The sequence below is a fragment of the Pomacea canaliculata genome, linkage group LG5, assembly GCF_003073045.1.
Source record: "Pomacea canaliculata isolate SZHN2017 linkage group LG5, ASM307304v1, whole genome shotgun sequence".
NCBI classification, from domain to species: domain Eukaryota; kingdom Metazoa; phylum Mollusca; class Gastropoda; order Architaenioglossa; family Ampullariidae; genus Pomacea; species Pomacea canaliculata.
In genome coordinates, this window is record NC_037594.1 from 8,121,199 (window position 1) to 8,225,355 (window position 104,157).

A 104,157-nucleotide genomic window follows, 5' to 3' on the forward strand; every position below is an offset into this window, starting at 1 on the left:
ATCTGTGTACAAACAACTACTGCATCTAAACTCGACGAAGATTTCTTTCACTTTTGGTAATTTTAAGTACAACGAATTGCTCCTTATTAAGAGGCAAAGTTCTCAGCCTCACGTTCATGGTCGGAGACACCTTGAGCAGCAATGAAACCTTCAGGGGCCGTAATTAAGAACGAAAGTAAGTCATTACTCTCGGGCTACTTGGGGAACGGACAAGTGTCTTGTTCTCGTTCTTACAAAGCTATGCCCAGACACTGTGTCCAAACACCTGGTGTTTCTTTACCCCTGTATATCTTTATCATTTCTTTATAACTAGGGCTTCGTGTATAATACAACGTCTGTCTGGTCTGGACACCCCTTTATAATTTCGGAAACAAGAAGCTTATCCTTTCGTTCCCCATGTTGCATCAGAACAACCCTTACCCTCGCTTCGTAACTACAGGAGCCTACGAAACATTGACGATGCTGAACGATGAACTTTGATTAGCAAACTAGTCCCGTATGTAGTATTCGGTATTTCAAACCGCTCCACAGCGAAATTGATCACGGTGATAACTCCATTCCCTACGTCCTCGAATGGTGATGTTTTCCACCACAAACAGGAAGTTACGACAACGAAAAGAAAAGGTGCGTCACTTGGTGAATGATTTTTTTCAGATCATGTCCTAAAGTTGACCTTTGAGCTTTAGCAGACAAACTAGACAAAGTAGTAAATAAAATTTACTTCTTGCAGGGCAGTAGTAAAGAAATGACACCGGAGAGGTTGCCTGCCAACAGCGTTGGACACGTGAGTTTTGCCCTTCACCTGTCTTGCCTTTGATCTCGGCCTCCTTTGTATCAGCAGTAAACCGGAAAGCACACCTGGCATTGCGGACGCCGGCGGGTGTTTCCACAACAAAGAAAGCTGATTACCTATAGGTGGAAATAAACAGATCGAGACGTCTAAAGTCCAGCACTTGACAAAAAAGAGATTGCATAAGCTGGCAGACGGGAGCACCACCTTTACATGCTGGGGGGCAATAAATCTTGTCGACAACAGCGACCGTGAGAGTAAACACGCGCCGTAGTGTATTCAAGAACTGCGCGTGCAACATTATGCTTGTAGTGTAGTATTGCTCACCCTTCTCCTCTCACATTACGAGGCCACCCGCAGCAGGCTTGCCAGGGGGTGTTATAAGTACACCCGTGCAAAGGACTATGGGTGTAAAATAGTAAGGCAGACATACTTGCCAAAATACGCTTTTGGTAGCAGAAATTCTAATCTTAAGATTTCTAGGATATTTCACATAATATTAGAAAAATATTATGTAATAATTATAACTGCAATTTACCCGGAGGATGAAGACTTCTGGTTTAACTTTCAAGATGGCCGCGTTTGTGGTGCAAATCAAAACACTGACTTCATTTTACATTTGACACATCTGTCTAGCAGCACAACAGAAAAACAACAAGGGTTCTTAGTACGAGTAAGTGTGTCTGACAGTGGACACGGACATTGTGCTAGAGACTGTTCACAGTCCACTGGACCGTCTGGACGACACTGTGCTGGATACTGTTGGCCGTTCACTGAAAGGAGACGCAGCCACAATGGCAATGGGCCCCGGGCCTCACGAGACACTACACGATCTGTTCAAGAATCTATTGTTTTATGATCAACACATACGAGTCCGCGGATCTTCTTTTCGGTGCTGATATCAGCGATCAAAGGAGAGAACTACTCACAAAGTATGCTGACGCATTGAAAAAGCGACCGAGTCCTTCCACATAGGCACTGCAGCCTTAAGGGGATTGTAAAGGGAGAAAATAAAACTGCTTAGAATCTCGTAAAGAGTGTTATCAGTTTGAATCTCGTCTATTTTTGTGTCTGTTCATGCGGAAAAGGTTGAATGTTTTACAGGATGTTGTGTTTAGTGAGAGAAATTACACGGGACTCTTTCGTTTGCTTCAACGGAGTCTCGTCCTTCGATGACGTCAGCTCGATCCCAGTGTGAGCTGCTGCAATATGATTGGACATTGATCATAGCCATCTTGATTGTTATCACTAATGTATATATATATTACTAATGTATATATAATCACTAATAAATATATATTAGGGCTTCTGCTAAGGCTAAATTCTTTGGGGTCCCAGGGACCCCTTCTTCAGGTTTCTAAGGGGTCCCAGGCTAACTCTTAGGGGTCCCTTTACACTAGAAAAAAAAAACAACAAATAAATGTAGCCGTGTTGGTTACATCAACATACTTTTTTTGTTCAGCTGCCTTTCAGCACACAAAACACTGTAATGTCTAGTTAGAAACGGAGAGATTTCTGTGCCATGAAGTCTGTGCAAGCATCTGTGATGAGCTTATGCTCACTGTACTTGGGGTGCTCACTTTCTTTCCGTTTCTGAGACGATGATTTTAACCACGCTGTAAGGGGGGGGGGGAATCTCAGTGCAAGGGAAGTAACTCTCACCTTGTAGCAGACGACAACAATAGATTGGGCTACGATGTCAGACACTACACCTACCCAATTTTGTATCTGTTCTTAGCCCAAATTTGAAGTGGTCCCCTGGTACCCCATTGACGAAAATTGAAGGGGTCCTCCGAACTTTTAATGCGTACTGTACGCAATTTTTTGCGTAAGCAGAAGCCCTGATTATATATTACTAATCCAGCTAATGACTACCACCGATCACTTGAATTCAAATCCTAACAACGACCGCCACTTCCTCTCCCTCGCTGACGTCACACAACCTTACCACCACCGTCATAGTTTTTACTATACCAAGGCAGGCGAGCGACAGAAACGGTTCTCCGACTCCAAAAGCTAGGACAGCCACAAGTCTAAAATAACGTCTTTGACCTGGATTTCAAAGCGACCGAGAAGCCTCCACCTAACAAATGGGGAGGACGGGAAATTCCAGATGAGCTGAAAGTAGAGCGCCAAGAGGGAGGTGGCGTTCGACAGATCGAGTTTACACCACACCGCGACCTCGAGTGTCGGTCAGGACACGCAACAAGCCCACGTTGATGAGGATAGACGACTTTGTGCTGCGACAGTAGCCTCTACAGCACGATAGCAAGTGGTGTATGAAAACGATGAGAAACCCTCCACGACCATCATGCTTCCATTTCAGACACTAACAAAGAACTGCAAGACCTCACCAACAGACAGTGCGAGCGCATATAGATGGAGACCAGCACTGAAAAGAGAAAAAAAAAACATGTCAATATGGCAGCGGCAAACAGATAGCTATAAGAACAGGTTACAGCTCGAAGAGGAAAGCAGCTTCGTGTACTTGAGAGCCATCCTCTGCAAGGACGGCAGCTCAACGGCAGCCGGATATCCGCATCAGGATCGCAACAGCAGCAATGGCTAGACTAGATATGATTTGGCATAGCCATAGCTAAGGTTCACTACCTAGTACAAGGTATACAAATCCCTGGTAGTGGGAATGTGACTCGTGAACTCTCCGAACCGGAAAAGAAGAATCCAGACATTTGACAAAAATCACCGACCATGGCTGCCCCCCCCCCCTCCACAACCGCGTGCCCGGGTACACCAGCCCTTCCTGACACCCTCCCATCTCCCCGTCGGGCCTGGGAGGGACATAAGTTCCCGCGTACAGATGTCATGACAACACCTGCGCTGTTCAACATCTGTTTGTAGAACATTATGCAAGAACCCCAACCCCAACCCCCCGAGCATCAGACTCCCACTTCCATCGGTAAAACACCTTTGCAGACGACTTCGATCTGATTGTCAGTCCTGCCCCCCATTTCATATGCGTTCGAACGATGTCTGTCGCTAGGGTCTTAGGGATCTTTGTTGGTGTCTAAGTCGAGGTCATTAGCAATGACAAAGCTGTAGATCACCTTCTAACGATGTAGGTAGACAAAAGGTGTGATAGTGTGTACAGGTATCGCTGTGGCCTTGTTCTAGGACAGGGAAGTGGGTCACTATGGACACGGGTCGTTTCGGTTCACCTGGCCAATGATCTATACTTACAGGAGTGGAGACACTTGTAATTTGACATCCTGTAATCAAGATCAGGTCAGAGATGTAAGTTTATCCCCCACCCATCCACACATACACCTCTCACATTATGGAATAAAACTGAATACATTTCACGCTGCATACCTGCTAGCAATAATCTGTAACAGGAGAACCCCTCGACTCTCTGCTTACCCTACATACTTCTAGTTGCCTCAAAAGGAAAAATTACAAACATTTCAAAAACATGCAGGAAAAAGCTGAATTTAGAGTAAAATTAATTTTCTAGGAACATTAATCTACTTGTTAAAACAAAGCAAAGTTTTGTGCGATTCATGCTTGCTTAGGTTTCCTTTGGCTAGGCTGGTGTAACATGACATAATGTAATGAAACACAGCTTAATCAAGTTACTTATGTCAAATGACATTTTGTCATGTAAGAATCTCATTTTCTCTCAGTCTCCTAGTCTCTCTGCCCTCTTCCCTGTCATATTTGGTGGTATGGTGGTGCAGCGGTCAAGTGCTTGTCATCACGACAGCGAAGACTGAACACCCCGAGTTCAGGTGTTGTCTTGGGAACGCTAGCTGTTCTTTCTCAGCAGGTGGCACTTGTTAACAGGGCTTTGCTGCAGTATTGTAATGATATAACTTTAGTTGCTGGCTCAGGGCATAATATCCTACCCCACCCCTATCTTTACCTCTCTCTCAACTTCCCTTTTAATGCGTCAATCCTGCATAATTTTTAATTTATTTATGTGCTGTTTCAGGGTTTCATTTCTTATTTGCTATGTCTTATATTTTGTATGTTTTCCATTTCTTTGTCGCTTTGGTTAAACTTTGAACGACAGATGCACTTAGAATTTTCATTATCATGATCTTCATTTTCATCATCATCATCATCATCGTTTTCATTCTTATCACCATCAATATTCATTATCCTCCTCATTGCTGCTGTTGTAAAAAACAAAACATTTTAGTCCAAGACCAGAAAAAACAGTTTCCACCTTTATTTTTTACTGCTCACTTTATGACTGTTTACATAGAACATACCAAGGAACAACAATATGAATAGCATGTACATAAGCTAGAAGATGCAAGCTTCTTTCATCTGTGTATGATCTACATGATTGTTACTTCAATTATCAGTAATATAATCTTTCACATTGGCTGCATATTATGCTAGAATGTTTACATGTAACATCTGGCTTTTCTTCTCAAACTTCCCTCATCTTCTGCCAATGCAATAAAAATGTGAAATCTTATAAGATAGAAACATAGCAAAACTTCAAATATACATAAACTACATCCATTAAATCTGCACCATGCTCTGAAAGCTGAAAATAAGTAGAGTCTTAGACTAAAAATAAAACAAAACAAAACATGCACCTTCCTTTGGATGCAAATGCAGGCACACACACACACGGATACATTCACCACACGCACACTTTCATGCTCTCTCTCTCTCTTTTAAATACACATATGTAAGTATACAGTCTCTTTCACCAAACATGTTTTTTCAGAAAAGAACACCATGAATAGGTAAAAAAGAAAAATGGTATCGATAGATGTATAAATTAGATTCATAATTGCAATGAATATTGCAATATGTTTAAAGTGGAAGCTGAAACAAAATTCAAAGAATTCAACGCTATTTTCATGGACATTATAAGGAATATTTTATAATAAAGAAATATGTTGTTCAACATTTATTGTTTTTGTCATTCATTTCAGGTGCAGGTGTACCCGAACTTAATGTTTGAAAAAAATTGAAGTACATCAAGTATCATAGCAACAGAATTTTTGATGTTTTCATATCATAAGGTCAGCATTTTTGACGGCTTGTAAAGCAGTACCGAGGTATTTCCATTACTGCTATAGACACATGACACACTGCAGAAACTGAAAAAAAAATTTACATGAGGGAGATAAAAGATGGAACATTGCTAAGAAAACATACATTTACACATTTAGTGTGTGTGCATGCATGTGTGTATCTGCATATGTGCATGCATGTGAGAGAGAGAAAGAGAGTGTAAGATATATTTTCAGTCTGTGTAATCCATAAGGATACTTCTCTGATGATTGCAACAGGCACTCTTAAGTGCACATTTTAAGAAAATGTATAAGTCTATCATGGATTTACATAACATTTTTTTAATGAGAGTGGTAAAGACTTCAAAATACTGACATCATCATAATGGAATTGACAGGTTCCTGTTTCTCCCCCATGTTCTCTTGCATCACGTTTTCTGAAAGCATCTACAAAAAACACATATATACATTTATGCACGTATATTCATGTTGAAAATTGAGTTTTTAGCATTATGTTACTGCTCAGCAGTATTTGCCTCAGCAAAAAGGGTATTATTTTCCTGTGGCTGCATGCTAATGACACAATCCATTCTGTGCATGTCCACATAAAAATTTTATCGCATTGGCTAAGCATTCATTTCAAAGATAGCCATGACTAGTAGGAAAAAATTGACTTTATTACTAAATTCAGTATCTTGCAGTAATGCTATTTTGTCAGACAAGCAAGATAGTACAACATGTACATTTTCTACATAGAGAACTTATTTAGACAGATCAACATTTATTAAAAAATAATAACTGCTATAGAGGTCCATTTAAATATATCTGTAACTATTGCTTATTATCTCTTATTATTAAAACTTTCTTTAATAAAAATAACAGGAGATTTTAAACAGTTATTTTCTTCCTATCAGTGAGCTGAAATAGTGGGATCAGCCTTGAAAACCATATTAACAAGTATATTCATATTCAAATGACACCATTGCTTAATGCTGGGCCAACCATGAAATGGCGGCAGTACATCTGTTTCATCCATGACTCTTACCAAAATACAAGCAATCACTGAGACTCTGTTGCAGATAAGCAAAAGGGATCTTGCTCATTTGTATGAAAATCAAGTATTATAAACATGCATATGTAACGATCTTTACAAATAAACAGTTACACCTTTAAAAAGCTGCAGGTGTAGCTTCTTAATTTTGTGAATTTGGATTTACCTGTATAAGATCGAAGTCGGACAGAGAGGGCCACGAAATCATCAAAGGCAACAATATAGCGACTGTTGGGAGGAACTACTCGAGAATAGCGCTTCAGTATCGTTGTCAGTGTGTTGGGCTGGATCCGATACCCTGGATATATAAATATGTGCATCATTTTTCTTTAAAATTCCTATTCTCTCTCTCTCCATTCCTCTTCCACTTTCCACCCTTTCAATCCATATGTGTGTCTGTGTACGTATGAATAGGGGTATACATATATGCACATGAGTGTACAGTCATATTTCATTTTGTGACTGTCTTTGCCATAAATCATTCTTTGCTGTGTATTATTATTAAGTAGAACCAAGGTTAGATTACCAAAGAGCTGTTGAATGACACGGTATAGTTCAGAGGAATCAATGAATCCAGACCGATCTGCATCATGTTGGCAAAACACATGATACCAGGCCACAAGGCACTGCTGTAACTCTAGGAATTCTTCCCACTGCATGAAGCCATCTCTAGATCTCTGTCACAAGTTGAGGATATTTGCTGGAAAAAAAGTCTGCTGATATTGTCTACCTCTTTTGCAGACACTTGGACCAATTATATAAATGCATGCCATTTTGTACATATGTATATCCACATCCACACACACATATATATAAACAAACACACATGCAAATAAGCTTATATACACGCATGTGTGTCCCCACCCACACATATATATAATGCCAGTGAAGGATACATCCAGCATCGCAAGCATTATGCTGTAAAAGAAGTACGTGTATAGCATTAGTTATGTGCTGAATTACTTATTGTCGTTGCTGCATAATATGCTAATTTTGCATGAAAAAAAGAATGATGAAACTGAGACTGCTGATATACTGCTGCATACAAAAGCAGACAATTTTTATAATATGGCAAGTTAGGAAGCAGCTTCACATCAAAAGCAACACAGATGAGTATAGATTAAAGGATTTCAAAATACCTGCACATTTCTCGACTCCAGTTTACTGAAACAGTCAAATCAGAACATGTTATCAGAAGCTGGCTGCCTGAGAATAAATCTGTGTAATCAAATAAATGTAATGATGTAGTGCATTAAACGTACACTCATGTTGAATTGCACCTGCATGCTTGCATCCACAGAATACATAAATTTCAGCTATGCTTATTTTGGTCTGATATTTCCTGAGTCTATTTGTGAGGGGGAAAAAAAATGGAATGCTTACTTCCCCTTCCTCTTGACTGTTAACTTCAATAAAGTTTTCTGGTATTCCTGCCAAAGCATTTATAGATCATACACAAACCTCCACAATGTTATTTTTCACTTAACGTATATCAACTTTTTGCAACATTTGACTTACTTTTATAAAAGTTTTTAATACTTGGTGTGTTGTTCAGCACATGCATAAGATCTTCAGCTTGTATAGCATTTCGCATCTGCAAACAGCACGGAAAATGTTGACAGTCTCAAAAACAGTAGTACCAGCAGTACCTGCTGTTTAAAGTGATTAGCTTGAGTAACATAAAGCTATCAGAAGTCAAAAGTTTAGGACTTCCTGGTCATTCAACAAACAGACAGTCAGACTAATTATTATTATTTTTCATTGTTTTTTTAAAACTTCTGCAGCAAGGAATATTGAAGTTTTAACTGCTTTAACTTTGTCTATTCAGATAATAGATATATATAATTTACTTCTTGCGAGATAAAAATAAAAAGAAGTAGATTTCAATACAAAGGCAAAATATTAAGAATATTATTTTGCTGAACTTTATCTGAAAACAGTAAAAACTAAGAAACCAGAATTTTTTATTAACTGAATTTTTGTGTCAGTAAGATTTTTCAACTAGATCTTGAAAATTACAATCAACAAATTCATTAAATATAAGAGACAAGAAGTCAACAGATAATTTTTCATTGAAACTTACAACATTTTCTGCATTGTTACGCATAACACTAGTGAAAACTGCCTGCAAGTCATTTGGTGAGCCAAACTGGTATGCCTGCAAATGAGAAAATGCAGGTGCTAAGTATAATACTTAGAGAATGATGATGATTGATGATGATGATGATGATGATGAACTAAAGAGGATAGATTTAGCAGTCATACTGCCTTCGAACCAAATATTTGTCCATTGTACTTGCAGTTTGTGACTATACTAGCCATAAATGGGAGAACTTCTCTAATAATGACGAAATAATGTGAGGAAAGAGAAATGTTAGCTAGTTCAATTATTGTAGTAGATGGAAGTTTGTTTATTCAGCTGTTTGAGTTGTTACCATCAAGTTAGGAAAGTTTTACATTTAAAATTAACAATGTCAATATTGATATAACTTCAGCTGCTCAGAAATGTGTCAAACATAATGTCATTTATTAGTCCCTGCTTTTCTTCAGGTATATACACAGTAAGGTGCAAAAACTGAAATGACAATTTAGTGTGCATACCTGCCAAGCCTGCACATTAAAGACATTATTTTGGTAGTACTGTCCATACTGGCCATAGAAGTCACTTGGCTGCTGCCAATGTTGATAGCGTTCCATTTGCTGCTGCCTCATCATTTGGTGTTGCTGCTGCTGCATTGCATACTGATGTTGCTGGAAGTTCTGCATGTCTGCTGGGTATCCCCCATACATCATGTGCTCAAGGCCAATTAAACTTTATTTTAAAAAAAAATATTTTAAAAATGTTAAATTGGAATGTTCAGCTCAGTGGTTACATAATATTTCTTGAATGTAAAGTGTTAGTATTCCTTCTACTAAATGTCATATTTAACCCATATTTTTGTTCAGATATAATTTTTTGAGGAATAAATGTTTATGTAACCTACAGGCATTTTTTTTTCATCTCTATATGAAATAATATGAGAAGATAACAAAATAATTAGGAGTGCCATAGTTTGCTTATTTACATTAATGAGTCATTGAACAATTTCTTTGCTACAGAGTTAAGTAGAAGTCACAGTATTCAATGTAGGTCTAAATGGCTCATTGGTAAGGTCGTCTGCACTAGTTACAACATTAAAATAATTTAAAAGTTCATTTATTTCATTACTTCCTGTGCATTAATTTATATATTACTTGCAGAACATTCATGAAATCGATGTAACAAGAGACTTTAAATCCTTTACTTATTTGTTTTTTTGTAGCCATCGACAGCTTGTATGAATCGTGCTGTTTGAAAATAAAAACCTTAACACTTAAGGAGTCATTTATAACAAAACGTGATTAATCTGTGCAGGTCTACGATTATACAGGTTAAACGATAAATACAACAATACGATGACACTAAATGTCTAGACTATACAAATGCACAAAAGTTCAGAAGAAAGTGAAAGTCATAAAGGCAGATATATGGATATATAAGAAAGAAATATGCTGTAAACCAACTCAATTCATTATTTTCAAAAATAAATATAGTTTACCACTCTCTATAAGCCGTAATCAAGAAGATTCTGTTCTATCTGGTCTAATTTTTTTTCACAGTTTATAACAAAATATGAAAACTGTAAAGTTGTCTGAAGGCAATCGCTCGGGAGGTAAACAACTGGACTCCAAGGAAGCCCGTATGTAATTCGTTCTTCACTGCAGAGAGTTGACCAGGGGAGGTAAGAGTTGGGGAATTCGTTAATGTAGGGGAAATAACCTCTCGCGTCTTAGTTCTCTGAGACGTACGTATTTGTGTCCCCTTCATAAGTTGTTGCAAATACCGACACCTGTCTGCGGCCTGAGGGCAGGACCGAAATGACGCGACAGGTCCTTCCCTGAATGTAAGACCTAAGATCCCAGCACTTGTATAGCATGGCTATGAACGTTTGGATAAACCTGTTACTAGCATGTTCATCTATTATATGGAATCTGCTTGAAGCTTCTTCTGGTCACAGACACTGTAGGTGCTGTAAGAACTTCACGTAAATCTCGCTCGGGAAATGTACTACTCCAACAATCACTGTTTAATAATAAATAATAAGAATACAGACTGTTATATAGCGCATACTCACACTCACAAGAAGCATGCTCATAGCGCATCCTGTGAATGAGACATGGACATCATACGAAAGAATAAACAACAGTACTGACCAGGAATAAAAGACAATAATAGAAAACGCAAAGAGTACTTTTTATGCATTCTTCTTCAAAGTGCCTTGAACAAATCTTGGATCTCAATGGATTGAAACTTTTGTCTTGGCGGCCTGTAGCATGAACGAGAGCCGCTCCCCACTTGTCTTCCTTTTTGGAGAGACCTGCCCGCGGAAGCGAAAAAAAAAAAACTTACACCGAAAGATTTGATGCACAGTTGCATTCTACCATGCAGCAGTAAAGACCATCTTTTGTGTGTGTAGTTTTGTTAGTTTTTTTTTATATTGTTGTTAGTCTTGCAGACTTTGCTGACATAGGCATTGAAGTCATTCGCTAAACCAAAATGACTATAAGCCCGAAGCGTTGTAGCAAGTAGCCTCGTTCTAGTAGTTGATTGAAAAAAAAAATCGTCTGCAAGCAGTTCAGGGATATTAGTTCGTGGATTAACCTTTCTATTATGGCAACCTCAGCTGTACAAACTGAGCAGTATAAGAAGAAGAGGTTGTTTGTTCTTCAGAAAGGTTATCGTTTTATTGCAAATCACCTGACACGAACGCGAAACAGCTCGATACAAGGGATTACAAGTCCGACGGTGCCGTCTATCTCCAAGTAACATGAATAGTGTTGCACAACATGTACAACATGCACAACATGCCATTGGCTGTTAGTCGACATGCATCGCTAACGATGTAAATGGCCTTCAGCGTTACCTAGTGTGCAAAGAGGGCAACAAACGTTACATAATACCCCTTAATGCTATTGCAGGTTGACATTCTCATTGTGACGTAAATAGTGCACGCGCTTGCCATTGGTCCACAGGCATCGCTGGTCATTTTAGTGGGGCACAACGGGCCTAAAGACCTCTTCTGCGAGCACTCAATGCCACCTTAGTCAGCAAAAAGGAGGCAAGAGGGCAACAAACTTGGTAAAATGCCGTCCGTTATGATGATGGCTGTGGAGCTGCTGATGGCGTCCACGTTTGTGGACAGCTACACTGGAAAAGTGTTGCTGGTGTCGATGGACGGCTTCCGGTGGGATTATGTCAACAAGATTTCTGGGCTGACCAACTTCAGTAAGATGGCTGCCTCGGGTGTCACAGTTGATTACGTCAACAACACCTTTGTCACCAAGACCTTTCCTTGTCACTACAGCATCATGACAGGTGAGAGTGCCAGCTAATTGAATACAATTCATTAGTGTAACCATGGAGCCAGGGCCGGTGCTAGGCTGTGCTGCGCTCTAGGTGAAAGAAAAGTACTGCGCTCCCCTCTCCACAAAAAGTGAACCACTTATCCAAAAAAAAAAAAATTGTAATAATTAAATCTTTAGGCTTCACTCTAATTTAAACATTTAAACAATGTCCAGGCTTACATATTACCATTAATGATTGTCGTGGGTCTGCTCAGAACTCATAAGATGTGCATTCGCAAGCACACAGTCATTTATTCACTCGAGTCAAACGACGATGAAAATCAAGCTGTGAAAAACGAATTTGGTGACAAACTGACACGTATACCTAGCTGACAGTGCATGACAGCTGACATTCTTTCTTTCAACACAATAGCACTAACAGTTAAGCTTATCCGCACTTTGTTAAACTCAGTTTTCTCCGTTGCCCGACAGTTCATAAACTACACCAAGCACGACTACGATTGATAAAGACTACAGGACTGTTATGGACCCGTTCACGCAATGAAATATTTTCCAAAACATTGCAACACCACTAATGGAACGATAGAACATGTTGGTGACAGTGAAGTAAATAAATTGATTAGAAATTTGTCAAGAAAACTAATTACATTACCGTAAATAAGCGGCCACTTTTCCCCAGCTTTAAACCAGGTGATGCGGATTGTTTGCGGATTTTTCAGATTTCTCGTTGAGCTTCGTTATAGTGTTAACTGTTCGCGTTGCTACAGTGATAACTGTTCACATTTTAAAATCCAAGCATTATACACGTGAAGCATGCAGATCAGTTGCTGAAGCACACACCCTCATCTTGCCGACAAGGAGACTAAATGCCTACGAAGAGGCTTTCAAGTTGTATACTTGGGGCTTATTTGTGAAAAAGTAGAGATTTTTCTCTTTTAATTCAGTGGGTGTGGCTTATATACAGGTGCGCTCAATGAACCGAAATTTACGGTACTTTAATTCAAATGACTCTGCCTTGATATTTGTTTCTTAAACGTTTCACTAGTCCGGTTAACTGATAATGCGATTGTGACATTAGCTAAGTACCCTCTGACTCAAAGTTCGTAAATAAAAAATAAAAAAATGAAACAGTTGGCATAACCAAAAATAAGCATTCTCATCTCTGATATAAACTAACAATCGACAGCAATTACAAAAATAGCGGAGCAATGCCGATGCTGTGACCTCATGATTACCCCAGTCAGATACAGTTTAAATCGACGCAAATTCCTCAAATATTTTGCATTCCCCTGTGAACAATGAATTGTACCCGAACTTCGCTTCCTTCTCTTTAATAGGATCGTACCTTTTACCCATAACCTACTACAATTGCTCTATAATTAAGTTCAGCCAACCGTTAACTAACTTTTGAGGACTAATGGCAGTTGCCGATCAAAAACTTGAGTAGCTTTTTACAGTTTACATGGTCTGTTGTAAACATAGTGTCGCCAAGGTTACTGTCCTCCACATGTCGGAAAAAAGTCCAGACTTTTATTTAGCTCAGGTACACTTTTGTTGATCAATAATGATCATTAAGATAACCTCTGCTGTAAACATGAGCAGCATAACACGTGAAGTCTGCCTTTTAGAAGGGTTATGACCTTCGTTGCATATCACGTGATTCGCAAGGTGCAAGTGATCGTAACTTCGACAACCTTTGTGTCCCTGTAGCTGTGACGTGGATAGTCTTACACAACACCCAAGCACCTGGCTGTTATTGGTGGACACGCATCGCTGGCCATGTTAGTTGGGCACAGCGGGACTAAAGGACTCTTCTGTCAGCACTCAGCCACACCTTAATGAGCAAAGCAGAGGCAAGAGGGCAACATGCAGTCCGTTGTGCTGTTGGCGTTGGAGCTGCTGATGGTGTCGACGTTTGTGGACAGCTACACTGGAAAAGTGTTGCTGGTGTCGATGGACGGCTTCCGGTGGGACTATGTCAACAAGATTTCTGGGCTGACCAACTTCAGTAAGATGGCGGCCTCGGGTGTCACAGTTGATTACGCCAACAGCACCTTTGCCACCAAGACCTTTCCTTGTCACTACAGCATCATAACAGGTGAGAGTGCCAGCTACATATGTCTTAAATACAATTGTATACATGTGTCTATACGGCTATGGCAACTTCTATCCGACGACATAATACAAGACTATAGAATATCACTATAAAATTATGGTAATCCCTTTTTTCATTATGACATTCTTGGTCATGTCTATTTCGTCATTAAACATTAACTAAACCGCTAAAACAGTCACACTATTTTTATGAATTTAAACTCATTAAAATATGACTATTTCGGGTGGGGTAAATGGTCAGTCTGTCGTTTTCAACTGCACCTCATGCCAATCCACATGGATTCCACACCGTTTGGCCAACCCGCACTTATTTCCGGCAAAAATATTCTTGGCATCTCTGTCGTATCGTTATAAGAAAATTTTTCATGTCGACTGCTTTATTTTCCCCAGTTTAAGATGTTGCTGGTGGCAAAAGAATTTCGACATAAGTCTTCTGCACGGAGAAGATTTGTACAGGGTTGTTATTTGAGACTGTCACCTGTGACATTCTGTCTGTCCCTATACAGGAAAAGAAGTATCATGTATAACTGCGCAGGATTAAGATTTCGACATGGATGTCACTACAAGGTTACTTGAGTGCTGTAAGGTGATGGGCCTGGCTGAAACATCTTACATTGTCTCTGACCGAGTTTATCTTTCGTTTATATTTTTCATGTTTATTGTTTCTAAGATGTCATCAGTGGATTCAAATGAAAGAAAAGGGGAAAGCATCCAAGCAGAATGAGAGAAAGAGAGAAGATAATAGAAGTATGAAGGATGAGTTGCCGTATTGCCGAACAAGAGCTATCCACCTCTTGAGTTGGAGTTACATCAGGATTAGAAGTGTTTCGCTACTTCGCGCAGGAAGAAATTTGAATAAAGAGAATGAGTGGAAAAAAGACCAAAAAAATGGAGAGAAATAGAAACAGTTGTCATGTTTGTGGCAAGTTTAAAAAAATACTCTTAACAGCATTTATACCCGCGTGATTTGTGTGTTTCTGTGTGCAGGTCTGTTCGAGGAGAGCCATGGAATCGTTGGAAACACCATGTATGACCCTGAACACAACGCCACCTTCGGGAAAAATAGCATCGAGTCCTTCTGGTTTGATGGCGGCGAGCCCTTGTGGGTGACCACGATAAAACAAAATAAAAAAGCAGGTAAGTACCCGTGTATCTGTGTATCCGTCTCTCTGCCAGCCTGACAGCTCCACTCTCATAACAGAGTTTACATCCGGGTTTTTTTTAAGTCAGCTCCTAAGACACTCCTTTGGATGAGAATGAAAAGGCTGATGGGGGCGGAGGTGTGGAGATACTACTTCACGCACTACTTCTCCTTTTCACAGAAAGGGGTGGCCGCTTTCGAGTGACGATCCATTCTCAGAAACTGGATCATACACTTTCAGTCAAGGATCGAGCCACACCTCAGTCACGTGGAACAGCATTTGCATATATTCGCGCGCAGAAACAAGACCAGCTGCCACTGAAATTAAATGGTTTAATTGTTGATTTTGCAGATTTCGAGATTTGGGTTGTAAAAAAATAATAAAAATCTTGTGCCGTTTTCTGGGTTCTAAAATTTGGACCTCATTAAAGCTATCCAATTCCATACTCTGAGGCAGAACTTCACCTTCTTCTTGTCAAACAAAGTATATGAAGACACGAATCGATGACATGCTATCATCGTTCACGAAGGACATGGAAATTTGGCAGCGTTTATAAACTGGGTTTAAACCGATTTGAATCTGTGTCTTAGACAGTTCAGAACTTCAGTTTATCCCCAACATTTTTTTGTATTGCCTAGCCCTCTAAAGTAAACAAAAATGTTTTTGTCCGGGATGTCCATCTCGATGACTTCTGCTGTTACTGGTGTTCTTGCAGGAGTTTTCTTCTGGCCAGGGAGCGAAGCAGAAATCCGTGGTCATCGTCCCACCTTGTACATGAAGTACAACGAAAGCATTCCGTTCGAACACAGGATAAACACAGCCTTAGGATGGTTCACAGAGCAAAATATGAGTTTTGTGGCGATGTACTTCAATGAACCAGACACCATGAGTCACAAGTATGGTCCTGACTCCCAGCAAGTCGCTGATAAGGTGAATATAAACATTTGCTTGTCCTCCAGTTTGCTTTATTACTACAGCTGTGCTTGTTGTACTTGATAAATTAAATTTCAATCAAATTAATCTCAGAGGAAAAAAAAATGAAAACATGTGGACTTCACATTTTGGAAGACGGGCGGGTCTAAAGACGTCCACAAGCCGGAGTTTGCCCGCCCCTGATGTAGAGTATAATACAAAGCCCTTGTTCACATGACAAAGTTAATTGATGACACTGCCACAATGATACGAGATTCATTGAAGTTTTCAAATGCATGATCCTCTCCGGATCACCAACTTTTCCCAAGCTTTTTTTCAGACATGCAGGTGTAAATTTTTTGCAGGTGAGGGAGATGGACGGTGTTCTGGGTAAAATCCTGGACACAATGGACGCCAAGAACCTGAGTGACAGCGTGAATGTCATCGTGGTTTCCGATCATGGCATGACGGACAGCAATCTGACCACACAGGTGAGTACACCTGGATAGCTTTGTCATTAAAATATTATCTATGAGTCGAGAGTCTTTCAAACTGTATTCAGTATTTACTGAACACTAGTCTCGCCCATAGCATGTAAACCTATCTTCACGGCCAGAAGCAAATGTCTTCACAGGAATAATACCTGTAAAGTGTAGAAAAACAGAAAATCGACAGTTTAGAGGATGAAGGATTCTAAACCATTAGACTAGTACTTAAGATGACACAATTCAGAGATGACTTTTTTGTGGTGACAGATGATCGACATGTGGGAGGTGGTGAACAGCTCGCTGGTGGAGCGGGTGGTTGACAGCGGCGTCGTCACCGCCATCATCCCCGCCCCGGGTCGCGAGCAGGAACTGGTGGAGACGCTGAGGAACCAGAGTCACGTGACGGTGTACCGGAAGGACGAGATCCCAGATCGCTTTCACTACAAGAATCATCCCCGCATCATGCCCGTCATCGTCCTCGCTGACGAGGGCTGGCAGTTCAGCGCGGTCAGTTCTGCGCGCGCTACATTCCAACACTCTCAGAAAACATAGCTGTTCACAAAGCACTATCCCTGAACTACTATCCTTAACTCCTTTTTGTAATATTATTTGTCATCTTAACCATCATATAACGACTCTGTCTGTTGAAACAATTTGGTTCAGATTGACAAATACAATATGTTTTTCTCTAAATAAACAAAGTTATATCCGTTGAGTGATTGGTCACACGTGACTAGGTTCTTGTCACTGGTGATACCTGTAACATTATGTATTTGCTACACATAATTTATTGTTTGTTCATCTCACTGGTTTGGCATTTTATAAAACACATTGTGTAGCACTCACAAAAATATGACGGTTGGTCTATTCTTTCTTTGATATTGTTTTCTGGTTTTCAAATGCACGGCAATAGCAATTCTTTCAAAAATCACAATTCTCCTAATTGTTTACTTTGGAATCTTAAAGGTTTGACAAATCGCCCATCAGCACACATGAACACATTGCCGACAATAAAATCTGTTTTCTAGAAAAAAAGAAAGTGATAACTTATAACCAATCAATTGTTGAATACATAACGAACAGTATTTTCAATATTTTTAAGTATTAAGTATAAACTGACTGAATTTTACTGTCTCTTCTCTGAAAGTAATTACATGTACAAATTCTGAATTAATTTTTAAAAATGATTTTTTTTTCTCAGAACGTGACTACTTTGAGAAGAACTAACATGACTGCTGACCATGGATACAGCAATGAACTAACCTCTATGAGGGCCATCTTCTTCGCCAGGGGCCCCGACTTTAAGAAAGGTGTGAAAGGTACCTCCATCCGCCTGGTGGACATCTACCCTCTAGTATGTAAGCTGCTGAACATCCAACCGGCGCCAAACAACGGCAGCCTGGACAACACGGCCATGTTCCTCGAGGACCCGGTTGTAACTGGCAGGGCATCTCTTCATCTTGGGAACAGTTTGGTGGCTCTCCTCATTGTAACAGCGATGATTTCGCTCATCAGTTAATGAAGTTCAATGTTAGGACCCATTTTAGTGAATCCTTCAAACTTTTTGTCCTGTTTTGTTCCGAAAACGTTGGCGACATCTGGAAAGACCTTTATGATGAGACCTGGTGGGTACTGGTCGCTTTTAGTACATGTACGTACACTTTAACAGATTCCTTAGTAGAATATTGCCGAATGTATTTTATCATTCTTGATGTTTTATAGCTTGTTTCTTTCTTAAAGTATGCGACTGTCACTTCTATTTACCTTTTAGACGTGTTCGAAATATTTACATAAAACTCACGCTATGCAAATACTCGTTTCCAAGACATTCAGATTTGTTTCTGAACGTAAAAATATTTTCTGGTGTCAGAATTAAATCCCTAATAACACTTCCTTGTGTAAGCAAGTACTGTCCTGATACAGTACCGATGCTTCGATCTTTTGTGACAAATGTTCTAAGGCTCAACAGTATATTTGGTGATTAAATTCATTTAAGTATTTTTTTATTATGGAGATGTTGTCGGTGATCGCCCATATCCATAATATCATAATGTAAACATCCAAGTCCCAATGCACCTAATTATACCCTTCGGACACGGATAACTTTTATTATCTAAGTGAACGTCAGTCCAAAAGTTTAATGACAGCTTCTGAGGGACAAATAGGCGTATTTACTTTTCTTTTTTTACTTCTAGTAATCATATATTCTATCTCAGGGTTTCAATAACAGCGCAAAGACAAGTAAATATTTCGAGCTTCAAAACAAAAAACAAAAAAAAAAAAAGAGCAATTTTAGTTTTTGAGGAATAAATGTTTTATTATGACCAGAAACATATTGTACAGCTGTATGAAGATATGTACACCCAGAGAGATTTTCCCTCTTTATAAAATACACTTCCATGCACACTGGTCCAGTTAAGCAAGACCTGCTTGCCTCTACTGGTAAAGCATCGGTAGAAATCAGATTCTATACGAAGTTTAGGAAATCAGCTGGACAGATAAGAGGACAGAACTGTTTAGTAAACGCCGTTGGTATACAATTCATAATCTAAGAGAGTATACAAACAAGTAAATTTAACAGTCGCCATGGCGCGTGTGAAGATTCTACGACTGGTGAGGAGAGTCAGCCCGGGGGAGAATACCTTTTGATAACGTACACCTTCACACACCCACTCAGTCGCATCGCCCGACTAACAGCAAAGGGACAACCAGATATCCTATTATTATTATCATAAAACACTCGGATCCTCTGGACCAAGGAGATCGGCGATCAAAGCGAGTGTTGTTGAAGGGGAGGGCGGAAAACCCTTCACATCCGCAGTCCCCATTCTCCTATCTTTCTTTAGCACTATCTCACCCTCTCCAGAGATACTTCCCAACTCCAGGACATCTGTTCTAACAATCGCTTTTATACATATTCACCTTGCACTCCATTGTGAAATCTTACCATAGCTTTATTACTACTCATTCTTCTAGTACTTAATTACTTTAGTTACTTGTATTATTCTTTCCTCTTAAAGAGCGGGCTAAATGGAAAAGAATTATTGTTTGCTTACTTTACCTCTCATTAATAAAGAATTGTCATTGCCATCGTTCTCGTTAATAAAGAATTGTCATTGCCATTATCTCTTATTCTGTGCTTTGTTCTGGCCTTGACACAAGTGGTTGTGACAGCCCCGTTTGGTTTCCTTCAGTGGACTATTTTGGTTTAGAATATAATATTTTGTTATCTAATCTTTTCTCGGTGTGTACAATTTTCAGAGTGGGTATGATTGTTTTTAAAACTGAAGATGCTGTAAACACAAGCCTTGCTCTGTACCTCCTCCTATCGCAAAACTGCGCAGAGAGTCAGGAGCCTGTAGGAGACTCCAAGTAGGCCTGAGTGGTTGTCCGTGTTACAAACTGACCTGGACAAGCCATCTAGTTACGTATCAGATAACGCATGCTGTCTAGAAACTCATCGTCTCGTCCATCGTCCCCTATACGTGATCTCTCGTGCCAATGAACTTTGACCTTGGCCATATTTGTCATGGCGGCGATATTATTCCGCTATGCTATGAGTGTAACCGATAGAGAGGCAAAATTGGCAGGACAGAAAGAGAAAGGGATCCCCTTTATGGAGTTAAAAATAATACCGTTTTAGCTTGGACTATAGAGAGTTAGAAAATTCGTTGTGTTGCTTATGATACGAAATACAATATTTCCCTTAAAGAGGCCATCACGCTAACTATTCAATCTTTATAACTTGTCTCCCTCCCAAAAATGAAATGTTTACACTCTGAACCCCAAAATTAATTTGTTTTCCAAAGCTTGATTTCTATATACATTGAGTAGGTTCAGGATACAAAACGAATCAGACACTCGAGGTTAAAAAAAATATAAAAAAACAAGGGCAAACATGGCAAAGATAAGCCTCGGTGTCAGCAGCTGTCATACTCGTCACCTGTGTAAACGTATCGAGTGGCTTCCCCCTCGGTAAACGAGATTATAAACCGGTCTGTTGGTGGAGGTCCGCGTGTGACGACAGCTTCAACAGACCCGAGTCAGACATGCAGGCCTTCGTCAACATGCAGGTGGTTGTGGCGACTGTGGTGATGGTGGTGGCAGTGGTGTTAGCTGACCGCTATTCAGGGAAAGTGCTGCTCGTGTCGATGGACGGTTTCCGCTGGGACTACATCACAAAAGTGTCCAATCTGACCAACTTCCCGAGGATGGCAGCTTCGGGGGTGGCTGTTGATTATGTCAACAACACGTTCGTCACCAAGACTTTCCCTTGTCACTACACTATTGTTACAGGTGAGGCTTGTGGTGTTTAGTGGCTGTCGCTTGATGATGATGATGATGACGATTTACTATCAAGAAAAAATCTGGGGTTTTCAGATGCAGCACACACTGTCTTGCGATAATGTGGGTGCGATGTGTGAAAATATTATTCAATAAATTTATTACAAGTATGATGATCAACTCTTATCTACGTCCTCTTGTTGGGAAAAACATCAAAGCTATCATCAGCGTCAATAGTCACCAGTCTATAAATAGTCAGGGCAGTTGATAACGGAGTGGTTAGAGCGATGGCGTCCGAGCTGAAAGCTCTGGTTCAATGCCCGATTAGAGCAATAAACTTCCCCCAGTCGACCCAGCTGGCGGGAATGGGTACCTGACAGGGTAAGCAGCGAGGGAGAGGAGATGGACACCACCCTGAAGTAAGAGCTTGCCCCGAGAAAAGTGAGGTCTTTAACACCTAACCCCCCAATGATCTGAACAAGTTAGGGGATGACCTTTGCCTTACCTTTTTTTAACTGATAAATACTTAGTCTAAAAAGCCTATTATTGTGCCCTAAATTTAGAAATTGCACAGTGATAAGAGCTGTGTTCTTGTTGAGGGCTTTGAAAGGTCACCACAACTAACAGTCTCCATAAAGAACAACAACAGATGTTGTGTCTCTTCCTGATGTTGGCCTTCTGCAACAACCCTCGCTTTAAAAAAAAATCGGTTGTTATCGTAATAAGTTTACTCATAGATTGTTTTCCACTCAGGCTTTCTTGGGTAAGGATGTAAATAACTGCAGAAAACTGAAATCGTTCGTTTTCAAGGACCTCAGGCATTGCTGGAGTTGTCTGTTAAGATACTAAGTCTTGAAGACTCTTTACCTCCTTCTACTACGTCCTCAACCGAGTGGGAGAAGGAAGATGCTGGAAAGTTGGAAGGAGATGGTCCCAGCTAACAGCATTGTAGGAAGGTCATGAAAGTAAACACGCAGCTCCAAATAAGCGGAGAGTAAACATGTGATACCAAATCAGAAATAAATATTAATATATATAAATGAGAAAAAGAGAGGAAGAAGCGAGTGAGTTAATGTTTAAACGAGATGCTAATTATTTAAAGCCACCGAGTACATACGTTACAGCAATTTTTGAGTCAGTAAGTAAGAAGCCGTGAAGTGTGTTGTGTGTACATATATATGTATGCAGGCTCAGTCGCTACATGTCTGTGCATGTTCAGGGCTGTATGAGGAGAGCCATGGCATCGTGGCCAACAGAATGTACGATCCTGATCACAACGCAAGTTTCACCATGTCCAGCACCGAGTCCTTCTGGTGGGAAGGAGGGGAACCGGTCTGGGTGACAGCAGACAAACAAAACAAGAAGACAGGTAAATAAATGTCTCACTTAACTTCTCTCTTGTGTGCAACGGCAAAGAGAAGGAGAGAGAGAGAGCTCGGCCATGCAATTATACTACAGTGATAAAGACAGAATGAATGTTGTTAGAATATTTGAAGACATGTGTATACAGACAGCTTATATACGTTTGTCTCCATACTTGAATTTCATCTTTTTTAAAATGTGCTTTTTGTGCTCACAGGTGTTTATTTCTGGCCTGGAAGCGAGGCTGAGATCCGAGGACGTCGTCCCCAGAAATGGTTCAAATACAATGAAAGTGTTCCATTTAATGAACGGGTGGCTACAGCTATAGGGTGGTTCACAGAAGATAACATGGACTTTGTGGCGATGTACTTTAATGAGCCGGTACCACTGGTCATAAGTACGGCCCTGATTCGCCGCAAATAGCTGCGAAAGTGAGTTTCTTTCCCTCTCTCATAAATAAATACATACGTACCAACAAATAATGCTACAATTCTTATTCCAGCTGCAACAGAATTGCCCTCTGGGACAAATAAAGTCTTATCTTATCTTATCTTAATATTCGTATTAATATATTTAGCTTTACGTCACCATATTTATATCGCCATAAACAATTCACATTTCATTGTAGTTTGTAATCGTATAGCCCTGGAGTGTCACTCATCAGCGTGTCATCTGAAGTGGACAGCGAGTATATAGTGATTTTATGAGCTGATAACACATGGGTGCTATTGATGGTGGGCGAACAAGCAGGTCTGTGCATGTCACATCCGCGTGGTTTCAGGTGCGAGAGATGGACCAACTGCTTGGCAACATCCTGGACACCATCGACTCAAAAGGTCTGCGCGATACAGTCAATGTCATCGTGACATCAGACCATGGCATGACTAGGGTCGATTCACAAAACAAGGTGAGTAATGACACTACAGTGTGTAGGTAAAATAACTGGGTGAGCTGCGACTCACCATTACCTCGCCCTCTTCTGAGTGCAAAAAGATATTAGAGTTACCAAATTAAGCTTGTAACTAAAAATTCTCAATTGACTTCTTAAACACAGAATTGTTTATACTTCTCTGTATTCCCGTTCTTGCAGGTGATAGACATATGGAAGTGGTCGACAGTTCAATGATCCAAAGGGTAGTGGACAGTGGAGTGATCACCGCCATCATTCCAGCAGAAGGACAAGAACAAGAAGTGGTAGACAGGCTGAATAATCAAAGTCACGTGACGGTATACCAAAAGGAAAAGATGCCGGATCACTTTCACTACAAGAACAATCCCCGGATCACGCCCATCATTGTAATGGCTGATGAAGGATGGCAGCTCACCTCGGTTTGTTTCCTCTATTGTCTTATATTTTGATGTCATTTGTGCTGTAAATCTTTCTGTACTCTAGGAGAGATAGATAGATATCCTGTATTTAGTAATAATGTTGCCGTGAAAATTTTCATAGACGTCAGCAACATAGGCATCATGATCTGCGTGCACTTTTATCATAAAGCTAGCGCCTACTTGACCAATCTATCAGCTGTCTCATAACATTATTTCTGTGTGTAGGATATAGCTTCTGTCAGAAGAGGGAACACTTTAGGTGAGCACGGGTACAGCAATGAACTGCCCTCGATGAAGCCAATCTTCTTCGCCCGGGGACCAAACTTCCAAACCGGTGTGCGGACCACCTCCATCCGTTCTGTGGACATCTACCCGCTGGTGTGCAAGCTGCTCAACATCGATGCTGCCCCTAACAACGGCAGCCTGGACAACACAGCTTCCCTCCTCAAGTCCTCCACCAACGGTGGTGTCTCGCCTTTTCTTGTTGACCGGCAACTGGCGGCGGTCCTGGCTCTCAATGTAGCACTCGTCCTTTGGATTGTTTGAAGGAAATGATCTCTTACGATTTTTGCTAGTGTCCTTGATATTGCTTTTCTTTCTTTTTTCTTTTGTTTTGCTTTTATTCCATGTCAGATAGTTTTGCAAAAATCAAATTTTTCTGATTATATGGTTCTATTGTCTGAAAAAATTGAGGAAGACCTCCCTAAAATTTTATTGACATGTGTTTTTATTACTCAGGAAACAAACTGTTGGATTTTTTGTATTTCTCTGATTAGCTAATAAAGTCTTGTCATATTTAACTTTTAGTAACTGTTTTATTGGCTAACCCAACTGCTTAATAATTGTCAAAGAAGTGTGCTATTTCAACTGTACTAATTCTCAAATTCTAAGGAGAAACTTATGCTCCCACAACGAGAGGCTTCCTTACAACCATTGGTTCTCACCTTGGGTTTTCGAAAAAGATCCAGAACTCATTTTCCATGATAACATAAATGTCGGCAAGACTTTTTTTTCTATTTCTGATTTTTGTCCAGGGGAACGACTTACGCTCGACCATGAATTGGATCCCAGAAAATCGGTTCTCCCTTGACAATTCTTGTCCTTTGACCCCAAAAAGAAGTGTCTTTCTTCTGGTTTTGTTTAGTTTATTTTGTTTTCGAGTCCTGATTTCTTTCTTACGTTCTATTTTTAAAAGGTCTTCGAAAACAAGAATAAAATGTTTCTCCGGTAAAATCAAAGTCAAACAACAAAGATAAACCTAGCAAAATATGGCTTGGTGTCACCAACTATAACAATTTCCATTGATCAGGTGAATGAAGTGGCTTTCCCATCAAGGGCTCTTTTTTTCAAAATTTGTAACGGTCATACTCACACTCCTAAGGAGTATGCTCTTAGAGCCTATGAACAAGAACGAGACATGGACAGCATACGAGGGACAGGAAAACAAACATATGAACTATGAAATAATAAGCAACAATAATAATGATGACTAAAAATAAATGCAGAAAAAGCAAAAATATGAACAAAATAGAATTACGAATTACGAAGCGGTGGCAAATCACTGGAGCAAATCATCTTCCTCGGGGTCTGGGCAGCCTCTCGCAATTTTTATACAAGGATTTACTAGACTACTACATGCACATTTGTAAAGAAATGACAGTGATCGAGAAGAAGAAATAATAAAGTGTTTTTGAGTGGAATTGTCAGGCTCAGTAGAGAGAGAAGGAAGGGAGGGAGAAGAAGGAACCCTGTCAACTCACGGCAACTGAGGCATTTATCTCACTCTATCAAGCAAGGCTGCTCACCTGGCGCCAAGCACCCATTTCTCCCTCCTTCCCATTTATTTTTAGTTCGGGTGCTACGTCACTCTGTCGTCTGCCTTGTACAGCGCCACGTGCGCGACGAGCGGCGATAAAGAATTGGAAGAAGGAGGAGTGGTGGGGACCGAACATTAACAACAGCACAGCTGGTCGAACAGATGTTGTCGCCACAGGTCTAAACAAACACTGGCGAGAGCGCGTGAGCGTGCAGAAAGTGGTCAACCAGGTCATAGGTCATGTTACACGTGCTCAGTAAACGTTATTTCGTTTTCATGAAACAATTTGTAGGTAGATCTTTTGGATGTTTCACCGACCCATCACCATTCCCATTACAAACGCCGCCATTTTCTCGACTCTTTTGTCCCAGGGCAGTACACTTACCTAAAGGGACCTAAAGGGACTACTTTCTCCCAATTTTTTCCCCGAGTCTTACCACCGCTTCCTAACTACTTCCGCTTGCCCCGGATTTCCACAATAATTTGTCCCCGCGTGATGAGTACGGCCCCAGCGCGCGAGGTGAGGCCACAACCCGGGTGGAGATCACAGTGTGACGACGTCTCCCTCAACATGCAGGTGGTTGTGGCGACTGTGGTGATGGTGGTGACAATGGTATTGGCGGACCGCTATTCAGGGAAAGTGCTGCTCGTGTCAATGGACGGTTTCCGATGGGACTACATCACAAAAGTGTCCGGTCTGACCAACTTCCCGAGGATGGCAGCTTCGGGGGTGACAGTTGATTATGTCAACAACACCTTCGTCACCAAGACTTTCCCTTGTCACTACACTATTGTTACAGGTGAGGCTTGTAGCGTTTAGATAAGTGTTATAGGCACGTATGATAGTGAGAGAGTGAAAGTGTGCTCGTATGCATATTCATCCATTTTTAGGCTAACATGAGACTCCGTGTTCAGGGCTGTATGAGGAGAGCCATGGCATCGTGGCCAACAGAATGTACGATCCTGCCCGCAACGCAACTTTCAACAAGTCCAGCACAGAGTCCTTCTGGTGGAATGGAGGGGAACCTGTCTGGGTGACAGCAGGGAGACAAAAGAAGAAGTCTGGTAAGTAACTGTCTTACTTAACCCCTCTCTTGTGTGCGAAGAGAGTTGCTTTGTTGCTTTGGGGAAAAGTTCTTTACCTAACGGTTATTTCGCACTAAAATAGGGAAGAAACTGGTGTACCAGGAGAAAGCCCCACGACCAGCCTACAAACAGGTGTCACCTCGACATTGTCTCAGGACGAGGATCTGAGCCCAGGGTATCTCTCTCTCAGGGTAACAGGGGAGTGATTTGAATACATTACCGGGCACACCCAAGTATTCGTTCCAAGTTCGGTAGGCTAAATTATTTATCCCACCAAAAAACAAATATTTCAGGTTGTCACTAAAATGTCTGTCATGAATAATTCACCCAAGTTGACCTCAGTGGGCATAATGAGGGGTAAAAGGGGAGTAACCTTTTTCTTCTTTACAATAAACACCTGCTAATCACAGCACCATCGTGCACAGTTTCACACAACAAGGTGGACAAAAATAAATCAACTTGTATGTCTTTATACCTGTATAAATACACCCGTATTTTGTAAACACAAGCTTTTATTATAGACCTAGCCCAGACCTGAACCCTATTTCTGCGGCTAACTGGTCAAAACCCTAATCCAAATATCTCAGGACTAACCAACACTAACTCATGAGCTAGAGGGCTAAGAAAGTCGTCTGTCTATCACAAGCAAAGTAGGAAGAAACATCAAAAGAAAAAGAAAACAGGCATAAAATGGAAAAAAAAATCACAAGAATCGAGTAAACTTATTTCATCCCACATCTTACTACTGCACTACAGCAGCTTCACAGTAAGCAAACGTTTGTGCTATGTTCATTTAACCCTTTCCCTTACTATGTACTGTTTATTTGACCCTTACCCTTACTATGTCTCTTTGACCCTTTATCATGGATGTGTTTTGGTTGGCTACAAGTTTCCTCCTTTATTCATGATGAGAAAACAATTTTTGCGTCCGGGTACGATGTTAAATCGGGGAACCGGATAGAAAGAGCGGTCTGCTATACAGTTATATACAGACAGCTGTTCATGCATGTGTGAGCCAGACACGCCTGTGTGGTATGTGTGAATATGTGTGTATACATGTACAAACAACTGTACACTGTTGTCAATGTACCTGCCCTCACTCGGAAAGAAAGGTGTGAAGGTAACAGCAGGTGACAACCGCTCAGTCGGATGTGGATGAGGCGGACAAATGCATATTTCTGGTTCGTCTTGCCTAGGACCATAATATTTCTTTGTCAGTGCTGGTATCAAGGGCCTATAAGAGAGAAATAATTCTTGCTGTTAAAGTCGCAGTCAAACTCAAAGTGCTCAAATCTCTGTTCTTTCTACTCACAGGTGTTTTTTTCTGGCCTGGAAGCGAGGCTGAGATCCGAGAACACCGACCCCAGAAATGGTTCAAATACAATGAAAGTGTTCCCTATCATGAACGGGTGGCTACAGCTATAGGGTGGTTCACAGAGATGACATGGACTTTGTGGCGATGTACTTTAATGAGCCGGATACCACTGGTCATAGGTACGGCCCTGACTCGCCGCAAGTAGCTGCAAAGGTAAATACTTGTCCTCACACGTTATAAATATACACACATATATACACACAAAATAATATATACACACATACAGTCGTACACGAATACGTACATAAACATAAATACACATAGAAAAGTAAATAAATACACACTGATTTTTTTCACCTTTGCCACCTTTGCTGTTTTTAATGTACACTGAAATCGTCTATCCTACAATGCTTAATTCTTTTGCCAACGTCTGTGTCATGTATGTGCAATCGCCTGCAAGTTTAAGTGAAATTATTATTGTCGTTGTTATTATTATTAACAATACCTACATGACATGAATACAGAGAGAGAAAAGGGAGGGACCAAAACTGAGAGGATGCAGGTGGAGACATTATGTACATTTTACCTTTTTACTTTACTTGTTATCACCGGAGAGATTGATAAAGCAGAGCTTGTGCATGTCAAAGTCCGCGTGGTTTCAGGTTCAGGAAATGGACCAAGGTGCTTGGCAACATCCTGGACACCATCGACACAAAGGTCTGCGCGATACAGTCAATGTCATTCGTGACATCAGACCACGGCATGACTAGTGTCGATCCAGAGAATAGGGTGAGCTGTCACACGACGATGTGTCACTAAAGTAACAGGGTGAGCTGTGACACGACGATGTGTCACTAAAATAACTGGGTGAGCTGTGATGCAGTCAGTAGTCTTAACAGGTATCCAGTCTTTAGCGAGGTATTTAAAGGCAAGTTAAGATAACTATAGAGAATTACGAAAAAAGCGCACTTAAAAAAGAAAAAGAATTTTTCAATAAAAACAAATAAAGAAATAAATCGTGAGAGGAAGACATTTAACTTGAATTTTTAAACTTAACTACTTTTTCATTTCTATGGCTATTCTTTCAGACGACAGACTTGTGGACAGTGGTGGACCACTCAATGGTCCAGAGAGTAGTGGACAGTGGCACGGTCACCGCCATCATCCCAGCTGAAGGACGAGAGGAACAGTTACTGAACAGGCTAAAGAATCTAAGTCACGTGACGGTATACCGGAAGGAAGAGATCCCGGATCGGCTTTCACTACAAGAATAATCCCCGGGTTATGCCCATCGTTGTGGTGGCTGACGAAGGATGGGAGCTCACGGCGGTTTGTTGATCCTCCAATTTCAGATATTTCGATTTATTTCGATTATGTTTTATGCGATGAATAACATTTTTACACATTCAAAACTTCTGTCCATGCCTGACACGATTTACCTCCGTTCTCCAGGATATAGATAATCTGAGAAAATGGAACTCTTTGGGCAACCACGGGTACAGCAATGAGTTGCCATCCATGAGACCATCTTCTTCGCCCGGGGACCAAACTTCCACAACCGGTGTGCGGACCACCTCCATCCGTTCTGTGGACATCTACCCGCTGGTGTGCAAGCTGCTCAACATCGATGCTGCCCCTAACAACGGCAGCCTGGCCAACACAGCTCTCTTCCTCAAGTCTTCCACCAACGGTGGTGTCTCACCTTTTCTTGTTGACCGGCAACTGGCGGCGGTCCTGGCTTTCAATGTAGCACTCGTCCTTTGGATTCTTTGAAGGAAAATGTTTTCATAATTTTGTCTATTGTTATTGGTGCTTGTGTTGTGTTTATTTGTTTAACTTGAGGAACGATTTTATTACCATTGAAGTGAGAGGAGAAAGAGGGATTGCAAGATTTCCCCATTTTGTATCAGCACAGGAAAGTTCCAAGGAACCTTAAAATGTGCTGTGCATGCGGGGACAACCCATACTCTCTGCTACATTACTTTCACCTCCACATGCAAAAAATTACTTTAAAAAATATATTGACACGTGGAATTTTGTCAAACTTCAGAAGCAAATAAATGAAAATAACAGCTAATCAAGAAGCACAGTTTTCCACTGTCTCACATTCGGACTTTTTCCCAGTCCCGAGTCCTTCTCTACCTTCACAACAACGAGGTTGGCAGCCAACAATTTTCGCTGGCGGCGAGATCCAAAACGAGGCCTTAGGTAAAGTTGAGAGAAAAGCAGAAGAAGGAGAAGCGCAAAGGCGGACGCAGTAGCCTCCCCCAGGAGAATGTACCAGAACCAGAGGGCGCCGTAGTGCTCGATTAAGAAGCCCAGAAGCAAGGGGTTGGCGATAGAACCCAGGGAGGACGTTACAGCGATGACGGCCAGGGTGCGACCCGTGACACAGAGCAGCTCGTCCTCCACCCAGCTCAGAGTCGTGGGTACGATCCCAGCGCTGGCAGCGCCGCTCAACACAACACACATCCAGACAGACCAGTGCGCATGGGCGGTAGCGGTCACCATGGACACCAGGAGCATGCCCACCAGCGACGCGACGAAGAAAGCGCAGCAGAAGGTCAGAATTGCGACGGTGGAGACGACACGCACGAGGAAGATGCTGAGGAAGCGAGCCATCGCCAGCGAGGTCCAGAAGACTGATGTCAAGAGAGACGCGTCGGCTTTGGTCCACCGCAGGTGCTGCACCACGAACATGGGGAGGAAAGAGACGAAGGACCTCTCCACGGCGTAGTACAGAACAAAGAAGACGCACGTCCAAGCCAGAGTCACGTGAGCGAGTCCCACGGGGAGACCACCGGCATCGCGAGTTATCTTTGCTCGACCTCGCCGTCGACGTCTTCGCTGCAAAGGCAGAAACCTTGGCTGTCTTTTCCTCTTCTCCTTTGTTTTGTCCTTCCCAGGTGCATCCACAAGAACGGAAGTGCCGAGATGGTGGTCGTCACGGCAGAAATCATGTAAGCAAAATGGACCTGGGTGCCGTAGACCTTTGGGTTTGTTCGCTCGTAGCATTCGCTGATCCCGAGTGAAAACTCGGGACAAGACCCTGCTGCTGTGAGTAGCTCCCGCTGTATGTCTTCTTTTTATCGTCGGTAGACTCAGGTTCTAAGACACTTCTCTGCTGTCCTGTCCACTCGCGTTCTTCCAGTCCAACATGATGACCTCAAACCCGTCCTCAGAGGGAAGGGAAAGGAAAGGTCGAGCGAAGGTGGTGTTGTCAAAGATGATGTTGTCGTCTCGAGGCGCCAGGAACGGCTGAGTGATGAGCGGGGCGATGACTCCTCCGAGAGCATAAGAAAAGTGTAAGCCTTGCATCGCCACGCCGCCGCGGCCTTCCCACACCCGGAGAACGTCTGCGTTCACGGCTGAAAGGAACGGTTGGAGATTCGTTAGAAAAGACAGGAATGGTCCACTGAACTGTCAAATTTGAATCACGGGACTTAGCAAAACTAGTAAAAATGAACAAGAAATGTTTTCGAAAAGAAACCTACAAACAAACCATACACAGATACCACAAATGACTCCACAAATATCCACAACTCGAAATTTACAGTTTTCTCGAACCAGTGGCCATCGGTTGAGCACAGTTGCCACGCAACAGCTGGAAGCGGGGATGGGGAGAGTGCACTGGGTCACGAGGGCAGGTGTCACGAGGTGAATGGCGCTGCCAGTGTTTTACCTGTGCTCACGCCACCGCCGAACACCGCCACGAGAAAGCTGACGGCTGCCATCAGGGCGTAGAGGCGACAGAACGGCGTCAGCATCGTCAGGACGGCGTGCGCGAGCAGGCTGACGCCCAGGAACAGCGTCTGGCTGATGACGTCGTAGACCACGCCCCCTAGGAGAGAGCCGACGACGGAGCCGACGAAGCTGGCGGTGAAGAAGGATGCCGCCTGCTGGAGCGTGGTCCCCGTGATCATCTGGATGTCCAGGAAGGCTGGTCCCCGCTGACTGTTGGCCAAACCCTGTAGACAACAAAAGGTCAAAGTTCGATTGAGTAGTCAATTGACAAGCCGCAGTCACGCCGTACACGTTTTTTAAACTTGCGAACGGTTAACGGTACAGGAACAATAACTCGTTTTACGAATCATTTCTCTACAAGTTACTTCCCTTCGTTTGTACTCCAGGACATCCGGTCTTCATCAACTTTAGTTCCTCTGTGGTAGAGTGAGCAAAACGTGATAGAATACGAGGGTGGCAACTGTTGAAGACATCTTTCCTGAACGGGTATGCTTTGGTTGTTAAGAATAATTAAACAAAAAGCCAGTTTGAAAATAAATTTGGTAGGAACAACATTCGTGAGGACTTGGTGAAGCGTGTGTCTCCTGTAAGACAGCTGTCATCTTTGATGTGTCTAAGTTTAGTTTAGTCCTTGTTACTCCTCGAGGAGCGTAGGGCCGCAACAACACCTCGCCAGCGGACCCGGTGATGGGTAGCACCCCTCAGTTGGGCGGATGTGTCTACAGCTTCCTTGTATTTTATTTATTTATTACCTTCTTTTGACGTGCTGTAGAGGTAACCGTATCCTTACTGTGTAAACTAGTTATGTTTGAATGAATCAGTTAAATTCTGGACCTCGACAAAGCTTAGAGTTTTGCTTTACGCTCGTTTACGAAGGTTTACTCCTATCTACGCACTAGCACAGCACACGCACGCACCCCACACCCAGTCCTCTCTCTCACACACACACACACGCATATCGCTAACGCCAGCACCTGTTATCAAAGACTTATTATAATGAGCCTTGTTCTGATTATAATAAAGAAATTTTTAAGAGATAAAGATTCTCTTACCATCGAGAAAAACGACAGCCACAGCCACATACTCCTACATATCCTGTTCCGTCGGCACCCGGGGTACTGCTTCTCTGAGTGTTCCTCCACAGCCTTGCCTTCGGTGTTCTCCGAGCTAACATCCCGCAGAAAGCTGTCGGCACTCCCTTCCTGATCCATCGTCAACACAGCCAGTTAGCTAGCACTGACCACCGTCCATGCCAGTCCCGGAACTGTGTCTGACGAGTCCTGAAAGCCAATCTTCCGGTCAGGTGCACACACACCCGTGAGTCGCGTCCCTGAGGCGTGCAGTGCAGGTAAACCAACGGCTCAGTGCAGCCCACGGCGGCTCACATGAAGGTGGAACTCTAGAGCAAAGGCTTTGCTAACCGAGAGCAAATGAGTTGTTTAGAAACAGCCTGCAGTGCAGCAGACGCATCCGCCGTAAATATCGAACGGCCGCAGCAACGTGTCTGGCAGTGGTCCGAGGCCGGCATCAGGCGCCGCGCGTGCTCCACTGGCTGCAGGACACAGGTCGTGAACTTTGACACGGTTACATGTATAACCCGCGCGCTGGGGGTAGCTTGTAATTATTCACGTGTTAATGTGTAAAGCGAGTTAAAGGGACGACTGAGGTTTTCAAGATGCTTATATCTGATATACTTTCATAAGTAAACTGTGTGCAAACCGTGCACACACCTATGTCAACCACAAAAAAAGGCTTTAAAACCTGAAAACCGAAAAAAATTTGGTTTGCCAATCATGACTGCTCGAAAATAAAACTATTAAATCTTTCTTGTATTTACCCAACTGGAAAAATAAAAAATAAAAATATTTAATGTATTTAGTACTCATCAATGGGATAGCAATTAAGCATGTATTTGAGCTTGTTTGTGTGTGTGTGTACACGTGTTAGTGCATGTGTATCATTCACCTTTGTGTCACGTGTACCTAAGCGGAACACTTTTTTTTGTCTAATTCATCCACAAGCAGTTTGTTTTCGATATTGCACACGGGGCCTTTAACACGTGCGAAAGTTCTGTGCGTGTCGAGTCCTCTGGCTGTACTTCAAGCTTATTCAAATTGTCTCTGACCCTTGTACCTGACCCCGCATCGTAATCTGGCATCGCCCCAGTTAAAGTGTCGTGAACTCAGAATCTAGATCAAGAAAAGAGGTCAAACGAGCCACACTGTGGAATTAAGGCAGCAAGTAGTGTATTGTCAGTCTCTCTGATTCGTTATCACTCATATATATATATCACTCATATGTGTGTGTGTGCATGCACAAGAAAAAATATTCCCGCTTTCATTTACCAGTCTACTTATTTTCGCTAAACATTTGTTACATAATGTTATTTTTATTTAAATATGTCTGATTATACTGCATGGCGATTTCGTTAAAGAAATAACGAATGAATATCTAGCTGTGAGATATTCTGACCCATACCCACTGCAGGATACATTGCTAAGCTTGGGGTTAGAGATACTTAGAAACTAGAGAAAGTTTTAAATGGTCAGATGCTTGCCACAAGCTTACGTGTGGAAACACTGTGGGCTGACGAGTTGTTTGTTTGTTTGTTTGTTTGTTTGTTTGTTTGTTTGTTTGTTTGTTTGTTTGTTTGTTTTTGTCCCTGCAAACTAGCATGTCAAAGCTGGATGCAAGCTAGTCGAATTAGAAGACTTCAAAGGTCTACACGAAGGCACATTTGTTCATAGAAATGACTGGAATGAGCTCAGTACAAGATAGCATATCTAGGCGAATGACCGCTCTCTGCTTTCCAGATTCATGTCTGCTAACATCGACATTCATACAATGAGGTCATGAACCCCAAACTCGGGCAGGAATGTACCCGGATGGTACACGGACTTTTCGCCGACGGACGTTTTGCCGACCGGACGTTTCGCCGCCGGACGTTTCGGAGCCGGACCTTTTGCCGACCGGCGTTTCGCCGCCGGACGTTTCGGCGCGGGGCACTTCATTTCGGCATTTCACGCGGGACCTTTAGGCTTAGCCGGTCAAGTGTGTGACGCCCCTTAGCTCTCTCGCCATTGTATCAATGTATCAGTGAACTCTCTCTTTCACTATCCCTCCTCATGTGAACCGTTAGCTCACACATTTCTCTCGCCATTGTATCAATGTTTTTTCTCAAAGCTGTTGCGCATAATCTGTGACAATCAAAGTGAACTGTCTGTGAAGTCTGTGTGTAAAATTTGTTTGAAATAAAGAATTATTGTGTAATCTAGTAGTTACTTTCATTCTTTGAGAAGTAAGTAAGCTCTCTCTGTCTGACATAATGCGGCGAAACGTCCGGCGGCGAAACGCCGGTCGGCAAAACGTCCGGCTCCGAAACGTCCGGCGGCGAAACGTCCGTCGGCAAAACGTCCGCACAGGACCCGGATACTCGTGACAGTTAAAGTCACAACGAAGGGAACACCTCGGATTATATGTGAAGCATCTTGGGATATTCGTGACGACCTATGTGACCCTTTAAAAAGAAAAAGTTGTTTACTATTGTAGACTTTGACAAATAACATTATTCCACCCTCTCTCTCTCTCATTTTCACAACTCGCTCCAACGCATCACAGAGAGACAGAAAGAGAGAGACAAATGACTAGCTGTCAAGCTGGGGAAAAGATGTTCCTTTGCTGTTGTCACTTATAAATGACAAGCACCTTTGCCTACTACCGAAGTCCCTAAACCTTGTTGACCAAGCTTCACATGGGCATGCTCCAAGATGGCAACAGGTGCTGTGAATGTGTTGAGCATCTCATTGACATGCGGGAAAGCCCCACATGCATGTATATAAGCTGTAAGAAAAGCATGTTGCTTGTATGAGCTATACATATGGCCAACCCTTGGCTTTGTGCATGTATAACAGAGAGAGAAAAAAAATTGTCTGCGTGCAGTGCATTCAGGTTATGTACATTCCTACATGTATTGATGTGTGTATGTAAGTGTGTGTGTGTATTAATGTACTTTTAGGTGTGCTTCTCTAGAGCTCTGCTGAACGGTGAGGCTCTCGTGGGACTACATGATGAGCTGGATGAGTGCCTGTGTAGTTCAGAGCCGCACATCATACATATCCACCCAACCTGTTTACGAGTCTCGTGCCAAGAGAGAACTAGTTTCAAACTGTTTTGGAGCGGAGGTCGGGTAGAGGGAGGAGACGGGGTGCACGCAGCATCCTCCATGTGCCGTGAGGTACACGCGCTGCACGTGAGGTCTCGAGTGCAAGTCTCAGGCCAGTTATTCAACTCCTTTCCACAAGCATACCTGTACCTGGGAAGTCAAACATTTATTAAATACATGGAGGAATCTACTGCCCCTTTAAGGAATTGCATTTAATACGACAACAGACAGTTGCTGAGTTCAGAAAGACAAGCCATGGATTTAGTAAAGGATTATAATGTTTTGAAAATATAATAAATACATTCATCACTGAAACTATGCTGAACTCTTGTCAGAAACGACACCAGCATTCACCTTCTGAAGACTTTTATTTCGTAATAGGTTTTTCTGAAATGTGTAACTTGATATATATATGATTTCAGCAGCATGCTTATATCAAGATAAATATATACTGTATTGATTAAATGATATAAAGAAAATGTATACAATCAGCAGTAGCTATAACGTATCACAGATAACTTTACCAATATTGAAATAGTTATTTAAACAGCAGTTTCTATTATGAATTGCACCAATAAAATCATAATATACGTAGTTAACAATGGAAAATGTATATACAATTTTTGTAAGCTTTTTACACGCATGTTTAGCTAAAGTGTAAGGCCATTTGTATTGCTAATAATTTTATAAACTGAACATAAAATAAGATTAATTTGGCAAGGAATATGTTTGTTCATTCGTCACTACCGCTCGAAACTAACATCCACGTAAGCTAAAGCAACACCGAATATTATGAGAGCAGGAAAGCTTCATCAAAAGCTGACATCTTAAAGCCATGGCTGATGAGCGATCGTCGGTCTCATCTTTGCTGTGCTAAAGTTAAAAAATAATTGACATTTACTGTTTTCTTAATTCTATTTTTTTGACGAAAAGAAAGGGAGAATCTTATAAAAGGTTATAAAAAAAAAAAAGATTACCCAGGAAACAAAAATCAAGGGAAGACAAGTTCGGTCTACATCATTTAAGGAGTTGCTTGGCGATTGAACAAGCCTGCGATGATGTTGAAAGATTTACTTACAATTCTTGATTGGATTGTTTGCAACTTATTACAAAGGGTTTGCTGCGTTTAAAGCTGTTAATGACAGTCCGATACACCCCAACTATAAACTTTTCTAAGAGTTCAGGACTTGTTCATGCCAGATCTTAAAATAACTACTAATATGCATCGACAATATTGTGTACACACAATACATCAGTACTTGCAAAGTGAGCTGAGCAAAACACGATAAAATGGGTCATGGGTCATGATAGCCTAGTGTCTGCCAAGATTCAGTGGACGACCACATTGTCCATGCGGATGTCATACTCTTTGCCACGAATGGGTGGGTAATGGTCAGGCTTCTGCATCAGCTTCAGTGTTGTGAGTAGTTCGGGTAGAGGACAGGAGTACGAAGGGCCATTCGGATGACTGCTCTCTGAGTTACCGGAAGTCTGGCGCGAGGCCTTCCCTGCGGACTTCTGGGGCTTCAGACTCGGCTTCTCAGAATGTGGATTGAAGAGGACACTCAACTTGACTAAATCTGAGGTGACATCATTGCACAGGTGAAGCGGAGCTTCGCTGAGAGGCTTCTCCTCGCGTGCGTACTTCTTTTTCTTGTGAACATCATCGATGTGCCTCGGCTTGAACAGAATCGGTCGATCGAAAAGAGAAGGATCCTTCGACATCTCTCTCTCTATGACCTCCTGTGGAAGATTTGGTTTTCGCAAATTCTTCTCGGTCGCTCCTACTTTCTTCTCACCACTGTCAGATTCTTCCTTCGCATGTTTCCCATCAAAATACTTAACGTCACCCGTTTTCGGCATCAGGGTGTACTCATCCCTGGGGTATTCGTCCTTGAGAATGGGGACGTAAGCTGTGCTGGTGTCTTCGGGGAGAAGTTCCACTTGTTGGGATTGTAGTAATCCGGCGAGACGGTTCTTGCCTCTACTTTTGCACTTGGTTCTCGTTGCTCACCATGACCGTACAGGCCAGCGTCGAGTTCTGACATCATGGTGGTCGCTGTGTCCAGACGGCTGGGCTTAGAAGACGTGGAGACCTTCTTGCCCACTGACACTGACATGGTGATGGCGCCACTTTCTGCTACGACCTCCTGGGGACCTCGGACGGCCATGCTGTTCGGTTTCATGAGAGGCTCGCGAATGGTGACGGTAGGTTTCTTGCCTGGTTTAGCCTGAGCCTTGGGTGAGTCAGTCTTTACCAGACCTGTTTTCGTGACTCTCAATCCACGAGTGGAAAGCCACTGCTCGTAGGCTTGCTGGCCGTAGAACTGGTGGGCTGCCTGGACTTCTGCCTCCTCTTCCAGCTCTCGAAGGACCTGCTGCATCTTGAGTTTCTTCAGCTGCCGCATCTCCTGGGCTACGTTGTTTTTGTCTTGGTGCCACATCTCTGCTGCAAGAATTCTGAGGGAAAAAATACTCTTTCAATGACAACATAATTCAGATACATGCCAGTATCAACAATGCTTCAAATTCTACACGCATGTTATCGGTGGATACATAGGCAGTAGCACGTAATGTCTAGTTTTTGTTTTTTTTTACATCAGCGCAAATGTAGAAATATCGGACTCGGTCAAATGATAAAACAACATGGTCAGAAGAACAACATAAAGAATGTTCATTATTGGTGTATAGCTTAGTGTGTCGCTAAGGAGACACCTGTCTATTGCTTTTATTGACAAGCCGTAGTGATGTATGAGGTTGACCGAGGACTAGAGATGGGAAAAGAGAGAGGTAAGTTATAGAGTTACTATAGATTTCTAATTTGTTTATTTTTAATCATTACAAAATAAGCTGCATTGGATTAATCTGGCAGTAAACTACCACATGTGACCAACTGACCATAACTTTCAGGTGGGAATTGAGATTTTGACACGAATTGGGGAGGTTTGCTTTTGTCCATCCACTATGCTGACTTTTGATTTTGTACAAATCTCATTTTTCATCATAATGGAGATGCTTGTCTAGACACTATTTTTGTACTACAAACAGTTTAACCTCTTAACCTTTCCCACAACAATCAGAGTTCACTGACATTAAATGAAGTGTTGAGAGTCCTTACTCTTTCTGACCATAAGCTATTAATGACATATAACATGGCTAATATATTTTGTATGATAAAAATCCACTTACCATCAAATAAGCAAAACTTTCAGAATGAGCCAACAATCACATGCATTTTTTTTTTATTGCCTGATGGTCATAGACACTACATCTTTACATCCCAAACTAACGGAGATACTTGTCTGTATACAGTTGTCTCACTTTGTGCTATTTTTGTACTGTAAACAGTTTGCTTAACCTCTCCCACAACAATCAGAGATCACTGACATTAAGTCAAGAGTTGAGAGTTCCCTACTTTTTGACTGTCAGGTCTCAAGCTGTCAATGTCTAATTGTCAATATTCTACAGGAGACATATTTATAACTTAAAAACCAACCTTGCACATTTGCGGTGTCCCCACAACTTAGCAAGATCCAGTGGGGTATTTCCACGACAATCTTTGCCATCAATCTTGGCACCAACTTCAATGAGGAACTTCAGACACTGAACATGGCCTTCACTGGCTGCTTGGTGAACTGGTGTTATTCCATCATCATTTGCACTGCAAACAAAGCCATGTTTTAGATAACTTCATGAATTAAAAGATGATTTATGAATGTTAATTTTTCTTTTGGATGTTTAGAGTCACTATACAATCACCATCTCTATTACTTATGTTATATGCAGCAGCATCATTCTTATCCTTTGATTCATCTGTTATCTTGCATTTCTTGCTGCATTTGAAGTGTACAGGCTATCTCCAGTTTTGGATATAAAAACCATTGGGTCTGTCCCTCATTTTTATTAACAAGGTAATAGGCTAAGTTTTTCCTTATGTGCATGGCTCAGTTATTGTGCTCAACAAGTTTTGAAGTAGCTTGATATGATTTGAGATTATTTTTAGCCTCTTGTCCTTTTTATTCAATAAGAGACAGTAAAAGTGACATACATGGAAGAATCTGCTCCTTTCTCTAGCAGATAAGTCAGACACTGCAGGGAGCGCTTTCCAGTCTGATTACTTATGCAGAGATGCACAGGTCGCCAGCCTGTGGAGCTGGCTAGGTTGACATCCTGCTTGAATTTCTCAATACACAGTTTTATGCATTCCAAGCGACCATGTATAGCAGCTAGGTGTAATGCAGCAAGGCCCTGAAAAAAAATCACACAATATATATGTACTCCTTGTTAAGTAGATTATTTTATGAATTATAATAGGGACCACTAAAATATATTATGTATTACATTGACATGTACTTAAAACTTCATAAACATAAACTGTTCCCCCACTCCTTATTGATGCAGAATTATGCGTGCATATTGTGTCACTTAATATACTTTAAAAGGTCGCAGAAAAAAACTATATTCGTTAAAATAATTTATTTGTAAATTGAATGTTTTTCATCGTTGTATAACAAACAGCTATACACACTACTTCAACAATCAACATAGGACAGTGGAATTAATTGATGTCCGTCTTACATTTTTGTCGAAGACGATCTGCGATCCGACTTCTCGTAGGCTCTGTTTCAACCATTCAACATCTCCGATAGCTGCAGCCATAAATTCGTCGTCGGCGATTTTCTTCTCATTAGTCACCTTCGCTCGTCTTCTGCGCAGCGGTAGTGCTCCTGCTCGTCCAGACCCCGACCCTCCCTGTGACCCACCTGTCATACTTCCAGCAGTAAGTGTTTTCGAAGATGTCTGACCACCCGACGCAGACATGGCAGAAAGGGTTTTGTATCCTTCCTTAAAAACGGCTTCTCATAAGACAAACACTCCTTGTGTCTGTCTTTAGTTTTCGTTACAGAAGCAATGGCGAATCAACTCTACATTCGTCGTCTACGACGCTCATTAGTTGTCGGGCATCCATGAGATACGGTGGGTTACGGTTGTCGTAATACCCAGGAAAATAATATTTATAAACTTACATTAAAACTTTAAACAATTTATTTGGCATTTTCATCTCTTTTTTCTTCTGTGTGTGTATATATCTAATTAATATCATAAAGTGTCACAAAAAACTTAGAATTCAATTACGATTTCTGATATGACTTCCTTGACAACGGAAGCTTCGATTAAGTGCATGGTGGAAATATACAGATGCTACTGAGCTAACGCTCATAAAAAATGAATTCTTTGATATTATAAGAATAACTATAGCACTTTACAGACATTGCGTTCAGTTATTTCCGCATTCCAACGACTGTTTTACAATCTTACTTAAGAAAGATACCGAACAGCTCGGTAGCAGATGGCCATATAGCTGTGCGCCCTGCACTTGTGCAAACTGTGTATAATATATATTTAGTTCACTACTGATTTTTCATTTTATATTAAAATAAACACCAACAGTATGGATGCTAAACAACTGTATGACCTGAAGCAGAAAGCTTTTAATTATTATCTTGATAATGGTGTGCCTCAAAAAATGGAAGAAGTCCTGAACTCTATGTTTTATGACAACCCAGAGGATGCGTATGGATACTTGGTAAGTGATTCTAAATTCATTCCTAAAAAGAAATTAAAGTTTTAAAAAAAGCTGTCATTTCTTAAAATATAATTTATGTAATTTTTTGTTAGATGATTAACAATGTGGAAAGAATATTGACAGTTTTTTTCTATAATTATCACATAAACAATTAAATATATGGATATTTGCATGCTTTGTTGAAAATCGGCGTTTTTGTTTGTACATGTACAAATATTGTTTATTTTCATACTTGATATGTAGGGTGTCTATAAAGAACTACAAAATCTTAAATAATATAAATGCTACAGTATGATTATTCCAGTGTATTATCAAAACTGTAATAATGAGTTAAATATCACCTACTTTCAGGTCAGCTACTTTGAGCAGTTCACAAAGCCACCAGTTATCGCTAAGGTTGATACAATTTTTTTCCATCTTTGCACATCCTCTCTTTAAGTATTTTGTCATTTTCATTTCTGTCATATGTACTAGATTACAGCTATAGAGACAATTTCCAACACTCATTGCAAACACACATGCAATTATGCATGCACACACATCTAATATATAACATAACCAAAAATGTATACACTTTATTGGGGGGGAGGGGGGGTGTTAACTAATGAATCTGTCCTTTTGTGTTGTTCTCCTCTCCATGACATGCACAAGACAGGAGAAATTCAACTGAGGTTCCTATTCCTTCTCTGGCCCACTGTTTGAAATTGACTGCCCCTTTCTCTTCAAAGTGTGTCTACATTTGAAGCCTTTCAGTCTGGCCTTACATCACATCTCTTTGAAAAACATCTAGCACAATTACAATTACTGTTTTGCTCATTTCTTAATTCTTCATCTATGCATTGTTTGTTATGGTGTTATCTGTTTGCCAATAATTATGTTTATTGTATGGTTGACTGTCAGTTTGTTTATAGTCTTTTGTGTGCAGAACATTGAACTAGAATCCACACAGGAAAATGTGCTTAACAAATCCAATTATTATTATTCAGCTAAATGCCAGAAGACGTTTTGATGGAAAGGGGCAACCAACAATCCTCATCGAAGTACACTGCGTGGTCAAATCCCAAGAGAAGGTGGGTATTATTGTGTGTGTGTGTGTGGATGGGTGTAATACATGTGCATGTTCAACTATCTCTGCTTAACAGGGTCACATTTATTCTGTTGTCAGGGGAAATGTTCCATAACAGTACACATAGCTTGAGGATATGAGTTTGATGAGTATCATATTCCACAAGTCTATAGTGTATAGAATGGGAGCCTACAGCAGCCTAAAAGCATCTCTAATATTTTGGTTTCAGCTGATATGTAGGTGCATCAGTCCATCATCAAACTCCAACATTCTTGACAATGCAAAGTTAAGTGATCGAGAGGTAGAAGAGCAGAGAAGGGCAGAATCTGTCAGGATTGCCATCGACTACATTAACCAGGAATTTTCACCCATGTTCAGAGACATGAAACCCACAGAACAGACTAAAGTAGATGCCATCATTTCGTAAGCTTTACATCTTTTTAGGAAAGAAATATGTGAAACAAATCTGTGCAGGTTTGTCTTTTGCTAGATTGAATGTCTTTCTTATATTTCTTGCTTGTTTCTCTCTTTTTTAAAATTTTGGCTACTTTGCTTGCATTTGAGTTAAGGACTTTTTAACCACTGGTAATCTTGCTTTAAAGTATCAGTCATTCAGTTAAGAAAATGAGTAATGTGCCACATAATTCCAGCGACAGGACACCATGCAATCCTACATTCACCAGCATGGATTCCAGATTCATCAATCAATTTAAGCAAAACAAAGAGAAGAATAAGAGCAGTCATACTAGTCCTCATCCTCACATGAAATTCTGTCTATCGATGAGTCTACAATGTTTAAAATAATTCTGTTACATGCACTCACAGAGAGTATATGCAGAAACTTCAGGATGAAGAGAATGCAAAACACCATGCAGAACTGACGACACCTGAGAGTGAGACCACACCACGCATGGATGTTCCTCAAGACCCCAAGGCCAAATCAAAAGCACCTGTCAAGTAAGATGAAATCAACCTTTTCTAAATGTTTCCTTTGTCTCTCTGTGGTCATAGGTCTTAAAAAATGGATGTCAGGTCAAAGTGATTGAAGTCTCCTAAGATGACTTTAGGAGCATCAGGACAAAATGAGTCTAGAATGTGCAAGGTTGTGCATTAATTTAGAATAGTATGACTGTAGATATGCAAATATAATAGTATTATACATAGTTCTGCATGTGATTAAGTCTGTTTCTATCTCTCCTGATTGTATTGTGGCTTTTAACATCATGAATTTTTTTTTATTTGAAAATAATGGAAATTAAGGATCATATAGGAATCAGCTCATCAGTTGCCCATTTTGACATGAACTTATATTACAAACAGATTTTTTAAAATTTTAAAATATTGATGTATTTTATAAGTTCAGGTTTGTTGCAAAGATTTATAATACTATTCAGACTTCCTGACCTGGTTTGTGAGCACTGTGACTATGGATCACAGAAATTTTGACTTCCTTTTTTGACCCAGAATAATTATTAAGAAAGATCTTTATGCAGAATTAAACACTTAATGTTATGAAAGAAATAGTTGTTTCTGTTGTTTTTTGTGTTTTAAATCCAATCCACATGGATCATGCCAAGTTACCCTACTAGAGCAGCACAGGCACAAATAAGACCTTATTCTTAATAATGTGTCTTAATATCAAAATTACTTTTAGAGCATGTATCTATCTCATGATAAAGCTTTTCTGTAGCTTTTTTTTCTATCAATTTTCTTATACCCATTAATCTGTTTTCAGAGGAGGAAAATCAAAGATTCCTACACCTGTCATCGTAGAGGAGCCCCGTGAATTGCTGGCATTAGGAGCAGAGGCTGTATGTGCTGTTAGTCAGGTTGTATGTGTAGCTGGAGCTGCCACACAGGGTGTTCCTCTTTATGAGTATATCTCCAGTCTCTACAACACTGAGGTAGGTTTGCTAGTGAAGACTAATTTCTGAAAACAACAGTCAGGAGTTTGTATAATGTACGCAAGTCACTGCCATCCATTTGTTAATATTTTGGATGTCTTCCTGCCCAAATCCTCATGGTCAATTTTGTCAGCACCATCTCTCACACTGCTGTATGTGCATCTGTATATAGCAATGCCAGTTCCATATGCCATTACCTATGGTCAGCATCATGCAGGGTGGAAAAGCAGCAGCAGGCAAACTGAACTGCATTAAGGAGTTCCTGGTTGTTCCTAGTCCTCACCTCAGCTACACACAGGTCAGGAGCTGCTTTTCACTTTAACAGCTCCTTCACTCTTTCTTCTTCTATACTTCTTGCTCAGCTTTGTGTTTCTTTGTCTTCTGGCCTAAATAATAATAATATTAAGATAATATTTATGTTAGTTCAATAATGCACTGGAGTATTTTAACCTGAATTCTTGTAGCTTGTAGATACATCTTTGATAAGAAGTAAGCCTGCAACATTTTGTCTCCATTCAAAGTACTGTCCCTGAATTGCTATTTTTAACTCCCTGATAATACTGTCTGTCATGCTAGCCATCATGTAACAACTCCATCTTATACTGCTTATAGTATCTACATCCATTCATACCTTCATCCTACTCTTGTACCTGATATTTATGTTGTTCAGTGTCCCTCTACGTACCTCACTGTCCGCTGGCTGTTATCTTTCATTTATCATTATTGGTCTGTGCAAAGAGTGCAATCTATCTTATTAATTTAATTTTTTTTTCTGTTAAGGAAAGAGTATTAGGTTTTCAGTGTGTAAGAGCGATCGAGAGTGTGTGTGCGTGTGTGACAAATGACGAATCTTTATTTACAAGGGTAACAGAATAATCAACTCTGTGTGTGTGTGTTATTTGTTTAGAGTCTGGACTATATTATTGGAATCTATTCCTATGTGGAAAAAAGCCTGGTTTCAAAGTTTGGGGTAAGAAGTTATTCTTTTCTTTTAATTTTTACCATTTGTAAAAGTGCCTTGTAGTAAGGATAGATTTCTGTCTTCAGTCTTCAAAGCAAAAACACCTATAGAAATATGCAAACTGAAGTTCAAAAGAAGGAATAACACTTCCACAGCCATATATACTGTTTGGTATAAAGCTGTAGTCCTTACATACAAATGCTGTGTATAAGGATAACCCCCTTCCCACCAAACAAGGGGCAATGCTGCTGAAACTGTTAATTCTACACCTCTTTCTCTCCTTCTGTAATAAAACTTGCACAAATTATATATTTCTTGTCCAAAATAAAATTCTTTGAATTAATATCTTTTAAAGATACAAGACTGATACTAACAATTGTAGCTAAACAGTTCTGCATTTTACATGACTAATTACACACTGTGGCAGTACCATCAGTTAGTCACAGCTCCTAAAACCCAAGTAACGATCAGTCCATTCCTTGTTGTTCCATGGATCGAAGAGGAGATTAAGTTCCCAAGGAGAATGTTCCACTAAAATTCTAGCTCTTACTCATCATATGTGCTACCTAATCTAATACCTGGCATTGTGCTATTCTTTCCCCCATCTACTACACATTCACACTTAGCTGACCTTGGGATCCACAAAAAAACTGCTTTATTTCCAAGTATGTTCCCTACTGTGTGTCATTCATCTTTTGATCAGATGGCTTCTGCCTTATCATGTGTGTTGTGTATGCCACAACTACTTTAATTAGTTCTAGATTTCAATGTGCACAAGACAACACAGGTCTCATTTACCCAGGGGATATTTATTCCATTTATATGACAAGGATAAACATATAATATGCAAGCACTCATCTGTACTGACACACTCTCAAAGGTATGTACATTTCTTTATTCTTTAATGAATTTATTTACATTATTTACACAAAATTACCAATCTTATTCTATCCTCCTCATATCTAATGCCAAGCCTCCTAATACCTAACACCTATTCCTTCTGTAAACTTAAATGCTGCTGACATTGCTTTGATTTTCTTTCCCTGCTGCCATTCCGTCATTTACTTGAACAGGATTTCTGTCTTGGTTGTTCTCTGTATGCTTACACACAGTTTTTGAGGTTAAACATTGCTAGTCATGTCTCACATCATGAACTAATATTCCTGGACTGCTGGCAGATGATTTTTTCCAGTTAACTGCTAAAACAAGGTATAAGACAAGAAAGCTTCCGGTTTATTCACATTTCAGATCAACTACTAAAACGAGGCATGATACAAGAAAGGTTCCGGTTTAGTCACATTCTTTGTTTCAGCTCACCAAGGCTAAGAGCAGATCACTTCGCAAGAGGCTAAGCGTTGGTCTTGGCAGACAGACAGCAATCAACCTATACATGTCCATGCTTAAATGAAGTAATTCCCGCAAGATCACCGTTGTAGTCTTCTTTAAATCTCAGATAATAACTCCAAAGGCCCTGACAAAGTCTGCTGTGCACTTCAGACACTACAGGAATCTTTCCTTTCAATTGTGTTGGCAGGCTCAAAGTTTCTGGGTGGGGTGAGCAGTCCTGGAGGAAGTGAGCCACTGTCCGTTAGGCCATACTGAACGGGCACTGGGGGGACTCTCCAATATATGGAACTTGGTGAATGTGTGCTGTCTGAGTCTGGAGTGACCTATTTTGTCTTATGATGTCACCTATTCTCTTTCTAGCCTGTAAAGTGGGATGCTTTAGTCAAGTAACACAATAACAGAATATGTTATTATCTCAATCACCTACAGCTTGATGATGCACTTGTCTGAAAATATCTTTCTCACAGGCTCAAATGAAGGCTGTGAGTGATACAGGAGCATTGTGTCCAGCTTTTGACAAGCTGGAACTTGGCCTTGACCTTCTGATAGAAGCGATTACTGCTGCTAATCTGAAACCTGGCGAGGATTTTCATATTGGTATCAATGCAGCTGCCCATGAAATCATTGATTTTGTGAGATTTTCTGTTTGTTCACTTTTTAGAAAGAATTAGTCTAAAATGCCAATAATGATGTGGCTAAGTAATATTTGCTTCAGGTTTTGTTTCTTAATGTGTGCACCAAATTACGCAAGTGTTCTTATCTATTTTTTAAACCTATAAGTGCCCATATACTTTCACAGGGGTTAATTAATGGGCCCCAAACACCTCTTTCTATATTATTATGGATACAGAATGCTTACACAACATAGCCTGGGTCAAAAGATGTGGTGGTAATATGATGGTGTGCTTCTAGAATCTAGATGCATATTGGAGTCTTTATGTACTTAAGTTATGGCCAGTGCCGCCTAGAGCCAGCATGGACCCATGGCAGACGACTTCTCCGGGCCTCATGTAATTGTAACTGTACATTATTTTCCAGTATATAATAATATGCTTACAATATCTACATTTCATTTAGTAACATAATATAGACTGCGAACATTAGGACAAGTGCATTAGGACCTACATCATTATTTGAACAAAGAATTGTTTTAGTAAATGAGAAAAAATGGCATTAAAGGATCAGACTTGTAGTACCTTGCTCCATAGAAAAATCCCCAGTGTAAAAGAAAAAGAGCAGGAAAAGAAGAAGGAAAAATTCCACTGACCAAGGTAGGGCCTCCTTCACAGACATCGGCCTGGGTACACAGACCACTCTGTTGCCCCCTCTTGTCAGGCCTGGCTATGGCAGAAAGAAAAGTGAAGTCCTAATAAAAACCTGTAACATAGATGTTATCATTAATGTGGCTATAATTTACTTTTTTTTACCGTGCATACATATCCAGTATCCACTAAAAAGTATATCACAAAATCAGGTTTTGAGCATGGAACATAACTCTGCCCTAGAGATTAACCTCAGTGAATTGTTGTATTGATAAAGTGTACCAGTAGATCTGAAGGGCCTTAACAAGAGACATACTGTCACATTTGTTCAAAAGCAGAGTTTTCTGCCTGACTATTATATAAAGTTCGTTTAATGAGGGTTTTTCTCTCTCTAATTCTAAAAATTTTTGTAGTCACAAATCTCTATGGAAGATTATTTTAGCTCTGTGTGAACAGTGATATTTTGCCTTTGCAGGAAAAGGGCAAATATGAAGTGATAACAGGAATGTTGAAGGGTGCAGATGATATGGTGGGCTTCTGGACAGAAATCCTTTCTCGATACCCAGAAATCAAGTTCATCATAGATCCACTCGGGAAACAGGTGAAGTACTTGTGATGGGTTTGGCTCAGGAAACATTATCAGATTTTATTATCCCTGACACCTACCTATATATTTATATATGCAGATATTGATGGAAATGGAAAATAATATGGATAATAAATGATGATGTTAGCTAAGACCATGTATGCAAGTAGGGTTGGTGGGGTTGATGATGGTGGGGAGAGGTAGCAAGGCTGATGACCGACTGTTACCTAATAGTCAACTTGGTCAGTGAGCGAGTGTTACCAGCATTGAATGTGCCTGTAAACGTGAAATCTTCTGAGAGGCCCACGGAGCTGTAAGCCAATCTAGGGAAATAAAGTAAGCTGGCAGAAACTGTTGCTATTACTCTAGCCATTCTGGTAACACCATGGTAAAATGCTAGCTTGTTAATAATGCAGTGAGAGTAATAGTATCTGGATTTAGATCTCACCTCAAGGCCACTCCTTGTAGTCTCTGGATCACAATCACCATTTTTAATGTGTAGTATTTGCATATCATAGTTTATCACTTTTATTTTTCACTTGTGGAATAATGGAGGATATGTGGAGAGTGTAAGTTCTTGACCCTGACCAGTGTGTTTTGGACATGTGTACAATCACAGTATCTGGCTTATAGGCTCAGTTCCATAGAGTCTGATATATTAAGACCTTGGGCCTAATGTTTGGTGCAGAAGAACAAAGTCCATGACTTGAGAAAATGTGTTGTATCATTGCAAAAAAGCTAAAAAATTTAAAGTGGCAGCTCTGTGATTTTTCTATTGCTGAAGAAACAGGTAAACATGATGTCCACTTTATGCCTCACAGTTTTCCCTCTGTGTCACAAACATTTTGCATAACTCTGTACTATGTAAATTATGTTCCCAGTTTGCAGCAGTATTTAGTATTAGTCTTGTTTTGTTTCATCTTCTTATGTTTGTGAGAAGTTATCTGTTGTTCTTTGGATAAATTAAAATATAGGATTGAGTGTGCTGCTTGTGTTAAAATGTTCTGTCCACCACCACTATCACCACAATACTGGTTTCCTTGGTCTACAGGACAGGACTCAGTGGCTAGAACTGTGTGATAAGATCACAGATACATGTTTCGTTGTTGGAGAGAATCTCTACCCTCGCACAGGACATCTCAAAAATGAAGAACTTCCCAATCCTGTCATAACAAATGCCGCTGTTCTTGCCATGGAGAGTCTAACGTCAGTGTCAGAACTCATGACCTGTGTCAAGAAAATGGAAGGTGAGGGTTTATGCAGTACTTCTTGATCACTCTATCATGCTGCTAGAAATAATTTTACTTATACACATGTAAAAAATCATGATTGGTCACAAAGTTTCACTACAACTTCTTTTTGTAAATGAGAAATAAGGGAAGCAGGAATCACTGCAAGAAGTTTTTTGGCACAAATATGCATCTGTTTATGCTTTATCGTATACATAAATGTATATTGATGTGCAGCTACTGACTTCTAAGGATCAGACATTCTGTGCAGTAAAAATTTATAGGCTCAGAGTGACAGTGGTGGTGGCTCGACGTGTGTGTTTGTGTGAAAAAGAGAAAGTGTAGAGAGACCTACCTAACCCATGGATGTGAATAAACAAGACAGTGATGAACCTGTCTCTAATGCCTTACTTCAACGAATGATGCATTTCTTGGTTAAGTAAATGACATCAATCTATGGTTTAATGTCAAAGTCAGATCTGACATTGCATACTTTCCCTCATACTTGCTTTGAGATTTGGCATCATAGCTCAAATTTTAGTAAGTCTTGTCTGATCGTCTTTTGACATTAATATTTCACATGTAAATGTGCTTGCGCATTTGCTGAGTGTGTGTAGACTACTTTTATGTATGCCATGACAAAGCATTGAGCTCTGCATCCCTTGTGCAGCTGCAAAGAATCAGATAGTTTTGGCTGCTCGAGCTGGAGAAACACAAGATGACTTCCTTGCTGATCTGGTAGGCCTTTAACAAAGAGCATGCATTTTCAACTTTGTCATAACTATTAAGAATAACATTTGTTAGAATACATTCTTAGTTTCTTTACATGTGTTCATTTACAGTGTTCCTGAATGTGGACATAATTTTACCTTTTAACGAGCATTCTAAAAATTGTAGGTGGGAATTTTGTCGTGCAACTTCTCACGGTCTTTGTGAAAATTGTTTTAGTGCACACTACATGAATTTAGTGTTGTTTTAATGTTAAATGAAAAGGTCTGGGAGAAAACAAGAAAAATAGTGCATTTAATTACTTTTTTAAATAGTCATTTTTAATATTTTATATTGTCATTTTTTCAGGCTGTGGGAATGAATGTTCGATTCATAAAACTGGGTGCACCAAATCGAGGTGAGCGAATTAGCAAGTACAACCGACTACTGCAGATAGAGTCTGAGTTGGAGTCTGCGGGGAAACTTGCACCACAAAAGGATCATGAGTTCATCCACATCTCACTGCCATCACCAGAAGTGGAATAAGATATACCCAGTTCTAGATCAAAAAACCTAAGAGATTTAACAGGAAGAAGTGCCACAAATATCATTTTTTCATTTGTTAATAATATATAATAGTAAGTCTGGAACCCATCAGCAGATAAAAACTGAGGCAGTTACTAGCCTTCCAAAAAGGTGACAAAGTGTATGACAGATGATGGGCTTAATTAGGTTTTACTGCTCAAATACATTTCACTTTTCCACCACAAAATCTACAACCCATATAAAGACCCAAAGTGTGGAATTATCAACCACAAATGACAGTACCTTCATTATCTTTTTACCATAATTCTTTATTTCTTTTCATATCCTCATTCTTGCACTGTTTCTCTATTACAATGAAAACTTCAGCAGATTTTTAATCTAATGCCTTTTGCATGTGTTTGAGGGTGTGTGCATGCATGTAGATGAGTGCATGCAGATCTAAGCATATTATTTTAAATATGTATTATTTTTGTCTGCATCAGTTCATACAGCTTACATAAAAATCAGCTGACACCTAATAATTCATGTACATATTCCATCCATTCACAAATCATGTTTGTTAAGCTTCTAGATTAATAGTTTCTGAATAGTAAAATAAAAAGATCAGACCATATTTACAAATACAGATTTTATTACACCTCCCACAAATACATTTTATCGTGTGGTACATCTAGCTTTTCTTGGAAACCTAAAATTTCAATCGACCTGGTGGGCTGCAGACTGATCTGTCACTTAAATATGACAGTCAAGTTAATATTAGAATGCATGTATGTTATCTGTCAGTCCTGCTCATATTACCTGACTGCAGGGAACTATACAACCACTTTCATTTAAAAGCAAGCAAAAGTACACATATCATTTGAGTCACAAAAAAAAGATCACATTTAAAATATTGAAATCATGGAACTCTGAGTAAATAACACCCCTTCGTTCTCAAGATTAAATTCTACAAACAATATCTTACACATAAAGGGGTGAACCCTGAGACATTACAAATGTCCATGGATGTCCTAAATAATATATGATCCAAGCTTTTCCATTGGTAATAGCCATGGTAATGTATGCAAATTTATATGCCTTACTAGTTTGTTTTGGTTTTTTTTTTTTTTTTGTCCTGACCCACTCCTCTCTTCAAAAATGATTAATTCTGCAATCGTGTGACCAAACTAGAAACTGCAATGATGCAGTTCTGCAGGAAAGATTAAAGAAAGTAAAAGACATAGTTTCCTTCCACAACATTCTGTCCCTGAAATACCTCTTTCTCTTTGAGTGTGTGATACAAATTTTTCAAGCTGAGAAAATGCAGAGGTCTAGGCTTTAACGCATTGGGAACAGGACCTTGATATTAACCATTTTACCTCATTGCATTCAAAATGTAAGCATTGCTATTTAAATAGGAAAGTGAACTGAAAGTGATAGTGAATAATCAAACCTCAAAATATGCAGATTTTGACTTTTCTACCTAACCCATTATGACAGCAGATGAAATTATGCATATACAATGGACTTGCTAAAGTGGTCCTCACCAGTCATGTACACGGTTGTTTGTTTTCAGTTCTCCCAAATGATCGTCAACATCTTAAAATGTTTTCACTTTTATCTTCCCCAACAGAGCTTACAAACTCTTCAGGAGATTCTCGACCTTTGTTTTAAGTCTCTAAAGCTACAAATTTTCACATGAGCTATCTTGATGCATACCTCTACATCGCCCTTTTTTCAAAAAAAGAAAGGATTGGGGGATCTCCAGAAATAGTTTGTAATAAAACATCTTCCTGTTCCCATGCAAATTTATTGAAAAATTTCGCTTCTTAAAATGAACAGACTCCATTTCTTTTCATGCACATAATACTTATGTAAAAAAATTTTAAATCTGGCACACACATACATGCTCCATATAATATTAGAAGGGCGCACAAACATATATGTATACTTCACACTGAGAAAGAGCCATTAAAAGCACCAGCTGCCATACATATAGTAGGATGGAAGACAGCACGCACATACACAAGGAGGGTGGGGGCTGGTGATGGGGGGGTGGTTGCTGGCCGGGTGACAGGGTCACTGGCCGGGTGAAGGGGTCGTTGGCCGGGTGACAGCTCCGTGATGGAGGAAGAGAGTGGGGAGAAAGCGGAAAGAGAGTGAAGTGAGCGGCCGGGGAGTGTGGTCTGGGACTGGTCGGTGTGTGAAAGCACATTTCACTTCGAGCTCAGTAGATAATGGTAGGTCAACCTGTTACATACACATCAAATAAAGAACATAGTGATGGTTTCTAGACTGAAGCATCACAATCTTCTAAGAATCCACTAACTTTCCTGGGATTATAGCTGGGTCATATCTACATATCTTGTAAGACCATTCAGTCTTTGTTTTCCATAAAATGGGTGTACATGTGCGGGTGGGTGGGTTGTGTGTGTGTGCATAAAACAGGCAGGCAAACCCCTTCCGAGACAGATTTCAAGTCCTGGTTATCTTAAAAATCAATTGGGGATGGGTTTTCAAAAAGCCAAGATGCAAACAATAAAAACAATATTATCAACATTTTACACAGTAAATGTGAAAAAATGTTAGAATTTTAATAGGTACACAAATGTGGAACTCACTGATTAGAACAAAAGAAAAAGTGATGACAAAATACCATAAAAAGCAAAGTACCTTCACAATATTACTTTGAAGTAGTTGCTCATAAACCACTTTCCAAATGATACTCATTGCTTATGTACTTGTTACTCAGAGTTCACCTGTGAACTCAAATACTGGTATACATTTTCTTGTTCACTGTGGTGTGTTAACCTTATTAAATAATGAATCTTTAAATCTATGCTTGGATGTGGGAAATTTTCATACATATATCTGTTTGCACAACCCATCAGTAAATAAACAAAAGTTAAAAGCAGCCCCCTAGCTTTTCAGTCACAAGGGAGTGAGGTGTTATAGACTGTGTTTTTTTGTGAGGGCCATGCCCATCCCTTCTCCTTCACTGGCTTTCCCTCACCAGCCATCTAAGGTAATCAGGTACCAAATCAACAGCAGAATCAATTGGGGAAAGTTTGCCAGCACCACAAGGGAATCCAACCGGCATAAAGTTGGCATGCCTCCAGCTTCAGACACTGGTATTCTAACTAGCTGGCTATACAGGTGTGCCATCACACTGTTGATAATGAATATACTACCTACAGATATCATTTTAAAAAATTGAAACAAATGTTCATCCTTATTGCAGATGATTTATTAATAAAAGAGCAATTGTGCTTAAAAAATGGTTACAAAAACTTGGTTGGTGCAACAGATTTTGCATTGAGTTCTTGCACCATCACCATCAACCTTTACTTGTAATGGAATATTAAAATATACTTTATTTTGTTAAGTTTTAATATCTTTTGGAATGCTGATCATAGAATTATGTATCAAAATTACGCTAGTCAATATTGTCAGACATCAGCTTTTTCACATTTCTGTCATTCTGTTATATCCATATTTGAATTTTTCAAAACATTCAACCAGTCATTTAATTCAAATTGTTCTCATTTAGTATGGAGCCTCAAAAGCCTCACAATAAAAGTTGCATCCATAGGATGCAATTATTGTACAAGCAATGATAAAAATTTAATATTTTCAGTAATAAGTTTAACTTCACATGAAACCAAGAACAGAAAGTTTTAGCACATAACTTCAAGTCTTAAAAAAATATGTACATAAACATTAAAATCATTTTACAATTTTTTAGAAACAATACTTCACAATCTATGAAAACAGATCTGCAAAACTGAAAAAAAAAAGATAAAACATAATTTTCTCTTCCTCCATCTCTTTTAAAAATATTGGTCAAAAGAAAGATCCAAATATTAAAAAGATTTAAAAAAAGAAAATCTGGAAGTCTGCATCATGAATAAATTATCCTGCCAAATTACACTCCATCTACTATCAAGTTATATTTTTATCATAAATAATATATACCTTATACCCAGTTTGACAAAAAGCTATTAAAGAATGATAATCTGAGTCATCTTCAATCTTTTCAACTTCATGAAGGAAACTTGTCAATTGATTCATTAAGCTAGGTCAATGGTTTACATCAATCAAAACCAAACAAAATTAAACCAATTTACATCCTAAAATTGGAAGCAAAGAAAGCTAACACATTTAGTCATCTTTCTATTATTTAAAAAAAAAAAAAATCATACATTACACTACTGAACTTGAAACCACAAATACTTTAGAACAAATTTGCTATTCTGTAGACTCATCTGATTCTGCAAGTACGGAGAGCTTTTTTGGACCTGCCATATTACCCTTTCGCCTCTGCACTTCTTCAGTTTGATTTTCTGATGGAGGAAAAAACAAATTTAAAAGAAACTTTCTTTCTTCAAGATTCTTAATAATCAACATAGTTCTTGAAGAATTTAAGTTCCAGCTACTGCTTCTCAGATTTACATGCCAAATTCCAGTTCAAGACTTCATTAATCTAAAAGTTTATTTACTTAAATCAAACTGTGTACGTAACAAAATGATCAGCGAGAATAGCAAATCTTGAGCCGCAAACACTCAGCTTATTCAAATAAATGTTTCAGGAAAATTTCAGTCAGACAAGAAAAAATAGGAACCTGTAATACAGATTGGAATAAAAGACAAGAAATCTGCATTTGCAAAGAAGAATGTTACATCGAATGTAAAAACAAAGAGCATGTTGTTGTCTTCATGCTGATAATGCAAACATTAAAAAAGTAAAGGAACTGGCATTCAAAGATAAAGCTGCAAGTGTCATAGCTCACGCTCTGCTGGAAAAAAATTTGATAAAGTACCAAAATTGAGTTAAAATTTTCCATACCTCCATCATTACCTGATGACTTAACTGCATTATCACCCTGTCCTTCTTCTTCAAGACTGGGTCGTCTAATTTTTCGGAAGGCCCTAGCAAATTCTGAATCATCATGATCTGCTGGAATGGGGGCAGCTAAGTCACTTTCACTGCTTGCTTTCTTCAGATTTGTCTATTATCACAAAACACAAACTCAGCAATAATATGCAATTTAATGAAAAATGTTTGAAATAAAACCACATAAGCATTTTTTAAATGTATTAAGATGATTAATCTACAATTACAGGATAAAAACTGAAACACATATTCCATATGCTTTATGATTACTGGTTAGAAACTGTCCTGAATGATCAAATCATGAGTTGAAAAACAAACACTTAATACCTTCTTTACATGACTGTCGGTCTTTACTATGGCATAAGGTCTCACAATCTACCCACTAATCTGTGCAATGTCTTCTTGATAGTATAGTATTTTCTGAACAAATTTGTGAATATCTACAGTGTCTTTGACCACAGTGTTTTTTCATGGTATGGGAAAAAATGATGCACAGTCCAATAAGTCATCTGTAAATAAGAAAGAGAACAAAAAAAGCAGCTCACCAAAAGTCCTTTCAATTCATTCATGGCTGACCCATCTGTCTCATCTGGACATGATGGCTGTGAATAAGGAAATCTGAAGTCATGAGTCTGTCACCACTCAAATGAAACAATGGAATCTACATTCTCTGTGTGATCATAAGCCAATCATCATAAATGATCGATGAGAAATTTAAAGGTGCAGAAAAGTGGTTTATGAAAAGCACATTTAAATAAAATAATTGGACAGTCAACAATACCTTTATTACTACGAGTAAAGACAACATAATTTTCAACAAGGGGAAGCAACCTGGTTTCACCTGAAAGCTCAAAAAAGCTAGTCTCCCGTGTGAATTAAATTCACTACCTTCCAAGTATTATGTGGACACAAAAATCCTGGTAAACTTTCAATCTATATATTTTTCTTGCTTTGAGCTGAGTCACCTATAAAAAAAATTTAAACACCTACTCTTCGAACTTGTTTCGGGGCACGTGTAAGTGGTTTTCCATCCTTGATCCTCTTCATCATTTCATCAATTGCTTTTGAATAGTCATCATTTGTGGGCACCCCAGGCTTAGAACCTAAGACAGAAAAAATATGCAGTGATGAGAACTTTTTTCATAATAATTGTATTACATCTTTTACAAACATAAATGATTATAACATAATCATATTCTAAACACAGGAAATTCATATGAGAATGTGCACGCACACACATGCCTAAACAGATCTCTCACAAGAAGACTGATATATAAAGCACATATTTTTGAATATGCTACAAAGCCTGTTATTAAACTCAACTACTTTCCTTTAATTAAAAGTCAATTAAAACTCAATTACTTTCCTTTAATTAAAAGTCCAAAACACTGCCTCATTTTCAAGTATGCTGACTGTGGCATAATGTCATGTTACAATTATCTGTTCTTGAAAAAGAGATTCTTGAATAAAGTGTTCTGTTTTGCTCACATATCTCATAAATATATATTTTAAAATAATACAGATGCTTGCTCATTTGTGAGCTGTCACAAGTTATTACTATCTGCATTTCAAAAATTCACTTGACTCCCGAGTACTGACAAGACTGGCCATTTTCTTAAATATATTTAAGTTGATTATTGCACCGCTGTCATTTGCTCCCTCTCATTGTACTGAGAGTAATGATGACCCTACCAACTGCTCCCTCACACTGATCTGAGAGTAGTAAGTTTCATGTTTTGATAACCCTACATTTTGGCCCCTCCCATTGTACTGAGAATAATCTAGTTCATGTTTTGATGACCCTACCATTTTTCCCACCAGAAGCAGCAGCAGCAGCAGCAGCAGCTGCAGCCTTTTTCTTGTCTCTCCGACCAAAAAGTCTGTAAACCAAAGCATGCAGCTTAAACCAGACCTTTAGAGAACAGGAAAGTTGACTCATGGATATTGCACTAATCAGTTGACTCTTTTTACAACTAGCAAGCACTTTCTCTTACACATGCTATTTTGGCTTACGAAAGCATAGTAAAAAAGAGGTTGATTTCCAGTTTTCAGCTTGCTTCAGAGACTATAAAAGTTGCAGTTTTAGCCAAATCCTATTTACGATTTAGGAAAGGCTGTTGAATGAGCAAAACAGCTACTCTTTCATGAAATAGAGTAGAAAATATGATGCTTCAACCTGACTGATTAAAGTTATTCAAAAGTTTATGTAAAGTAAAATTCTATAATGTCATCTAGTAATTTACGCAACTCCTCCCATCACAAGACCTCACCCAAGCTTCTTTGTTGGTGGTGGAAGTGGGGGTGGAGGAGGAGGTGGGGGTGGTCGTGTTGCTTCTTCTAATCTCTTCTCTATATTCTCATCTGAAAAATACAGTGCACTGAGTATAATAAGAATAACTGCAAAATTTATATAGCGCTTACTCACACTCCTAAGGAGCATGCTCTTACCACTTAAGAACAAGAAAAAGACATGGGCAACATACGATGGGACAGAAGAACAAGCAAACAACATATGAATGATGGAAGAATGACAAATAAAGACAAATATAAAAAAATAAAGAGGATCCAAACAACAAGAAAGTATAAAAAGTGTTTGATGAAGTCATGTTTTCTGTAGTTGTATGTAAGCAGAGAAATAAAAATAGTAGAATTGCTAAATATGCATGCTCTATGCATTCTTTTACTCCACAATACTAAATATTAAGTTTGTAATAACTAACAACACTTTAAAAGCGCTCAAAGAACAAAGTTCTGCATGCATGCAATTTTGGACAAGAACACCTTATTCAATGCCTAAGTGGAATTATGATAATTAGATATGAAGTTTGAAATAATGTTTTAGAAAAATTTATTCCATGGATATCAAGACAAATGAATTAACATTCATTAAGTGTACATTACGATTTCATACACTCTGCTGAACATCTTTCTGCTGTGTAGTTATGCTGGACATTTGCATAAATGTTCACATACATGTATATGATTAGAGATAGACTGCAGGTTTATTTATTTCACATAAATTTCATAGCATAAGCAGTCTTTGCAGGCATTTATTAACTCAAAAGAAATATGAATGCTCATACAACCCTGGACAGAACAGAATACACTCCGCTGTACTCACATTCATCTGAAAGCTTAGTGTACTGGGAGCGAAGATCATTGATTTGTGATTCAAGTCTTGCAAGCTGAGTTTGTAGTGAGCCCCTTTCCTCCAAAAGTTGTTGGTTCTCTTGCTCCAGTGATGTCAGCAACTCCTGATCCTTTAAACTAGTCAGCTCCTCTTTCAGGTCTGACATCTAGAGGAATAACAATGGTCTGACATCTAGAGGAACAACAATGGTCTGACATCTAGATAACAATGATCAAAAAAGAAGGATTTGCTCCATTAGCTGGCTGTGATTACCTGCAAACACCTAACAGCAGTATTATATGGATTAAGGTTATCAAAAATCAGTAGCAAATAAATTACTGGCCTCATAAAATAGATACTGCAGACTTCTGATCAAAGCCAACCTAAGAAACACTTCCTTATCTTCATTCAAAAACTTAAGTCATAAACTCCTAACAGCAAAAAAAAAACAAACAAACAAAAAATAATAATAATAATGATTTATACAGCACCTTTCCAAAGATTTGCTCATAGTGCTTTACATAAATGATACAAGAGCTAAACCAACAGCCATGCACCCACATTCGTATATAACAGACATGTTCACTTCTATAACATACACTCATATACAAAGTAAATTATAGACACACACTCATGGTCAGGACAGGGTCACAGTGAAGTTGTCCTGAAAAGATGCGTCTTAAGTTTTAAAGGTGGTAAGAGAATAAGTGTGACAAAGTATGACAGGTAATCTGTTCCAAGTTGATGGAGCTTGGTAGGAAAAAGACCCCTGTCCATACGTCCTTGTCTTACTGGGACTCAAAGAAGGTTGGTGTCATAAGATGACTGAAGAAGTCGTGCGGGCGTACAGATGGGAGTGAGTTTGGAGAGATACTGAGGATCAGTGCAAGAAATGGCAGAGCAAGTCAAACTGGAAAGTTTGCAGGCTATATAGTCCACAACTGGCAGCCAGTGAAGAAAGCGTATGATAGGGGATATATGTTCATTTCTAGATGCTCTGCAGGTGAAGCGAGCAGCATTATTCTGGATCCTCTGAAGTCTGTCAAGAAGAGAAAAGAGAATAACAATAGTAAATCCTCGACAACACAATGGCACAGATAAAGTTTTAGTTGCTTCAGTGGGGAAATAGTGGTGAACAGTACTGATCCTACAAAGTTCAAGGTAAGCATTTCTGCAGACATGAGAAATATGCTGATGAAAAGTCAATGTCTGATTAAGAATGAAACCCAAGCTGAGGACAGAAGTGGAGAAAGGAATAATTGAGTTGTTTATAGACAAAAAGTGAAGAAGACAAGGGTGACTCAAAAATTTCTTTGTACAAGAAACAGGTCAGTCTTATCATCATTTAGTTGCCTCTGTTTTGGAGCATCCAGGACTTTACGTCATCTATACACTCCTGTCTCTATGTCAGTAGTCCACTGAGTTCAGTAAGTGCAGCTGACTAATAAAGCTGTGTATCATCAGCGTAACTCACATGGCAAGGCGTGAAAAGGATAAGCAAGAAGCGGATAAAGCAACAAGGAAAAAAGTGGTAGTTAATGGCTGAACATTCACTGTCCAGCAGGAAAGAATGGTTTGACCAGGAGAAGAGAGATGAGGGCACTTGTGAGCCAGATGGAATTAGCGAGACCGCAAGAGTACCAGCACTGCACGTGCTGCTCACCCCTTCCCCCTGTAGAAACTAGGGTAGAAATTTGGGTTTTAAGGTTCAAAGGTTAAACTTCCCACACAATGCCAAGTTTGTAAAAGGCACTTTTTGACAGAAGCAGGACAAATCTAAGGATAGAAAACAATCCTGTAAGCATAGGCTGACAAGGACATTTTAGGGCTGAGGCACTAGCAAATGGTGGCAGTGATTTTACTTGTATTATTCTGAAAATAACAATGCTGCAATGTAAATGTAAAAAAAAAAAGTAACTCTATTCCGTAATACGGCACCACCCAGACAATCATATCACTAACTGATAAAACCTCATTAACCCCTCTCCACCCCTCCCCAAAAAGAGAAAAGAAGCACAAAACATGAAGCTCTGTAGCAGTTTTATTATAAATTTTATGCACAATATCAACCTATATAAAAGCAAATCTTGTAATTAAAATTTTTATCCCTGAACGAAACCAACTGTCAACCATATGTTTCCTTCTTTCAGTCATGGCAAACAATTAAACAATGTAAAACTGTTGCCCTCAATTAAGTCTGCCCTCCTAGTTTTATTTCCTGATAGAACACATGGTTTTTTTAATGGAAAGTCGAAAGAGGAACCAAAATGTGATTCAAATTTAAAATCTACAGGTTAATTCCAAGAAACAGCTGCAGCTAAGAATCTTGTACAATACAGTTAAGAAAAACAAAATTTTACAGCTAACAGCTCCAAGAACTCAGAGCATGCAGTTAAGTCAGTGCTCAATTTCAAAAGAAAATTGAAAAAATGTTTTTTATTCAGTTTGAAAAAACAGAGTCTAACATAAATTGTGAAATTGAGTACCTGCTCTTCATACTGCCTTTTTTGTTGCTCTAGTTGACGAGTCAGGTCCTCTATCTCAACCATAGCCTTCATCAGCTTGCGATCAGATGCCACTTCCATCAGCAACATAGTACTCTGGCGCTTTGCAGCTTCTTTTTCAGCAAACAGCTGCAACAAGACATGACATATAAAATCCTGTCTCCTACGTCTTTGTTTATTCCCTCAAAATCCAACCAAGCCAATACAAGTAAACTGGTGAAACAATTATTGTAAGTCTTGCTGACATAAGGAATATACATTCCTATCATGGATTGGCATGACTTTTGAAAGTAGCTGAAAATTTTCAAAGGTGTTATTCTAAAGAAAATGGTGCTCAACACCAGGTAAAATGAACTGAGAACTTAAAATTAAAACTTTCCCCTTGTAGCCAAAGTCTCCATGTATTATGCTAAGATGGTGGAAGCTTGAAGTGTGAAAGTGGTGTGCACAAGCTGCTTTCCACATTTTAAAAATGCATAGAAATAAAGAAATGATTTTAACTTATTTCATACCAAGGAAAGGGGTTACTATTAGACTTTTTGACAAGTACTAGCTCAATTTTTTGTTTCTTCTTGTCTGTTTTTTTGCTTAAGCCATAAATGTTACTACTGGAGACTGAATATAATGTTTGTCTAGTCGTTTTAAAAGAGAAACCTTACTGTTGATGCATATTTTTCAGCCTGGTCACGGCAAAGAATTTCCTTTTCATAGCTTCCTTTCAGCTTTTCATACTCTTGAAAAGCTAAATCAGATGCTGTTGAATAAAAAATAAAATTAGTTAAAAATATTATCATATACATCCATGGGTTTGTCATACTATTTCTCTGACCCTTCAGTTTACTGACTTTTAAACTACAACTTAAAAGCTTTCTTTAATTAAAAAAGATATACTGGAAATATTTTATAAAGGGATTGGTCACCTTAAAATCTCAACAACTTCCCATGTCAAAAACAAGAGAGGAGTCTGAGAGAGCATCATAATATCTTTCAACTTTACATATCAAAAGAGAAAGAGAGAAATCATATTTAAGCAGCAAGATTAAAAAGCAATTATAAATGCAGTTTTAAATATATCAAGAGTCATTAGAGATATGTTGTAGAGTAGAACTATTACATACCTTTAGAAAGATTTGCCAAAGCTGCTTCATATTGCTGAAGAGAATGTTTCACTTGTTTCACCTCAGTTTTTAACCTTTCATTCTAGAAACGTAGACAGATCAAAGTTTGATTAAGAAGATGACTTCTTTCAACTACAAATTTTTCAATTTCATGATGGAATAAAAAGTGCTGTACTATTCCATGCGTAGCTAAAAAAAAAAAAAAACAACAGCAAATTTTAATGCAAAAATGTTGCATATGATTTTCGCACTTTAGATTTAGCAATTGCAAGGTGTCTCACAATATCTACTCATTGTTACATGAAAACCTGACTTGCAATAAATAAAAACACTTGCAATTTCAATGATAATAAGAATTATGATAATATAAGAACCTGCCAAAAAAACTCACCTGTTTTGAATAATTTAACTTTTTGTCTTTTTCAATTTGATAATCTTCCTTGAATTTTTTTAGTTCTGCAGTTAGCTGAGAATTTTCTTCCTTCAAATCTGATTGAAATGAAAAAGGGAAAATGCCATTAAAACATTTTGATTCAAATTATCAACTGTCCAATAGTGTGTTTTTTAAATGTAAGAAATACTGTATAAGTTGAGTAAAATTCAGTTCATATTTTCTTTCACCTGAAATCTTCTGATTAAGAGTTTCCAAGTACTCTTCGTAAGTGTCTTTATTCTCTGAATTCTCGCTTTCCAGGTTGAACTCAACCAAAGACACTCCATGCTTTGCAGACACCATCTGACTCATTCGTCTGAGGTTCCTGTTCTCACGAGAAATCTGTGATAAACAGACCCACCATAAAATTCTTTAAAAATTAATACATCACAGTTGTGCAAAAGGAACAAAACTAGATACTAAAATTTTTTTTTAAGTTGGAAAAGGTAGAGAAATATTCCAAAGAAATGAGAGAAAGTTTATAAGCAGAAAATTATCACCACGACTGCAGCTCTTTATGTAGTGACATTCCCCACAACCAAAGGCAAGCTCAAAACAGCTTATAGATAAAGATTCACATGCACACACATTTTGACTAGGTATCAAATGATGAGCCTATTAAATCCATTTCTCATCATTTGTGACAAGTGCTTAAGCCACTGTACCAAAAACACCCCAACAACAGCAACTTGTTTGTATGTTTTCACATTCTTGTATTGATTAAAACATGTACACAAATCCCAAAGTAAAATGTTAGTAATTTTGAATACATTTGTTCAGTTTTAGTACCACTAACTTCAGTTTTTCTTGTTTCAATTTCTTTCCTTTTGAGTTACATGTGGGAAAACATGTTCCAACCACTTTATGAGTTAACTCATTTGCAATTCAAGTATAAGATGGAGCTAGTGACAGAAATGCCCCCAAATATGCTTTTTTCAATTAAAACAAACTTAACAGGACAAAAGGACTAAAAACTTTAAATTAAGAAGAATCAAACTCAGCTCGAATCATCCTGACAGTGCACTTTCCCTAAGTGGGAATTCAAAACCTATGACCATGTACGAATCCCCTTTTTGGTAAACCACCCCTTCTTGCAACTGTAAAATGGATCAGGCTAGCCTGGTTTTACTAAGTGACCCAGGGTGATTCATGCAGAGGTGGACTGAGGAAGAACTGGTTGACAAACAGTCGAGTAGTGACTGGCTGTTCCATGCTTTTACTACTATTACTAGCATCACTGGACCAACATAACCCTTCATCAATTGGTACCAGTCAAGGGAGGCATGTATGGAAAAAATTAAGTTAAAATAACTCAAAAAATCTAAAGTGATGACATGCTTTCAGGGAAAAAAAATGAAGTAATAATAAATGCCCCTAAAACAATTATTTCTAGAATCAGCTTTCTTTCACTGCTGTATGGGTACTTGAAAGCAAGCTCATAATAAACTTATTAATTTAAGCAAATTTATTCAAATTATATTGTCATTCTTTCAGTAACTGGATACTCATTTGTGTTTTTAATATGGGAATGTCATGTTGACAGATTGTTACGATTTCAGTTTTAGAATGTGATATCTATTAATACATACATGGTTGTTATTATGCGACATATTTCTGGATTATATGTATCATTGTTTGTATCATAGTAATTTATTCCTTGTTACTCATAGAGAAGCATAGAACCGCGCCCTTGTTGTGGTACTGTTACGGTTTCTGTTTCAGCTTTTTTTTTTTTTAATAACGTGAGTGGGTTGTTAGCCCAAAGCTAAACATCCAACCTAGAGGGCCAGAGTGCTACATTTTAGTCTGGCCTCTCCCCTGACAGACCTGTTCGGCTTGGTTAGACCTGCCAGGAGCAAAGACTCCTGCTGACATAGCTCTGTGGATGGACAAAAGGCGCGCAAGCCATCACACCACTATACACGGTCAGTTGCACTAACTGGTGGTGGCTGTTTGTATCAGGGCTATACAATTAAATGCCCCTCTTGAATTATAGCCGAATAAAGAAAGAAGCAAATAAGTGCATGCACACACACATACAATATGAATGTGTACACTCAAGCATATGCATACACATGCGCGCGTACACACACAGTTTGAAAAAAACTGTACATTAAATAAATTTAAGAGGGCAATGTTTCCATGCACCTCAAAGCTTTAAACTACTACTCTTACTTTTGAAGCATATTCTTCGGCGTGATGCCGGCATTCCATTTCAATTTCAAATTTGTTTTTGATCTTCTCATATTCATTGTAAACAGGTTCGTATACTGCAACACAAGAAAACAGCTGCTGTTTACTTTTAATCCCGTGAGCATTCATAATATGTTTGTGTGTGTGTGTGAGCTCGTTAATGCACTGGAGTTATGTCTGATCAAAACAGAAATAAAATAAACAAGAGAGAAAGGAAGTAGCTAGGAGTATATCCTGTATCTGTGATATCCTTACTTCTTTAGTCATCCTGTACTTACATTGTCGACCGCTGCTATTCGAAAATATTTTCAAAAAATTATTTTTCACGGTCATTCAGTAAATGTTACACTCTTTCGTTTCTCCCCCTTCTCTCTCACACACAAATACAAAATACACGTGCACACACACACTCACACACGTCACCCACATTTTCCCATCTTGGCGAGTTGCTCTTCAGTCGTTTTCAGTCGATCTGCCAGTTGGTTATACTGCAAAATAATGAAAGAAAAATTGGAGTTTTGATGTCTGTTAACGAACAGATTATTTATTGTTATACCTATAGTGAGAATATGAATGTCGATCTTGGGAGGATCGATAATGGTAACATAAATATGCAACGTGTTTGGGAGGCGGGGGGAGGCGGGAATGGGGAGGGTTGTTGACGTGAAAGCTTACACCCGAGACCAGGATAAGAGAGAGTAGAGAAAACAATGGTTCAAAGGATGACACACTGTCAGCACGTCTTTTTCCTCTTCCTGCCCTGCTACGCCGAGCTGGGATTCCCCTCACATATCATTCTACATATAAACTTCCCCGTAACGGCCTATACCTACTCGACGGTCTACCGCTTTTAGGGTGGGCCGGACGAACGGTTGTCATGTATAAGGGATCTTTTGTCTGCGGTTGGTGGCGATGGGGAGCAGGAAGGAGGTGGTGGGATGCAATTACTGACAGTGTTTCACCTGCTAGTGTCAAATGTCTTATTACTTCCCACAGGCAATTGTACTAATGCAAGTTTGTTCTCAGAAGTCACTATAATTTAAAATGTTTTTAACAATTTTATTGGCTGAACTGCAATTTCTAATAGTTCATGTTACCTTGCCTGGTGTAGCAAACTTTTTAACAGCCATGCAGTAACTATATCTTAACAATTGTTCAAAAGGTGAATGATAGAGCTATAAAATGTTCAAGTGTGTGTGCTATTTGCTAATTCCATGAGATGATAATGCATAATATCGGAATGTGAATACCTGTTGTTCATTTTCCTTGTATTTCTTCAACAGCTCTTCATGTTTTTCCACCACTGCAAATAAACACAATGAGACTTTCAAGGTTTCATGAACAGACCACAACAGTAATGCAGAAGGGTTGTTGCTGCTTTAAGCTATTCTGACAGTGTGTGTCATTTAGTGCTCATGTGAATTTCAATTTGCATGTGTGTAGTCACACACATTAACATTCATATAGCATATACATTTCATATGTTCATGAAAATGGAAGTGTGTTACATGACAGCATGCATGCTCTCTTTTCTTCTTTTCTAAGACACATTCTGGACTCAGACCTTTAATACAGTAAATGCCAAACTATTTTATGTTTGCAAGAAGTTCAATTCTGAGTGGCTGTCAAATCCCTACACTTCCTTTATTTTCTCCAGAAGCAGCAGGGTAAAAGGTTGGTGCATAGTCATGCTTTGAAACTTGTGGGAACAGGTAGAACAAGTATTCAGTGGCCTACTTTACCCATGCTTGCTGTCCACAGGCGAGTTCAGGCTATTGTTCAAAGGTTACGAGGCAGTGCACCTTTTTTGTGTCTGATTAACACGGTCATAATCTGGCACTTGGCAACTCTGCTCTGAATCTTAAAATGTGCCACTATAATATAGTGACTATAGGCTGATTTTGAAAACTATTTATGTTAATGACACCTGAAATTGTTTTAAGTGACACTATTAAATTTGATTTTAAGAGGTTGTCAATATAAAGTTCAAGAAGATAATGACAGTATAACACAAGCAGTAATATACAACCTTACAGCAAGCGAGGGACAGAATGACAACAAAGACATCATGCTGATATTATTTGTCAAATATTTTAGAGCTAAGTTTTTTATACCTATACTGATTAGTACTTGCCACTTTAACAAAGAGCTGTGAAATTATGTCTATTTGTCAATGTTAGATTACAAGAGGAAGTATTTACATTTATGTAATGTCACTATAACATTTTTATTAAGGATGACTACTTCATGGTTATTTCCTCCACTACTGAATTCACTTGTTTAATTGACATTTTCCTTCTGAGCACATTAATATTTTTGTTCCCCTTTGAGAAAAATGGAAATACTTTAAAAATGAGAAATGCAAATTTTTTTAGTTCTGTTATTTTTATTTTTAAAAGGAATTTAGGAGAAATATTTACTTTATGTCTGATGAGTGAAGCAAAGACAAAAACAGAGAAGCAACTGTCAACTGTCAGACTTCTTTCTCAGTAAATGGCAATCGAAGAGAAAATAGATGTGATTTTAAACTATATAATATTTATCGTAAGAGGTTAACTGGTATTTTGGTAACTGTTTTGTAAACATGACTTAGAAGTATTGTGCCTGTGATCAGATCGGATGAGATATTTTTGTCCGAGAGATTGTCTCTGAAACGATGACATGAAAATCAGATCGGCCTTACTCCACAAACTCTTACGTTTTCTGTAATGTTATTGAATAAAATTACAATCAGTTGTTGGAAACAGGAAAGTAGTTATTTAGCTCATTCTCAACAGATAAGCCTGAGAGGAATTACTGTTCGCAAACACCTTCTCTGTTACGTCCCCTTATAGTGACGAAGCGTCATAAATTATTTCCGTCTGCTACTTGAAAAAATAAGCATTTATTCATTGAAATATTGTCAAGAATAACCGAAAATAGAGTTCAACTTACATTTGAAGCAGTGTGAGGACAAGGTTTTTACAATTTTCTCCAGATCCTTGCATTTATTCTGCCAAACGGCGACGCTGTCGTCTGCTTGCTCTGCCATGGTGGCTGCGAAGAGACGACTGCAGACGACGTGTGAAACTCGTGTCGACACAGTGAGTCAAGGAGGAGAATCCGCCACCGTGCTGACGTGACAACGAGGCAAGATTATTTACTTCCTGCTTCGCATCTTCAATACGTGTTTAAACGTTTCTTTTTAAACTACTTTCGTGGCTTAAGATCCATCATTATGGAAATTAGACAAGCCGTAACAAACTCCACACGAAACGCACTGGTACAACTTGTTCCTTATTGAGATAGAAACAATTAGAATCTAGTTATGTCGATGATTTTGCATATGTTTGTATTGCAGGCTTTAATTTAACTGAGATCACGGAAGCAGGAAGACAGATAAATCTTGTTCGGACATTGTAGAAACTGTGCTGCTGTATTTACAGTGGCATGAACAGTGCGTAATCAGGTTTAGTGTGTCTTGCAAAAGAAATAAATAGAGCAATTTCATCCATGGAGCTATAAAAGCTTTTACCCTGTCTAAAACATTTTAACTAAATCGGTAGGTAAACACTCAAAAGAGCGATTTGTCCAGTGGGTGTTCACGATCTTCATTGACAGTATAGTACGTGGTACCTCAGAACGACCTGCTCTAGCTTTGTTGGAACATTTCGATCCTTGAACAATGTTTTGGAAAAAACTCTGCTTCTGTTTTTGACCACTGGTTCACTTCTTGACCATCATATGCTATTACAGGGGTGGGCTAAGTACCGCCCGCGGGCCGGACGTCTTTGGACAGGCCCGTCTGCCAAAACGTGAAGTGCACTTGTTTTTTGGGTTTTTTTTTTCACCCTAGGTTAATTTGATTGAAATTTAATTTCAATAGTACAATAGAGTTAGAAATTTACAGTAACATTCTAACAAGATACAAATAACACGTTAGAGAGCATCGGGGTCGACAGCCTTCAAAGGATCTAAATTCTAAAGACTGGTTTTAAAGTTTTATTGCGAGCGAATTTAAACAGCTTCACTTTACACAATAAATTCTGTAAGCGAACGCCATTATGTACTCATTTGTTGTCCATTCCATTATCACTAGGTGTGTCATGTAGTCACCTGATCTTGGTTTGTTTTTTTTTTTTTTTTTCCTTTGGTATTTTACCGCCCTCCGCATAGCTTAGAATTATGCGACCGTTCCGTAAACAGAAAACTTTGCCCACCCCTGTGCGGAAACCTGCATGAGACTCAATTCTTACTCCGACTATAAGATCGAGTGGCATCACTCTACGTCTGATTTAGCCATTCAGTGCGGAAGGGCGAGAATACTGAATCGTAAAAAGGCCATGAAGACAACTGATGTACTGTGTAGTGAAAGCGAAAGTTCGCAACGCCATTATCACATCACGTAAGCCTGATTCTGTTGTTCCTGTCCACCGGGATCGTGATTAGTTTCTCATCGATGTACGTCCCAGACACTAAACTGTTCCTGTCCAGCCTACATCTTTCAATTCCACACTCCTTACACTTACACTAGACTACTTTCATTCTTCGACCTATAGTTGCATTTTCACTGGTCTAGCCAGGTGAGACGAAATTATACAGTCCGCATATTTTTTTATTGCGCATCTAATGCGTAGGATTCCTTTCCTCTTTAAACCCCCCACGTGATTTGTTTATGTGTTTACGCGTATTCCTTTCGTAAATATTTTCCGTCAGCTAAATCTTTCGTGAAGCTCGTATTATCTGCTTAATACTTGCATTTTATTATGCTGCTCGGACTTAATTTTTATTTAGTGTGGTGCTGATTTTCAAATAGTCTTAAAAGTTTTGATGTTAGAGGTCCATTCTCACTTTCTTCGAGTTGTTATTCCACGTTAGGTGTTCTCAGGAAGCACACGTATGCACTTCGTGATCGAGTCTCTTACAAGTAGCCAGGAAAACAAAGTCTGCTAAATCCGTTTGTGGTGGTCAGGGAGTATCGTATCCGCCTACTGACACAAATTCATTAGTCTAGTTGCGGACGATCTACATTTTTGTTTTCTTTCTAAACTTGCTCGTCCGTAACGTTGAAAGGTGTAGCAAGTGAAGGGTTTAGTACTGCGAAAACCTGGTGTGATGTTTAATAGTATGCAGCCCACGAGGAAAATCTGCAAACCCTGTAAATCGGCCAAGCTGGATAATGTATTAGGACGGAAAGTGAAGAAAATGCCTAAATGGCAATACGGAAGAAATAACGGTAGAAACTGTCCAGCCAAACCTTTAGTCAAGCTGACCTCACCGCTCACTGTTTAAAGAGCACATTGTTGTTTAGACATATTGCGAAGCACACATGCAAATAATGATAGTTACTGAAATCTGCTGTGCAGCGAACATATACCCAAAGACCCTGTTAAAGCGGCCGTTGTAATGAAAGTGTGATGCGGTGGCCTGTGTACATCCGAAAAGGTCGAGAAAAGGACTCCTGTGTTCGGACATCATGCATCGTACTATGGCGTGAGATTTCGCCTTGATGGAAGTTTATGGTAGGTGGCCAAAGGTGGATAAAGGACTTTAGAGGAGGTAGGCCGCGTTGGGGGTAGCATCGTGTCAACGGGCTTCCACCATGTTTATCGTAACCTTCGGCACAGAAATCCGCCTACGTGGATTTTTTTTTTTTGTTGGACGCGGCTATTGCGCCGCGGACATTTGGCAACAACTGAAACAGGAAAGAAAGTGTCTATGTTCTGCAGGTCTGCTGGCGGCGCAGTACACGTTGTCAGCAAGGGTTTCCGCGGCTCGAGGAAAGCGAGGCAATCAAAATACCCCTATTTTCCTCACCCATTGTGATTCACGCTACTCATTTACTTTTTAGGTAACACACATCGTTCGCCATTTTGTTGTTGTTATTGCTGCTATAGCCTTCGCCCACTGCTACCTGAATATGTTTTGTCTATTATTACCTACCTTGCCTTCTTCGTACGCTGTGTCTCGAGCGCTAAGAGTATATTATATATGCTCCTTCAAAAGTGTGATCATGCGCTATATAAATCACACCTTTATTATATTTTCGGCTATGATAGCTAAATAGGAATAAAATAGTGATGAAAATGGAGCAGTATAGTTTTAGGACGTTCCGGGTGACATTAACCATAAGTAAATATCCTGTGACCATATGCTATTGTACTGGTGACATGAATAGAAACGATACGGTCATCTGATGAAAAGCGAAAGTGTGTCGCCGGGATGTAGGGGAGGAGAAGTGCAGAAAAATAATCAGGGTAGGAGCCAGCGAAGAAATTAAAACAGCACGGACAGTTTGTACTGGATGCGAAAACGGATAGGAAGCCAGTGCTGAAAACCAAGGAGGAGAGACATGGTCCCGTTTCCTTGCTCTAAGCACCAGACGTGCAGTGGAGTTCTGTACTCTCTGAGGTTTATGGATGAGGTATGAGGGGCAGCCTGCGAGCGAGAAGTTGCAGTAATCAAGCCGGGAAATAAACACATAGAAGAGTGTTGGTGGCGCGCGTAGAAAGAATCGGATGGCGCTGATATTCTACCATACTGTCATATTATCTTTTTTCCATGTTTTTATAAGCTCTGGGTCTCTCTTTCCTTGCCTGGTGGATACAGCAAAAACTATGCTGCATCTGCTCCAAAGATAGATGCACACGACAAGCCTTGCCAGCATTAGTCCCTATAAGATGTGATGTCTGACAGTCTTCATAAACTGCATGCCTACTAGGGTGGGGAAGTACACGTTACGGGGAATCTCCCTTGTAACCCGTGCTTATGATGGAAAAGGTGTATGCATTTTATAAACAGGTGCCAGTCACAGTGTAGTCGCATCCACTCTTCCTCTGTCACTTCTGCACGCTCTGGCATACACACCCTCACACATATGTACTAACAGTGAACATCGTCAGTGACAGGGTGACAACCTAGTAGACAATGGATAAACATCGCGCGAGAGTGCTCCCCCCTTTTCTCACCAATAGCAAGGACTGCCACGACCTGTGGCCACAACGCTGAGCGGCATCTCCTCTTTCTGCTGCAGGTGCAAGTGCCTGAATTGACTTGCTATCAATGGGTTTTATAAGTTGCGGTGTTGTTCGAAATTACAAACATCACAATACTTTCTTTATTTACTAACTTCTAAAAACTAAAAGTGCGCGAATCTTTTGTCTGGTCAGATATTCTGGATTGAAAGTTGTGTTGTAGAAAGATTCATGCAGAGATAGAAACATATTTTTGAATCTTTGATTTGAAATGAGTGGGTGTTTTAATATCCCTTCCATCACTTTTGAAACCAGATTCACTTTTCTAACCATGAAAAAACGACTGTAACCGCCGCAGGTTGATGACTTTACCTTTCATTCGACTTTCAGCTTTACATTGCCTCATGCTCATGCTTTAACTGAAGTCAAACTTCAAACTGGTTTAGGAGTGGCCGACTTTAATTTTCTTTCTTTGGTTATTGCATGCGTTCTCACACTCATAGGCAAAAAGCAGTGATGATCTTGTTTTATCCCCTCCTGCTTCAGCAGCTCAGTTGTGAAGTTGTCAACGCCCCTCCCTTTTGACCGCGTACCGCTCTTTCGACCTCTTCCAGTATATATGTTATTGTTATAGGGTTGGGCAAAGTTTTCTTTTTGCGGCCCGGTCTCAAAATTCTAAGTTAGCGGCGGGTCGGTAAAATACCAAAAAACCCAGGCAAGGTAAGTACACGATACACTTAGTGATAATGGAATGAACAACAAAGGAGTATATAATGGCGCTCACTTACCGAATTTATTGTGTAAAGTAAAACTATTTGAATTTGCTCACAATAAAACTGTAAAACCAGCCTTTCCTTTGAAGGCAACCGCCCCCGATGCTCTTTAACGACTCCATCAGAAATGTCAGCCGTGTTATTTGTTATCTTTATACTTTGTGTTAAAATGTTACGGACTGTCGATTTCTAACGCTGTTGTACTCTGTAAATTAAATTTCAATCAAATTAACCTAGTCTAAAAAAAAAAAAAAAATGAAAAAAAGTGCACTTCATGTTTTGGCAGACGGGCGGGTCCAAAGACGTCCGTGGGATCGGCCCGCGGGCGGTACTTTGCCCTCCCCTGTTATAGATGACAATGTAAGCTGGTCTGATGTCGTAGATATGAGGATTCAATCTAGACCAGACCTGGACAAAGGCCGGCCCGCGGGCCGGATCCGGCCTGCCTCCTGTCTCTGACCGGCCCGCCCGCTGGCGAAGGGAAAGTATATATATACTATATACATGTATACAGTATTGGGTAAAACTGAGTCAACTATGTTAGTCCGGCCCTCTAAAACCATCCCAATTTCTCATGCGGCCCCTTGGGAAAATTAATTGCCCAACCCTGATCTAGACTATTTTTTTCTTTAGTAATTTTTCAATGTGAATATTAAGATACTATATGTTTTATCAATGTGTGGTCCGTAGTGTGCTGATGTTTGTGTGCTGTGGATGAAATGTAAGAACGTGTGTTAAACAGGGTAATCAAGCGTGTAATATAATGTATTTAAGATTGGCAACTCTATTGTGGGTCAGAAGTGAGCTGACAGATTTGATTAGAAACCAGAGACTGATCACCAGGGCTAGGTGCATAACTCAGGGCGCTACAGGTGTTAAAGAGAAGGGATGTCACACTACTATTACTGCTGACACGGAGAAAGTGAAGAAGGTAACCTTTGGTTGTTCAGGAGGTTTCATTGCTGAGGGCGATGCCTCTAAGATGCCAGGTACCTATTCAGCAGTCAGATTAACTGAGGGAAGTTCGCAAGGTCGCCAGCTATCCACTTACCTGACCTAGCGGTGTTACCTTAGATGAGTTCAAAGTAACAAGGACCGAAGTGATGAAAATGGGAGGGGGTAGGAGAGGGGGTTAGGGCGTTGAAGTTGGGAAGGTTTGCGAGCATTCCAAGGTTGACTTTCACTTTCTTTCATCGAGAACATTAAAAAGACTTAGTGGACAGGTGATTGGGCTTGGCTTGTAACAGGCTAGGCTTGTAAGTACAGAAAACGCGGGGAAAGATTCCCGAGCAGTCCGCCTGGCATTTTATTGTAAGTGAAAACTTTGGGTTTCGATATAAAGATAACCAAATAAACTCCATCATTGAGTGTTTCAGTGTTAAAGTTTACTTTTGTCTACTACTGCTGTAAGAGCAGGGAATCAATTTTCTTTCAACATTATATTTTTTATTGCGAGCATGGCAATCACGCACAAAGACACTAAAAGCTTTCATCAAAACAAAACTTGTTATTCCATGTCATAACAATACTCATTTATATCATAACAGTATAATTTTTACTCATTCGCTATTCGAAGTATTTCGCGAGAAAAAAAAATTAGAGTCTCTAAATCAGGGGTGGGCAATTAATTTTCCCAAGGGGCCGCATGAGAAATTGGGATGGTTTTAGAGGGCCGGACTCAGTTTTACCCAATACTGTATACATAGTATATATACTGGCGGGCGGGCCAGCGGGCCGGCCGGTCAGAGACAGGAGGCGGGCCGGCCTTTGCCCAGGTCTGCTCTAAATGATAGGAAAATAAAATACATCGCCTGTTGAAAAAGAAATAACATTTGTTAGCAGAAGCTCACATTTCTAAACCATGATTTGTCCATTCCCCTCCCCTTCTCATTTTCACTGCAAACGCGAAACGGCTATCATGGTCAGAGATGGAGAGATGGTCAGCTTACGTGTGGTCGACCCGAAGGAAAGCTGATCTCACCACCCTTTTCCGCCTGCCCATATATTCACTTTCAACCGCGGACAGCGCCCTTTGTCAGACATTTATTTTATGACTCAAAGCCCGTGACTAGTTGGCTATCACCGATCAAGGTTTGAACTTGTCTATTTACCGCGGTGATTCACGTGGTGAAGGCCTAGTTTGGTGGTCCAACGTTCCTCCGGCACCCATTAAGGGAGAGAGCACAGCTCGGGAAAGGTTTTGGCGACGAAGGGAATATAGGAGTCTGACAATGAAAGTGTAATATATATATTGTATAAACACCAAATGATATACACGGGGAGGGAAGGCACTAATCACGAGTAGCATGGAGGGGGTGGGGGAGAAACAGCGATCGCATTGTCTGTCCCTCACGAGTCAAATCCAGGTTGAGGCCTTCGCGCTGGTACAGGAAATGGAGGTCAAAGATCAGGGCAGGCATGAACGTCAAAGAACCTGACGACAATCTCCATCATCAGACCCCAGGACCTTCTGTAACCTAGTGGCAGAGGAGGTGAGTGACATCACACAGTACGTGTTTGCACGAGAGTGTCTTAAATGCTGTGTCTATTCTGCTAGATGAGTGGTTCTTCACCTTGTTTGAGGTACCGAACCCACAAGTTTCATAACCACATTCACCCAACCCTTCTTTAGTTTCATATGCACATTCACCGAACCCTTCTTTAGTGTCATCGCGAATTGCGGGTGTGTCTTGACCTCCGTGGCGGAGGCTCCGCCGAACCCCTGAGACCGACTCCGAACCCCTAGGGTTCGATCGAACCCCGGTTAAGAACCACTGTGTTAGATGATTTGTTTTTTTCAAGCGCCTGAAGTGCTGACAGTGAGTCTGATAATACAATGTTGTTTTGTTTGAATCCATTCTTAGCTGTAATATCTGGAGAGCTCTCAGTATGGCAGGCAGTCAGCTCAGCGGTGAAGATAGAAGTCTGCATTGGAGTGGCTTAGGGTCATGAGATCAATATGTTTATAGTCATTATAAGTCAGAGCTGTCAAACACCCGGCCCGCGGGCCACATCCGGCCCGACGTGAAATTTTACCTGGCCCGCGAAAGAAATTTAATTAAATCATTGTTAATGGCCCGGCAACTAGTAAAAGGCAAACAACAGAAAACTTCCCGTCGAGGACAGCAAGAGATGGGATGAGTTTAGTGAAGTTTGTATAGACCACCAACAGTGCACTGGTCAAGTTACCACCGCTCCTGTTAATGACCTGAAGGGAGGGTCAAGGCGGGGCCCATAAATCTGACCTTTGACACGGGACACGCTGTCCTGAACACGGGCCGCGGGTCGAAGATTTTTAGTCCCTGAATCGGTCCGAAATCAAAGGGTGACTAGGCTCGAATCTCGAGCATGTTTGGCAGTACATATATCTGTGTGAGCAACTTTTTTCTGTGATGAAGATCAACAAACATCACACAGGAGTCGTCTTACTGATGCACACTTGCAGTCCATCTTGAGAATCTCCACAACACAGAAACTTACTGCAAACATAAACGAACTTGTTGCCAAGAAAAGATGTCAAACGTCCACTTCTGACAAAATAAATTAAGAAGAAAAACTGCTAAGCCTTGGTTTGTTTTTACTTTAATTTTATTTTAATGTATGATTTTGTTTACACAAAATTAATAACAAAAAGTTTAGTTTTCTACTGTTGAATAAAAAGTTATCAGCTTAAACCTTGTGTACGATGTGAGATTTGGCCCCCTGTGTAATTGAGTTTGACACCCCTGTTATAAGTGGTGCTTGGTTTGAAGCTTGTGTCAACAAGCCGAGAGACTATACAAAAAAACTGTAAAGATAATGGCAAACAATGCTAGTTTGTTTGTTTTTTTTAGAACCGGCGCTAGGGAAGGTGGGGACTTCACAGACTCGTGTTTCTGTCATGGCCTGACACTCCCTACTCCCATCATTTGTACTTGCGTCCGATTGTGTCACTGTGTGTGCCCCAATGATTCAAACCTTGCTTTGTTTATAATGCCACATTGCTTTGGGTTAAAAAAAAAAGTATACATAAAGACGATTGTGGTACATTTGACTGGGACTAGTGTGTGTTTCACCATGAAGACACACGTAACCAGACTCTGTTAAATGGGCCTCGGTTAAAAGTCACAATACAGTACTTGCATGCTTTCTGGGTGTAACATCCATGTTAGAAGGCATCTGGTTTGGAAATGACCGGATACACTGTTTATTTAAAATATTATGTCAAAACATCAACATTTCTATATCTATGTAAATGTTATGTATGTTTGAATGTATTACTGGCTTAACACCACCATGCTCTACATCTGTACAGTTTATTTTTGTACACTCTGACAAGGTGCAGACGACTTTGTGTTAACAGCCGTGACCTAGATCAGGCGGGGAATTCCGGTGGTCTAAATAAACAGGACTTAATTTTTTTCATGGAATTATGGGATGTCCGTCCTCTGTGTGTCTGTGTGTGTTGGAAGTATTAATGACAAATGTGTCAACACAGCTGACGAGTTCGTAGGTTTGTGCTTTTTTTTATTACTTCCTATAATATACTATAAAATTTAAAAAGTGGTATGTTTATGCTTTCCCCTCCCCATGACAGGCATCGTGCAATTAAAGAAAGTATATACTCTCGTCCAATTGTCAGTGGTTATCACTTGCCTCTCTCCAATGCACGCTTCTGAATGAAGGTATAAGCGAGTGATTTGTGTGTGTGTGTGTGCGCGCGATCTGTATATTACAGCCAAAGCCCAAAATCGGCCAAAGTGGGAAGAAAAAAGTCATGAAAGATTGTGTGTGTTCGTATACTGTAATGATAATCATATTATATTAATTATACTAAATTGCTAAAAAGTCAAATTAGTTTATTATAGTAAATGACCAATCTCTATTATCATTTGTTACAACAAGATGAACTTTTATGACCTACCAGCGAGTCTTGTATCAGCACAGTGAATATTGGCCAGGGATTTCCCGTCATTTCGCGGCTAATTTACCTGTATTTCAGTAGGTTGTAACTGAACATATTTTAAACCAGAAACCCAGCGAAAGCATTTCGGCAAGAGTGGAATTTACGTAAATCATACATAGACTAAATTAGTGATGCCCAACCTTTTTTGGCCTGCGGGCCATATCCATTTCGGACAGCCGTGTCGCGGGCCATATCCATTTCGGACAGCCGTGTCGCGGGCCACTTAATCGCAAAAATAGAAAAAAAAAATAGAGCAGATACCATTTTTTATTAGAAACAAGTTGTACTTACCATTAATTATGTGGTTATTAGTGGGATATTTGAAGTTGTTTTCCCGAAACCAACTTCTGAATGTCCGGCTGCATCGTAGAGACACGAAGTCGGAGCACTGAATCGAAATGTTCGTCCATCGAAAAAAAGATTGTGAGATGCCCCTACGTGGGGATAAATACTTCTTCTTCCCTTTTTTTTTTTTTTTTTTTTTTTTAATTACTAACATGCCGATTTTCTGCACTGTGGGCAGAAGTTTCGCGGGCCGGATGGCACCGCGTTGCGGGCCGGATATGGCCCGCGGGCCGTAGGTTGTGCATCCCTGGACTAAATTGATCAAAAACCACGCACCCACAGCGAACCCGATACGAGATCTGAACCCAAGCTAGCCAACCCTCACAGTATTGGTGACAGGTGCTAACCGTTGTACCACCGGACCGCCCTTTCATGGTCAGTAGAGGATCACAGGGAAGTCGCCGTCCTAAAAAAAATGTCTTAATTAAAGGTGATCAGAGAATAGGTGGTAAATAACAGTCATTCATACGCACTGCAGAAAATAAAAAAAATAAATTAATTTGCTCCTTTCCTCATTCATAACAGTAGTTACAATTTAAATGATAATGAATTTGTGAGAAGCATTTGATTCATACTAAAACAAGTGTTTGCTCTTCCGACTTTATGCATGCATATTGAACCCGCTTTTGTTGGTGGAGTATGGGGTTCTATCAATGAACTATTTAATATTATTTTCGTTACATCGTTTCATTATTAGTTTTCTTTTATCCTGCCTTTTTTTTTTTTTTTGTTTCCTTCGTAACTACATACACGTTTCACTCCCAATGTTGTAAATGGAGTTCACCTTCGTTGATGGTATTATGTCACAGTTTGACGCCATTTGTTCTAGACAGATCAACATTTTAATGATGTAGCTGCAATTTCCAAACTGTTGGCATTGTAAGATCAACTTCTTCTCATAACGATAAAAAGATATACCGATATTTGGTATATAATTGGTACCAAACAAAATCATTTTCAAATACATGCAGTGGCTGAGCGAATTATTTGCTCTGTAATATCAGACTGTGAACGGGTCTTCTGCTCTCAGCGACACCTAACAAAGTTGTTCTCCACCTCTAAACCGCTCGGTCCTCACCTTTGTCTTCGCAGTTGTCACCCGTCCTTGTCACCCACACTAACCCCTACCTCCTTGCACCCTCATCACCGCCGCGTGAAACCCGATATTTCCCTTTGTTTTCCCATCCACCGTCAATCCCTTCCTCGCGCCCGTCCGTGTCAGCGCTTTGCGCCCGGGACCAACTTAACATCTTGACACTTTGGCCGACTGCAATGGAAATAAAAAAAAAACCCTTTCCGGTCTTTCTCGCGTGATTCGGCTGTGTTTCTGTGTTTTTAGGTACAGGGGGACAATTTTTACACCTTACAAAGGGATTGTGGTAATAACAATATTGGTCCTTGCAGAAATTATGCAGAGCTTGCCAAGTGATAACAGTTTTAGAAATATCACGATTCGTTTCTCTCAAAATTGATAGTAATAACACTAGTTACTCATCTATTTGTCGGACAGCAAATCTTGTCATCAAACTCATTTTCTCGACAGTCAGCAAGTATATAATACAAATTATCGCTCTCTTCGACCCCCACCCTCGCAACGTTCCAAGAGGGAGGTGGATGGGGGAAGTGGTGGGGTGTCTGGTTATACTTCGCACGCATGACCCGCTTACACATTCCACAGAAAGGAAAAGTTTGATGATTTTTTTTTTTTTCTTTTCGTGAATAAGATTTTGGAGGTATGTTACTGGTTACACGATTTAAAACAGACTGCTTTTATATGTCCAAGAGTTCGTCCCCCACCCGTCCACAACAACCTCAAACGGGCGATGCCCAGACGATCAGAAAAAAAAAATTCCTGTGTTAGACCAGATGCAAACAGGGGAGGGAGGGTAGCTTGGCGGTGAAATGCTTTGCTGTCCCCGCAGCAGTAATGACTCAAGGACCAACGAGACTCGCATCACGTAGGCCTACATACACGTATGTGTAGGTGTGACACTGCGAAATGTGAATGTGCTTATGACATTTTCAGTTTATTGAATGCTTCTGCTCCAAATAAAAGGTTGTGTAACTGTGAGATGAATTTTATGTTTACTAGGTGCCGTTGGTAACATAGAATTAAAAACACAAGCTTGATATTTTGTATTCATTTTAATTACCATTGTGCATTAATTAGCACAGTTCAGTTTTACATAAAATTTAACTATTAGTGTCTTTAACTTTCACTACTTGTGTTCTCTTTAATATGTGGTTTCGTGACTGAATGTGTTTTTGATAGCATGTTATTATTTGTCAGTGTTGTCAGTAGTTGGCCAGCGAAGCGAGTGCGATGTTGCACTGTGACTGCGCGATGAAAGTGGTTTCTTATTAGAACCTGGAGTTAACAGTGGATTTTTTTTTCGAGATGTCGATTTTATTGTACATGTTTACAACGGTATAACAGATCTTTTTTGCCTTTTATGCTGCAAACATCATTAGTAACACACTTTCAACACGTTTATTTTCTTTCGAACGTAAACAGTTAGTTGTCTACTTGTAAACAGTAATTCCCAGGAGAGTAAATGGAGGTAGGGGGGTCGAGGGTGAGAGCGCCAACAACTATGTTTCCACAAAAAAAGTACCAAACCCACGTGAGCACATGATCGACATAACCCATGAGACTGAAGTTGTTGTGTGGCGGACACCCTCACGGTGTGCCTCGCTCCTTTTTCGCGGGAAAAGGAAGGAAGGGGTGTAAGCTGCGACAGCCGGCCTGACCTACCAGTCCAAGTGAACTGTTTCGGCGAGTCTCATTGGCGGACAGGTTCTTGCCACGCCCACTTGTTCTCTGGCTCCACCCATCCTTTCTATTCTCGAGAAGATGCTCGGCTTTTTAATTGCGCAGCATGCGAGTGTTTGTACATTGCGATTTAACTAACGACCATGGCCTGAAATGTTGGATGGTGTTGAGCTTGATGAGATGGATTTATACTTGGTCGAGTGCAGGAGGAGGCAATTTCTCGAGTCCATTTCCAATGAAGGCGTCATCTCGAGGCAGCAGGTGGGTGTGGGTTTTTGATGCTGTTCATGATATAAGGAAAGAAACGTTTACCGTCGCTGATTACATTTCTGGTCGTATTACCACCCTTTCAACTAATTTATTTTTAATATTCCATGCTCTATAGCCCGAGTTGCGTGTGCATCGTCAATATTCTGCTTAAAATTGTGTATCGATATATCCGAGACATTCGTAGGCGGAAAAGGAAAACATAAACAGTCCACATGACAGTATACTTGTATCGCTCAACGCACTTTGCAGAAATATATTTGTTCGAGATTTTGCAGTGATAGATACAAGTCGTCGAGAAAAATCACGGAATTTTAGAGATGTTAATCGGTTCCCAACTTTATCCCTCAGATTAATTTTTTTTTCCACGCTATCATTCATTTATCTTTATCGCAGTCATAGTTGTTTCACCTCTAAATTATTACTGTGAAACTCAAATTCACATTCAGGTTATTCAGGTTTCTGTGAATGTCTCAAGTTTTGTGATATTGCTTCTTTAAGAATGCTAGTGCATTACAAGGCATTGCTTTCCATTTTAGTTTTAATTCTAGACTGACAAATGGTTAAACGAATATTTAAATTAAAAATAGCATGCATTTTAATGTTAAAGTTAACTGATTAATAAAACACGGTTATTTTGGCACTGCAATGTTTTACTGTAAATTATCAGTTCAAAAGGAAAGAGTAAGACTTCCCTTGCGAGACTGATTCACTAAATCTTCCAGTTCTGCATCGCTTTAGCATTGACTCATTAAGTGTCATGCAGCTTTTGTTCTACTGCCATCTAAATAAAAAAAAAAAATTTTCAGAAGCGGAACCCGGGACATGCTGACCAGCCAAGTGCAGATCTTCCAGCGCCATCTGTCCCGTCCTCTCCTTTGGCCAATGTCAGCGTAAACCGTCAGAGGAAAATATGCAAGTTTTGCAAAAAAAATAAAAAAGATTTTCAATTCTATACATCTCATCGTTTGCACGATGAGCGGGGCATGGTAGTGTGTCCCGTGTTACGAACATTCACTTGTCCTCTCTGCTTTGCAACAGCAGAGAGGGCCCACACTATAAAATATTGTCCCTTGAGGGACAAGGTGAGCCTCCTCGATGCCCTGGAGGCAAGAAGGGCATTGATAAAAAATAACAAAACTATCAGAGGGACAGAGTATTGGCATTAAAGGACTTGTGGGAAGGGGCTGGGGGTTGGTGGGGTTAAGTTCAATCGTATTCAGTTTTTGTGGGCATTAAGTAACTTTAAAGCAGTTTGTTTTATATCATTTCTTCGAACAGGATTTTGAGAGCAATCTGCCATGTTCAAATGTATCTTTTCATTGTATTAAAAGATTGTTGTGATAGTTATTGATGTGGTCCTGACAATACAGTCAAAACATTTTTTATGCACCGTTTTTCCGAGGCATTGATAGTTTTACACCACATAACTGTTAGAGAGGGTATTGTCACCTGCCCTGTTTTGAGAAAAATTCATGTTCATTGCTTTATTACATTAGAGGACTCGTACTGTCAATTACTGCATCTTGAAGGACAATATGAGCCTTTTTAACGCCCTGGGGGCAAGGAGGACACTAAGTGAAAGAACAATCTAGAGTGGCTATGTACTGGCATTAAAGACTTGTGGGTTGGTGGGGTGTGTGTGTGTGGGCATTTAGTTTTAATTAAAAGCTTTTTATGTTAAACCATTGGAATGCTATTTTAATAGCAGTCTGCCATGTTAAAGTATACATTTTTATTGTATTGAAAGATTGTTAGTCATTGATGTACTCCTTATAACACAAAAACTGTTTTTATGCCTTTTTTCCCACTGCATTGACAGTTTTACACCACTTTTTCCTTAAAGGGTATTGTAAATAAACAATTGTCTAGAGTGTATAGCAAAGCTGGACGTAAAGCTTTAATTTTTAGAAAAATAATCCAGTCACCTTTTAGCATTACAAGTGAAGGTTAATCACCAAAGACATCAATCCATGTTAGTTTTTCTGATGGGAATCATTTGTTTTCAATAGATTTTTCCATTTCTGTTTCATGTGTTTTTTTATGTTTCGTGTATGAAGCATAATCTCTTTCAAAATATTTGTGTATAGTGTATACATACCAAAGATGCTTTTTTTTTTAATAAAAAAATCTACAAATGGAACGTGTAGTGTCACTTAAAAGTGTGGCATTTTAGTGAATCTCTATTTTTTTGTTTTTGCAGGAAATACAATTAAATAAACTTACTGTTGTGATGGGTTTATTCTTTAGTAACTTTTTTTTACTTTTTATATATTTTGCTGGGCTGTAGCAGTTTCTTTATTCATGTCATATAACTTGCACAGAAGGATGTGATTAAAAAAAACAATAATAATCTGAGAAGCTTACCGCTGTCGCTGCGAATTTTTCTCACACTCAACGCTGTCAACCATACACACGAGTTAAACAGTATTGTTTTGAAATAAAAAGCTGACCCCAAAAACTAGTTAACACAGCACGCCCCAAACGAGGCTTAAAACTGAGGCGTTTACTCTTTCCGTTAGGTCGAGAATGGAAAGGGTGTTTAATATTTTGTTGTCGCTATTCAAACCGTCTCCAGCACAAGCGCACATCACTTTCCCCGAATGTTGACAGTCGCTTGCGCGCGGCACTTTGAAGGCGCACGACAAACGACATCGTCATCGACAAGTGACAACGGCCGGGTGGCTGGTTAAATCTTCTCTTCCATTGCTTGCAAAGACGGCAAAACAGCTGTGTCCCAGATTTAACATTACAGTATTAAAAACATTAAACTGACTTGTCGCGAGTTTCAATTAACAGACGGGCGGTCTGTTGGGAAGTTCAAAGAACCAAACGTCAGAAACTCAACCCTTTGACGAGGCCGCCCGCGGAGTTGTCAGAGAAAACCTTGTCTAGACTTTAACTTCAACTAGCAATTTTATTCTCATCCTGATGAAGCGTAAAAAAAAAACTCTGCACCTTAAAAATCGGCACCAGCCTTGATTGTGATTCTGTTAAGTTATGAATACCACAACAATTTTTACTCAATCATGTATTTCAGTCTACTGGGCGCACTTGTAGACAAGCCGCACTCACTAATTTAAAAAAAAAAAATTTTTTTTCACAAGCCGCACTGTTTTGTAGGCTGTAAATATACACAACTTTCGGCATGGCGGGGGTGCGTGCCTCTGCAACTGACTAGAATGCGGCCTGGATTTTACAAAGTGAGCAGTGAACACAAACATGTGTAAGGTAAAGGTCATCCCTTAACCTTTTTAGGTCGTGGGGAGGTGGGGGATATTAAAGATCTCATATCGGCCCACCTCCTTTCCCTTGCTCTTACCATCCCCATCCCACAAAAGAATTGGGTACCCATTTCCGCCAGCTGGATCGACTGGAGAAAGTTGCGCTAATCGGGAATTGAACCAACGCGCTCTCAGCTCACGCTGGTAATAAATTGAAAAAATGTCTTACCTCGCACCCACATGATCGCAAGACAGAATGTGCTGCATCTAAAAACCCCAAATTTGTTTTGATGATAAATAAATGCTGTGACGACAATAATGACGCCAGGTACTAACAGCCAGCAGGTCTTTCATAATATGATGATGACTGTCGGATCGCTGGTAGTCTTCGGCGTGCAGCACGCACAGAGCTCGTTTTTACAATGGAAAATTAGCTTCACAGATCCAATCATCGTTATGCAAGTCACCTTTATCAAGAGAACACCCCGCGTCGATCGAGAGGGACTCTATTTTCGTACCCCCTCTAACAATACAACCATGCTCAAATAAGCAGCAACAGTTTCTTTGGTGATAAATGTGTAAAGCGCATCCTTGCGGCACCCTATGGACAAATCTTTTAGAGCAGTGGTTCTCAAAGTGTGGTCCGCGGCTGATGTTTAAAGTTATGCATTCCTCGCATTAACATTACAAATAACGAGGTAGGTAGTTTTATGTCAACTTATTACTATACTACTGTCACAAAAGGACATTTAGTTTTGAATTGTAATGAAACATGCGGCAATTTAAATTTGAAATTCATAGTACAGAGTCCACAGAGAGGCAGAGAGAGCACGCTTGGCATGACATGGTCCCAACTAGAAAGGGATGCCCAGGACCGGGTCCGATGGCGGGGTGTGGTTGCGGCCCTATGCTCCACTGGGGGCGAATAGGAAAGAAGAAGAAGATAGTACAGAGTGATTTTTAGGCCTTGGTGGTCCGCCATAATTTTGGTGGCCCGCGGTCCGAAATCCTTTAAGAACCTGCATTAGAGAGGTTGACACTCGCGCGAGTGCTTGTGACAGGATCTCGACCCTTGCTTTGGGACGGGTGGTGGTGGTGGTGGGTGGGGGGAGAGTGGGTGATGGAGCCTGTGATGTTGAGAAGACTCGTGGTCAGGTGAGGCTTGTGGTGGTGACAAACAACTGTAGTCGCTGACAGGCGCACACGCCAGCTATCAAGGGATAATCTGAGATGAAAAAAAGAAGCTATCGCGACCCTTGCACTCATGCATGCTGACACGGCTAAGCTAATAAACTAGATAATAATATGAATTATCTGCAATCTAAGATGTATTTTTAATTTTAGTTGAACAGCACTTTTTCCTAGCTTCTCACTTCCTCGTTTTCGATCAACTCCCCCATACCCCATTTTTTTTTTTTTTTTTTTTTTGTTAAAGGCACTACAAATTTTTGTTGCTGAATTTGGAAGGGCAAGTGTTTCACCTCGCGGAGATTTCGCGCTGTGGCCGGGGATGGGGATCTTCGGAGGATGTGGGGGAAGGGTCGCTGTTTCCGACACCGCAGGTGTTGTTTACCGCTTGTTTGTGCTTTCTTTTGTTGGTGTGTAGGAAGCTTGTCAAGTGTTTTGGTGGTGAGCTGTGTTCCGCCATCTTTTCCAGTTTTTAATCTATGAAGCCTGCCAATCTTGCATTGGTGGTGTACTGTGTTGGTGTCTTCATTTCCTGCTGCTGTCACTTGCTATTAGCGCCTAGGAAGCCTGTCAAGTCCGCCATAATGGTGAAATACATGTATATTGGTTGCCGTGTCCCTCATGTTGCTCTGTTCTAGATTATTTGGTTTTCTTTTTTTTTTTTTCCTTTTCTTTTTTTAGCTTCTGTATTGTTTTGGGGTTGTTTTTTTGGGTTGTTTTTTGCTTCTGTATAAATTGTTATGTTGTCCAGTATATTCTGCCATAGTTCTTTAGGTGGGTTTAGGCAGTTATTAATGTATCATGCTAGTCTGTATTTATAAAAAAAAAAAAACACGTTTTAGTTCTCTTTCTGGTTTGTTTTCATTGCACTGCAACAGCACATGTGGGTACAAAGTCTATCCCCACAGGCACACGAATGAGGGTCTTCACATCTTGTTAGGTATTCTCCGTTAAGCCTCCTTCTAGCTATTTTAATTTGTTCAGACCTATTGGACTATAAGAACATCAGAATGTGTCTACGCTGGTCGTCTATCAGTCTACTAGTACCTTTACCTTAAATTTTGTACTGTATTTCTCTTGCCACCTTATTTTTATTGTTGGTTTTATGGCTATTCCTCACTGCACACACATCAAACAAACGCCGCCATTGTTTTATATTTGCTTTCTGCGGGCGCCTTCTCTCCCATCAACACTTTGTTTTCAAAAGGCAATTTCCCCTTGTCACAACAAACCCTTCCTCTTTTGTTTTCTTTCCTACTCGTTTTTCTCGCTGTTGTCACACTGTTATTTATCGCCGATGGCGAAAATCTGCTCTGTGGTGTCCGACACGGCCATGGCCACCAGCAGAATCTTCGCCGCTTCGCTCGACGGCTTCCCTTCCACACCAAGGTTTTCTTTCCTTTTCCCCTTATTGTGTACATCCCCCAGGCCTGCGTGCTGCGCGAGCATAACATTGGCGATCTGCCCCACCACTCTGGAACCCGTTGGCGCCGGGACGGTCCACAGCAGCTGTAGTCCGCCATGGTTGATGACGTCCACTGCGACAACCAGGGACCGCGAGCTATTGTCCCATCGTCCGCCGTGATGCGAACCCGAGGCACAACACTGTTGCGTCGTCGTCGTCGTCGCCGCCGCAAAGACGAGCCGCTCGGACCTGCCGTCCGCGCTGCGTGCGACCATGACTTTGGAGGTGATGCGGCACGAGACGTTGAGGAGCTTGCTGACGTTCAGCTCGTGCAAGATGGAGCCATTGTGTGTGCTGTAGCCCGTGATGCGCTGCTCAGTAGCAGCCCATAGCACAACCTCTCTAGCTCTCACACCAGTCATGAGGGGCTTTAGGAGAGCGTGCCGACCTCTGACCCTGCGTGGCTCGACCGGCAGCAGTGTTTCCCATACGTCGTCGTCGTAAAGGGAGAGCGACGACACGGAACAGTTGTTCTTGAACAGCAGCGTCGAAGTGTTACCCAGATCTTTGAAAGCCCACAGCGTTCCTGAACAGACGATAATTAATAAATTTATTGACAAACAATGTCTAAAGTTACTGCGTAGAAGTATTTTATTTGAGATAGTTATAAGAAAGTCGAAATGTCAGTGACATACGTTTACACGAATAAAAACATTTTATGAGAGATAAAGGTCACGAACATATTAACAAATTACATTGTGTGCTTTTAATATGTTCCTGCTACTAGTCAAACAAACGTCCAATATTGATTGTCGGAGTTAATTAGGGTCGTTAAATCCGCCAGAAGTTTTTCTGAGGATCCCCAAAACTCTCAACAATTTTAGCAATGAGTCTGAAACCTTGCGCTTCATATCGACATTACCTAATGATATGGAGTTCACCATCTCACATCAAAACAGTCACTGAATTAGAGAAACCGACTGTCTCGGTCTTCTTCTGCGCAAGGTCATGAAAGGGTTCATATTTTTACAGAGAAGAAAAGAGCCCTTTGATGTCTGAGGGCCTGGGATGGGAGAATAGAACAGAGGCGCGAGAGTACAGACAGTTTCTCCTGCGCCATGAATAGTCGTGGGATGGAGCAACCTGATGGTATAATTAGGCGTTCACCATTGATGACAGGAACGAACAGAGGAGAGAGGAGTTTATGGTCTGCCACACAACTCCGCCCTTTGTCGCCTTGGCCCAGCGTCTTGACAAGGTGTGTGGCGCCAGCGGGACGTGGGTCCGGAAGCTTTATCGTGGTCATCTGTTACCTCATCGGCAGTTTGGGAGGGTCCGGTAGTGGTTTGTCGGGTACTCAGGTTTCCTTCCCCTCCCCCCTATATTGCTAAACCAGGTCAGTGTGGAAACACATTCCTATTAAATAAAAGAAATGAAACATCAAACGAATTATCGGCAGCTTAATGTCTTGTCTTTTCGCGAACACTCACAGGACAGTGGACCAGCCGAGAATAAAATTAGTAAATATGACACCTCCATCTCACGGACCCTATTTTCTTACAGTTGGGGGAAGGGGAAAATTGGTTTTTTACCGCCCCCTACCCCCAAAGATCCACGACAGGGTACATGTTGTTTCATATTTTCGAAACGTGTACAATGTTTTGTATTTATTTTTCTTTTTGAAATCAAGTGGAAAATGGAGACAAAATTGTTATTCTTTATAAGTTACACCACCTGCACTCTCTTTATTGCCGGCTGTTGTAGTGCACTCGCAATCCGCCAGGGGACGCCCAAGGCTGACGTAGACTGTACTGCGATGTACGAGGACCGTTGAACTGTACATCTCACCCGACAACTGGCACTGCTTGCGTCTGCTGTCGTGCGGGGGACAAACTTCGCGCTCGAAGTTGACGTACCAAACCGGGCTGATACACTTGGCCATGCGGTCCAAAATGTCGATGGCATACAGACGTTGTAGGCCCAAGACATTAGCCTGCAACCACGTGACATGGACAGCATCAACACTTTCACGTTTACAAAAACTCTTGCCTACTTTATATGTTTACATTTGTATTTTTGAGATTGAATGCTCTTATACAATTAATATCGTCATGCATATGTGTGTGTGTGAAAGAGAGATAAACAGAGCCTTTGCGTCTTCATTATTCAATACAACTGCTTTTCAAGTCATCACCGCCATTTTCTTTTAATACCTCGTGACAATTACACCATAAAGAGCTCTCAGATCCCAGCCTGTTTATCTTCCCTCATCATCGTCATCTTCATCAATACCAACAAGCAATTTTTATGTTAAGGAGCACAGCGTCTGTATCAATAAATAACAATCACTTTGTAGTCTGGCACTGGCGAATCAGGTGCAAACTGCATAAGGATGTAGGACCTATTGCCGTAGATGACCGGCTGAGCTACAGGTAAAAATGTGCCGTTGACGCCCTCGATTTCGTCGCGTATGAACAGAGATGCTTGAGGAATGCCATCTGCAAGAACAAGAAAAAAGGTCACGCTAACCCACAACTACCTGTACAGCTACACAAGGAGCCTGCCCATGAAAAAACAAAGAAAAAACCTCACCCCTCACCCGTGCACACTCAGTATGAAATTTTACTTCCAGATGCATACAAGCAATGGTCATGGTAACCATAACGCTGGTAGGTGTCACCCTAGTCATACTCGATCAGAGCTTATTATAAGAGCTTTGCATCTGAAGCTGTCATGATCCTGTGAGAACGATTCATAGCGCTGAAGGGAAAGAGCTTATGTGTATATACTGTTAATTCACCCCCCAACGTGCTGTGGGGAGGGGCTGAGCTTACTGTAGTCGTAGGTCAGGAGCAGACCCGTGCGTGAGACGAGAAGCAGGAGGAAGTCCCTGGCCAGCTGGACACTGAAACACACACACACAGGTACAAAAGTACACAAACAGATAAACAACATTCTTATGATGCAGATGCCAACGTGTACAGGGAGAGAGTGGGGCGTTTGACGGTCAGACTGAGTAAGGTAACTACTGAAAAACAGCATATATATATATTTTTTATATATTATATGAAGTCTTTTCTTTTGAGAAAAACGTTCGTTGTCATCAGACTCTCTTACAACATAGGCGATCAAATTTGTTTATTAAAAAAGTGGCTTCAACTTTATTTTTAGATATCACACACTAAGTGTACTTGAGACAAATTGCTCGCTCGTTCTTTATAGATAGTCAGAGGTTACAGCTGCTTATTTTGCTTGCGTAAACTGATTATAATTATCAGCATAACCTAATTCTGTAGATCGATAACATCGATAAAGTCGCACAATTAGAAAGATGTGGACATCTGAAGGAGGGCAAGAGATAAACTCGGGTGCGTGGATGGTGGATGAAGGTTTGATGTTGCTTGCAAAAATAGCTGAATCTGTTGATCTTTCGAAAGTTACCTGTACATAGGTGCAAGGTCGTTCCAAAAATGGATGATTGGTTTTTGTACCTGGCCATCGGAGTCAATCTGCAGCATGTACGCACGCACAAACGCACATACGAGCGAACACGTTCATCCACATACACACAAACATGTATACTTGGAACATATCTGTTACATTTCTATAATGCAGGTAGCTTTTACAGGTATTTTAGCTGGCTTATGTATGGCCCTCATACATTCTAATGCAGCTTCGTGCTTCCAAAAGGTCCGGTTGGTGAAGATCCCCCCAGGTGAAATGAATGAACCACATAGGAAGTCAAATAATCATTGGCAGATTAAAAAATTAAATATCATCATTAAAGTAATTTTTAGTCTCATATAGCCTTCTAAGCAGCTGATTTCAGTTCGCCATAAGCTCTTCTTGGTGTTCTAGCTCTCTCGCTTTCTCTCTCACAGGCACCTTTATCAAGAAATTGCCGTTGGTGCCGATGACATCGCCAAAGAAGTCCAAGATGGGCAGGGTGGGCGTGGTCAGGTTGTCATAGCGCCACAGCGTTTTTCCTGATGTTGTGTAGTCCAAGCTGACGTACCCTCTGTGTGTGAACAATAATGAGTTCGATGAGAATGATGATAAGTACCAGTTCGACTTTGAAAATTAATATTAAGTGACCACCATTTTAAAGTCAGCTGAAGAAGGAAAGAAAAAAGAATAATATTTCCCTTGAACTGCAGTAATCTTGATAAATCCTCCATATTTTTTTGATGAATTGAAGAAATTGCGAGGGTTTTTTTGTATGTTTGTTTGTCTTTTTTTTTTTTTTTTTTTTAGCAGATACACCTACAAAGTTTGCATAGCTAGAACCTATCGAAACTTCCCTCCACTCATGAAACGTTTACCTTATATCCACCACCGTCATCACCACCCATTCCAGCTCCCTTTCATCCAGCCCTTGCCCATAAATAATTATGGCTCACCTTCTGGTGGGACAGACCAAACCGTTTTGACAAGTGACGCAGCCCAGGCGCGACAGCTCCGGCACTGTGTCAGAGGCAACGGTTACAGTCCATTTCACGGCCACACCTGTCGTCAGTCCGGGGATGTCGGAATTGAGAGCGAAAGCGCCGGACGGGCGGCAGCCCTCCGCGGGACAGCTGGCCTGAGGATCTGCAACCGTTGCCGTAGCGCCGACTCTCAGCAACAGGAGGATCAGCAACACCACTCCAAGCCACTGAACTCCAAGAGCCGCAGCGGTCCTGACTTGTGCCATATCATCAGCTCCTTGGCAGACAATATTACTCCGTTGCCTTTACAGCTTCACTTGCTGCAGTCTTGTGTGATATCAGTGCAGCCTGTGACGCCGATGTCACCTGGTGGGACGCAACGACGACCTTCGCGATAAGATGTTCATCAGCCAAGCGGCGAAGCCTGCACAACACCACTTGCTCATTTATTTCCCTTAGGAGCACTTTTAATCAGGATAAATACCTTGTCGTAAAAGGTTATCATTGAACTGAAAGGTCTACCGAGTAATCAATCAATAAAAAAACAAAACAAAATAAAACAAAACAAGTGACTTTTTTTGGAAGAGGGTCTCAAGAGGTGTTTAGATATTAAAACACTTGTGACGCCGTGACTTCCGCGTTTTCATTCGCTGATGACATAGAGAAGCTACATCTGTCTCTAAATTTTCTTAAATGGCTTGTGTGTCCTTAAATCAGTAATGGTCAAAGGGAAAATGAAGTACGTTTTGTTAATGATTGTTTACTGTTCTAGCAGTGATATTTTATCGTTTTAACTGCAACTTTCTCGCCTTACCCTCTGACCTGAAGTGCATGCGTAATGGCACCCCTTCTTCAGGTTGGTTACGTAATACAACCTACTCACTGGCTCATGAACCAGGGCAGTTTAATCAGTATGTAAATTACTGATGATCGTAATTTCAAGGCCTGGAGGACAACGTGAGTCTGCCCACTGCTAAACAAGGATTCCGGTGCCCAAATCTTACTCACACCACAGACTTACAGAGGTAAGTACAGGACTTGTCTAGCCACGAATATAAAATAGAATGGATAGCTGTATGGCAGCTTAGTTTTCAGCGTGAAGTGTAATGTTATTGCCAACTTTGCTATTAATCAAAACTATTCTACTCATTCTGATGGTGCAGTATTATTACCAGTATTAATAGTTTAATTGTTGTATATAGCGGGCTATTATCTTGTCAGTCGATCGATGTAACTTAATTGGGGCCACTTCACGCTGTCGAACCCTAAGATACGAATATACATCCACATTCATTGCTTTCATTCCTTTTTTGTAATACTCCTTTATGTATGTATATTGCAAAAACCGTCGCTCCTCTTATCAATGTCGTCTGCTTTCTGCATGAAATTTCCGCTCAAGGCACGAATATCCATCCATGCTCAAGGTGTGCGGGAATGTGAACTCGTGGTGAAAACAGGATTGCTGCGCCCTCTGCCATCTCCCCATCACCACCACTTTTGTCATCCTTTTTCATTCTCATATTGTCCGTGTGTTTGATTCTTCATTTATTACTCATCAGAGAAGACTTCGGGTAGAAGCACTCACTGACACACTATCAGCAGTGTATTGATGTTCGTCATCCCGGTTAAAAAAAAAAAAAAAGACACCTTTAGCCGTGACCTCCAAAAGTGAACCTGGGAGTATCGAATTCCTGGTCACGGTGTCGAGTTTCGAGACCAAGCCGGGTGTGGGGTGGCTGCGACACAAAAGGACGATCCAACCATTAGCGGCGATAACACCTAAAAACCGCTTCCCGCCCGCACAAGACGAGGATCGCGGTTATTTACACACCTACCCTGACCTAGGGATTTCCCGCTGCCGTGACCTTTATGTAAAGGTCACAGTTAGGTTTCTCTTGCTCACATGGGGGAGGGGGTGTAGGAGAGTGTGTGGGGGATTGTCTTGTCACAACTGTCACAATCATCGAACGAAAAAGAAAAATTTGTTACAAGTCGTGCAAAATTGCAAATCAATTTGCATTTATATATTCGTGAGTACAAGAGAATATTATGAAAGACATTGTAACTTTAATTCACTGCAGATGACTATACCAAGATTGAAATAAAAAAAAAAAAAGAATCTCTTTTATAACTATAAACATCATTTTCTTCTCAACTAAAAGTGTATTTGCGTGTCGGCACTTGTGTTCGGGACTCTACTGCGATAGATGAACAAGTTACTATACAAGTTTGTAACGGTAGTCGATGTCCAGATTAACGCCTTTGACCTCTCCCACGCCAGGTGTGCCACGTGCTGTCAACAGACCTCGCAAGGGGCGTGTTTTAACATGAGGCTGCTGACATGTCATCTCACTGTGACAGTCTCCAAGATCCACGTGGTGTTGTAAAAACACCGCCGTTGAGGTGCTCGAACACAATGTTCGCGTGATTCTTTCATGCACGTGTTCGTAAAAGGTAAACAAAATAAGTTATTATAAGGTGTTGCTGTTAAGTGTTCGTGTTCATGATAGTTCATCTGATACCTGGCGCACCTCTACCCTAGCAGCATCGGAAACCATAAGCTCAAGGGGTCCACCAAGTTTGTCTTGATCCGACTGTGATACAGGGGGTCAATCTATCGCAATGCTTGACTCGTCTTGCATGCCCGCTGTCAGCGCATGCGCACATAAGCCAAGCTCCACGCTCGCCGAGGCGAAACAGAGTGCGGGAGAATCATGCCCACATATAGGGTCGTGACCCCTAACAATGGCAATGACTCTTCGCCATGGGCGTGCTACATACGACCCACATGCGTGCAGGCAAAGCCGCCATTTTCAAATGTGTGAGTCTACACTTTTCCCAACAGAAAAGCTTCTCAAGCGGTCAATTTCTATACTGATACATGTGTTCGACGCTTCGATAACAGTACGTATAATTTTTATACTCTATATTAACATAGTTATTGAGATTTTAACTACAGAAATGTCCAAATTTAATGCAGAATATCATTCTAAGAGAAAAAGATTAAGAGTACACATTAACGCAATAAATGCACAAGTTTTCCAGACAGAGGTAGAAATCGTGCTCAGCAGTTCTGAACGCTTGCATTTGATAATTCTTTAGCCGTTAGCAATGAGAGAGAATTTGGAGCTGTCAGAATTTCCTCAAATTGCGATTACGAAAGTGGAACGTAACAGAGCTTCGACAGTTCCGTCTGTTTACTGGTACGATAGCGTTAAATGCCAGGTTTCTTCGGGCAGTATAATATTTTTTTCTCTTATTTATTGTGGGTTTGTTTTTTTTTTTGTCTTGCAAGTCCTGGCTGTGTGTGAACTATGCTGATTATTAGGCTCATAACCTTCATGTTTATTTGTTCAAGAAGCAGTGTTTGTATGGTAAAGGATTTTTGGTGTAAATGTACTTGCTTTGTCACATATTGCTGATAATGTTGACAAGATTTGGTCCTTTGGACTCTTAACTCTGCCTCTCAATTTTATATTTTTTTTAGGCTAGCTTAAACGACTTTTTCAAACACCAAACTTTCCACTGCAGCAGCTAATTAAGAATATTTGTCAAAGAGCAGCATAAGGATTGTGTTCCCAGTGGTGAACCAAAAAAAAAACTTATATAGATAGCCCATTGACAACTGATTGTGACTGGAAGTATCATTTCAGACAACTTTAATGGTCTTTTTCAACAACAAATCATAATAACTGCATAATGGTCAATAATTTATTTTACTGTTATTCTAGATAGCTGGCTGCTGGCATTTTAAGATGAAAGTGGTCACAGGGTGTGCAACTTCCCACTACAATCTATTGAACCAGATGCAAGCTTCATTAATTAGAGCTATAAAGCTGATTCCTCATGTCCTATGCTTCCAGTTCTCCTGCACAAGTCATTAAGTAAGTGCAATTTACTTTTTGATTCATAATATTCATAATCCTTGTGCAGAAGAAAATTTATGAAGCATGTGACCATTAATGGTCAAAATGACTTCTATGTTATTGTGTGCTGCAGATTTAAGGAAGGAGAAAAGATAATACCTGAACTGTTTGAACACAGTCATTACACCACAGATAGTGTAGCTTTTGTTGTGATGCTGCACTATAAGAGTGTGTTATTATTATACTTTTGATCTTGATTTGTGAAATCTTATTTGCCTTCTATATTTATTTCCATGCAGGTAACTACCAAGAATCTAGCTGAATCTGCAAGGACAAAAATGTCGGAGGTGGAGAGTGATGACAAAAATGCTCCCACTCAACCAAAAAGGATACGGATAACTCCGATTAGATTTCGGTCTGTTTTCATTCCTCTGCTTAATTTTTAGGGAATTTTTTTTGGTGGACATCATGTAGGGACACAAGGCTGTGTCCTCTTTCTGGTAAAATAGCATACAGTGATAAACAAGTTTTGTACAATAACAATAAAATGTTCTTTAAAAAAATTTTAACAACCTATCAGCAGCTGACAGTTTTAAATGTACTAAGCTGAAAAAAGTTTATGCAAATGTATTCATTTGACACAGGGATGCACAGCTAACAGCGAAGGAGAGAAGGATGCCGAGGAATCACTATATGCTGACCATTCAGTTATGCAGCAATGTCCACCACCATTGCCATACTCTTTGCCACTAGTGGTTGGCACCATCTCAAGGGTGTCCCCAAGTAGCAGCTTTCAAAAAAGGACTGTTTCACCTTTGCTTCACACCCCAGCGCCTTCCGATTCCATTGTCTGGTTTTCAGCCTGCCAGCATAAAGACCCATAACCCTTGGAAGGTAATTTAAAGCCATTTTGTTTATAATCATTTTAGCTTTTTTTTCTTCTTACCTTGGCCAAGAGTTATGAACAGTGCTTTTATGAGTTAAACTGGAAGCGGAAAATCCCAGCCTTTTGCCATAGTGAAAAAATTTGAAACAAAATATGGATCACATATCAAATAGATATGAAATGGTAAAGAGTAACCAAAATAAATGGTATTTTCCAGGCCATTGTGAACTATAGCAAAGCTAGCAAAGATCAGTATTTTACATGTTTTCTGCTATTGTGTTCTTAGGTTAGAACTAAACTAGAGAAAGTTGGGATGCAACAACTGTCTCTTCTGGAAGAGATGAAGAATGATACAAACAACCTTAAAAGGATGTTTACATGGATGGAGGAACAAGAACAGGAAAGGCAAAAATGACACGGAAATCTGCCAGAGGGGTTCAGTCTCCTTAACAATCAGCAGAAGATGTAGAGAGTCTTGAGGGAGATATGAAGACAGACCCATAAAAAAGGACATGCTTGGTATGTGCTTTATTCTGATTTGTTAGTAGGAGGAGTCAAATCTTTTTATCTGATTCCTTTAAAGGTTTCCATACCATACCATTCATTGTATAAAACTAATGACATGTTTTGCAGTACTAAAAAGTAATAAAGGCATTGTTATGGTGGCATTGATTAGAGCAGATAGTAAATTTTCTGTACCCACTTTTGCTTGGTTGTATGAAACTTCCTGAATTGTTGCTGTCTTTTTTTTTGGGGGGGGTGTCTTTAAATACTAGTTGTCATAAACAGGGTATTATAATGTTGCCACTGCAATTTTTTTTTAAATGATGTGTATTTATTTTTGTCTGTTTTCAGGAATGCCATTCGTGATGCGTCGGGCTTCCACATTAAAGCATGTAGTGAGGGGCATTCTATCTGTGCTATTTCAACTGAGTTGGCCTGATCTTACAACTTCAATGGGACTCAAGAACCACCCCTTAATTTTACAAACAGTTCAGGGTAAGGATTTAAAATATTTGACTCTGTGTGTGTGTATACGGTACATTAATACATGCCTGTCATAAAATAGGACTGTTTGGATTGTTTCTTATCTTTTAGTTATGAACCTTAACCTTTGACTCTGCTAGGTGCAGACAAGAATTTTCATGAGTCATAAAAAAAAAAACATGACAGGAAGATAAATCAGGCCTGGAGAACTGTCCCTACCTCATTTTATTGTGATTGAATTACATTGCCAAAATAAAATATGGACACATGTTTACGCAATTTCTAGTGACTGTAGTCCTTTAATCAGCTGGTTAACACTGTGTAGAAGGAATTAAAATGACAGTTTATAGACATCTTTACAGTTCCCATGTATTGGATTGTTTTTGAAATTAGAATTTCCAGAGTTTTTCTGCCTATAGAGAATTCTAACTGAAATTCAAATGCAGTTCCACTTGTAGTTCCTTTCTGTTTATAACGCTTTTAAATTTTTATGCCACTTTACATATCAGTATAATTGCTTGTACCTCTTTTTGTTTCACATTATATTCTGGATTTTAGGGTCAGTAAACCTACAATTAAGTGATTACTTTTTATGCAGACCTCATATTCTTATATTTGTTCTATTTTAGATGCTGCAAGAAAAAGTTATCCTGAAGCTACGATGCTGACTTGCATGCATCAACTTGGTTAGCTGGTGCTAGGGATCAAGAGAATGGCAGAAGGGAAAGGGTTGAGCACAGCCTATACGTCAGTTAATTGTTCTGGGTGGAGGACAAGTAAAGCTGTGCAACTTTCTACCTACAGTTGTAAAATTCTTGTACATAAACCTGCATATACTAAATCTGGATTTATATAATTATATAAAACTGTGCTGTGATTATTATTTACTCTAACCCATTAATTTATCAATGAGGATATTTTCACCCGATCCAATAAGAGATGTGTTGTGGTAAATTCAGAATCATTTATATGTTTACAGTTCTTTTCTAATACCTTCTAAAATTCTTGAACATAATTGTGTTTCAAACATGTGTTTGATGGTTTCCTTTTCTTAGTGATAAAGGTGCAATTTAAAATTTTAATCTGTTTTAAAAGATTGTAGTTAATACCATAAGCTGCAATCCAACCTAGAACCTTTTATAGTTAATTTCATGACTTTGATTTATTTTTAGAAATGTCTATTAAAGCATCACTCTTTTTTGACAGCAATTCAGTTCATACTTATCATTTGATATATTGTCATAGATCTTTGAACCTTTTCTTTGGAAAATGTAATTAGTGTTAAGGAAACTGCAATTTAATTTTAATTGTTTTGTCAATGGATACATGGTTTTGCATCGTTCTACAACTTATAATTAAATAACGAATGTTGCATTAATATATCAAGAGGAAACATCTTTTATGTATGCAAACAGACAATGCTTTAAAAAAAATTTTATATTATTTTTAAAATTATTTTTTTTTATCAGTTTGCTTTTATCCTTATTTATGATAACATTTTTACCTTGATAAATGATAAATTGTTATGTATACAAATGAGACAATGCTTTAAAAAAAATTGTATATTTTTAACATTATTTTTATTAGTTTGCTTTTTATCCTTATTTGTGATAATATTTTTACCTTGATAAATGATAAATTGTTTATGTATACAAATGAGACAATGCTTTAAAAAAATTTTATATTAAAAAAAATTTTTTTAGTTTGCTTTTTATCCTTATTTTACCTCAATAAACGCCAATAAATAACAAATTCATGTTTGTTTGTTTTTTTATAACATTTTGCACTTTTGTGCACTCTTTTGCTGCTTGTTATATATATATATTATTGCAAAATACACAAATTATTAATCCATTTGATATTGGTATTTTTTTAGGAATTTTGGCATGTCTTGATTTAGAAATATGTAAATCAGGATATGCCGAAATCCCTAAAAATACCAATAATCTGAAGATATAAATAGTGGGGATATATAAAAAAAAAAAGATGGGACGTACCCATGAGCCATCAGGGTTGACTAGCGGTCACAAGGGGGAGAGAAGCGTCCCACGCTTGTTTCACAGGTAAAACCGACATGACCCCGTTGTTACGGCCCGGTTTCACTTTCGCTATGGGTCGGACGCCATTTTGCCACATGGCCCCCGGATACTCAAGACATGTCCCCCACCTGTAGCCAATATTCCTTTGCTGCTGGGGTATGTAAAGCGGTTTGAGTCTGGCTAATGCGCTCTTGCTAATTAATTTTTAAAAAATGGTTACCCTCAACAGTTACCGACCTACAGACAAGGATTACATATATAAGGTGAAAACATGTGTCGTCTGCATAAGCTGACATTTTGCATTTCCTCCGGTTTGCCCAGTGCGGTGATTCTTCTCCTGTCTTATTTTCATGAGGACAGGCTCAAGGCATAGAATGTACAGCAGAGATGATAGGCTGCAGCCTTGACTGACAGTGAGTGACAGACCTGGTTATTGTGAAAGTGTCCGACACATGTTGATTGACGATGTCGCTGCTGTGTATGTCTGTGTACATTGTGGATAACGATTGCAGATACGGGGCTCATGCCATCACTGTCGGGCCACACACCCTCCGAAGCGGCCTCTTCTCGCACGCGGTCCTTTGCGATGAAGACCACGCCTACAAATCCTTACGTGCTACGTGGCCTGCGATTGGTCAATTTGAACAAACGCGACAATACTTCCTTACGGTGAATAGCGAGAAGAGAACTGTGTTTATGGATAACGAGACAGCACGTCGATGGTGAGTACCCACATGGTCTATTATCGTAGCTGTATTTTAGTCAGGCATGTTATTCAGCACTCTCATCAGATTGGATTTTTCATTCCACTCGTAAGTTTTTTAAAAAATTATTTGCTTTTTCACTTATCTTGTAGAAAACAATTTAAATTTTCACTCACTCGATTTAGAGAAGTGAATGGTTTTACTTTTTTGATTTGAAAAGATATTTGCTCGTGCGCTCTATAAGATTCAAGGGAAGTTTTATGTTACCTTTTTGTCATAAGCTGGTTTCTCCCTTGCATGATTTATGACACTGTAGAAACAGCAGTTCAGTTATTTAAATGGTATAGGAGGTATATGAATATGTATAGTTTCGAACCATTATTTACTCTGATGTGATATACTTTCATACCCACACCTTGCTAGCCACGCCGAATCTGTCAGCATAGTTTTATTTTTAAAATCTTACAACACGCAGCGATTTTTGATGAATGAGAAAAAAACGTGCTGGATGTGGATTTTTCTGTTGACTCTGAGCATGCAGAAAAATTGAGAAGCGACTGCGGGTGTTTTTGTATAAAGCGATGAAACGAAAGGACACATTCCCTTTTTTCACATTTTTTTCTGATTTATCGGAGAGCCAGACATGTATATTCCAGTTTTAAAAGAATGCTCAACTTTAAATCATTATATTATTTAATTTAGGTTCGAGAATGGCACAGTGTGGTTTCTCCAATGTGGATGTACTTCATCTGCTGCACAACAAATTGTTGTGATCATTGGAGACTCGAGTGAGTATATTACATCACAACGTAAATAAACAGATCAAAATACGTCCTACGGCAACGACACGTAGTTTGATAAAGAGACCCCCCAATTATGTACTTGAGGGATTTTGGCAGCTGGGGGCAAAATATGCCCACTTCTTTTCTTCTCATCCATCACCTTTAGTTTCAAATACTTGCTTTTTTTGTCGAGACGGAAGAAGGAATAGGCCAATAATTAATTAAACCAAAAGTAAAGGATTGTTGTGAGTACAGTCATTTAAACTAGATAATAAAGTAATAAAATATGCAAACTGTGTTATTAAGCATATTATTTTACCAAATCAGTTGCTTAAAGGCGAAACATTTTATGCACTCGTTCCAACTACATACACAAACATCGTCAGCGAGGAGTATCATTTCGAAGAGAATATTATTTCATTTGTTCTACATATTAAGGATATTGTTCTGTGTCGACATTTGTTTCAGTTCAACGGGGTCTTTATAAAGACCTTGTGAGTTTGGCACAGACCGACTTATTGCTGAGCGAGAGTCAGCTCCGAGCCAAGGTCTGTAAATGGCTTTCTTGCGATGTTTCGTATTTAATTATGGGGGATTCTAGCCATAAACAGTTATTTATTATGATTAACACGTCTAGTTTTATCAAGGTAAGACATTTTCCAGCAGGATGTAAATATGAAATAAAATCTTTAGGAGTAAGTTTGTTGTTCATGGGAAGCGAACTGTCCTGTTTTTCAAAAGCAAACTACAGTTCACTTCGGTCATATAAACAGAAACATGGCTAAGTTAAGTTGCCATCGTTTTTATGAGTGGACAACGCAGTTTTAGTGTTCTTTGAAACTATTCCTTCAGTGTCTGGCTGTTGCGCATCACCAGCCGTCAAGTGGTATGCGACTTGTACCATGGCAGTTCATTCGGGGTGGGAATACGAAGGACTTTCATAAGTCAATTGTTTCGTGCTCAGTTGCGTGCAAACCTTGTAACAGCGGGGTCAAACACAAGCAGAAATTATTCTATGGTGCTGTCTTGCAGGACTCCACTTAAAAAAAAAATTTACTGAGCGGCGCAATAAAGCTTTAGTAAACTTGCGACATTGAAGTGTCGCCATTCAGAAACAGAAAGTGGAGCCAGGAGACCATAGACACGTGACTAAACAAGGGTATTTCCGGTGATGTAAGAAAAAAAAAAGTCGCTGATGACAGGCTCACGCACTTGGCAGGAGGGAGGTGGAGCAGATATAAATGGGTTTTACAAAGAATCAGATATTCAGTGAGAGAGGGAGGGATTGAAAGCAATGACTTGGACATGATGGCCTGTTGTTTCCACAAAGTTTGATGATGTGATGTTGGATGGTTTTGTTAGGAAGCATCATTTGTATCAGAAAACAGCAGCAGGGAGAGGTGCCTAGTTCCCATATTTAAGGCTTGAAATTCTCTCTGTAGGTGTGTACTGCTCTAGGAAACCACAGATCATTAAATAAGTATATAATTCCACTCTTGTTTAAAAAAAAAAAACCTGCTTTGAAATTTATATATATATAAAATAGAGAGCTAGCCATTTTTGACAAAAATGATTGGTAAGCGGATTGGCTGCAGCAATATTTGTGAAGCTCACTTTTTGCAAATAAAAGAAATAAAGTTTCTTTGTTTGATTTTATTTATATGACAAAATGTTTTGGATTGAAGTATAGTCCTCTAAAGCGCCTTGACTTAATAGGATGTGCCTGAATAGATGCCCCCAGCTCATTGGAGGTGCAGCTAAGACAATTCCAGCCACTGTAAAGAAGTTAGCTAACCTAACTTTAGAGAAGGCTAAGGTACAAAATTGTCTCCGAATTTTAAGAACCTCTTCCTTTCTTGGATACAAGTACAAGTGTGTGCACACACAACGGTGTTAAAAAAAAAATCAGAAAGTTATTATCTGATACTGGTCAATTTTCTCAATCTAAGAAGGAACATAACTAGTCAATGTTCCCAAAATAAAAAATACAAGCATATGTTTTGAAGTCATTTCTACTTGTACTTTAAATAGTTGTTTACAAATATCATATGTTATTATCAGTGTTACTAGATTGCATATTTTTGAGGTTTTCATAAAGTCTGTTTAACCCATCAATATTATTGTAGCCAAGATTTGTTAGTGTGTTAAATCTTTCAGGGAGAAAACAGCTTTGCTGAGATCTTGTCATAGAAGGGGCAGGAAAAGCAAGGATGGAATGACCAATGGCATTCACTACCAGGAAGTCAGGCAGTACTGTATCAGAAACTCTTTTGATCCGGTTTTATTTCACTACAAGATGCTACAATGCCTATGTGGAGTCCATACTGGAGGATCTGAAAGGGTCCCAAACCAGACCTGGTCATAATGAACTCTTGTCTCTGGGATCTGACCAGGGTGAACCTTATCTTTTGCTGTTTATTATATTTCAGTGAATGTGTATGATTTGGATATTGCTATGATAATGGTACTTGCCTCATAGAGGATGTGGTGTGTGCCACAAGATAACTATTGATGAACCTTTAGTAATGCTTTATCACAGACTGAGACTGTGGTCCAGAATTTTTTGTTTTTTTAGGTTTACAGATATTAAAAATAAAAGAAATCGATGTGGGATAGAATGACATTAACTAAATAACTTTTGGAATGCCAAGATCAGTTATTAGTGAATGTTGACATAAGGAAAGTAAAAAAAAAACTTTAAATTAGTAACATTGAACTATAAGTCTAAAAAGCTGTGGTTACTTTTATATTAAGACTACACTTTTGGTATGTGTAGGGAAGAAAACGTGACTGTTGCAAAGAAGAACCAAAAAAAAATCCATTTTTTATAACTTTTTTCAAAGGTATGCACTAAATCCATTGAGGATACAAAGGAAGGTTGGGTTCTTGTGCTCTCGGTTGAATGCAGGTGCTTCCTTTGAACACTGGTGATCTGGAACACTACATTGCCTATTTCAGTAGAGCACGTGGAGGCTTCGACTTGTCCCTGAGGTCAGCTACTGCAACAGAACAACTGCGACTAGACATTCTAGAGGCTAACTACTTTGCCAGAATGTGGTTGTAAACCATGGCTATGATGTTTTAGACCTGCACTTCTTCTTCAGTAACCTTTTAGAATGGAGAGTTGAAGATGGTATTAGACTGCGTAAGAAGGAGAAAGGCAGCGATTGT

General features: G+C 39.9%; 9 protein-coding genes across 12 annotated transcripts; 4 read left to right on the forward strand and 5 right to left on the reverse strand.

The window, feature by feature from the left end:
• Positions 1 to 4,962: 4,962 nt before the first annotated feature.
• On the reverse strand, positions 4,963 to 10,559 carry LOC112565181 (sorcin-like). Its single transcript, XM_025240512.1, has 10 exons — positions 10,414 to 10,559; positions 9,437 to 9,647; positions 8,919 to 8,993; positions 8,354 to 8,429; positions 7,975 to 7,999; positions 7,732 to 7,753; positions 7,362 to 7,512; positions 7,002 to 7,133; positions 6,161 to 6,231; positions 4,963 to 5,871 (listed from the first exon to the last, which is right to left on the reverse strand). The coding sequence occupies exons 2-10, from the start codon at positions 9,626 to 9,628 to the stop codon at positions 5,845 to 5,847; spliced, it is 771 nt and encodes a 256-aa protein (XP_025096297.1). The 5' UTR covers positions 9,629 to 9,647; positions 10,414 to 10,559; the 3' UTR covers positions 4,963 to 5,844.
• Positions 10,560 to 11,965: 1,406 nt separating this feature from the next.
• On the forward strand, positions 11,966 to 19,994 carry LOC112565183 (bis(5'-adenosyl)-triphosphatase enpp4-like). 2 transcript variants are annotated; one of them, XM_025240515.1, is made up of 6 exons: positions 11,966 to 12,230; positions 15,323 to 15,472; positions 16,193 to 16,407; positions 16,755 to 16,880; positions 17,145 to 17,384; positions 18,079 to 19,994. In XM_025240515.1, the coding sequence occupies exons 1-6, from the start codon at positions 11,999 to 12,001 to the stop codon at positions 18,394 to 18,396; spliced, it is 1,281 nt and encodes a 426-aa protein (XP_025096300.1). In that variant the 5' UTR covers positions 11,966 to 11,998; the 3' UTR covers positions 18,397 to 19,994. The 2 variants fall into 2 exon arrangements, with proteins under 2 accessions (XP_025096300.1, XP_025096299.1); XM_025240514.1 differs by lacking the exon at positions 11,966 to 12,230 and adding an exon at positions 13,946 to 14,318.
• An 807-nt stretch (positions 19,995 to 20,801) lies between these two features.
• LOC112564639 (bis(5'-adenosyl)-triphosphatase enpp4-like) lies at positions 20,802 to 24,652 on the forward strand. The gene is given in 7 exon segments (XM_025239594.1): positions 20,802 to 21,173; positions 22,381 to 22,530; positions 22,741 to 22,902; positions 22,905 to 22,954; positions 23,305 to 23,430; positions 23,614 to 23,852; positions 24,078 to 24,652. Coding segments are annotated over 6 exon segments (771 nt in total). The 5' UTR covers positions 20,802 to 20,926; the 3' UTR covers positions 23,650 to 23,852; positions 24,078 to 24,652.
• Positions 24,653 to 25,265: 613 nt separating this feature from the next.
• On the forward strand, positions 25,266 to 29,879 carry LOC112563943 (ectonucleotide pyrophosphatase/phosphodiesterase family member 5-like). Its single transcript, XM_025238417.1, is given in 9 exon segments — positions 25,266 to 26,468; positions 26,584 to 26,733; positions 28,069 to 28,185; positions 28,188 to 28,282; positions 28,732 to 28,746; positions 28,748 to 28,858; positions 29,158 to 29,322; positions 29,324 to 29,398; positions 29,522 to 29,879. Coding segments are annotated over 9 exon segments (1,353 nt in total). The 5' UTR covers positions 25,266 to 26,164; the 3' UTR covers positions 29,843 to 29,879.
• Positions 29,880 to 30,090: 211 nt separating this feature from the next.
• Positions 30,091 to 33,490, reverse strand: LOC112564640 (sodium-dependent glucose transporter 1-like). The gene is given in 3 exon segments (XM_025239596.1): positions 30,091 to 31,437; positions 31,752 to 32,037; positions 32,866 to 33,490. Coding segments are annotated over 3 exon segments (1,740 nt in total). The 5' UTR covers positions 33,025 to 33,490; the 3' UTR covers positions 30,091 to 30,142.
• A 3,402-nt stretch (positions 33,491 to 36,892) lies between these two features.
• Positions 36,893 to 40,985, reverse strand: LOC112564018. The gene is given in 5 exon segments (XM_025238546.1): positions 36,893 to 37,894; positions 37,897 to 38,435; positions 39,472 to 39,636; positions 40,024 to 40,223; positions 40,554 to 40,985. Coding segments are annotated over 5 exon segments (1,737 nt in total). The 5' UTR covers positions 40,797 to 40,985; the 3' UTR covers positions 36,893 to 37,304.
• Positions 40,986 to 41,138: 153 nt separating this feature from the next.
• LOC112564019 (enolase 4-like) lies at positions 41,139 to 52,509 on the forward strand. Of its 2 annotated transcripts, none has more exons than XM_025238549.1 (13): positions 41,139 to 41,562; positions 41,914 to 41,958; positions 42,549 to 42,632; positions 42,858 to 43,051; positions 43,454 to 43,585; positions 44,364 to 44,532; positions 44,705 to 44,830; positions 45,440 to 45,502; positions 47,308 to 47,472; positions 48,578 to 48,703; positions 49,740 to 49,935; positions 50,588 to 50,655; positions 50,995 to 52,509. In XM_025238549.1, exons 1-13 carry the CDS (start codon positions 41,428 to 41,430, stop codon positions 51,169 to 51,171), a joined length of 1,680 nt encoding a protein of 559 aa, XP_025094334.1. In that variant the 5' UTR covers positions 41,139 to 41,427; the 3' UTR covers positions 51,172 to 52,509. The 2 variants fall into 2 exon arrangements, with proteins under 2 accessions (XP_025094334.1, XP_025094335.1); XM_025238550.1 differs by having other exon boundaries at positions 41,486 to 41,562; positions 42,474 to 42,632.
• On the reverse strand, positions 52,267 to 68,841 carry LOC112564020 (shootin-1-like). 2 transcript variants are annotated; one of them, XM_025238552.1, is made up of 16 exons: positions 68,357 to 68,841; positions 66,673 to 66,725; positions 65,850 to 65,910; positions 65,405 to 65,499; positions 63,418 to 63,571; positions 63,188 to 63,285; positions 62,797 to 62,878; positions 62,338 to 62,432; positions 61,661 to 61,807; positions 59,166 to 59,340; positions 58,315 to 58,405; positions 57,851 to 57,924; positions 57,035 to 57,147; positions 56,590 to 56,646; positions 56,009 to 56,159; positions 52,267 to 55,493 (listed from the first exon to the last, which is right to left on the reverse strand). In XM_025238552.1, exons 1-16 carry the CDS (start codon positions 68,451 to 68,453, stop codon positions 55,399 to 55,401), a joined length of 1,638 nt encoding a protein of 545 aa, XP_025094337.1. In that variant the 5' UTR covers positions 68,454 to 68,841; the 3' UTR covers positions 52,267 to 55,398. The 2 variants fall into 2 exon arrangements, with proteins under 2 accessions (XP_025094337.1, XP_025094336.1); XM_025238551.1 differs by having other exon boundaries at positions 55,997 to 56,159; positions 68,357 to 68,836.
• A 17,885-nt stretch (positions 68,842 to 86,726) lies between these two features.
• LOC112565242 lies at positions 86,727 to 92,153 on the reverse strand. The gene is made up of 7 exons (XM_025240601.1): positions 91,696 to 92,153; positions 91,181 to 91,313; positions 90,737 to 90,804; positions 90,130 to 90,200; positions 89,645 to 89,793; positions 89,030 to 89,288; positions 86,727 to 87,881 (listed from the first exon to the last, which is right to left on the reverse strand). Exons 1-7 carry the CDS (start codon positions 91,986 to 91,988, stop codon positions 87,175 to 87,177), a joined length of 1,680 nt encoding a protein of 559 aa, XP_025096386.1. The 5' UTR covers positions 91,989 to 92,153; the 3' UTR covers positions 86,727 to 87,174.
• Between the last annotated feature and the right edge of the window lie 12,004 nt (positions 92,154 to 104,157).

Excerpts from the sequence above, each read along its gene's own strand:
- LOC112565181 (XM_025240512.1), bottom strand. The coding sequence starts at position 9,628 with ATGATGTATGGGGGATACCCAGCAGACATGCAGAACTTCCAGCAACAT. Across the intron at positions 7,754-7,974 it reads TGGAGTCGAGAAATGTGCAG|CATAATGCTTGCGATGCTGG; the intron begins GTATTTTGAAAT and ends CTTCTTTTACAG. Across the intron at positions 7,134-7,361 it reads TGTCATTCAACAGCTCTTTG|GGTATCGGATCCAGCCCAAC; the intron begins GTAATCTAACCT and ends TTATATATCCAG.
- LOC112565183 (XM_025240515.1), top strand. The coding sequence starts at position 11,999 with ATGCCGTCCGTTATGATGATGGCTGTGGAGCTGCTGATGGCGTCCACG. Across the intron at positions 16,408-16,754 it reads CCCAGCAAGTCGCTGATAAG|GTGAGGGAGATGGACGGTGT; the intron begins GTGAATATAAAC and ends AATTTTTTGCAG. Across the intron at positions 17,385-18,078 it reads AGGGCTGGCAGTTCAGCGCG|AACGTGACTACTTTGAGAAG; the intron begins GTCAGTTCTGCG and ends TTTTTTTCTCAG.
- LOC112564019 (XM_025238549.1), top strand. The coding sequence starts at position 41,428 with ATGGATGCTAAACAACTGTATGACCTGAAGCAGAAAGCTTTTAATTAT. Across the intron at positions 41,563-41,913 it reads AGGATGCGTATGGATACTTG|GTCAGCTACTTTGAGCAGTT; the intron begins GTAAGTGATTCT and ends ACCTACTTTCAG. Across the intron at positions 48,704-49,739 it reads TAGATCCACTCGGGAAACAG|GACAGGACTCAGTGGCTAGA; the intron begins GTGAAGTACTTG and ends CTTGGTCTACAG.
- LOC112564020 (XM_025238551.1), bottom strand. The coding sequence starts at position 68,453 with ATGGCAGAGCAAGCAGACGACAGCGTCGCCGTTTGGCAGAATAAATGC. Across the intron at positions 61,808-62,337 it reads CTGAAAAATATGCATCAACA|CTGTTTGCTGAAAAAGAAGC; the intron begins GTAAGGTTTCTC and ends GTCTTGTTGCAG. Across the intron at positions 58,406-59,165 it reads CACTAAGCTTTCAGATGAAT|ATGAGAATATAGAGAAGAGA; the intron begins GTGAGTACAGCG and ends TGTATTTTTCAG.
- LOC112565242 (XM_025240601.1), bottom strand. The coding sequence starts at position 91,988 with ATGGCACAAGTCAGGACCGCTGCGGCTCTTGGAGTTCAGTGGCTTGGA. Across the intron at positions 90,201-90,736 it reads GACCTTGCACCTATGTACAG|TGTCCAGCTGGCCAGGGACT; the intron begins GTAACTTTCGAA and ends TGTGTGTTTCAG. Across the intron at positions 89,794-90,129 it reads GCTCCTGACCTACGACTACA|ATGGCATTCCTCAAGCATCT; the intron begins GTAAGCTCAGCC and ends TTGTTCTTGCAG.